General features: G+C 45.1%; 5 protein-coding genes across 15 annotated transcripts in view; all 5 read right to left on the reverse strand.

The window, feature by feature from the left end:
• The window catches only part of ATF6 (activating transcription factor 6), a 205,015-nt gene extending 195,932 nt beyond the window's left edge, over window positions 1–9,083 (reverse strand). For 5 of the 6 annotated variants that reach the window (XM_023247597.2, XM_023247596.2, XM_045048950.1 and 2 more), the window contains exons 1-2: window positions 8,949–9,083; window positions 8,155–8,469 (exon numbers count right to left, since the gene is read on the reverse strand). In XM_023247597.2, the coding sequence (XP_023103365.1) occupies window positions 8,155–8,206 (52 nt within the window). In that variant the 5' untranslated portion in view covers window positions 8,207–8,469; window positions 8,949–9,083. Of the gene's footprint in view, window positions 1–7,873; window positions 8,027–8,154; window positions 8,470–8,948 lie in introns of those variants that run through there. The other variant, XM_045048952.1, reaches the window with a different exon arrangement.
• A 7,146-nt stretch (window positions 9,084–16,229) lies between these two features.
• On the reverse strand, window positions 16,230–21,638 carry DUSP12 (dual specificity phosphatase 12). Its single transcript, XM_003999556.5, has 6 exons — window positions 21,261–21,638; window positions 19,852–19,965; window positions 19,643–19,761; window positions 19,136–19,232; window positions 18,284–18,470; window positions 16,230–16,621 (listed from the first exon to the last, which is right to left on the reverse strand). The coding sequence occupies exons 1-6, from the start codon at window positions 21,602–21,604 to the stop codon at window positions 16,460–16,462; spliced, it is 1,023 nt and encodes a 340-aa protein (XP_003999605.4). The 5' UTR covers window positions 21,605–21,638; the 3' UTR covers window positions 16,230–16,459.
• A 19,561-nt stretch (window positions 21,639–41,199) lies between these two features.
• FCRLB (Fc receptor like B) lies at window positions 41,200–47,583 on the reverse strand. 3 transcript variants are annotated; one of them, XM_023247795.2, is made up of 8 exons: window positions 47,491–47,583; window positions 47,303–47,399; window positions 45,926–46,096; window positions 45,591–45,611; window positions 44,988–45,242; window positions 43,507–43,773; window positions 42,634–42,912; window positions 41,200–41,771 (listed from the first exon to the last, which is right to left on the reverse strand). In XM_023247795.2, exons 3-8 carry the CDS (start codon window positions 46,071–46,073, stop codon window positions 41,353–41,355), a joined length of 1,389 nt encoding a protein of 462 aa, XP_023103563.2. In that variant the 5' UTR covers window positions 46,074–46,096; window positions 47,303–47,399; window positions 47,491–47,583; the 3' UTR covers window positions 41,200–41,352. The 3 variants fall into 3 exon arrangements, with proteins under 3 accessions (XP_023103563.2, XP_023103562.2, XP_023103564.2); XM_023247794.2 differs by lacking the exon at window positions 47,491–47,583 and having other exon boundaries at window positions 47,303–47,416; XM_023247796.2 differs by lacking the exons at window positions 47,303–47,399; window positions 47,491–47,583 and adding an exon at window positions 46,375–46,456.
• Window positions 47,584–53,302: 5,719 nt separating this feature from the next.
• FCRLA (Fc receptor like A) lies at window positions 53,303–61,030 on the reverse strand. Its single transcript, XM_006943003.4, has 6 exons — window positions 60,881–61,030; window positions 58,011–58,058; window positions 57,609–57,755; window positions 56,568–56,834; window positions 55,702–55,986; window positions 53,303–54,837 (listed from the first exon to the last, which is right to left on the reverse strand). The coding sequence occupies exons 1-6, from the start codon at window positions 60,957–60,959 to the stop codon at window positions 54,545–54,547; spliced, it is 1,119 nt and encodes a 372-aa protein (XP_006943065.2). The 5' UTR covers window positions 60,960–61,030; the 3' UTR covers window positions 53,303–54,544.
• Window positions 61,031–78,395: 17,365 nt separating this feature from the next.
• Window positions 78,396–94,117, reverse strand: FCGR2B (Fc fragment of IgG, low affinity IIb, receptor (CD32)). 4 transcript variants are annotated; one of them, XM_019821318.2, is made up of 8 exons: window positions 93,882–94,114; window positions 89,154–89,174; window positions 87,267–87,521; window positions 83,774–84,028; window positions 82,946–83,068; window positions 80,943–81,073; window positions 79,080–79,117; window positions 78,396–79,001 (listed from the first exon to the last, which is right to left on the reverse strand). In XM_019821318.2, the coding sequence occupies exons 1-8, from the start codon at window positions 93,991–93,993 to the stop codon at window positions 78,953–78,955; spliced, it is 984 nt and encodes a 327-aa protein (XP_019676877.1). In that variant the 5' UTR covers window positions 93,994–94,114; the 3' UTR covers window positions 78,396–78,952. The 4 variants fall into 4 exon arrangements, with proteins under 4 accessions (XP_019676877.1, XP_006943067.1, NP_001277169.1 ...); XM_006943005.3 differs by having other exon boundaries at window positions 81,026–81,073; window positions 93,882–94,113; NM_001290240.1 differs by lacking the exon at window positions 80,943–81,073 and having other exon boundaries at window positions 78,909–79,001; window positions 93,882–94,041.
• Between the last annotated feature and the right edge of the window lie 47,915 nt (window positions 94,118–142,032).

A 142,032-nucleotide genomic window follows, 5' to 3' on the forward strand; every position in this document is an offset into this window, starting at 1 on the left:
CCTCATCTCAGTCAACGACAATTCAATTCTCCTGGGAGCTCAAGTCAAAAACCCTGCTCGGAGTCACTGTTTAGCTTCTCTTCTTCACTCTCCATATTCAAACCGCCAGCAACTCCCATCAGTTCTGTCTTAAAACTGTATATCCATAATCTGGCTTCCTACCTTTCCTTCCCATTCTTCCTTCCCCTCCCATCTTTCCTTTTCTTCTTCCCAACACTGAGATATCAGCTTCTGAGGAAGCAGGGCAACGAGCGTGACGGGGCTCTATGTGTCATCATCTGTGGCAACGTGCCCGGCGTCCAAGGAAATGGGATGGCGTGACAGAGGGGGCGGCCCAGTGTCGGTGGCAGCATGCTGGGGCTGCCAAGGAAATGGGGCAGGAGGTGGGAGAACAAAGAGGCAGACGGAAGAGGCAGCCTGAGTGTTTAAGAGAATGACGACACTGAACAAATACCTTCATCACCTGAACAAGTGATCAAATACATCTAAAATAACCAGGGCCAGGTTTCTCACTATCTAAGAAAGAATTCACAAACATGGAAAGGAAAGAGCCTAAAAGAACCCTAAGATGTTGGCCTGGCAGGGGAAGTATTAGTATGAACCCATGTCTAAAACATCTATGTACACAGAAGACTTGCAGATGTTTTTAGACGTGTGTGTGCACGCGCGCACACACACACACATTTCCTAGTTCTGTGGGCTGAAAGTCAGAACAGTGATATCTCAGTAGCCATGAACATACTGTGTGCTCAGATCTTGGACGCTAAATGCCATCCTCCACTAAATGGAAGTCCACTAAAGAGCTCCTTGGAGAAATGGCTGATGCCAAAGCTGAAGCAGGGAAAGTGCAAGATAAGAATGGAAGATGCTGTGATGCCAGAAAATAAGGAAACTCTCAGAGAATGATTGGAGTAAGTCAAAAGAGTAAAAGAGCTAATACGAATGGACTCCCGCTGGTCAAACTGGGGAAAATGTGAGCACCAAAATAAAAAGGGAGTATCAGATTTTAACCCACTGAATCAAAGAGAGGAGTCATAATGAAATAAATACATATATATACACGCATACATACCTAGAGAAAGTCCTTACTTACACTACAATGTCAATTAGTAAATGCAGACAAAACCACCATTTGGCTGACACAGGCAGGGACTAGGGCTGGCAGGTGGAGGTTTAACAAGGAAAAGGAGATTGGTGTCACGGCCGATTAGCTCCCCCAAAACAGCAATCAAATACAAAAGGGAAAGTAGTGACTTTACAGGGGTGAAACCTGGCAGACAGCAACTTGACCATGTGATCAAGGAGAACTTCGCCTTGGGACAAGTCAACATGGTGGGCCTCCAAATGTGATTCACTGAGAAGAGCACAGCATCACTCTCCCGGCATTCCTGCCATGGGTGCATGACCTGATTCTGGTGATGAGGAACGGCGGACTAGACCCAGGTTTAGAGTCCTCTTAGAGAATGGAAAACCTGTAGTCTTTAAGACTGTCAAGGACACAAGAGACAGAAAAAGACTAAAAAAACCATTATGGACTGGAGGACATTAAGGAGACCTGACAAGTAAAAGTGATGTGTGTTTACAGGTAGGATCCCAGTCAAGAAAGGAAAAAGAGCCATTATTAAGACAGACGGCAGGGTGCCTGTGTGGCTCAGTTGGTTAAGCATCTGACTTTGGCTCAGGCCAGGATCTCACGGTTCGTGGGTTCGAGCCCTGCATTGGGCTCTGTCCTGACAGTTCAGAGCCTGCCACCTGCTTCGGATTCTGGGTCTCCCCCCCCCCCGCCTCTCTGCCCCTCTCCCACTTGTGCATGCTCTCTCTCTCTCAAAAATAAACATTAAAAAAATTTTTTTTAAAAAGACAGATGGCAAAATCTGAATGGCGTCTGTGAGATGATTGATAATGTGGCAATGTTTATTTCCTGACCGGAAGGAGTACGTGGTAGTAATACAGGAGTATATCCTTGTTTTGTGAGGAGGGGATACACACTGTAGCCTTTAAAGACAATGGGTCAACACATCTCTCTTTCTCTCTGGGGAAAGAAATAGGGCAAACACAGTAAAATTTAACAGAGTCTGTGTGAAGGGCATGCAAAAGTTCTTTGTACTGTTTTTACAATTCTTCTTTAAGTTTGAAACTATCTGAAAACTAAAATCTAAACAAAAAATACGTGTGTATTCAGAAGTATATGTAAGTATATTTGTATATCTTATGTATATTTATCTTATGTATATTTATGTAATATATTATTTGTATACTTATGTGTTCATAAATATATACAAGTATATTTGTACATACGTAAGTATATTTGCACATCTCCATAATCCAACCACTCCCATACCTGCACGCTACCACAATTCACCTGCATTGCTGTAACAGCCTCCAAATGGTCTCCCTGCTTCCGCCCTGGCCCCACCCTTCAGGCCATTCTCAACAGCACAGCTAAAGCGAGATTAAAAACAGGATATTACTGGGAATCCGGATTTTTACAGAAGAAAAGAAATACAAGTGTATAACATAAGAAGGTGAGCAAGAACCCTGTGGTACTGGCTTTGAACTGTGGGTATTGGTACGAATCCATGCTGTTTAAAAAAAAAAACCTGTTTCCTTGTTCTTAGGAGGTACATGATGAAGTGTTTATGAGTTTCATATTATCTGTAGCCTACTTTCAGATGATGAAAGAAGAGGGAAGTGTGGGTAATAAAGAATGTTCACAGTTGGTAAATCTAGATAAGGGAAATACAAGGCATCACTAGAGCAATCTTTTAATTTTCTGTAGTTTTTGAACAAAAACTTTTCTGTGGTTTAAAAAAAAAATGTTGCAAGTAGGGTGACAAATACATTCGTATACCTACAGAATATCCCTGTAGTATCCCTAAGAAAGTGCTGGTCACCTCTAAGGAATCTCTGAAATCCACTGCCCATTCCTACATCCTTTTCACCAATCCCACACGACCAGCAGTTAGATGTCCCTTCACAGTAGTAAACTATGGTAGCTATGACCTCGACTTTGACCTCTTAGGTATTCATTTACTTCTTGTAAGTTTAGCAAGATGACAAACGGCCACCAGGCGTCACATAATGGAAATCAGGGATGACATCAGTAAGAACAGCTTTGGCGGTGTGGCGGAGCCTGGCTGCGGTGAGAGCAAGAGGCGAGGAGAAACCGGAGTCGGTGAACACGTTTTGTTTTGTTTTCTTAAGAATTCTGCCGTAACAAAGAAAAATGCAGAAGCGGCTAGAGGGGAAGTAACCTCTAAAGAGGGTTTGGAGGGGTTTTTTCTTTACTCTAAATGGGAGCAGCAACTCTGTTTACTGACTAGCACAGATGATCTAGCACAGAGGGAAATGAAGAAGGCAACAGAGGGAAGAAGGCTTGAGCAAGGCTCTTGGCTAAAGAGGAGGGATCTACAGCACACAGGAGAAGCCATTCGTTCTCAACGAGAGAAGAGAAGGCAAGTATGCTGGCAGGTGGGTAGATGAGTCAGTGGGAGATTCTGGAAGTTCTCTTCTGATTCAAGGGAGGGGCAGGGGGTGACAGAGGTTCGAAGAGAGAAGACACTTCATAAAAACAAACATCTAAGTGGAGAATGAGAGGACCAGGCAGATCCGATCAGCCAGCCGACGGCCTCGAGGCCTGGTTCAGCTTACTAAGCCAGTTAGATTTAACCGAGGTTGTGGTTCACCAGAGAGAGAGGGAGGGAGAGAGAACGAACTACAAAACAAGACACAGACCAGGGCATGGAGGGAATGAGCAAGGGAGCGGTTACGACTGCCCATGGAACTGAACTGGGTAAGGGGGAAGTGACGACAGAGAGGAAACGGGGGACAGTGAAAAGATGGTGTGTCCGTAGGGTCGCAGGAACTGGTGGAGTGCCACGGGGAGTGAGCTGGTAAGACAGGAGGTGGTGGTCAGAGCGCGGGGTGTTGAAACGGAGACGGTTCTCAGTGCTGACAAGGTTTCGGCCTATGATGGGGGAGCAAATGGCTGAGACAGGGTGGAAGGCAAGATCCCTGGTGGAGACGAGGCCCAGAAACGAGAGCTCAGGGTATCTGAAGTACCTCCTCTGGGAATCTGAAATCATCCAGGGAAGGAATATTCGAGAAGAGTGACAGTAAGCGAGGAGCTAAAATTTCTCAACAAGGGAGGGAGGGAGACTAAACTCGGAAGCAGCAGATGCCTGACTGTGACAGAGACAGAGGACGGCACACTGTGACACGAGATTTAAACGGGATTTATCTCGGGGAGGATGAAAGGAGAGCCAGCCGAAAGCAGCGGTGAAAACCAAGGTGCTTACCCACCTTCAGAGGCCCGAATGGCAAAAAGGTTTTGAGAATGAAAATGGCAGCCATTCCCCAAGGCTTCAGAGAAAGCAGCTGTAACCAAGGGGAGGGTCAGGCTGCGGTCAGTGCCGGAAAGCCAACTTTCAGAGAGGAGGCTGAAGACGTAAAAGAAACCACAGAAGCAGACAGAAGCTTCTGGTCTTGGTACATGCACCTTACATGCGGCAAAGAGGTGGTTTCTGCACAAAGCCCAGACACGGAGGGAAAGAAGAGAAGGAGGGGACATGCAAGTGACAAGCACATGAAGAAATGCGCCACATCGTATGGGATCAGGCAGCTGAGCATTAAAACGAGATACCACACCCACCTACTAGAACGGCTAAAATCCAAAACACCGGCCACATCAAATGCTGTGGAGGACCAGGAACATTCATTCACTGCTAGTGGGAGAGCAAAACCGGTACAGCGGCTTTGGAAGGTTCCTCCAAAACTAAATGTGCTCTTACCGTATGATCCCAGCAATTGGGCCTCTTGGTATTTACCCAAATGATTTGAAAACTTGTCCACACAAAAAGCTGTGTGTGAACATATAACTGCCGATATGTGAAAGCAACCAAGATGTCCTTCAGTAGGTAAATGGATAAGCAAACTGCTATGGACTGAATTCCGTCCCCCCAAAATTTGTATCTTGAAGCCACACCCCCCAGTGTGACTATGTCCAGAGAGAGACAAGGTGGCCTTTAAGGGGTAATCAAGATAAAATGACAATAGAAGAGAGAAGAGCAGGGCCCTAATCTGATAGGACTGTGGCCTTCTAGGAAGAGGGAGACAGAGAGAGATCCTTCCCCACCCCCTTTCTCTCTCGCCCTTCTCTCTTCTCCCCTCTCCCTCTCTTTTGCCTCTCGTGCCCCTGCCTTGTGAGGATGCAGTGAAAAGGCGGCCATCCACAAGCCAGAAAGAGAGCCCTCACCGGAACGTGGCCTTACTGGCACCTGATCTCAGACTTCCAGCCTCCAGAAACGTCAGTAAATAAATTTCTGTTGTTTAAGCCACCCAGTCTATGGTAGTTTGTTACGGCAGGCTGAGCGACTAACACACGGTAGTACGTCCATACAGTGGAATATTACTCAGTGCTTAAAAGACAAAAAAAAAAAGAGCTTCCAAGTCATGAAAAATTATAGGTCTTAAATGCATGTTGCTAAGTGGAGGAAGCTACAGACTGTATGATTCCAACTATATGACATTCTGAAAAGGCAAAACCGGGGAGATGGTGAAAAGATCAGTGGTTGCCTGGGGCTTGGGAGGGAGGGAGGAAGAAATGAATAGGTGGAGTACGGGAGATTTTTTAGGTACATGAAGCTATTCTGTAGGACACTGTACATGCATGACATTAGGCATCTGTCAAAACCCACAAAATGTACAACACAGAGGGAATCTTAATGTAAACCACGGACTTTCGTTAATAATATTGGATCAATACTGGCTCATCAATTGTAACAAATTCACTAACGCAAGATGTTGCCAATATGGAAAATGGCGGTGGGGGTGTATATAGAACTCTGTGTACTATCTGCTCAATTATTTTGTAAATGTAAAACTGTACCCCCAAAAAGCCTATTAAGCATTAAAAATAATTATATGAAATTCAGATTTCGTGTCCATAAATAAAAAGTTGTATGGAAGCACAGTGATAACTCATTTACACGTTCAGTTTACATTGCCCCTGGCTGCTTTTGCACTATTAACAGCAGAGTTGAGTAGTTGCAACAGAGACCACAAGACCACAAAGACTAAAATACTTACTATCTGGACCTTTACAGAAAATAAATGTTGGCAAACCCCTGCTCTAAATTCCATTACCCAGGTTAAAGGGAAAAAGCACATGCCACCATAGGCAGTTCTGAGCGAACCACTTTATTATTCAAAGTTGTTAGGGTCACAAGTTCTAATCACATAAGCTGAATTTAAAAATTTAACTGGCCACCTTCTAATATTAAAAAAAAAAAAATCAAATAAATCAGTGAGGTATCTGAATACTCAAAATGCCAACTCCCAGAAAAAGAATGCACAGTCTACTGAAAAACGCCAGCAGACAACAGCGTTTCACTTTAGTGCCTGCAAAATCCACTCCACTTACTGAACCCCTAATGAATCAGAATTGAAGTGTTCAACTAAGAGAAGACTGTTAACAGTGTGAAAAGAGAAGCCTGGAAAACAATGGGAAATGCGCACATTCAGGGAGGGACAGGGCAGGGTACCTGAGTTGAGTCAGTGAACCGACTACAAAGAATTGAACGCTCTGTAAAAGAACACTAGGACTGGGAGTCAATTTATCAGATCAATCACCACAATGCAGGCTGGAAAGAGAAAATAACGCGATGAGGAAGCGCCCCACAGTTACAGTTTAAGAGATATCATAAAAATATAATAGCTAGCTGAGAAAAACCATAACTACCTGAGATTCTAGATTTATTAATAACTGATGGAGGGGGTGGATCTTGGGAAGAATCAAATCTGTAGAAATAATTTAGGAAAAGCATTCTGGAATAGTGACTAAGAGCACAGGCTTTGGAGGTAAACAAACCTCCTGATCCTGCTTGCTCCCCTCACTTGCTACAACACTGAGCTCTCTCTCTCTCAGCCTGTTTTTTCATCTGTAAGTTAATAATAACTCCTCCTTATGCTGTAGGGAGGATTAAAGAAGTCAATGCATGTTAAGAGCCTCGCAGGACACCTGACGCAAATGAAGGGCTAGATAAATGGTAATTATCCCTATTACCACTATATTGGGCTCAGGAAAACACACTTGGAATCGACAGTCTCAAGTTTCTTCCAGGAGCTCCTAGGAAATCTACCCAAGGACTGAAATAAAGCTCCCACTGCACGTAATCTAAGAGGAGTTCTGTCCTTAGAAAATCAAATGAGGACTTCAGTTCAATACATAGAATTGAGATTACGCTCTTGCTACCGAGAATGGTGGCCCAAGGAGGAAAGATGAAGATCAGTCTGGATTCCCCCCGGATTACCCCCCAAGTTCCCCCCGGATTCCCCCCCCCCAAGTTCCAAAGTAGGTGAAAGGCGTAGGCTCACTACAAGGCCCACTCAGAGACCTACACAATCCCAAATTCTCGCTGGAGCCGGAGAACAGCATTAGTCCTATGTCCCCAAACGAAGAGAAGAATACAAGTTTCCTCTAAACACCTAGATGACAAAGTTTCCCCACCGTCATTCCCACTGCATGCCATTCCACTCTTCCCGATCACAAAACCAAACCAAAGATACACGAAACAACTTCAAAACAAATTGGCGCTGTTTGTTTCTGAAGGGCAGTCAGGATTACATCCATTTTTAAGCGTTAGGTCTAGGCAGTCAGGGACCCAAGGTCAGGTGCTTTGGTTCTCTGCCAAGATGGACATCAAGTCTAGACCAACAATGGCAGCTGCGACATGAAGATCTTTGCATACATTCCCCTTCTGTCACACAAACACGTACAGACACACTCCACGGCAATCACCGCCCACATCCCACGCCGAGAAAACAGCTTCCAGCCTTTTTGGTGATCCCGGCCATCCTGCCCTCTGCTTCTTACCGACGCCCTTTCCGCTCCCACATCCTGACCCCCTGGTACTTTCCCAGCGCAAATGGCGAAAAACGGTAACAATTCCAATCAGGCAACATTTTACGCTCCCGGGTGCCAGGGCAGAAACCGCCCGGTTCTGCTAGACTCTTCCAGGCAGGTCCACGGACGGAAGCGACGAGTTAGCCCCGGCTCCCGGGGCAGAGTTGGCCCACACCTGTCTCCACAAGTGGGCGGAAGGAGGGAGGAAGAACCCCGCGGCCAGCGCTGGCACGTTCTCGGCCGCCACTCACCCCAATCCTCGTTCGCTCGGTGAGAAAGGCCCGGGCTAAGAGGGGACTCCATGGTGCCGGCAACGCCAGCCGGCTCTCGCACACCCCACGCTCCCGCGGCCTGGAACTCGGTGACTAACAGCTCGGACGGCGGCGGCAGGCGGACAAAATACCCCGTCCCGGCGCCGGGACGGTGGCCGAGCGAAGACAAACTTACGCCCGCTGCCCGGGGAGCTTGCGCAAATCAGAAAGGAGAAACGACAGAGACCGAGCTCTTTTTCAGCGGATCTCCGAGTAACTATTTCCCTTTGGGAGTTTGCGGCACTTTCTGTCCCGCTGTTTTAAGGAAAAAAAGAAAAAAAGACACATAAGCCCTACTTTCGTTAAATAAAATGTATCGATAATAGTCAAAATGAAAAGTAAAAGCCCCTTCTGGATAGACCGGCTTGTTCCTCGCATATCCTTGTTAATACCACCGTGTAGCTATCTCAGAACAAAGGCAGAGACCCATAAAGTAAATGTGATTTAATTTTTTTGCAATCGCTGGCCGTCATTGTAAAAATTCTGCGTACACACGAGCGTGTGAAAGAAAAACTCCACTCTTGTGCCGCGTTCGTTAGACCCGCCTCCCTTCACGGGCACAGTGCCTGAGGTAAACAACAGCACGTCCGTCGTACTTCCAGAAAGCCCCGTTCTATTTAAACAAATTTAAGCAAGGCAAATATAAAAGAGGGAACTCCTCGTCCTCACACCTATCTCCTAGATATGCGTTTCCAACGCACAGTACTTCGTAGTGGAAATCCGAGCGACCTTACCCTACAACCTAGAATAAGGTAGATTCGTAATCTTTTTATTGCTGGAACCGGAGAGTCGGGTTTGTTCCGAAGCAATTCACATCACGAACTGCCACTGAAAGGTTGGATTGAGATTGACGGAACAATTTCAAGAACGCTACGTAATAGAATTCCTTCTTACAGCATTTCAGCCGCGAGTATTTCAAATACCCTAAGAACCCGGATCCCTCTAGGACCGAGTGGAATCCTTCCCATGGTTACTAAACCAAACAAACGCTTCCCAGAATCCAGCGAACTCCTCGTGGCTGCGGGGTTACTACAGATTGCATAATCCACAGTCTTCAATACAGTCCTGGGACCCCAAACCGGAAACATTTTCCCGAAATGATTCCTTGTGTTATGAGGTAACTAAACAGTTTTCATGGATAGTGGAATAAATATCGCTTCTATTCAAAAACGGACCATAAAGGGGCGCCTGGGTGGCGCAGTCGGTTAAGCGTCCGACTTCAGCCAGGTCACGATCTCGCGGTCCGGGAGTTCGAGCCCCGCGTCGGGCTCTGGGCTGATGGCTCAGAGCCTGGAGCCTGTTTCCGATTCTGTGTCTCCCTCTCTCTCTGCCCCTCCCCCGTTCATGCTCTGTCTCTCTCTGTCCCAAAAATAAATAAAAAACGTTGAAAAAAAATTAAAAAAAAAAAAACAAAAACGGACCATAAAAAGAAAGCCCTAAAATAAAACCACCAAGAGTCTTTTATTCTACATCCACCAGATACCTTGGTCTTTTTTTTTTTTTTAATCACCATGACTGAACTCCAGCCATTTTTTTTCAACGTTTTTATTTTTATCCGAAAAGCGCAGATGACAATGAAACAAGCATTTGCGTCCCTATCACCAAAAATTAACAAATATTAACATTTTCTATTTTTCTTTCAGATTTTTCATACTGTAAGAAATTAAACATGACAGATAAAGCCCAACTCTGCTTCTTCTGCTTTTTCCTGCCCCCCCCCCCACATAGGCAACTTCTATTATGAATTTTTTTTTTAATTTTTTTTCAACGTTTATTTATTTTGGAGACAGAGAGAGACAGAGCATGAACGGGGGAGGGGCAGAGAGAGAGGGAGACACAGAATCGGAAACAGGCTCCAGGCTCCGAGCCATCAGCCCAGAGCCTGACGCGGGGCTCGAACTCACGGGCCGCGAGATCGTGACCTGGCTGAAGTCGGACGCTTAACCGACTGCGCCACCCAGGCGCCCCAATGAATTTTATGGGAATCAAGTCCATTTTTATTTGTATTTGTATTTTATTTGTATTTTATTTTCTTTTTATTTGTAGATACATATATTTAGTGTTGTGTTGGATTTTTAAATTTACATAAATGTATCATATTCATGTTCTCCAAGTCACTTTTCTTATTCAACATTACTTTTTGATGATCTATTCATGTTTGAACTGTTACGTGGTATTTCCTTGAAAAAAATCTATATATCACAATTTCATTTTTCATTTCTCTACTAATGGACATTTGGATAGTTTTAAGTTTTTACTGTTACATACATCCTTCTATGAGTCTCTTCATGCATATATGCAAAAATGTCTTTAAGATATATGCTGGGTCATAGAGTATGAATGTTAATATCTGCCAAATTATACCAATTTACGTCCTTTCTACCAGTGATGAGCTCTTTACTCCACATTCTCACCAACACTAGATATGGTCACTTTCACATTTTTTGCCCCGTGAAGGGTGTGACTATAATTTACATTTCCCTGACAATTAAATATGGGGTGGATCTTTTCGCGTTTATTAAACCTTATTTTCCTCTTCTGTGAATTGCCTATTCTTATAAAATTTGCTATTGTATTTTCTTTCTCTCAATGGTATGCACATCTTTAGCTAGCCTACTCTATTCATTTAACTGATATATATGTTGCCAATACCTTCTCTTAAGTTTACACTTGTTTTTTTGTTTATGGGGTTTTTGTCTTTAGGTTTCAACTTCAATGTAGTCAAATTTACCAATCTTCTTTTTATGATCTGTGCTATTTGTAACTTGCTTAAGAAATCCTTCCCTCTCTTCAGGTCACAGAGATGTTTTAAATTTTCTTTCCATAGTTTTATAGTTTTGTTTTTCACATTCTTTTTTTTTCTCCTTATTTGGTTATTGCTGGGGTGTAGTAGCACTATTGATTTTTATACAGCAATCCTGTATCCAAAAACCTTGCTGGATGGGGCGCCTGGGTGGCCGTCGGTTAAGCATCCGACTTCGGTTAAGCATCTGACTTCAGCTCACGTCATAATCTAATAGCTCATGAGTTCAAGCCCCGCATCTGGCTCTGTGCTGACAGCTCGGAGCCTGGAGCCTGCTTGGGATTCTGTGTCTCCCTCTCTCTCTGCCCCTCCCCCACTTGTGCTCTGTCTCTCTCTCTCTCTCTCTCTCAAAAATAAATAAACATTAAAAAAAAAATTAAAAACCTTGCTGAATTATGTGACTGTAATATTTTGTCTGTAAATCTCCAGGATTTTCTATGTAGAAAAACTTGTATGCAAATACGAATATTTTATTTTATTTTTTAAATTTTTTTAATGTTTATTTATTTTTGACAGAGAGAGACAGAGCATGAATGGGGGAAGGTCAGAGAGAGAGGGAGACACAGAATCTGAAACAGGCTCCAGGCTCTGAGCTGTCAGCACAGAGCCCGACGCGGGGCTGGAACTCACGGACCGCGAGATCATGACCTGAGCCGAAGTCGGCCGCTTAACCGACTGAGCCACCCAGGCGCCCCCCCCCCCCCGCCCCCCAGGGTGTTTTAAAGAAAATCCCAGAGAGCGTGTTATTTCACCTATAAATACTTTAATAGATATCCCAACAAGGCTTTTTTCAAATTTTTAAAAACATGACTACAACACTGTTACGATACCCACCGAAATTAAGAATTCCTTAATATTATCTACTACCTGTTCCATGTTCAGTTTTCGCTCAGAAATGCCTTTCTACAGTTGGTTTGTACAGTTGTTTCGTCTCCTATGTTGTTGCAATGGCAAGGACCTCTCCTACCACACTGAGGGCAGATGCACGAGTGTACATCTTTTAACTTGTTCCCAACTTTCATGCGAAAGGTTTCCTTTAAAGGATTTTTAAAAACGCCTTATTTAGGGGCGCCTGGGTGGCTCAGTCGGTTAAGCGTCCGACTTCAGCTCAGGTCACAATATCGGGGTCCGTGAGTTCGAGTCATGCTCTGTCCCTGTCTCAAAAATAAATAAACGTTAAAAATAATGTTTTATTTATTTTTGAGAGAGAGAGACAGAGACAGAGCATGAGCGGGGGAGGGGCAGAGAGGGAGACACAGAATCGGAAGCAGGCTCCAGGCTCTGAGCCGTGAGCCGTGAGCCGTGAGCCCGGCGCAGGGCTCGAACTCATGAACCACAAGTTCCTGACCTGAGCCGAGGTCGGACACTTAACCGACTGAGCCCACAGGCGCCCCCGATGTGAAAGTTTTAAAAAGTTTTACTAGTGATAAGATTTGTTTTTTCTTGTAGTTCCTTAACACAAGGAAAATTTCTTTTCAATTTTCATCAAGAAATTTGCCGTGGTTAGGGTGTTTTTTTACACACACTTTTGGTTATATACTCCTTCCATTCTAGTTACCATGCTTTTTAAAAAAATTTTTAATGATAAATGTTAAATGTTACTACATCCTTTTTATTCACTTGTTTTGAACTTAAACCCTTGGAAGAGAAATGAAATTTGAAAGAGTTTTGTCTAGGGGCGCCTGGGTGACTCATTCGGTTGAGCGTCTGACTTCAGCTGAGGTCATGATCTCACAGTTTGTGGGTTCAAACCACGCATCGGGCTCTGTGCTGACAGCTCAGAGCCTGGAGCCTGCTTCCGATTCTGCATCGCCCTCTCTCTCTGTCCCTCCCCTGCTTGTGTTGTCTCTCTCTCTCTCTCAAAAATAAATATTAAAAAAAAAAAAAGAGAGTTTTGTCTAGAGACATAAAGGAGACCCTTGCCTAGATCCATACTTCTGAGGACTCTACTCCGGCGTCTGGCAGTGTCTCTTCCTGCGGGGGGAGAATCCATGGTACCAAGGTGAGATGCCCAACCGGAACACATGCCTCCTTCTAGACACACTTCTTATGCCCAAATAGCTCCACACCTGCTTCTGAAGCTTGCTTAGGTTTCTGACTCCTAAGGGTGAACTGTGCCAATGCTGTATGCCAGGGGTGTAAACAGAGCTTAGAAATGTGAGGTGGAAAGTCCACATCCACATATGCACGGGCCATATAAACAAACCCAGGGGTGGGGAAAGGGGGCAGTCTGTAGGTCAGGGGCCAACTCTCCTACACTGTCATGTTTTGGCAAGGAATCCATAAAGTCAGAGAATTTTAAACTCCGACCTTGTCTTCCAGGTCTTTAGGAAGGCATGTTTGTCAAGATAAGGGAATAACAGTTTGGTAGCTTGATTTGTAACTTTCAAATACTAAGACAAATAGCACATGGGCCTCAATTTGCACTCGTCAGGATGCTGCAAATGTTGGTGGGGTACCTGACCAGTGAATTTATAACTTGCTTAAAAATTGTATTTCAGGGCACCTGGGTGGCTCAGTCGGTTAAGCGTCTGACTTCGGTTCAGGTCATGATCTCACAGCTCGTGGGTTCGAACCCCGCATCAGGCTCTGTGCTGACAGCTCAGAGCCCGGAGCCTGCTTCAGATTCTGTGTCTCTGTCTCTCTCTGTTCCTCCCCTGCTCACGCTCTGTCTCTCTGTCTCTCAAAAATAAAGATTAAGGGGCGCCTGGGTGGCTCAGTCGGTTAAGCGGCCGACTTCGGCTCAGGTCATGATCTCACAGTCCGTGAGTTCGAGCCCCGCATCGGGCTCTGTGCTGACAGCTCAGAGCCTGTAGCCTGCTTCAGATTCTGTGTCTCCCTCTCTCTGACCCTCCCATTCATGCTCTGTCTCTCTCTGTCTCAAAAATAAATAAACGTTAAAAAAAAAATTAAAAAAAAAATAAATAAAGATTAAAAAAATTTTTGTTTTAATTGTATTTCATCAGTTCTATATTTTTACCATCTGGTATTTTCATTATGACATCTTCTAGATCACCCTAAACAGTGAATCCAAACATTAGACTACAGAGGTTAAAAGCTCAGATCTTGGGGGAGCCTGGGTGGCTTAGTTGGTTGGGTGTCCAACTTCAGATCGGGTCATGATCTTGCAGCTTGTGGGTTTGAGCCGTGTCAGGCTCTGTGCTGACAGCTTGGAGCCTGCTTCGGATTCTGTGTCTCCCTGTCTCTCTGCCTCTCCCCTACTCGTGCTCTGTTTCTCTGTCGCTCAAAAATAAATAAACATTAAAAAAAAACCACCTCAGATTTTTGGAATAAGCCAAATCTTGACTCAAATCTAGGTTCAACCATTTGAAGCAATGTAACTTCAAAAAGTTACATTCAAAGCAAAGTTACATTCAAAGCAATGTAACTTTGATGAAGTGACTTAATCTTTCTGAGCCTCAATTTTACGTGTAAAAAGGGAATAACAGGAGCTATCTCGTAGGGTTTGGGGGGAGGATTAAATTCGATAATACACATTAAATGATTGGTATGCTAATTAGCCCATGGTAAATTTTCAAAAAATTGTTGCTATTTTAAGGAACAACGTTGAATGCTACTAGCTAGGCACTGCATCATATCACCCAAATCCCCACAAAAACCCAGATGGAATCCTATTATTATCTCTCCGTTTTATATAAGGAATTAAGGCTTATGCAAATGACCTTTAAAATAATGCTTTTAAGGAAGGCAGGGCGTGTATTATTCCCATTTCATGAAAGAAAACTGACGCTCAACTTTCAAAAGACCTTCCAAGGGGGCGCCTGGGTGGCTCGGTCAGTTAAACGTCTGGCTCCTGGTTTCGGCTCAGGGTTCAGAGTTCCAGCCCCACGTAGTTCGAGCCTGCTTGGGATTCTCTCTTTCCCTCTTTCTCTACCCCTACCCCGCTTGCACTCTTTCTCAAAATAAATTAAAAACACTTTTTAAATCAAAATAAATAAATAAACACACACAAGCCAGGAAGTTGGGGACAGGTGAAACCAGAATTCTCAGAGCCACTCTAGTCCTTCAGTACTAGTCTAACTGCACCAGAAACACCGCTGTGAAAGAGAGTTAAAATTGCTATTTTCCACAGATCTGTAAGCCCATCATGTTGTAAATGGATACTCTTAAATATTAAAAGGCGTTCCATTTGTTTGTTTGTTCTTGAGAATGGAGGCATAATGGATTTTCTATTTACCACCCAAAATGTTTTAACATTAATGGATTTGAAATCGGAAACTTTCGCTTAGTGGATGTTTCACAAAATTTCAAAATGTACATAAAGTCAATTCCCCCAAATTCATATTCCACTGGCAAATACCAATTATCTTCCAAAAAAAAACTATTTTGTCTCTTTTTCCTGGCTGGAATGTAAATTGCAAGAAGACGGGTTTTTATCTAGTGTGCTCACTGCATCATCTAGAATTGTGCACAGAATAATTGCTCAGTAAATTATTTACGGAATTGACAATTGCAGATCCAAATAAAATCTATGCAATTTTCCCCATGCTAGATGCTACAGCGTGGGATTGGTAGGTATTAACTCAAGCCATACAAAACTCTTACTACTTGTTACCTACAAAAGGCACAATTCATGTGTTTCAGCCTAATTGTTTTTAAAGTTTTCTAGAGTATATTGTGAAGCAAAGTGAACAGATATTACAAAAGCTAAGATAAAAATGGGAGAAATTTTTCTCATAAGAAAAAATTATTTTATAAAAGTTACCAAAGGCTTCAAGTCCTATGTTAAGATATTCTCACAAATCACAACACTCCCACCATTTCAAAAGTTAAACTAGGGGCTGCGCCTGGGTGGCTCAGTTGGTTGAGCAACCAAATCTTGATTTCATCTCAGGTCATGATCTCACAGTTCGTGGGTTCAAGCCCCGTATCAGACTCTGTCCTGACCGCTCAGAGCCTGGAGTCTGCTTTGGATTCTGTGCCTCCCTCTCTCTCTGACCTTCCCCCTGCTCACCCTCTCTCTCTCTCTCTCTCTCAAAAACAAATAAGACATTAAAAAAAAATGTTTTTAGAAAAGAAAGAGAAGTTTTAAAATATGTCCAAACAAATCTGCTTTGCATTTCTAGGAATAAATCTATTTAAACACAATCATTTCCAATTTTTGTACATAATTTTGTCCATCCAGACCTTAAGATCACTTAACATTCCAAAAATCAGAACTCTTTAAAATATACGAAACAAGGAACGAATCTGGGTTGTACAAAATTTTAATATCAAATAAAGTATAATTTACATGATTAAAAGTTTTGATTTCCACATAAAGTATTCTACTGAAATAAGAGACTAACAAAGCACAGTTTCCAAGTCACAGTAAATGAAATGTTGACGGTCTAAAAACTAGACAATCGGCCATGAATGACAACAAGCAAGGGAAGCACGTATCAGCAAGTTTCTTTCCAAGCTATCAAAAATGTCACAAGTTCAAATTTTTCTTGTCTGTGATCCCAAAACCGGCAGCGTCTTCATTTCATCCACTCTATTCTTATGTATTTGAAAAGCAGGTGTTATCCATCTACCACAGGAGCACTGTTCACCATACCAATTGAAAGAACCCAACTTGGCACTGCATTTGGGGCAAAGAAGCTGAAATAAAGCAACTGTGTTACTTCATTCACTCACCTGTATATAAAACAAATAATGACCACTGGCAATACAGGATATAAAACAGGTAAGACGCAGCTCCTACCTCCCCGGAGTTTACGATCTAATCAGCAAGATGAAAGGCTATGGCAATTCGCCATACTAAGATGGAGGGCTATGATAATTGTGCAAGAAGCATGTTGTGTCCTGGGAGTTTGGCAAAGGACCAGATGAATCCGCGCACGAGGGGAGAAAGGTGACGGCGGAGACAGGAAACCCAAGGTTGCAGGATGTGGCACGTGCTGGCTTTTAAATCAGCCTGCGGTTTAGTATCTCAAACTAAGATCATCACGGCTACAGAACAGGAAGGCATGTTAGGAGTCTCACGTTCTATTAATGATATTGACGGCATGTAAGTTAGGTCTCAGCTTCCTGGCTATCTTAAAACAAATAAACAGGGGCCCCTGGGTGGCTCAGCCAGTTAAGCATCAGACTCTTAATTTCGGCTCAGGTCATGATCTCCCTGGGGTTCATGGGATAAGGTCCCATGGTCGGGCTCTACACTGTCAGTGAGGGATTCTCTCTCTCCCTCTCTTTCTGTCCCTCTTCCCCAGTCACGCTCTCTCTTTCTCAAAATAAATAAATAAACATTTAAAAATAATAAAGGGATGCCTGGGTGGCTCAGTTTGTTGAGCATCTAATCTTGGCTCAGGTCATGATCTCGCAGTTTGTGAGATTGAGCCCCGCGTGGGGCTCACTGCTGTCAGCACAGAGCCCACCTCGGATTCTGTGTGGCCCTCTCTCTCTGCCCCTCCCCTGCTTGTGCGCTCTCTCTCTCTCTCTCAAAAATAAACATTAAAAAAAATAAAAATAAAGAGATTAAAAACAAAAGACTATATCTTAGATTAAGATTAAGAATATCTTTAGGGGCACCTGGGTGGCTCAGTCTGTTGAGCTTCTGACTTCAGCTCAGGTCATGATCCCACAGTTTGTGGGTTCAAGCCCCACATTGGGCTCTGTGCTGACAGTGCAAAGCCTGCTTCAGATCCTGTGTCTCTCCCTCTCTGTCTGTCCCTCCCCTACTTGTGCGCACTCTCTCTCTCTCTCTCAAAAATGAATGAATAAACAAACAAACAAAAAAGGGTATCTTTAGATTAATATTAAGCAAACCTAAATGAGAAATGTGGCCGTCACAGTGCTCACATGAGCTGCATTCTTAAGAATTAACAGGAAATGAAAACAAATCTCTCGGCAAACATACAAACTGAAAGATCAGGAAAAAAGAGAGACGTTATGGAGCCAAAAGAAAAAAAAAAAGAGAGGGAAGAAAAACTTTAAATATAATTTTAAAATCCTTATTTGCCCTTACTTGTTACTAAGTTTGCGTTTTGTTAAAATACATTCTAATTGGCTTATATTAGTCTTCTACTTGAAGAAACATAAATAGCCTTGAAAGGAATTAACTTAGACCAACAGCCCCCAACTAGAAGTGGTTCACTATTTTATATCAGCTGGGTTTTATTTAATTAATATATTTGATAGAGTCTTATCTACACTAGAAAGATATAATCTTCATCAAGAAGGTAGTTATGATGGTTTAAAGTCTGAGAGAGAACAAAATATAGATGATATAATGAAACTGCAGAAAACATAATGTGTTCCTACCTGTCCATCCATCACGCCCAGCAAGGCAGATTCCATCCACTGTACAGGTTCAATGAAATACGATGTACATTGAGCCTGACCCCCTGTGGTGAGCATCAAAGATGGCGTCACTCTCTTGTGGGCAAAGGCTATAGGACCACTTCCTTCATTATGATCCAAAATGCTAGAACTTCGAAATAAAGATCGCCTACAAGCCCCAAACAAAAACATTAATGGCTTTCAAAACAATGAAAAAATAGATGCAATGTGCAGTATTTCTTAGCAAGATAAAATAAAATTGATTATGCTACTGTAATTTTCAATAACCTCTACAAATAATCTGATTTATTTTCACTCTTAAGAACTTATTCTCTTCTTAAAAGCAGATTTGAAGGGGCGCCTGGGTGGCTTAGTTGGTTAAGTGTCCGACTCTTGATTTCAGCTCAGGTCACGATCTCACAGTTGTGCAATTCAGCGTCCGGTCGGATTCCATGCTGAATGGGGAGCCTGCTTGGAATTTTCTTTCTCCTCTCTCTCTGCCCCTCCCCCCACTTGTGCGCGCGCGCGCGCACACACACACACACACACACACACACACACACACACACACACGAGAAAGGAAGAGAGAGAGAGAATCCCAAGCAGGCTCCACACTCAGCATGGGCTCCATTCCACAACCCTGGGATCATGACCTGACCTGAAATCAAGAGTTGGGCGCTTAACCCACTGAACCACCCAGGCACCCCTGATTTTGACATTTCTACGTTACTCAATTAAACAAGTTCTCCCTACAGATTTTAAGAAAACGAAACTTTCAATACTTGTCAGCTACTGAGACAAGGCAAAATCTCCAGAGGATAGAAAATATTTTACCTGCACTTTCTACATTTGTAGAGAACCTCGTCTTTCAATCCTTGTGCAATGGTCGTTGGGTCGACAGCAAAGAGTTCTTGAGGTAAGTTCTGTAATTCTACAGGACATAATTAAAATGTATCTAATTGCTGAAGTTAACTCTGCATTGTCAGGCAAAGTTCAGCTAATGTCAAACTAAGGCAAGAAGTGCTAACCTCAGAAATTAGAAAAGAAAAAAAAAAAAAAAATCTCCAGTGAGGAGAAATCAGGGGGAGGTAGGAGAGCATAGTGAAGTCCTTGGGTTCTGGGACAGACTACCTGAGTTCAAATCCCAGCCCACCACTGACAAACCATGTGACCTGGAACAAGTTATTTCTTGCTAAATCACAATTTCAAAAAGGAAATAATAGTACCCGTCTCAAGAGATGGCTGGAAAAGTGAGATAATGCACCTGAAGCCTTTCGTGTCAGAGCAAAGAACATCTAAAAAGGGCCCAATAAGCAATTATCACTAGCAATTATCACTTACCTGGATACTTTTCTGTAACCTTTTGTAAACGATACTGCTTATAAACTGCACTCGAAGTATCTACTTCATATCCCATTGCCTGGTATAATTTTAGTTGCCACTCAAATCCCTCATTCATCCTGTAAGGACAAGCAAATTTAAAGTTAAGTTTTCATTAAATGAGTAAAATCACACTGCAAAAACAATTATTACTATAACAAAGAACTCACTTAGCCTCTGGTTTGATGGTCTGGAGATTTTCATAGGCTTTTTCAAAGGTAAGCTGGTCAGTCTTCATCAGAAAAGCAGTTATTATAGCCGCACTTCGACTGACTCCTGCATGACTGAAAAAGAGACCTTTAAAATAAAATAGCAAACAGCAGCAATTAAAAAAACAAAAAAGCCCAGCTCCCTATCAGTGGTAAAGTTCAGGTCCACTGCATGTCTGCTTCTACCCAAGATAAACTCTTTGTCTCTGAAATACTAACGACATACAAAAGAATTATTTCCTTTTTTTTTTAAATTTCTTTAACATTTATTTTTGAGAGAGAGAGAGAGAGAGAGAGAGAGAATGAGTGAGCAGAGGAAGGGGCAGAGAGGGAGACACACACAGAATCCAAAGCAGGCTCCAGGCTCCCACCTATCAGAGCTCGAGGCAGGGCTCGAACCCGCACACCGTGAGATCATGACCTGAGTCAGACGCTAAACAACCGAGACACCCAGGCACCCCTATTTATTTCCTTTTTGTTTTTGAATTCTGAACTATGTGAATGTATTACCTTTTCAAAAGGTAATACACTAATCTTACACTAATTAAAAAAAAAATTATAATGGCTTTGGAAAAAATCCAAGCTCCCTTGCTCTTGGCATTCAGGGGCCTGGAAACCCGGTCCCAGGCTTCTCTCCATTTTACCACTACCTTATGTCCTTTATGTAAATATTTAGAACAAGAGCTAGCAAACAGTAAAAGTGCTGGCTCAATAAACCGAAACTCCTGTTACTACACTACAGTCCAACTAAAAAGGACTACTAAGAATTCCCAAATACCTATCAAGATTTTCTTTTTGGCATTGCTACGACGGAACTCCATCTTTCCCGTGGGCGTGGCTTAGGGATCCTTCGTGTCCTAACCAATTTTTCTCTCCCCATTTCTCCCCTTCATCAACCACCGTCTGCCCCAAACAAAAACACTGAAAAGAATCTACTTTTCCTCTGAAGGTTGAATAACTTTTGTTCATCTCCTTTGGCACATGACTCGCATCACAGTCTGCATTACAATCATCGGGGTAGGTGCCTGGCTCTTCTGAAGAGCTTTAAACTCTTCTAGGTGCAGGGACTTGGCCGTTTATCAGCCCCCCCCCCCCACCCCCGCTAAAAAACAACTCCGGGTTGGGAGGGGGGCTGCAGGATGAATCAAAATACACAAGTGTGAATCATCAAAACAGGAATGAATGAGAGCCAGCACGCCTTCAGGGGCCCCGCCCCCTGCCCCCTCCTCTCTCCCGGACACCCGCCAGCCAAGGGAGGGAGAGGAGGTTCTGGTGGTCTGACAGCCCCTCCCCTAGGATCCTCGGAGGAAGGGGGGCGGCGGCAGGCTGGAAGCGAAGCGGGGCTGCACCCCCTCGTGCGGGCCGCTCACCAGTGCACCAACGTCGCGCGGCCCTCGTCGCGGGCCTGGCCGATGAAGGCCACACACCGGTCCAGATGGCTGAGCAGGTCAGTTTCGGGCTTGTCCAGCGCCGGCACAAACAGGCGCCGTAGACCCTCGATCCCGGCGCCCGACCTGAAGTCGGGCTCCTCCGAGTCCACCGTCAGCACGGCCGTGATGCCCGCCTCCCTCAGGTGGTCCGGCTCCGCCGCGGCCGCGGCTCCACCCAGGTACAGCCCCGGCCGCACCTCCAGCATCTGCCCGGCGGAGCTGGCCCGGCTCCGACTGTCACCCGGCCTCGGGCAGCCATGACTCCCTCCCTGCGCCTCCAACATGGCGGCGGCCAGAGGCCGAGAGGCCAGGGGCCCTACCATCGAGTAGGCGGCCGGCTAGAACGCCCTTCCTCTGGGACGAGCCGGCCTTAGATGCGCAGCCGCTCCCTCGGAGGACCGCGGCCGTGGCAGGAATGCGTGCTTCTGGGGCAAGGTGATGCTGTGGCTGAGGCAGAGCAGCCTTTAAAACTCGAGTCTGGCCCCAGCCTCCCTAGATTGGTGGTAGAGGATAAACTTGCCCATATACAGGGTTTCTCGGGCTTATAGTGTTGAGACTTCATGGAAAGGAGCGAAGAGAGCAGCTGGACTCAAATTTGAAATAATGGTCCCACCAACCGAATCAACTCTCATTTTATCCAACTGGGGTAAAACCGCTTTTTCAACGTTTATGAAGCCTTCTGTTTGTGTTTTTTCTCTTGTGATTAATTTTTCTTTTTTTTTCTTTCTTTGCCCAGTTTTTTATTGGTATGTGAATCTCTTTCTTGTTGATGTACACTGTCCTATATACTTTTAAGATACTAATCTCATATTTTTGTGTGTCAGTACCCTCCAACCCAAGAACACCGGGAACCTATCTCACTTTCTTATCATTTGCATGTTCCCTGAAGTAGCATTTTTAATTGCTTTTAAGAATTTTTCCGTTGCATTCACATGTTAGCTGTTGGGTGCAAAAGGCCTAGTTTTCAGCCTATTTTGGCTTTTGGCATGATCATTTCTAGCTTTTGATTTAAAGAGAGAGACCTGTGATTCTTCCTTTCACTTGAACATCTAGATCATTGTAGGTTTATTAATTGGCCTAATTACAATATGGTTGCATCTCATGGACTAGGAAGGCCTGAAAAGAGGAAGCCAAATGGGGGGAACATCTGGTCTGTGGAGCAGTCAGAACATATATCATGTTGGGGCACCTGGGTGGCTCAGTTGGTTAAGCATCTAACTCTTGATTTAGGCTCAGGTCATGACTCACAGTCCATGAGATCTATCTCCTCATCAGGCTCCACATCAGGCTCTGCTCAGAGCCTGCTTGGGATTCTCTTTCTCTCTCTCTCTCTCTCTCTCTCTCTCACTGCCCCTCCTCCCTCTCTCTTTTTCTCCCTCTCTCAAAATAAGTAAATAAACATTAAATATATATATACACACATTTATTAAGTTTGTCATCTTATATGGGTATGATTTGTGGCACCCCAAAACAATCACAATAGTAACGTCAAAGATCACTGATCACAGATCACCATAACAAATATAATAATAATAAAAAATTTGGAATATTGGGGCGCCTGGGTGGCTCAGTCCGTTGAACGGCTGACTTTGGCTCAGCTCATGATCTCATGGTTCATGAGTTCAAGCCCTGCATTGGGTTCTGTGCTGACAGCTCAGAGCCTGGAGCCTGTTTCAGATTCTGTGTCTCCCTATCTCTCTGCCACTCCCCTGGTCGTGCTCTGTCTCGCTCTCTCTGTCTCAAAAATAAATAAACATTAAAGAAAAAAAGTTTTTTAAACAGGTTAATTGTGACATCAGAAAACAAAAAGGGGGAGAGGGCTAAATAGGTTGAGCTTTTGTATGTATTGAAGTTATTATCAGCGCAAAATAGACTGTTATAGCTATAAGATGTTTTATGTAAGCCTTATAGTAACCACAAAACAAAACCTACAGTAGATGCAATACACATGAGATGAAGAGTAGGGAATCAAAGCATAACACTGGAAAATCATCACTTCAGTAATGAAGGAAGCAAGAAAGGGAGAAGGGAACAAGAGTGCCGGAGACCAGCTCCAGCAACCAGGGGTTCCCGAAGGAAGAACGGCGTCAGTGAAAATAAAACAAAACTAAAGTAAAAAACTAAAACTAAAATAAAAATGGACACAGACAACAGCAGTGTGTTGAACTGGCCGATTTATTATAGTAAATGTGGCATTATATTTGCTAGTGATTTCCTTGTAACATATGTCATCTATGTTTTTCTAACATTACCTAATTTTGAAAATGTTCCTATGTGTAAACAACCTTTAAGAAATAACATGGTGATTTTCCCCTAAGTTTCCCACATACCCTTTGATTATTGATTAATTTCTTACATTATTCCATTATGCATCTGCGTTTATCTATAATCTACAGAGCATTTGCTTTGCTTTGCTTTGCTGGAGCCTGCTTTGGATTTTATGTCTCCCTCTCTGCTCCTCCCCCACTCACGCTCTGTCTCTTTCTCTCTCAAAAATAAATAAACATTTAAAAAATTAAAAAAAAAAAAAGAAATAAAGAAGATCTGAAATGAATAGCCTAACTTTATACCTCAAGGAACTAGAAAAAGAAAAAAAAAAGCAAACTGGGCCCAAAGTTAGCAGAAGGAAGGAAATGACAAAATGATATGACCATAAAAACATGATATGACCAGAAAAACAATCAAAAAGAGCAATGAAAGGAATATGTGGTGTTTTGAAAAGATGAACAGAATTGACAAAGCTTTAGCCAGACTCACTAAGCATGAAGGAGGGAAGATTAAAAACAAAACCAGAAAGAGGAGACATTACAACAGACACCACAGAAATATAGAGGATCATGAGAGACTAGGATGAGCAATTATCTGCTGACAGATTGGATAACCTAGAAGAAAAGGATACAGTCTAGGAAACATGTAACCTACCAAGACTGAATCATGAAGAAACAGAGAATCTGTTCAGACCAATAATGAGTAAGCAAATTAAATCAGTAATCAAAAATTTTCCAAAAAAAAAAAAAAAAAAAAAAGAAGAAGAATCCCAGAGCCAGGTGGTATCACTGTGAATTCTACCAAACATTTAAGAAAAACTTAATGCCAATCCTTCTCAAAGTCTTCCAAAAAATTGAAGAGCAGGGAACACTTCCAGACCCATTTTACAGGGCCAGCATCACCATGATTACAAAGCCAGATAAGGACACTATGAGGAAAGAAAACTACAGGCCAATATCCCTGATGAATACGGATGCAAAATTTCTCAGGGGCACCTGGGTGGCTCAGTTGGTTAAGTGTCCAATTTCAGCTCAGGTCAAGATCTCACAGCTTGTGAGTTTGAGCCCCATGTGGGGCTCTGTGCTGACAGCTCAGAGCCTGGAGTCTGCTTTGGATTCTCTGTCTCCCTCTCTCTCTGCCCTTCCCCCACTCATGCCCTGTCTCTCAAAAATAAATAAACACTAAAGATTTTTTAATTCTCAACAAAATATTAGTAAGCAGAATTCAACAGCAAATTAAAGGATCATACACCACGATCAAGTGGGATTTATCCCTGGGATGTAAGGATGATTTAACGTCCACAAATCAATAAATGTGATATACCACATGAACAGAGTGAAGGATAAAAATCGCATGATCATCTCAATAGATGCATAAAAAGCATTTGACAATATACAACATCTTTTCATGATAAAAAAAAAACTCAACAATTGGGTATGAAGGGACATGTCTCAACATAATAAACAATTTTCTAGGTAAAGAATCTGGTTTCTATGCTGAGAATGATGATGGAGGTTTCAGAAGAATAGCCAATTTGAGGGAGATTTGCCTGAAGAGAGGAGAGAACATGCGTGGAAGCTGACCTGTGGGATCAGGCAGCCCAGGGCCTGGTTAGTGTTTGCATCATAAATGTAAAACTCTTGGGGCACCTGGGCGGCTCAGTTCCTTGAGCGTCTGACTCTTGATTTCAGCTCAGGCCATGATCCTAGGGTCATAGGATTGAGCCCCATGTCTGGCTCCGTACTTAGTGCTGAGTGTGGAGCCTGCTTGGGATTCTCTCTCTCTCTCTCTCCCTCTGCCCCTCTGCCCATTCATGCTCTCTCTCTCTTTCAAATAATACATAAATAAATAAATAAATAAATACGCTTCTGTGCACTAAAGGGTTAATTCAGTAGGCCTTGGTGGCTCACGCTCAAGCCTGAGGGTAGTCTTGGTGACCCCTGATATAGAATCTATTGTCTAGAATCATGAAAAACTGGAAATACTAAATGACTATAAGTAATGGATTTGTTACACAAGTGGTTGTATCCAGCCAATGAAATACTAACCAACTATTTCAAAGATAACAAAGGAAGTGGTCCGTGCTAGTTTTTTTTTAACGTTTATTTATTTTTGAGACAGAGAGAGACAGAGCATGAATGGGGGAGGGGCAGAGAAAGGGAGACACAGAATCTGAAACAGGCTCCAGGCTCTGAGCTGTCAGCACAGAGCCCTTCGCGGGGCTCGAACTCATGGACCGCGAGATCATGACCTGAGCCAAAGTCAGCCGCTTAACCGACTGAGCCACCCAGGCGCCCCTAGGTTTTGGTTTTTTTTTTTTTTTTTTTTTTGAAGCTGGTTTGCAAATAGAAAATACATCTTGGCCATATATATGTATACACATAGATAGATATAGATTATATAGATACAGATATAGATATAGATGTGAAAAATATTGAAAGATACATGCCAAACATAACAGTGGTTATTTCTGGGAGCTGGCTTAAGAGACAGGATAGCCTTCATACACTTCTTTCTATGTAGCTTTTATTTTTTTTCCGACTACTATCATTAAAATTATTCACTGTAAACAATTATAGCTATTTATATTCTGGAAAAGGGAGAAAACACTATTAGCGGTTCATCTCCTGAACATTTTATGAACTTACCTTAATCATTCCCGCAGCCTTATTAGTTTTCTGTTGGAAGCGAGCTTTCTTTCTTCAACTCCCTAAAATGACTATCATCTCCTTCATGGCCGGGGGTAGGAGACACCTCTGAATTGTTACTAACTACCCACAGAGTCTGGTCCAGTAAATGTCTGCAACTGGATAAATAAAAATACCCAGATTCCTGCCGCTGAAGATCTTTTCCAGTTTCTGCATTTGTATTTGTGGCCACTAGGTGACACAATTTACCCTCTGGCAAGATACATTTCCTGTCCCACCCTCACGATAGGGTTAAAGGAATATGGTAGCCTGTGAGAAAAGATGTTAGGGTTAGGAATGGAATGCTGTCTTTAGGGAGGGAGCCGGATTGTTTTTCTGTCAAGGAGAAAGGAGCTTCTCTGTCCTAGGACTGGGAGTCCCCACCCCCACCCCGCAGACACAAAGGCAATTTATCTGTTCATTGTATCACCAGAAAACCTGCAACCTTGATAAATATTAAGCAAAAATTCTTATCATTGTTAAGCGATCGTCACATATGTGGTGGCCCGCATGTTAAGAAGACAGCCGTTTTGGGGCGCCTGGGTGGCGCAGTCGGTTAAGCGTCCGACTTCAGCCAGGTCACGATCTCGCGGTCCGGGAGTTCGAGCCCCGCGTCGGGCTCTGGGCTGATGGCTCAGAGCCTGGAGCCTGTTTCCGATTCTGTGTCTCCCTCTCTCTCTGCCCCTCCCCCGTTCATGCTCTGTCTCTCTCTGTCCCAAAAATAAATAAACGTTGAAAAAAAAAATTTAAAAAGAAGACAGCCGTTTTATGTAACGCGACCCAGTCGTACGAGAATACGCATTACCCTAGCCTTCCTCTTCTTTGGTCGTTTCTCAGAAATGTTTGGCTACAGTCACATGTATCATGTATCGCTTTCATCTTTAAAAATGTTTTCTGTAAATGTAGATCTGTGCTGAGCCCTGAGCAAGGAAATTTCCCCTCTTCTGCCCCATCCTCTCCCCAGCAAAGTCCCAAGAGGAACTTCCTCTTTCCGTTCCTAGCACATGTCCCAGGGCCCCCCTACACCCAGCGCGTTATCAGGAAATGTTTGTCAGTGATGCTCTCAATGGGGCTTAAAGACAGTTGTGAAGATACACATGAAATGTACTTTGAGGCCAAGTAAAAATGAACAAAAATATAGATGACAACATAACTCTCTTATTTGGCCTGTGTTTGTGGGTGGGAAGTGGACACCTAGAAAGTGACAAGCTGGGACTTGGTGTTGCTTTTGAGGGGCACGGTCTGAAGCCAGAGGAACACCTAGGTGTGATCCTGAGCTGCACAGGCCCCTGCTACCCACCAGCATGTGGTTTCGTGCCTTTAGAAAGTTCTATGATTCCGCGAAGTCTCCGTCTCTTCATCTGCAAAATGGGAGTAGTTAGAGCCATGTTGCAGAGTTCTGATAAGGATTAACTTGTTGGTGTCTGTCATTAGGTGGCGACAGAGAGATCTGCCATGCTAAGCTGTGCCCCTGGAGGGAAAGCTGTGCCCCTGGAGGGAACAGCTGGAAGGGGCTGTGAGAGGGTTGCTGAACCCGGGGGAGGGGGGGGGGGGAGGCTGGTGCAGCTGAAGCTGTTGAACAGAGATGAACCATGGGGTGTGCTCAGTCCAGGAATTCAGCGGTCATGAGGATTAGTGAGAGGCCTGAGAACATTGAAACTTAAAAGCTTAAGTTATGGGAAACTGAAACCTAACCAAGCTTAACCAGCGTGTTCCGCTTCTGTACAATTGCTTGGCGCGCCCATGTATTCCTGATCAATCATTATTGCCTGGAACATCTGTATATTCTTGATCAACCATCGTTACTTGGCACATCTGTGTACTCCTGATCAATCATTGTGATACCCGTACCCCCGGTTGTGGTCTGACCTAAAGGCAGGAACCAATCGAATACTGTTAAGTGTCCAACTTTAAACACCAACCAATCGCAGCTCTGTAACTGTGGAAAATTCCTGATTTCCCCATGACTTGTTTGTACCTGTCTATAAAGGGGGTGTAAAAACCTCTCTCAGGGCCTCTTGGCGTCACCGGCAACGGGGGCGCAGAGGTCCAGGTTCGAACCTGCAATAAATGACCCCTGCTGCTTAGCTTTGACTCTGGACTCTGGTGGTTTGTTTTTGGGGGTCTCTTAGACTCTGGGCATTTCATTAGGAAGAGCGGATCCTAACCACCTACCGTGCTGCAACCACATCCCTAAACTCACTTAGTCACTGGGATTCTGGGTCTTTGTAGAGGTGCGTCCTCTTGACAAAGGGGCACCTACGGTTGAGATTCTGAGGAAGAAGCATCAGCTCTACCTACAGACCCTGGGAGCAGAGACGACTGAATGGAGTGGGAGCACCCGCATTGTGTCCGCTGACCCAACAACTGCCCTGCCTTACTCCCAGGCCCTCCCCACCCTCCAACATTTGCCAACTTAGCACCCTGTAGGGTTGAGTTGCAGGTGAAGGAGGTGAGAAGAAGGGGCTGGCAAGGTGGGGTGGGGGGTAGCTGTGAGCAGGAAACACTGAGGTCTGAGGGCTAAGACCCCAGACCGTCTCATTCATGGTGCCCAACGTGGCTAACTAAAGGAACGATTTGTTGTCAGACTTCACAAGCTGTCCTGGGACGTGTGTTCAGTCACACTGGCCACATCCAGCCCTAACAGTGGCTGCATAGAGCTGAGCCTCCGTGGAGGGAAAGGGCTCCTACATGATGAGGGAGCGTGGGGCAAGCTGAGAGCAAAGTACAAGCTGGCACCCCTGCCCCCTGCACCCCAGGTGGGATACGTGTGATTGACACTTCCCAAGAACAGACGTAAGGGGTTTAAGTGCTTGCCATGGTGATGTGGGAAACTAAGGCAAATGAAAAATTAAATTCCCTTACTGCCTACAGCCCCCATTACAAGTCTTTGAAACTGGCAGAGTGACCTCTCTCCAGGAACTCAGCTGCCTCCATGATGACACTTTGCTAGGGGCAAAAGAGAATCTTGGCTTAACATTATCCTGACCGTCCCCCCCCCCCCCCAAGCCCCGGGATCCTGTAAGTCTACTTTAACATGTAAAAATTCCTTTGGAACCTTCCTTTATCTCAACTCCCCCAAGATAGATGCTGGCAATCATACTCCAAGCTTATGGCCCCTTGATATACATCTGAAGGGTCTCATGACTGAGATTTTACTAAACGGTAATAGCACGGCACTTTCCTAACAGCAGCTAGCCCCTCAAGGTCCTGGAAATCTTGCTTCCAAAATTCCTTAGAGACTTATGCTGTCCCTAACCTCCTCCCAACCTGAAGGTATATAATCAGTTACCTGTCACAATCCCGGTATGGCTCTTCCTGCACCTGGGTCCTGTCCCCGTGCTTTAATAAAATCACCTTTTTGCACCAAAGACGTCCTCAAGAATTCTTTCCCGGCCATCGGCTCCAGACCACCCCCACCATCACCCCCAAAAACCTCATCACTACGTGTCCCTCACTCACTGGCCTCATGTATCCAAGCACCCTTTCACAGAGGGTCTCAGCGTCCCTTGGCAGTCCACCCCGTGCTAAGTGGATAGCCCCCATCTCCATATATATCTTTAAGCCGTCAAACCAGTAAGATTGCCTGGTATCCTGGTTACGGCAGGAATGGCCCATTAGCACTTACAGAAATAAGCAGCTATATTAACCACGGTGTTATTAACGACAGTGATGAGGTAGCAGAAGGCAAGCTGAGGGCAAAACACAAGCCAACAAGACCCGCCCCCGCCCCCCCACACACACACCTAGGTGGGATATGTGTGTTGTTCCTCAGGTACTCCGGGCTGCCCAAGAACAAAGAAAAAGAAAGAAAACAAAAGGTTAACATACAGGACACGCGGGAGATCCCAGTCATACGATTTGTGAGTCTCCGTCAGTTTACAGATGTCTTCGTAAATTACAAAAGGCAATCTTATCAACAGCTTAATCTCCAGAAACCTCTGGACTGTCGTCTGGAGCCCCAACATCACTTTCCCCTCCACAGTGATGTGGGAACAAAGGCAAGGAGGAAATGGCAGGTAAAATTAAATTTCTTTATGGCCTGCAGCCCATTGACAAATACTCGAGGCAGATAAGGTGTCTGACATTTCTCCAGAAACCCCCTGCTGTGGTAATGTTAATGCCTTCCTAGGGGAAGAACAACCTTAGCTCGACAATAGCAAGGCCCCTGGCATCCTAGGAGTCCTCTTTAGCATATGAAAGTCCTTCCGGAGGCTTCCCCTCGGTCTTTCCCTCCCCCAACTCCGTAGTACAGAAGCAGTCACTCTTTACAAGCCCAGTGCAGCTCTTCCTGCCTCTGGGTCCTGTCCCTGTGCTTTACTAAAATCACCTTTTTGCACCAAAGGCATCTCAGGAATTCTTTCTTGGACCTCCACCATTCCAAGACCCCATCAGTAGCATGGTTATTAACTATGGTCGATAGTCGTATTAACTATATATATGGTGGGCATAGTGATTTGAGTTAATAATACTGTATTGCGTATTTAAAACTTGCCAAGAGAGTAGATCTTAAAAGTTCTCATCACGAGAAAAACATTATGTAACTATGTGTGGTGATGGGTGTTAACTAGACTTATGGAGGGGATCATTTCACAATACATACAAATATCCAATCATCATTCCGTTGCCCGCCTGAAAGCAATACAACGTTATGGGGCTAGTAGACCTCAATTTAGAAGCAGAAGAAGCAGCGACCACTAGGGGGCAGCATGAGCCTACCAGGATGAGTCTTGCCCTGATAAACCCGTTCATTCCCTGACAGAATGACTTCATAGGCAGGTTAGAGAAGCTGCCCACCGACCGAATCCGTCCTTCTGCAGGCTTTGGGACACATCTCAAGTACACAATTCAAAAGAGATAAATGCAAGGTTCTACACTTTGATCTCCCAAATGGACTGCACAAACACCAGTTGGGGTGCAAAGAGGTAGACCTTAGACAGAAGCTTTCTCGTTGGTGGGTCTGCAGGCAGGCAGCCAGCTTAATGAGGCTGGACAATATCACCGGTCCCCTGGAAAAGCTGCTGTCCTCCAGGCCACCCGGAACCCCGTGTATGTTTCTACCCGACCACTAACAAGTCCGTTAGTCTCCGGGTCTCCACCTCTTGGTTTCTAAATCAACAAATCGGGTTAAGTCTCTAGGTCCTTTACAGCAGTAAATTCTAGGACTGCAGCCTTTACCATCGGTGGATATGGGGTCAACATTCGTTCCACTACCTTCTCAAGTGCCTTTCTGAGCTGCAGCTCCTGGGAAGCTGAAAGGGACCCAGATTCCCTTGTGGCCGGGTGGGGGGCTCAGTTGAGGTCTGGCCACTCAGAAGCCTTTGGATAACACATGGAAGGTGAAAGTGAAAGGGGCTGTATTTCTGCGGCTTCCCTGGAGAGTGGAGAGTTCTGGGGTGTTCCGTGGCAGCCACGGCAGAGATCCCAGTGTCCGCGATCTCAGGGCCCTGAGCATCTATTTCTTGGACTACAGCAGACAAGGTTCTATCCCGGTGCCCCAGAAATAGTAGCTTCTTTCTTATCGTGGCTCTTTCTCCTTCTCCGATCGTAGCAGTTGTCTGAGTGGTGCTCGACTGGGGATTTTATGATCACGAAAGGGGCAGTGACTCCCGCAGCGGCCTGATACTGAGAGGCTTTGCTGAAAATGCAGACCTGAATCTGTTTCTTTACCTTTCCCAACTATTATGTAGGCTGCGAAATCGTGTATAAATAAATTCCATCCTACTTAAACCAGCTAGAATGGATTCTGTTTTCTGAAACTGAATTCTGGTCAATATGACAATACACTTTGTTTTTTTAGGGTGACCTCTGAAACCACGGAGCAAGTGAGAAGGTGGCCTCTGAAGGTCAACTTGAACCTTTCTTCATACACTGTGACTTTCTTTCAAATAAAGAGAATATATTCCGTCGCGACGCTATGTTTAAAAAGTCAAACAAAGCAGATGAATTGTATATTGAAAGCACAATTCACGGCAGGATCCAAATGCAGCTTTCTAATCTTTTTTCCGTAATCCATTTAAAATGTATTCCCATGGGGTAATCTTTCCCTGCCCCCAGCATTATGCTGCTCAGAGCGTGGCCCAAGAATCAGCACGATGGGCATCGACTGGGAATTTGCTAGAAAGGCAGGCCCTCAGACGCCTTGCCGGACCGCCTGAGTCATAACCTGCATCTGAGGAGGAGCCCTTGGGTGGTTCCCGTGTTCATTAATATTTGAGATAAGCCATGATTTTTTCTGCCTCTCCTGGTAATGGATAGTCCTATCATGGCTGTAGCTTGCCAGCGTAGTTTGAATTTATAAATGAGAATGCCCAGACCTCAATCTGAATTGAAAGGTAAGTCTTTGTCCTCCTACTTACTTACCCAGCTGAGGTCCTGACTTGGGGAAGGAGCTAGACCGGTCTCCCTCCCCCTTTCCTCTGTCTCTTCCCCCTCCTCTCTCAGCGGGCGGTTTCCCCCTGTTTCTTACTTGAGCCAAAGTTGCTGGGAAGAGAGAAGGGAGGGAGGACGGGTAAGGAAACAGAAAGCTCTTAGATACCCTGGCAGGTTTCTGCTCTCTGAACTTGGCAGGTCGCTAAAGCCCATTCGTTCTCCCACGGGCGCTCCTGTGGACTCTTTGGAGATGTTTCTTTTGGAGCGCTGCGCTCCTCTGTGGTCCTGAACTCACCGCAGATGCAGCATGCCTCCAGGCGTCCCTTTGTTCCTCTTCCCTCAGCCCCTGGAATACAGATTCACCTTCAGCTTTTTGGTGCCTTTGACAACCCTTCCCGGTGGCCTGACTGTACAGGAGCCAAGACGACTACTTTGACATCAGATACACAGCAAGGAAAAGGTTTATTGCAGAGGCAGCCAAAGGAGGAGACAGGAGGGCAAGGCTCAAATCTGCCTCCCCCAGGAGGAGAGTCAGGGATATTTAAAGGCAAATGAAAAGCACAGTCGCCTCCTTCAGGAGCTGGGATTCGTCCCACGGCTGGTTGTCTTTCAGGAACCATGGAGATACACAGACGACTTTGCTCCAGGATATTTTGTAGCACAGGTTGATCCCCCCAAAAGGCTCTTATAACCTATAGCCACAGCTCACCTGAACCTTCTCGGGTGTCAGCCAGGCCAGGTTCCTTGTGTCTCCCAACCACAGGCGACACATTTCAGACCTCCCTGGGCGACTCCATGGGCATCTTCCTTGTTAAGCTTGAGGGAGATGTCCGGGCTTCCCACACCTTCCCATTATGACGAAGAATTGTGATGGGATCTCACATCACGGCAAAGGAGTCTCTGCCCAGACCTTCTCCACACTCTGACCTCTTTTTATCTCCTTCGTGGGACTTCAGAGTCCAAAAGTCAGGGGACAGATCCTCAACCATTCCCTATGTAATTCCCTAAGTTCTGCATGTGACCGTCTGGCTTCAGATGGTCACGTCTGTCGTGTCGTGAAATATCACTTTTGACACCCTGTCATGAGTGCGATTGCTTAATTGTCAACAATAAAACTAAAATCCTGCCTTCCTGCCTTGTTCTCCCCAGACACAGCCACCTGAGGAACCGTAGTCTGTTGTGGCTCCCACATTTAAAAAAAATTTTTTTTAAGGTTTATTCATTTCTCAGAGACAGAGAGTGAGTGGGGGAGGGGCAGAGAGAGAGAGACACAGAATCGGAAACAGGCTTCAGGCTCTGAGCTGTCAGCACAGGTCCTGATGCAGGGCTTGAACTCGTGGACCACAAGATCATGACCTGAGCCGAAGTCGGACGCCCAACTGACTGAGCCACCCAGGTGCCCCATGGGTCCCACATTTTAAAACAAACATACAGCAGCTGGAGATGTGCTCAGAAAAGCCGGGATGGAGAAGAAACTCCAAATTCGGGACAGTTGAAAACACTGAAAAAAAAACAAACAAGAAATAGAGTGTCTCTCTCTCTCTCTCTCTCTCTTTTTTTGCCCCACCCCAAAAAGGCTCTCTTTAATAAAACCTAAACATGACGTAACCAGTGTCTTTAAAGTATTTGAAAAGCTAACGAGAGGATCAGGAATTAGTTCTGTGTACCCCTAGGAGGTACAGTGACTAAAAGTTATAACAAAACCATTTTGCCCCTTATCTATAAGGAAGAACTTTCTAAATGCCAGAGCTGTCCGATGGTAGAGTAGGCTGTGCTTGGGAGGAAACAAGGACACATCTTCACAAAAAGGACTGGCTGCAAGGATCGGGCCAAGCTTGGCTGCATACATGGCCCAGTGGCAGAAATATAGAAAGGAAAAGTCTTGGTTGAACTAAACAGTCTTTAAATTCCACTCAGCTTTTTGGAGTCCTGCAATACATCTCAAAAAGATGTCCACATTTGGTTTCTGGCTACATGTAGGGTCATATGTGGCTTATTTTCTAAGGCGTTTTGAAATTTGCTTTCCTACATTTCCTTTCAGGGTGCATTTTGTATTTTATTAATTTTAAGACATTAAGAAAAAATTTTTTTACTGTTTATTTATTTTTGAGAGAGACAGAGACAGAATGCGAATGGGTTAGCGGCAGAGAGAGAGGGAGACGCAGAATCCGAAGCAGGCTGCAGGCTCCAAGCTGTCAGCACAGAGCCCGACGCGGGGCTCGAACTCACAGGGTGTGAGATCATGACCTGAGCCGAAGTCAGATGCTCAACCAACTGAGCCAGCCACCGAGGCGCCCCAAGACTTTTTTTTTTTGAAACTACATTTTAGGGGTGCCTGGCTGGTTCAGTCAGTGGGGCATGTGACTCTCGATCTTGGAATTGTGAGTTCAAGCCCCACATTGGGTGTAAAGATACTTAAAGATAAAAACTGTTTTTATGAAAATAAAATACAATCTTAAAAAATATTAAAAACTAAAAACAATTTAAAACTCCATTTTAACATCTGTGAAGTCGTGATGCATCGTATCATTGCTAACTCGTCAGTTTTCATTACTTCCATAAATGTGAACATTAAAGGGCCAGCATCAGAATTTACAGAATGAGTATGAGCAGCTTGGAAGAAATTTCCAGAGACGACAGTGAACCAATTGTAGGTTGTGGGGAGAGGTGAAGTGCGTGCTTAATCAGACATGTTTAGCAACATTCCTGAAGCAGAAGTCAAAAGTAAGCTCTTCCTAGTAATTGCTGACTGTTACTCTTTTTCAGGGTTCTTCTTCTTCTTCTTAAGTTTAATTATTTATTTTGAGAGAGAGAGAGAGAGAGAGAGAGAGAGAGAGAACGGGGGAGGGGCAGAGAGAAAGGGAGACAGAGAATCCCAAGCAGTCTCTGTGCTGTCAGGGTGTTGCATCCACACGACTCCTGAAACAGAATGCTACGGGCACCAGTGACAGTCACAACAAAGTTTATTACAACGAGAGGCAAGGCCGACCGATCGGGACCAACACTCTTGATAAGAGTGCGGCCCCGAACAGTCAGGGTACAGAGTTTTTAAAGCCGATCACATCGTTTTATCATTACCTGGGAACAAAACAGAGAAACAGTTCCCAGATGAGTTAGAAACAGTTGCCGAATGAGGTGATTATTTTAGACTTTCTGCCGCCAAGTTGCAACCAGTGGATCTCCTTGACCTTGCCTCTGATGCTCTTTTCTTTGAGCTTTTGTTTCCTTCATTGGTAAAGCCTGATTTACAAGAGTATGAAGCGTAATTTACAAGAGTAAAGCAAAGCTGTTACCTCTTGACCTTCAGTGTCAGAACAAAGCTGTTATTTTTCAAGCTACCGGGTTAGCCCTACACTACAGTTTAACCCTTACAAGGGCACAACACAATGCAGGCACCGGGACTGTGAGATCATGACCTCGGCTGAAACAGAGTCACAAGCTCAACTGAGTCACCCAGAGGCCCCCAGGCTTCTTTTTTTTTTTTTAATTTTTTTCAACGTTTATTTATTTTTTGGGGGACAGAGAGAGACAGAGCATGAACGGGGGAGGGGCAGAGAGAGAGAGGGAGACACAGAATCGGAAACAGGCTCCAGGCTCTGAGCCATCAGCCCAGAGCCCGACGCGGGGCTCCAACTCCCGGACCGCGAGATCGTGACCTGGCTGAAGTCGGACGCTTAACCGACTGCGCCCCCCAGGCGCCCCCCCCAGCCTTCTTTTTAAAGAATTACTAATGCTCTTCATAGGAAAGTTGTCAGAGTGGGAAAATATGGACGTTGATAAATCTGACTCAAAAAGTGATTTAGAAAAGTCACACTCTGTGCATGAGAACCACACTGGAATTAAAATAAAAACTTAAAAGAAAGAAAAGTCCGATCCTGAAAATGCAAAAGTTTTAGGAATACCTTGCCCAATTTATTTCCCTTATATTTTCCTTTTTTGTGCCTGTATAAGAGGGATTCATGATACTTAAAATTTCTAATTAAACTTCAAAGACAACGTGTGGTTACTTGGCCACGATTTCCTTCGTTAGTATTCTCTTAACTGGTGCATCCTGCAATCAATGTCCTTTTGGATTCACTGAATTACAGTCATAATAACAATTTACTGCTTCCTATGTATTATGTTACTTGCATAATCTCTTTTAATACTTCTAGCAATTCTGTAAGGCAGATACTATTACTGTTCTGCTTTACAGGTGAGGAAACAGAACTTCAGAAACAAAGTATCTTGCCCAAGACTACACAGCTGGTAAGTAATAAAAATTACATTTGAACCCAAGTCTCAACTCCTGAGCCAGGGCTCTTAACCTCTGTAGTCTGCCACCTCTAGGTCCAAAGCTAATTAGCCTGGCTATTACAACATGCTACATTAGGGGCATATTTATTTAAAGAGATAGGAGAATGGTTATCTCCCACATCACTGTAATGAGACTGGCTCCTCTGAACTGAAAAAGACAAGAGTGTATTTCACCTATTCTTCTGCCTTAGATGTGAGTTGAATCAGGGACATACGATTATAGGAAGCTTCTTACGATGAGGAGGATGTCAAGCATTGAAACCAATTATCTTTGCAGGTGTTGTGACTGGGGAATAAACTAAACCAATATGGGATAACTGTAGTATATGTTGGGATTAAGAGCTCTACTTGGGAGAAAGTCTGCACTTAATAAGTACAGTCCGGGGTGCATTTTCCTTTAACCGTGGACCAGCCAGCAAGTAATTCAGAAGACGGGATGGGGTAGCATTACAAATAGGGGGCATTGACTCAGGGGGACTCTACTGGTAGGCTGCGACATGACACAAGATGTATGGTGCAGGATCCAATGGTTCAGGACCCAACTGGGAACATTCTAGATACAGTGGTTCAGGATCCAATTGGGAACATTCTAGAGTGGATAAAGAGTCAAGAGGTTCTCTGGGTCCAATTAAGACTTAAAAGTATAATGATGTGCTCTCTTGACTAGGGTTGGGGAGACAAACTCTCTTATGCATAACTAGGGTTAAGTTCAAATGGCTACAATCTCTTTGAAGGATAACTTGACAATATCTATTAAAATACAAAAGACCTATCTCCTTCAACCCAGCAATTCTACTTTTAAGAGTTTATCCCACAGATTAAGTCAAATACATGCATAAAGGGGCACCTGGCTGGCTCAGTCTGGTTAAGCGTCTGACTTTGGCTCAGGCCATGATCTCTTGGTTCGGGAGTTCAAGCCCTACGTCGGGCTATCTGTCTTAGCACCACCTCTCTTCGGATCCTCTGCCTCCCTCTGTCTGTGGCCCTCCCCTGATTGTGTTCTTCCTCTCTCTCAAAAATAAATATACATTAAGAAAAAAAAATCTTTTTTAACACAAAGGCAAAAAAACAAATACATGCATAAAAATGTAGGGGTAAGGATATTCACTGTTGCATAATGTAAAACAGAAAACGTTTAGAAATAATCTAATACTCCGTCAGTAGGCACTGGCAGATGTCATTTCTCCAGGAAATGATGTGTGAACCTCCACTCTGGGCTTAGCGTCCCTCCTGTGTGCTTCTAAGCACCTTAACATCTTCTGTCTTAAAACTTCCAGTAAGGAAAGAATCTATTTACTTGTCTGTCTCCCCCGTGTAAGGTTACTCTATTTCCCTCGTTTTGCAGATGAGGAAGCTTGGGCTCTGAAGGCCTGTGTGGCCCCCCATTGGGGTTGAGGCGAGGGTACGTGCCAAGGCACAGACGTGGGAAAGGTGCTGGCATGTTGGGGACAGAGCAAGTGGTCAGTGTGACTGCTCTACAGGGTGAATGGGCTCCATAGGGAGGGCGTTTGGACTTTAACCCAGAGGATGTGCTTCAACCTCTGAGGGAAAGAGTCCTAAATGTAGAACCCAGAGTTCCCTCTTTCCAGGGAGTTAAGTCCGGCTCAGAAACTCAGACTCAGGCAGAACAGAGTAAGTGAGTAAGGCTGAGATCCGAATGCAACAGGCTCCTCTCTGCTCTCTGCTCTCTGCCTGCAGACATTTGATGTCCTTGTCTGGAATCTGGAATGGACCCCTGCAGGTTTAGGGTCTGAGCCCGGAGGCCCGGTGGATCTGAGAACCAGAGAGAAGCGGCTTCCTCCCTGGGCTTCTCCAGTATTTTTGCTGCTATCCCTGCTGCTTGGGAATGAGCTCTGAGCTCTCCTTGTGCGCGGCTGGGCTAGCCAGCCTTCTGTTTCCCTAAATGCATGTTGGAATCTCAAAAAGAAGCTGGATGAGGACTTTTTTTTTTTTTTTTTTTTTTTTAGCCTAAGGGGCATGGACAATAAGTTGCCTGTCTGATATTTCCTTCTCTTTTCATAGTGTAGGCCTTCCTGGAAATCATTAAGGTGCTGCGGGGGATGATCTACGAAAGCTGGGGGGTTCAAACAGTGGTCTGGAGGGTATACGTGTCAATCCCTCCTGCCCCATGACACACACACACACACACACACACACACACACACACACACACCACACTCAGAGAGAGAAGTCACGAGTGACTTCCATTCTCCCCCTTAAATCTTTTTCCTCCCCAGCCCCACATTTCTAGTGCAAACAGGACAGGAAGAAGGGTATTAAGGCTGCTACCTTCATGAGTGAAGGAGATTCTGCCATTCTCGCTCTCCTGTGAGAGGCTATTTCACTCCCCCCCCCCCCCTTGAAAAATGACCAGTTGGTTGGTTGTTTTGTTTTGTTTCGGGGGGGGGGGAGTTCTGACTTGAGATCCGTTGATTACTAAGCTTCTTGGCACTAATATTGGTCACTTCCTATCTAATTCAGAGATGGCAGAAACTTCAGGGGAACAAAAATCAGGAGGAGGAGCCTTGTCCGGCAAGTGGGTTTAGCGGGGAAGTCGTGCTGGGAGGAGAGTTCTGAGAAGAGATAGCCTGTTTTAGAAAGCTGGAAGTCAGAGCCCCAAGACTCTTGTAAACCAGAACCCAGTACCAGATTAGGGGCCTGGACATATCTTCTCAGAAATAAGCAAATGTCCACTGAGATCAGTTTGAGTGTTTCTTCACTTCTAATTTTAAATTGGCATCTCCACCACTAAGGCTCATGGATGCTTTCAGTAAAGAATGTTTTCAAAGACGCATCCCCAATGTCCAACAGGCTGGAGGACTTCTTAACAAGACTTTCACGGCCTGGTGCCCTTTTACTTCTTTATGTTCGTCTCCTGCCACCTTGCCCCTAAAATTCACCTCCCCGCACGGAAACACACACAATTCTCCAACCACTCTCAATGGTTTGCAGTTCTACAAACACACTCGGGCCTTTCAAATCTCCATGCCTTTCCTTCCCCAGCCTACACGCCCACTCTCACTCTTTTTCCCATCTCCACTTGCATTCTTACTCTTCTTAAAGATTCAGCTTCCTTCTCTGGATTTCCATTGTGTTTCAGAGAGCACTTACCACATTGCATTGGAACTTACGCGTGAGCCTGCCTGCCTCTCTCCCTGTATAATTTCAGTGACTTTGTAATAATACGGTGAAGAATAATACTAAGAGGAATATGAGGAAGCATGTTGGTTAATCACTCAAAAAGAAAGGAGAAATTGGGTTGTGGCAAGGTCAAGTAGAAGTAAGAGATGGGAGGGTAGAGTTGTTACTGGTCCTTAACCTTTGTCGGTTCCCCTTAAATGTTGTGAGGTATGAACTCAATGACCTTCTGGGAAGAAGTCACATTAGCCCTGCAGAGAACAAATGACTCTAGCAGGCAGGTGAAGGACTCAGGAAATAAGACTTTTAGTGAACATATCCCTGAGATGATCATATGGTCTCTTGCTTTCTTCCTTCAAGTAACATAAAATCACCGTGCAGGATGGGATCTGGATCTGGTCATGTGTGTCTAGATGTGTTAGGGTTGGAGCGGCTCTTAGGGGAGTTAAAAAAAAAAAAATGCTAAAAACTAAAATTCTGCATTTTTAAGGATTTGTCTTAAACTTCCTCCAAAGAAATTTCTGGATGGTAGATTTACCATCTGGATGGTAAATAGTATCACTTGTTTAAGTTATGGCTAAAGCGAGCATGGCCTGCCTGCTGCTACCAAAGTTCATCAGTCTGTCCAGCTATACTGGGGCAGGGGGAGCATCTGGGTGAGTCTCATAGAACTCTGACCCTTATAGCCTGGAATGAGGGCCACATAAGTACCATTCCCCGTAAAACCAAATAGAATTGGAGCACCTGGGTGGCTCACTCAGTTAAGCATCTGACTTCCGCCCAAGTCATGATCTCATGGTTGGTGAGTTCGAGCCCTGCCTCTGCGCTGTGCTGACAGCTCAGAGCCTGGAGCCTGCTTCGGATTCTGTGTCTCCTTCTCTCTCTGCCCCTCCCCAACTTGTACTCTGTCTCTCTATGTCTCTCAAAAAATAAATAAATGTAAAAAAAAAAAAAAAAAGACTTTTTTTTTAAAAGAAAAGCTAAGTGTGACCTAATTCACTTCCAAACATCAACTCCGGGGTAGAGAGTAACAGGAGGGAGGTCTTGGGAGGGGAAGGAAGAGCTCAGAGGACTGGAGTGTGACGAGAGCGGCTCAAACATGCTGCGTGACACGGAAATGGTCAGCCACTACACTTTATGGCGCTTCTTGGAAACCACCGCCAAAGGACCGCAGGCAAGCAGAGGTGGCTTCGCGAGGTCTCTGCGGGTGACAAGCCGGAGAGGCTGCAGGTGAAGGAGCCCGGGGAGGGGACAGTGGCGCCCCGGCCCCCTCAGCTCTCCACGACAGCCGTCGCCTGCGTTGCCGGGCTCACAGCCAAGTGGGAAGTTGGGGGCCCGGGGGTGTCCCCGTGCTCTGGGAAGGCCTGTGGCTCCTTCAGTTCCAGCACCACCCGGCTCAGGAGGCCTTTGAGCAGCTGCATTTCCCGCAGCAGAAGGTCCACGTCGGGTTTCAGGGCTGCGGCGGCCGATGGCTCCCAGGGCGTCGGCGGGGCGCAGGCCGGGGGCCCAGCAGTGGGGGCTCTGCCCGCGGGGAACCGCAGCCCCGGAGAGGTGATGTTCGGGACGGAGGTGACCGGAGCGGCCGATCGGGACACAGGGGGCTTTCTGAAGGAAAGCGGCTGGTTGCCGGGGGCCAAGGCTGCGGCCTGTGGGACTGGGGCGGTGGTGGACGCCGAGTCCGGGGCGGAACCTGCGAACGCAACACGGGAGAACCGCGCGGCTGCTCTCACCCTCCCGCGGCCTGGGCGCTCGCGTGGGCACGCGGGGTACGCGGGGTACGCGGGCCGGAGGGGAGTAAGGAGGGACGGCGTGGGGTGGAGGGAAGGGAGGAGGGGGGGCGTTGAGGAAGGCAGAGTGGATGGAGCGGAGAGGACGAAGGGAGGGTAGCAGTGAGGAGGGTGGAGAGGATGGGGTGAAGAGGAGGGAGGGAGGGGAGGGGAGCGATGGGGAGGCGGGGAAGGGGACGAGAGGAAGAGGAGGGAGGGAGGGGAGGGCTGGAAGGAGGAGGGGGTGTGGGGGAGGGGACAGGGAGGAGGGGAGGGATGGGGAGGAGAGGGGGGATGCGGAGGGCAGGGATGGGGACTGGGTGGAGAGGAGGGAGGTAGGAGTTGCAGCGCAGAGAACAGAAGAGAGGGGGAGTAGTGAGGGGGGGAAGGAGGTGGAGAGGAGGGAGGGAGGGGAGGAGTAAGGAGGGCAGAGGGGGTGAGGTGGAGAAGAAGAAGAGATAGGAGGGGTAGTGAGGAGGGGTGGGGAGGACGCAGAGGGTAGGGTGGAGAGAAGGGAGGGGAGGAGTGAGGAAGACGGGGTAGGGATGGGGAGGAGAGGAGGGGGAAGGGGAAGGGTGAGGAGGGCGGGGGGGGGGACTGGGGTGGGAAGTGCGGAAGAGAGGGGAGCAGTGAAGAGGAGGGGTGAGGTGGAGAGGAGGGAGGGAGGGAGGGCGAGAACGGCGAGCTGGAGGGGTGGGGTGGCTCGAGGGAGACTCGGGGCGCGGAGGCGGCGGCGGGGCTGCGCGCCCGGGGTAGGGGGGCGTCCCCGGGGGTGCGGTCACTCACCGCGCCCGGGGAGCTGCAGCCAAGGGCTGCGTTTCCGGACGCTCCGCGTGGCGGTGGCGGCCTCGCACCAGTACGATTCGAGCTCCTCGACCTCGGGCTCGGGGACCGTGTACTCGGCGCCCCAGTCGAAGCGGCGCACGGGGCGGCTGTACTTGTAGAAGGCGAACTGCAGCGGCGTGTCGCGCTTCTGCGGGTGCAGGCGGGTGTCGCAGCGCACCGCCACCCCGCCGCGGGCCTCCGCCCGGCCGGTCACCCTGAGCACCGGCGCCGGGAACAGCTCTGCAGAGAGGGGTTCCAGGGGCTGAGCGTGCACGGCGGGCCGGCGCAGGGGCCCCAGGGGACGAGGTCCCCGCGTCCGCGGCCCCGCGACCCCTCTGTGCTTCGGGTTTCCCGCGAAAGCTCCTCGCAGACGCGGAGAAGGGGTGGGAGGAGACTGGGTGCGCGCCGAGGAGGGAGGAAAGCCTCCCGAAGGGCGGGGCAGGGGGCTCGAGGGACTGGGAAAGCTTGCAAGGGGGAGGGACCCGGCCAGACGCTTCCGGTCACATCCCGATGACGTCCAGTTGGGGTCCCGCGGCCTAGAGGGGTGGCTGCGCCTTCTGCCTGGGCTGTGGACTGAGCCGCCGCCTATTGGAGTCCCCACCCCGAGTGAGAAGCCAGAGCGTGCTGGAGGGAAGTGACACCCGCCCCCACGCAGGCTGTGCCTCGATGTCGCCTCACTGCGCAGGGGAGGAGAGGCCGAGAGCTTGCGTGGCCGGGGGGAGAAATCCGCCGCGTGGCAGCTACCTGACCCCCGCCCTCCCTGCCCGCCCGGTGCCCGTCCCCGAATTTCCCGGGACTCGCTCGCCTCCCTCCTGGGCCCCCGGTGTCCCCCACCTTGCACGGTCACGGCCACCTTGGCGGAGAACATGGGCGCGCTCTCCACCGGGATGCGCATGGTGCCCGAGCACTGGTAGCGGCCGCTGTCGCTGGCGCGCGCCTGTGGCACCGTGTAGTTGGCGCTGGAGTGGAAGTAGCGCACCGCCTTGCCGTCGTGGTAGTAGTGAAGCTTATACACCACCTTGTCGTACCAGCCGCGGCAGCGCACGACCAGCGGCTCGCCCTCGAACACCGCGGCGTAGGGCACTTGCAGGATCAGCCAGTCTACGACAGTCCCCACAGACAGGCCTGACTCCGAGAGAACTCCAGCCCTGGGAGTCTCCCTTCTTCTCCGCCTCCCCGCCGCCCTCCCAGCACGGTTGCTCTCCTCGTCCTCGCCAGCTCCCTCCCTGCTCCAAAAGCAGCCGGCACGCGCGAAGACTCCCCCACCCCCGCCCCCACCCCCAGACACACGCGTTTTAGTTGAGACCTACTTGTCCCCTAGATCTGGGTTTAGAGGTTTCCCCAACCCCGGCAGGACAGTCTTAGGTACCTCCCACCCTACCCTGTATTTATGGGTCACCGTCACCATCATCACCATCACAGCTAATGCTTATGCAGCCCTAACATGTTCTGGATGCCATTTTAGGAGTTTTACGTTGAGAAAGAATTCTGGAGTATCACCTTCTCTCGTGGCCAGTATTTCGTCTGTATCACCAACTTCCAAAACACAGAGTGTGGACATGAAATGTATGTAAATGCTAAGTAATGATATTTGACTTCTGAATACAAGTTGTGGCCCGTCGAGCTAAGGGGACATAATACTCCCTACAAAATAGCCAATCCCGTGCCCTAAAGGGATTATTGCTATTTTCTCATCCTGCTTCGGAAACCCTTTACCTATCCCCAGGAAATCAGCCTCCGAAATGGCCCCTATGGGCACACGGGCACGTCCACAATGAGCTTTCAAGCGCTTGGTTCAACTGCTGCCTCTGCCGCCCCCTTAACAACAAGTCATCTTTCGTTTCTCGTCCGCGCAACAGCCAAAGGCACAGATACAATTATTTGGCTGCTGGGAAGCACAGAGAAGCACCGAGTTGCTCAGCCGGGAGTGATTCTCCCAGCTGCTCGCAGCCTGCACGGGACTCTCACTTTCCGGGCTTGGCTCTGCCCTTTCCCTGGCTGAGCCCTCCCCCAAAGCTCCCCGTCCAGTATTACAGGTCCTCAGAGCCTCTCCCCTTCTGAGCTAGTCCCAGAAACAAACACAAATGTTTATTTGCCTCCCACTACGGCAGAGGGGTGCGGGGACCTTTGGGGCCAGGCAAGCCTTACCACGCGTCTCACGTCTTAATGCCAGGCAGGGCCCTGCCTGCTCCAAAGACTCCAGACAGCCCCCATTTCCTGCCCCAAGGGGAGTGGCCCAGTGTCCCCTCCCATAGGAGGGCCAGTATGGTCAGAGGAGATGTGCGCAGTCCCTGCCCTCGTGTTCAAACACTCACCATTGGAAACAGACAGGTGGATGGGGTCACTGACGGGCGCCCCCCGGGTCTGGCATCGATACACGCCTGGTGTCTGCACCTCGATGCTCTTCTTGTGAGAGGGCAGAAGCAGGTGGCCCAAATACCAGAGAGTGCTGATGGGCCGAAGCTCCAGCAGCGGAGGGTGGTACCCATCACATCGCAGGGTCACCCGCTCCCCCTTGAAGATTGTGGTCCAGGGCGGGTGTAGAGACAATACGGGCTTCTCCAGAGTAGCTGGGGAGGGATGCGGGAGGGGGCAAGGTGGAAAAGAGAATCAAGATGAGGTGCCCAAAATGTGGTCTGGGGTTGGCAAATCTGAGAACACTCCAGCTCCCAGGACCCAACCCGCGTCACTAAACCAGTCCTATTGTGGAGACACCACGCTGGGTTACAAACCACCAGTCCCTTGATCTGTAGCCATTTCTCGGTGCTTGGAGGCAAACTGAGTCACAGGGACTGAGGAGGCGTGGGAAGCGACACTGTCCCACGGCCGCCAGGAAGTGGGGAGTGCCCAGGGAGCTCCCTTAGGGGGATTGGTGTGGCGGGTGTAGAAAATTGGGCTCAGGGATGTGGAGGACTCACCAGCTTGCCCGCCACTTGGAACTGCGACACAGGAATTGAAGAAGAAGAAGAAGAAAAAGAACGTTGGAGGCGAGAAGAAAGCAAGGGCCCTCTTGACCGTAGGAAACCCCCCATGGGTCTCAAGACCTGTTTTGCTTCTGCTTTTAGTTTCCCCAGCCCCGAGTAAGCCCCCTCCTCTTTATCCTCCCGAAATAGACAATGAACTGCTGTTTGGAATAGAGGAATATTCCCCAACACACACACACACACACACACGCATGCACCCACACACCTTGGCCCATACCCTCCCCCACAGCCAAAGTGCTTGGGTCTCTGCTGACTCACTGAGGACTCACCCAGGAGCAGAAGGGCCGTCAGAGACCACATGACGGACCTGCCTCCAGAACAGTGCAGGTGCCCTGGCGTAGGGTGGGGGAGGAGGGAGAGAAGGTGGCCAGTGCTGCCGCCTGAGTCCTGGGAGGCATTGCGGCTTCGCTCACCCATTCCTGATTCCTGAAGATGGCGGACTGGAGACAGCGGGACGTGGGCTGGGTAAGCGCAGCCCTCCGGTGTCCCAGGCACCAGGCGCTGTCCCACCTGCCAGCCCTACAGCCCCGGCACATCTCAGGCCAGCGCCAGCCTCTGTAGAGAAGGCGTGCTGAGCAGAACCCATGCCGTCTGCGGCCCCGAGGAAGCCACAGAGAACAGCGACCCTGCCACCTTCGGGCTCCCGTTGACGTCCCCCTCCCATTCTCTCTCCTCCCCACCTTCCAGCTGGCCCTGTAAGCCTCAGTTGAGGAAATACCTCTTCATGTCCTCAGGGTCTACCCAGGGCCTTTATAATGCTGGCTCCCTGGTGACAGACATCGGTGTGAGGCCTAGTGAGGCTGACGCTGGGTTCCCTGCACCCAGAGCTCACAGCTGCCCACAGATGAGTGGATGGAAAGGTCTGATTCGCCAACCACCTTCTGTGTCGCTGTCTTCCAAAGTTCCAGTTAAGAATAGAAATGGGGAGGGGGGGTGGCGCCTGGGTGGCTCAGTCAGGGAAGCATCCGACTTCCTCTCAGGTGACGATCTCACGGTTCATGGGTTCGAGCCCCGCGTGGGGCTCTGTGCTGACAGCTCAGAGCCTGGAGCCTGCTTCGCATTCTGTGTCTCCCTCTCCCTCTGTCCCTCCTCCACCCCACTCTGTCTCTCTCTCAAAAATAAATACACATTAAAAACGTTTTTTTTTAAATTAAAGAAATATGGGGCGCCTAGGTGGCTCAATCAGTTAAGCAGCCAACTCTGGATCTTGGCTCAGGTTATGATCTCACGATTTGTGAGTTCGAGCCCTGTGTCAGGCTCTGCACTGAGTGTGGGGTTACTTGGGATTCTCTCTCTCCCTCTCTCTCTCTCTCTGCCCCTACCCCACTCATGCTCTCTCACTCTCTCTTTCAGATATCATGAGCCCAAAATGGTATTGTGTTTTAGGTATTATTTTTCTCTTATTTTTAAATGGTTTATTATTTATTTTTGAGAAATAAACTTAAAAAAACAGAATAGAAATGCAATGTGTTTCCCCTTCTTCCTCCCTTCTGGAAAACTTAAACCCTCAGAAATGCGAAAATTCTTTACTACCCACCCCAGTGATCTCGCCCTATGGCGTCTCCACTCACTTGTGCCTTCCTTCCTTCTAACCATCCCTACACGCCTCCCCCAACCATTCCCCTGTTCCGGGACTCACTCCTTACCTGTGGCAGAGAAGTCACCACATCAGCCCCTCGGAAGCTTCTCGGGTCCAACCTCCCAGCTCTACTTCTCGATCTTTCTGAGCTATGTGATCATACCCTGAGCAAATGGGCACCTGAGTTCTCATGTAAATACTTAATGAAGTTTCCAACCTGATTGTATGTCTCTTTGGACTGTCTCCCGTCCTCACCTGCAGTGCACTGGGGCACCTCCTTCTTCTGGAACTCTGTCAGGAGGGAAAAGGATTGTCAGATGCTGTCACCTCTCAACCACAGTCTCTCCCCTCTTGCTGGCTGACTGCCGGCCTAAGCTCCGGTCTGAGGATTCCCTCAAGTTTCTCTTAAGGTGTCAGTTTTTGTTAACAATGCAAATGCCTCTTAGGGAAATGTGATTGGCCATTTAAGTTTTGATGGCCACTTTAGATCCTGTATGAGAGCAGGTTTTGATAAAAGACAGGTAGTCATATGGGTCTGAAAAAGAGGGAGGAACCTGATAAGGGCTCAGGGGTGAGGGAGGGAGAGAAGAATTCGATATTGGGAACAGAGATTATAAACTCCCTGCTTTAGGGGTGCCCCGGCTAGACAAGGCTCCCAAACACCCTGCCTGACTCTTCCTCTAGGGCCAGTGTGGGCCTCACCACATCCTGACTCAGGGGTCTGACTTCTGCACCAGGCCACCGCCCCTGTGGTCAGGATGTAATGCACCTGTCAGCTGTCCTTGCTCAAGAGAGGCAAGCAGCCTCTCTTGGGGCTTCTTATCACTCAGAACACAGATCTCAGCCTCTTTACCAGATTCCACAAGAAACCTGATCACCCCACGTATTCATGAGCCGTATCTTCTCCCTGAAAACCTCTAGACCTATCCATACGGTCCCCATCACACACTGCTCAGAATTGGACTTGAAGAATCTCCCACCCAACATTTCGTTTTTGTTGTGGTTCATTTATTTATTTATTTTGAGAAACAGAAAGAGAGAGACAGTGCATGCGGGAGAGGGGCAGAGAGAGAGGGAGAGAGAAAGAATCCCAAGGAGCCTCCCCACTGTCAGTGCAGAGCCCGATGCAGGGCTCAAACTCATGAACCTAACCATGAGATCGTGACCAGAGCCGAGGTCAAGAGCCGGAAATCAAGAGTCAGATGCTTAACCGACTGAGCCATTTGGGGGCCCCCAACATTTCTTTACAGGAGGCTTTTTTTTTTTTGCATTTTCCCCAACTTGGATCTTTTTCTCCATGCCAGACTTTCCCCTGCAGAATTTCCAATTCTTCACCCCTTTGCTATATGGAGATATGTAGCAATTATTATTTTGTTACCTGAGCAATTCTTTGGAGCTTATCATGACCTAATTTCTGGTCAAGATATGCCGCCTTCTGATAAGAATTCTGATGACTAAAATGCTTTCAATGATGATGATGACAAGGCTGCTGTTGCTGACAGTAAGGGCACCAGCCTGCTCTCAGGGAGCACTGAAGGGTGAGCATCCTGTCTGCGGCCGACACCATATTACTGACACATTTCATCCTCGCAAGGGGCCTTTCAGAAAGGATCATTATTACCTCTATCCACACGACCCTTCTCTCCTCCCCACGCGCATCCATTCATGCATATGTTTACCTGTGGGAAATATCTCATTATTGATTTACATAAATGGTATTGTGTTTTAGGTATTATTTTTCTCTTATTTTTAAACGGTTTATTATTTATTTTTGAGAAAGAGAGAGTGCGAGCAGGGGGAGGGGCAGAGACAGAGAGGGAGACTCTCCAGCAGGATCTGCACTGACAGCAGAGAGCCCCACACGGGGCTGAAGTCAGGAACCAGGAGATCATGTCGGGTGCTTAACTCACTGAGCCACCCAGCCACCCCCCACCCCCATTTTCTCTTCTAGAACAAAAGTCAGAGTTAAGAGAAATTTGCCCCAACCACCATTTCCACCACCCCCGCCCCCCCCCCCCCCCCCCCCCCCCCCCCCGCCACGCATCTATGATCGAGCTGGGAAATCTCATCTTCTCGTCTCTGGCCCTTGGACTGGGATTTACATCATCAGCTCTCTCGGTTCTCAGGTCTTCGGATTAGGACTGAATTATACTTTCCTGCGTCTCCAGCTTGCAGATGCCAGGTCATGGGACTTCTCAGCCTCCATGATCTCGCGAACTGATTCCTCATCCTCATTCTCTCTCTCTCTCTCTCTCTCCCTCCCTCCCTCTCTCTTTCCTAGCCTCTGACAGCCACCATTCTACTCGCTGCTTCTCCGAGTTTGACGATTTCAGATTCCACACGTAATGAGATCACACACGATTTGTCTTTCTGTCTCTGGCTTATTTCACTTAGCCTAACGTCTTCCAAGTTCATCCATGTTGTTGGGAATGGCAGGACTTTTTTTTAAGGCTGGATACTATTCCATTGTGGGCGTGTGTATGTGTGTGTGTGAGTGTGTGTGAGTATGTACACATACACACATAAATCTCACACTGTCTTCATCCGTTCATCTTTCGATACACGTTGAGCACTATTTAGGTTGTTTCCATGCTTTGGCTATTGTGAGAAGGGCTGCAGTGAACACAAAAGAGCAGATATCTCTTTGACATACGGATTCTACTTCCTTTACACATATACCCGGAAGTGGGGTTCCTGTTCATAAGGAATGTTTTTAATTTTTTTTTAATTTTTAAAAATTTAAAAATTTTTAATTTTTTTTTTTGAAGAACCCCACTGTTTTCCATAGTGGCTGCACCAGTTTACATTCCCACCAGCAGTGCACAGGGCTCTCTTTCCTCTATGTGCTCATCAATACTTGTTACTTGTCGTTTTTGTTGTTGTCTTGAGAGAGAGAGAGAGAGAGAGCAAGAGAGCGAGCCCATGGGAGCAAGCAGGAGAGAGGGGAAGAGAGAGAATATATTTTTTTTAATTTTTAAAAAATGTTTATGCATTTATTTTGAGAGAGAGAGAGAGAGAGAGAAGGGAGGGGCAGACAGGGAGGGAGAGAGAGAATTCCGAGCAGGCTCTGTGACATTAGCACAGAGCCCCACATGGAGCTCGAACCCATGAATCATGAGATCATGACCTCAGCTGAAGTCGGACACTCAACCGACTGAGCCACTCAGGTGCCTCTTAACTTCTTTTTTTTTTAATGTCCATTTAGTTTTGAGAGAGACAGAGACAGAGCATGAGTGGGGGAGGGGCAGAGAGAGAGGGAGACACAGAATCCAAAGCGGGCTCCAGGCTCTGAGCTGTCAGCACAGAGCCCGACATGGGGCTCGAACCCACAAACCGTGAGATCATGACCTGAGCCTAAGTCGGACGCTCAACCAACTAGCCTTTCAGGTGCTCCAAGAGAGAATCTTAAGCAGGCTCCATGCTCATCACAGAGCCCAACAGACTGATCCCACGACATTGGGATCATGAGCCCAAATCAAGAGTCAGTAGCTCAACCAACTGAAACACCCAGACAGACACCCCACTTCTTGTCTTTTTGATAGTGGCCATTCTAACAGGTGCGAGGGGATATCTCCTAGTGGGTTAGATTTGCATTTCTCTGGTGACCGGTGATGTTGAGCACCTCTTCAGATACCTGATGGCCATTTGTAGGTTTTATTTCGAGAAGTGTCTATTCAAGTCCTTTGCCCATTTTTAAATCAAGTTATTTGGTTTTTTGCTATTTAGTTGTATGAGTTCCTTATATATTTTGGATGTGAATGCCTTACGAGATACGTGGTTTGCAAATATTTTCTCCCACTTCAGAGGTTCCCCTTTCACTCTGTTTACTGTTTCCTGTGCAGAGGCTGTTGTTTTTTCCCCCACAGATGTATAAAGGAATAAAGGAACATATAGTGTGATCAACTTAGACTTTACAAACTTCAAGGGAACTCTTTTTTTTTTTAAGTTTATTTATTTTGAGAAAGAGAGAGAGAGAGAGAGAGAGAGAGAGAGAGAGAGAAACCCAACGTGGGGCTCAACATGGAGTGCGAGATTATGACCGGAGCCCAAATCAAGAGTCGGTCACTTAACCAACTGAGCCATCCAGGTGCCCCAAGTAAATTCTTCTTTGAGAGCAGAGATCATGTTAAATTTATATTCTTTTCCCCTATATAGCGGCTTCTTTTTTTTTCTAAGAGCACAATGCCCTGTACATAAATGTTAGATTAAGTGAAGTTTCTTCAGTACTGCAAAAAAAAAAAAAAAAAGAGCTAGTTTGTCTGACTTGATTGAGGCTGGGAAAAATGTATGAAACATATATAGTCATGACTTTAAGGTCAACAAACAAACAAAGGTTCACCAAATCCAGCAATACGAGGGTACGTGGGACAGTCTTTAATAGGGTGGTATGGTTCCTTGAGGAGCGATAAAGGAAGGAACAACTCCACATTGTAAGAGGTAAACTTGGCTTCTTATCACCTCTAAGAAAAGCTAAAGGCAGAAAACACATAGTAATTTGAAGATGATGTACGGAGAGATATATATTTAAAGGAGACTTAAATTTCTACTCAGAGAAGATTTTTTCAAATCACTAATAATTTGTATTTACCTATGCATTTCTCCCTCATGATCTCCCCAGTCAACCCCTCAAAGGTAACTATTCTGATCTTGGTATTTCCATTTTCATGCCTTTTTAAAAGGTTTATCCTACGTATGTGTGAATGCCTAAACAATATATTCTTTTGTTTTACTTGTTCTTAAGCTTTGTATAAAGGGCATCACACTGTGTGGTATCTTCTGGGACTTGTTTTTTTCACTCAAAGTTATATCCCCGATATTTTTTATGTTGCTTCATTTTAACTATGGTTTGTTAATTTTTACTGTCGTACTGTATTCCATTCTGTGAAAGTTGCACAATTTGTCCATTTTTCTGTTGGTGGACAACTGAATTGATTCCAAAATTTTGCTTTTACTATCTGTAAGAATTATGAACATTATTATACCTGTCTTCTGATACACATATGCTGAAATCTACTTGGGGCATATACACCCGGGCATTGGATTCTGGGTTATAGTATATGCAAGTATTCAATTTTCCAGGATAATGGAGGTGCTTGTTACCTAATGTTGATTCCAGAGGCAGCTTCTAGCATAGCCGCATTGGGACCTCTGTGGGTTAACAGAACCCTAAACTGCACATGCCGTAACCCAGACCCAGTGTCACAATTCCTCTTTTCCACCCCCTCCCAAACTCCCCAGGCTAGAAGGGCAGATGGAGACAGGTAAGAGCCCCTCGCCCCCATCCTTTCAGCTCTTGTCTTGCCTTCCTCATCCCTGATGATAGGAGATCCTCTCCCCGAGGCTTCCAACTTCCAAGTAGGCTGGGTCCCATGGGCAGAGTCTGGAGATTTTTCTGATGCCAGACAAACCACTCATTCCCATCTTCTTCAAGATATATTCCCTTGTGCTGGTTCAGCTCAATTTAACTAAACAGAATCTTAGAGCTTAACTATGCCTCATTAAACTAGACAGCAAAGAGTCAATGAAGAACAAAGAGCTCCAGGAGCTCTCAAAGAGCTCACCCTCCAACGAATAGAAATAATAAGGATAATAACAAATTCAAATGCAGCGTGATGACAGAGGTGCACATAGACCCACGGTTGAGGAGCGTGACACCCATCTCAGCTGTATCCATTTCTTCCTTCTCCAATCTCTGATAGCTCTTATTATCTGTACATGAATCCTTTGTTTAGCATGAGAGCTTGCAGGATGCATTCATGAAAATGATACAATTAGCTGAGATAAACTCCAAGTAGGATGGTTATAACATAGTATCTTTGGAGGTACATCCAGCACCGTCCTTTGGCAATTGAACTTCCCTGTTTTCAAAGCCACCAAAGTCATGGAATATCTCTGGTCATCATTTCTTGCAACTCCCATTCACAGTTGTGAGTTGATCCTCCCACTGCAGAGATGTTTATGGGCTTTTACCAATTCCCAATTGCCTCCTGATCCTTCGCCCTGAAGGTGTTAAGAACCACCAAAGAACATGAATTTTAGAGTACGAAGAACCACCATAAAACGCGTATTTAAGAACCACCACAAAACTCAAGTTTTAATATCCAGCACAATTCTATTCCTTTGTTTCTTTGTGGCATGTCTGGAGAGATCACAAATCATTGTGGGTCACAACTGTACAGAGTAAATGGCACAAAGAAAGAATAGAGCAGATAACATTGTACCACATGATTTAGGATAACATGGGAAAATGTGTGCTGGCTGAGGTCGTTGTTAAATGGTGTGCTAACCCACCCACCAAAGGTTATCGTAAAAGCTGTCAAGCTATCTTTCATTGGCTGTGAATGCACAGTAGCAGTCCAAATGTAGAAAAAAAAGTCTTATTATGGTACCAAAATAGACATATGTATTTTTTTAAAGAAAAACATTTCAGACACAAGTGTATTAAAACCCACAATTACTGTTCTGGAAATATTATGCTCAATCACATATTTCTGAGTCCAGTAAGATCCTGCAGGAAATTTTCCAATACCCTGCGTTAATTGTTTGATGGGAAAGGGTATTACTGCTTCTCTATCCCAAAGTCTAAACCCTCTACAGGCAGGGACACTATCTTATGAGTATACTTAACAGAGAACAAACTTTGGTATGTGGTGGAGGCCAACATAATACCAGCATGTAATCAATATTTGCTGAACAATGCTGGAGGGGGGCAGCCAGCAAAGAGGTAAAGTCCCACCCCAGAGCCTAACACCTAGCTTCCACTAGGTTGAAGTTTCTCAATCTCAGCACTACTGACATTTTGAGCCAGATAATCCTTTGCTGTGGGGGCTTGTCCAGTGTGTGTTACCTGATGTGTAGCAGTATCCTTGGCTTCTACTCACTAGATGCCAGTAGCACACCCCCCCCCTCCGCAATGTGAAGACCAAAAATGTCTCCAGACATTGCCAAATATCCCCTTGGTTGGGGGTCGGGTTTGCCTCCAACTGAGACCGCTGCACTAAATGCATACCATTGATTTTCTTTCAATCACCAGATTCTGGTCTGGGCAGCAGTAGGCAACTCCTGGTTTAGAGACAACAGGATTATGTTGTCACATTGTGAGAGAATACACAATTCTAGTTAGACTCCAACGATCGCCTTGTGCAAATTTACGTCTACTCATCTGTCTCTGTTACTCTACCGTAACACTGGGCAATTTGTGAAGTTATTTGTGGGTATTATGTGTACGTATAGGACAGAAAGAGGAAAGGTAGAAAAAGTTGAGTTTATCGGGAGTAGTTGGGCAAAACTGGGAGTGGGTTGTTTACTCCTATTTGGCATGACCCTTTGTGGTCTCAAGCTTCAGGTGGCCAGATAAGTCCCTCAGCTCCATGACCAGGTGACCAAGGAGAGCTCTCATATCCTGCATTTGTTTGAGAAGAATGCCCATCTGGTGATTCAGATGGGGGTCTGGCACCCGCAGAGGAGAGGAGAAGCCTGGATTCTTAGAAGGAGTGGACAGTGGAGGGTGAGGTCCAGGCGACTCGGTTGTAGTAGATTCTGGAACAGTCGATTTCTGAGGAGCTGGACTCAAGGTGGGGGCTGCAGTAGAGCTGGAGGGTCCTGCATTATGGGGTAGGAGGCACATGTAAGAGTGAAGTCTGGCTGTGTCCCTAGACTCATATTCATGGTCAATCTTTCTTGTTTTCTGAAAGTGGCTTTCTTGTTTTGTGTGTGTGGGCGGGGGGGGGGGGGGTCTAATGACAACAGAGGTTTGAGGACCCCTTCATGGTCAAAGTTTGAATCTGACACTTGGCTACCTCAGTTTGAAACTCTTCAGTGATGAGGCATCAACATTACGGGCACACGCATATCAGCCTACTCTCAGAACCTAATTCCCTACAGCATGGATGTGGTACCTGGTCCTAGGTCAACCTCTTCACTATATGTGACCTTAGTGCAACTACTCATCTTTGTGCCAACCTTCAGTGTTTTGAGGACACCTCTGCTGGCCGCTTGGATCACATCCTCTTCAAGATGAACATCTTCCACCCCTCCCCATTATTTTTCTTACGACGTGGCTTTAAGCCCAGTCATCGCCCTCGTTACCTCCTCTGGGTATATTATATCAGGCCAAATGCAACCTTCTTAATTGGGGGTCCCAGAACTGAACACAAACCCCAGACGACCTCATCTTCATTCTAGATACTATGTTCCTGCTGATGCCCAGAGTTCAGGTAGGGAGCACAAGGCCTCTGAGGCAGCAGCTGTGGAGCTGGCTCAGGTCTTGGTTTGGTGAAGTGTGCACCATGGTGTGAGGGAGAGGTTCCCTGTCTGTGCTCTCTTCCATCTCTGGAAGACTCTGGATTATTGCTCCTGCCTCCTCTGTGTCCTTTCTTAACCTGCTCACACTAAACGCCGGCTCATGGGTCCAGTCTTCCTTTCCCTCACTTTTCACAAAGGCCAGACAAATACCTACTAACTTACCCTGCACCCGGATCTCCAGCTTGGAGCTCTGTTTCCAAACTTGGTTGTCCTCAGTGGCTGCTTCACACCAGTAGGACCCAGAGTGTGCCTCTGAAGCTCTGGGGATCTGGAATTCTGAGGAGAGACCCCTGCCGCGCACTGTCCTGCCGTCCTTGTAGAAGGAGAAGAAGAGGCGGGCAGTTGACCTATGCAAGGGCAGCTTTGTCTGACAGCTCAGGGTCACTGGACCCCCCTCTTGGGGCTCAGCTGAGGGGGTGGCTCTGAGAAGTGGGGTTGGAAACAGTTCTGGAGGAGAGATGGGGGGAAAGAAGCACTCAGCCATCTTGCATTCATGCTAGACAAAGAAAGAATACAGCAGATAACATTGTACCACATGATTTAGGATACCATGGTAGAATGCATGCTGGCTGAGGTCACTATTAAATGCTGTGCTAACCTACTAGCCAAAGGTTATTGTACACAAAGAACCCAGTCACATGTTCCTCTCCCTATTTCCATCAGCAATGAGCACTCTTAGAAAAGTTCCATTTGAACATTTGGAATCTTCTCTCTCTTCAAGTAGATGAGATTAGAAAAGACCCAGAGGTGGGCAAATCTGACAGTGGTCCAGATGTCCAAACAGTGAACACTGGGGAACATGGATCTGTAGGATAGAGCTGCAGGAAGTGGGCGGAGCTTGGAGAGTGCTGGATGACTTGCGAACACAATGCTGAGATGATGCCCCTCCTGATGCCTAACAGGTTGCATTTGCCAGCAACCTGTTCCTTAGCCTCCAGTGATCTCGCCACATCCAATGAAAGACAGTCTTGGTCCCTCTGTGTCTCCCTACCTGCCTCTGCTACAATATTATTCCCTCCAGGTCTCACCTTGGACCTTGATAGCCACGGAAGATGCTGTTTCTGGGCTCCCGGGACCAGGGCTCCTGAAGATCCCACTGCAGTGATAGTGCCCGCTGTCAGTCTGTTGTACCACGGCGATGGAGAATTCCTTATTAGGTCCAGGGGGTCCCAGAGCTGAGCCATCTCGGTAGAAGGTGATCTGGGTCAGTGGCCAGTCTTGCCAGGCCTGGCAGCGTAGAATTAGTGGGTCTCCTTCAAATATAGGGCTGACTGGACCTTGGAGAATCAGCCAGTCTGCGACCCAAAGCAAGAGCTGAGTGTGACCCCCTGCCTTCCTTGGGATTTCCCCCCGTGCTGCCCACACAGACCGCCCCCCTACCCCGTCTAAAGTTTCTCAGGGACCCAACCCCTGGTTGGGATTGTGGAACAACTTCTCTAGGAGCTAAGACTGAGGAAACCCTCACTTTTGTGGGCTGAATATGGGGAAGAAGGTAGAGTAGTCTCCCCTTAACCACAGTTTGGCTTTCCATAGTCAACTGCAGTCCAGAAGCAAATGATTGTCCTTCTGACATGTCATCAGAAGGTCAATAGTAGCCTAACGCTATATCACAATGCTCATGTCATTCACTCTCTTCATCTCATCACATAGGCGCTTTATCATCTCACATCATCACGAGAAGGATGAGTATTAGTACTATAAGATATTTTGAGAGAGGGAGAAGCCACATTCACATAACTCTTATCACAGTATATTGTTATAACTATTCTATATTATTAGCTATTGTCATTAATCTCTTATTGGTCCCTTACTGTGCCTGGTTTACACTTTATCACAGGTATGTATGTATAGAGAAAACATAGTATGTTTAGGTACTATCCCCAGTTCCAGGCACCCACTGGGGGTTTTGGGACATATCTCCCATGGATAAGGGCGAGGGGTACTCTATCCCATCCCATGGCCAATTTCCTGGGGGCACCCTCCTGAGCGGGCCGTCAGGCTGAAAGGACAGGGTTGGAAAATGGGAGAAAGAACAGGTCTGCACTGGTCAGTCCCTCCCAAGACCTCACCGTAGGACACAATCAGATGGAAGGGTTTACTGAAAGTGTAGCCTTTGAACTGGAAGTCAACTTCCCTTGGACTTCCCTCCTCAGTATCGCAGCTGCTGTCCTGGGTGCTGACAGGTCCTTCACACTGCAGTGTCTCAAAACTGGCAGCTGGGGAGAGCATGGTTTGAGACCAGAAAACAATGCTGTGACTTGGAAGAAGAAGACAGAAAACTGCCCTCCACAAGGAGCCCTCCCTCTCTGGGGGAATCATCCTCTTCACAGTGAGAAGGGGGAGACGCCAAAACCCATATGTGTCTCTTGACCCATACTTCTGACTTGATTCACTGGCTTCCAGGTGCTCTTAGTGAACGGACTGTGGTTTGGGGAAGAGGGTGGGGAGGGGATGGAGGCATGTGAACTCACCAGCAGGACATCCAGCCGCTGGTGCATGAAACCAGAAGCCAAAGACAACTATGACCCCAGAGCAGGCAGATGCAAGACAAAAGGGAAAGGGAGATGGTCAGATTCTGACACTTACTGGGTGCCGGACACTGCTGGGCACTTTTACACATTATTTTACTTAATCTTCACAAGATTTGTAGGTATGTGATTTCACTCTCATTTTGTAACTCAAAAAGAAATAGGCTTAGAATAGTTAACTAACTTATTCAAAATTTTGAAAAAGAGAATGGAGCAAGAAAGTAAGGTATACCTGAGTCCAAAATCAGTGTTCTTTTTACTTCACTGTTTAGACTTGATCTACTGCAATCCTCAGACCTTCCTTGGGGGGGGGGGGTTCTTCCATATTTTCATTTTCTTAACATTCCCCTGGCTCTTCATCCTTGAATATATCATCTACCCAAGAGCTTTCAGTACCTAGCTGTGTCTCCTTCTTCCTTGCTCTTCCTTTTGGGAGAGCTCTCCCATCTCTACCTTGATGTCCTCTGGACTTGAACTTTCCATGGCAACTCTAGAGCCATCCCTATGTCCTTCTCTCTATCCCAAGCCTCTCCTCCCAGGCTGTACTGGTGACTATGGAACAATTCTTTCTTTACTTTCAGGTTAACACAGTTAAGGATTTCTCATTGCATCTCTTCAACCATGGTTGACTCAGGCAAAGTAAATTCCATTTTCCCCATGTTCATGACTGCTTCTTGTCCCTTAATCCCTCTCCCTTTCTTCTGCCTCCATGGCCGTTCACATATATTCAAGTCTTCAATCTGTTCTTTCCTGACCCACTTGCCTTTGCTCCCTTCCACTCCCAGAGTCCCAGTACTCTTCTTTGACCCTGTAACTTCTCCTAGCAAGGCCCTCTCCACTTCCTAATTCTCATTACATCGGTACCAGGTGTTTTCTTTAGCTCCGCTCTCAGGTCCCTTCACCACCCTGATGCTACCTTTTTCAGTTCCTCTGCTGTCACTCAACTGGACTCCGCCGCCATTCCTTTTTGAAAATGAACTTGTGGGCTGCCAGGCACTTTCACTCAAAAAACTGTGGTAGGTATTTGTCTCATTTTATGCATAAGAAAATGGAATTCAGAGATACAAAAAGTGAATTTTCCAAGGCGACATAGAGCTAGTAAGAACAGCTTGAAACCAGAATGTCTGGAGTTTTCGCCATAAGGCCGGCGTTGTATCGTCATATGGTCACCCAGTCCTGTTTCTATGAGTTTAATAAAATGATTCAACAAAATTGTTGTGCAGGGACAGCGTAGATGTTAAAAATTCAAGCATGAACACTACAAGGTTAAAAAACAAAACCAATAAAGCATTGTCCCTATCTACAAATAACTCAGTTTGGTGGCGGCACAGGCACATGAAGAGATTCTTTCAGCATGAGGAGGAAATTAATGACAAAGAGGTATGACAGGCAGCAACTGGGGCAGAAAGGAGGGTTCAAAGAAGGTTCCCTGGTGAAGATGTCACCTAGGCTGAATCTTTAGGGAGACCAGGAAGTTTGTGAGTGAAGGGAAGAGACCATTTCAGGCAGTATAAGTAAAGCTTGGAGATAGGTAAGAGTCCAGTGTGTGAATGAATTAATATAAGCAGGTTGGGGTTTATTACAGCATAATTTACAGGGCTCACAGGTAAGGGTAGAGGCTGAAGAGGTGAAATGGGGGCCGGCTATGGTGGGCCTTGTGTGCATTGGTTGCAGAGTGCAAAATCCATTTTAAGGACACAAGGCTGAGACACAGGGATTACTTAGGAAGTTATTGGACTATCCAAAGTCAGAAGTGATGACGGCTTGTCCCAGGATACTATTAGTTCTGTTTCAAGGAAGGCACTGGCTCTAAGAACAGTTTAGAAGGTTCATTTTGCCAAACTTGCTGATGGATCCTATGCAGAGGACGGAGAGGAAGGTGTCTAGGTTATCTCCCCAATATTTGGCCTGGATGTCTGGGCGGATGCCATGAGCCAAGGTCAGAAATAGCAAAAGACGCAATCAGGAGAGAGAGGTGGAAGCCAAGAAAACAGGTGAGTTTGGCTCTGGTCATATTGTGCTGAGATGCCTGTGAAACATGCAGGTAGATATGTCTCGTGCAAAATTTGATCTTGGACTGTGAAACTCAGAAGCACAATTAGGGGTGGAGATCGGGCTGTGGACTCTTAAATAGATAGTTGTAGTGGTAAAAACTATAGAGATAAATGAGCTCACTAAGGAGATTGTGCGAAGAGAGAGGAGTAGGGTGGCAGGAATGCAACCGTAGAAAACACCAGTCTATAAGGGGAAGAGAGGAGAAGACACCAAAGGGACAAAGACAGGTACATGGAGTACAAGGAGAAAATGGTGAGTGGAACCCAGCTGAGTAGAGAATGCCAAGAAAGAATAAGTGACCAACGCTGCCCAATGCGGCAGAGAAGTCCAGCAGGATAAGAACTAAAAAATGGAAAATGGTGCAGTCAACACAGAAGTCACTGCACCCTGGGCAAAGCTGATTCCAGTGGAAGCCAGACTGGGAGCACTGAGGCATGAGTGAGTGAAAAGTGAGGAAGTGGAGAAAGCAAGTGCAAACTGCTCTTTCAAGAAATCTTTGAGAAAAAGAAGGAAAAGAATTGAGATGATAGCTAAATAGAGAGCATCATAGTCAAGGGGACTTTTAGAACGGGAAAGGCTTGCAGATTTTTATATTCAGAAAGAGCCATTCAAGCCAGCACACCGGACTTTGTAACGTCTATCCTTCATGTCCCACCTGAACATTGCTTCTTTGGGCCAAAGTCAGTCCGTGTTTCTTTCCCTTGATCAAACTCAGGCATATCTCTGTTCCCACACCAGCATTCAAACATTTCACTTACCCAGCAGCATCGGGCCTGCCCAGAGCATAGTAGGAGAAAAGTGGAAGGCCCCAGCCGTGCAGACACAGCCCAGCTTCATGGTGACTGTGTTTAGGTCTCCTGCAGCCTCTAACGCACTGATTTTCTTCAACGTGAAACCTCTCAAATTAGAAAAGAGGAAGTTAATCTAACTGTCTCATCGCCTTGCATCTGGGGTCTATTTTCAACTTTGTGATTGGCTTTCATCATTCAGATTCGGCTAGGTTGGCTCCAGCATCATTTACAACCAAAGGGTTATGGATGAAATAGTAACACTCTCGGTTGTTCAAGAATTCCCCCATAGAGCTCAGAGACCTTCCAAAGCACCTAACTGTCTGATCTCCTTTTGGCCTTCGGGGCACTCTGGCAAGGGTCAGTGCACTAACCCTTCATCTCACTAGTGAAACAACAGGCAAGAAGCAGGAAATTGCTTGAAGGCAACACAGACATTCACTGGGAGAGCAATGATGAGAATTCACACGTCCTGCCCTATCCTGCCGCCAGCCTTACGTGTTTCTAGTGACCAGAGTGACAGAGCGGGAAGATCAGTAATGGCACCCAATCAGATATCAGGTTAGTCCCTTGCAGGCTCCAACCATCCAAAGCCCACACAGATTTGTGCACAAATTTCTCTAGTCTCATGTCTCTGCTGGCTTTTTCTGTGGCATGATTAAAGCTGGATATTCAGGGGCACTTGGGTGGCTGAGTCGGCTGAGCGTCTGACTTCGGCTCAGGTCACGATCTCACAGCTTGTGAGTTCGAGCCCCGCGTCGGGCTCTGTGCTGACAGCTCGGAGGTTGGAGCCTGCTTCGGATTCTGTGTCCCCCTCTCTCTCTGCCCCTCCCCTGCTCATGCTCTGTCTCTCTCTCTCTCTCTCTCTGTGTGTCAAAAATAAATAAACATTAAAAAAAATTTTTTTAACTGAATATCCAGTCTCAGAAGAAATCTGAGTATGCAGCAGAGAGAGCCCCCTGGGAAAGAGGAGAGGAAAGAAGGACATTGACTTCTAGAAGACACAGCAGTAAGCCCAGGGCTCAGCCCCAGGGCCAAAGCTTGGGCCACTGATCCTGAGGAAATCAGAGATAGGAGGCATCTGATAGCTTGAGAAACCTAAGGAGACGCAGGAATAAGGGCGATAGGGAGGCCCTAGCATCTCTCTTCAGCTCCAGGTGGCCTTATGGGAACCGTTGTCCTTGCCTCCGAATGTTTGCTGTTTGTTCAAGGCCTACTTAATGGCAGGGCCCAGGCCTCTGGTCACAGGGACCGCATTCCTCACCCCTCCCCAGCGTAACACCCACGTTGAGATGAAACAAATCATCAGAAATGGGAGAATGCAGGCCTGCTTGAAGTCAGAGGGAGGGCCAGCGTGCCCCTTCAGCTGTGCAAAAACCACAGATCAGAGCAGACCTGTTGGCAACATGGCCACGAGAGAACGGATACTTCTCAATCTAAAATAAGCATTTAGAATAGATTTTCCATTATCTGAGAGACATGTATTTTTGTGCAGGTGGCCCCAGGGACTCCAGTGGGGGTTGAAAATATGGGCGTGGGGAGAGTCAGTGAGGCAGTGAGCCCTGCAGCTGACGTGATGTGAAAGACTCTGAAGCCTCAGAAGAGGAAGAAAATTCTTGGCCGGATCTAATAAAAATTAAGAAAATGAAATGTGTTTAGATGGACCTCCACTCCTAACACTCCCTAAAACAGAGTCCCGGGGTTAGATAGGTCTTTAAGGGGCTTCTAAACCAACCACAAAGATCTTTCCCTCTCTTTGGCATCCTTTCAACTTAACTGCCCTTGCCACAGTGTCACGACTGGATAGAGACCCTCCTCTGTACCGTCTGCATCAACTCACGAGATCTCAATATGGGAGACGAGATGGCCTCTGAAGATGTGGGGCGAAGCTATCGTATTCTCCGCACTTAAATTCCTACGACGGTCTCTGGGAAATTTTACTCCCTTGAAGCCCAATCAATGAACTAGTTCGTGGGGAAAAGCCACCTCGGGCCTTGCGATGCGCTTATGAAGACTGGAATCCAGTTCACGGAGGGAGCCCTGCCACCAAGATCATCCCAGAACCCTCACGGGGAACTGGGACAAGTCCCTGCCTTCACCCCATCCCCACACCAGTTGGGATGCCATTCCCAGCTGCACCTGGCTTGTCACTAGTGGGCTGGTGCTTCTTTTTTCTTTTTTTTTTTTTTTATCGAGTAGATAAAAATATTTATAAAGATGTGAAGGTCTAAAGACTAATGATGCAATATGCAGTTTTGTGCCCTCACCCAGCGGAAGAAATAGAATATTGCCATTATCCATGAAGTACAGTGTGGGTCCCTTCTGATGACACTTTCTGCCCCATGATCATCACCCACAATCCTGATGGTTTATCTGTCACTCCTTTTATTTTATAGTTGCAATAACTTTGTACTTTTGAACCTTTAATAAATAGAATCACATTATGTTGATTGTTCTGAGACTTGCTCTCTTCTTTTTTTTTTCTTGTGAATTTCTTTTATTAGCCTTTTGCTGGGCTTGGACAAGAGGTCCTTAATTCCTCATCTGCCATCCTTCAGGTCAGGTGTGTGTGTGTGTGTGTGTGTGTGTGTGTGTGTGTGTGTGAGTGTATGTGCATAGGATGTTAAACAGGATTTTTTAAGAGTAGTTTTAGATTCACAACAAAATTGAGGGGAAGGTGCAGAGCGTACCCCTGTGTCCCCGGCCCATGCACAGACTCCCTCATTAGCAACATTCTCCCAAGAGTGGTACATTAGTTACAGTTGATGAACCTACATTGATACATTACCATCACTCAAAATCCATAGTTGACATTAGGGTTTACTCTTGGGGTTATCCATTCTATGGGTTTGGACAAATGTGTAATGACTTATATCCATTATTATAGTATCATACAGAGTATTTTCACTGCTCTAACCACCTTCTGTGTTCTGTCTATTCATCCTAAACCCTGGTAACCACTGGTCTTTTTATACTGTCTCCATAATTTTGCCTTTTCCAGAATGTCAGAGTTGGACTTCTACAGCGTGCAACCTTTCAGATTGGCTTCTTTCACTTAGCATTGTGTTTTTGGGTTTCCTCCATGTCTCTTTCTGGCTGGATAGTGCAAATATCTTTAGCCCCAAATAAAATAAATAAAACTGTTATGGACATTCATGTACAGGTTGTCACATGCACACTGGCTTTCTTAATTACTTAATTAATCAATTATTTATAGTGAGATATCATTGACATATAGCATATTAATTTCAGGTGTATAACACAATAATTAAATATTTGCCTATATCACAGAATAATCACCACCTTAAGTCTCATTAACATCCATCACCACACATAATTACAAATTTTTTCTTCTGGTGATGAGAACTTTTAAGATCTACTCTCTTAGCCACTTTAAAATATACAATCCAGCATTATTAGCTCTAGTCACTACGCTGTAGTTCTTTTTTTTTTTTTTAATGTTTTATTTATTTTTGAGAGAGAGAGAGAGACAAACGGAGCGTGAGTGGGGGAGGGGCAGAGAGAGACGGAGACACAGAATCCAAAACAGGCTCCAGGCTCTGAGTTGTCAGCACAGAGCCCGACGCGGGGCTCAAACTCACAAACTGTGAGATCATGACCTGAGCCCAAATCAGACATTTAACCAACTGAGCCACCCAGGCGCCCCCACCATGCTGTGGTTCTATCCCCAGGACTTAGCTTTCCTTTGTATTGAGTAATTAGGAGTAGACTGGCTGGCTCATGAGGTGTAGGTGTATGTTTAACATTTTTATTTCTAAATTTTTACTCTTTTATGTAAGTAAAAGGTAAAAAAGCGTGTATTTGTATAATTTGCATAATTTTTTTATTGTCGTAAAATACGCCATCTTGATAAAATCGACCATCTTAACTATTTTTAAGTACACAGTTCAGTGGTATTAAATACGTTCATCCATCCCCATAAGGCTTTCATCTTGTGAAGCTGAAACTCTGTCCCCATTAAACAACAACTCTTCATCTTCCCAGTAGAAGGGCGATCACCTTTCGACCTTCTGTCTCTGTAATCCTGACTACTCTAAGTACCTCACATCAGTAGAATCACTTATTTTCTGTTGGTTTTTCTGAGAGTAGCCATCCTAATGGGTGGGAGGCAGTATCTTATTATAGTTTTGATTTGCATTTCCCTAATGATTAGTGATATTGAGCATCTTTTTATGTGCTTATTGCCCATTTGTTTATCTTCTTTAGAAAAATGTCTATTCAGGGGCTCTTGGGGGGGGGGGTGGCTCAGTTGGTAGAGCATCCAATTTCAGCTCAGGCTATCATCTCACAGTTTGAGAGTTCCAGCCCTGCATTGGGCTCGCTGTCAGCTCAAAGCCCATTCGGATCCTTTGTCCCCCACCCCCACCCCCTGCCCCTCCCCACTTACATGATCTCACTCTCTCTCAAAAATAAATAAGCATAACAAAATAAAAAGAAATGTCTATTCAAATTCTGTGCCTATTTTAAAATCTGATTTTTTTTTGTTGAGTTTTAGGAGTTCTCTGTATGTTCTGGACATTAACCCCTCATCAGATTTATGACTTGCAAATGTTTTCACTCATTCTGGGGGTTGTATTTTCATTATGTGGATGTTTTTTGATGCACAAAATTTTTAACTTTTAGAAAGTCCAATTTGTCTATTTTTCTTTTGTTGCTGGTAATTTTGGTGTCACACCCAAGAAATCAATGCTAAATTCAATGCCATGAAACTTCTGCCCTATGGTTTTTTCCTAAGCGTTTTATAATTTCAAGTCTATATGTTTAACTACTTAAGAAGCCGTCAAACTGTCTTCTCAAAGTCACCGAGCCATTTTACAATCCTACCAGCAGTGTAGAATTCCACTGTTTGTTCATTTCTTATAAAAGAAAGACAGAAGAAATAAAGGGAGGGAAGGAGAGGAGGAGGGGGAAAAGGGAAGGAAGGAGGAAAAAAAGAAGGAAGGGAGAAAAGGAGGGAGGCAGGGGGAGGGGGAAAAAAAGAATACTCTCAGGTCTATTTCAGGTTGTGCAGGTAGAAGCTGGAAGTGTCCGGATAAGCCAGACATCAAATGACATGCCCCAGATGCGTGTTTTTTTGTTTGTGTTTTTTTTTTAATGTTTCTTTATTTATTTTAAGAGAGTGAGAGGCAGAGGGGGAGGGAGAGAGAATCCCAAGCAGGGTCCATGCTCAGCCCCACAAGGGACTCGATCTCACAACCGTGAGATCATGACCTGAGCCGAAATCAAGAGGCAGACGCTCAACCGACTGAGCCACCCATGCACCCCACAGGCATAGAGTTTAGAACATACATTCAGAAACCACGCACAAGGATGCTCTGAGTCTCCCATGCACCAAGCCTCTCGCTCGATTGTTTCCCTCTCAGGGAGTGGTTCCAGTTCCTCAAGCAAGCCGATCCCTTGTCCCCAGGACACTAGAGGTATGAGAAACTCATTCTGCTGCCAGGTGGGCCGCAGTTTCTTGAGGAAAACACACATCTTCCTGGAAGATCGTGTCCTGAGTTTTTCCTTTAACTCGACTGCCGGCAGCAAATGAAAGAATTAAGGCGATTTCACGGAGGATAGTGCCTTGAGCTTTTTTCTCCTGGAGAAATTAATACTGGTTGAGGTTCTTGGGCCACAGAGGATTAAAAAAATACGTATGCGTGTATTTTTTTCTTACTCCTTTTGGGATGGGTCTGCAGGCTGATCCAGCAAAACAGAGGAATTCTGAGCTGACTCCTTTCATGATGGATCTGCAGATTCATCCAGCGAAACAGAGGAATTCTGAGCTGCCTAGAGGTGCATCACAGAGGCAGGCCGGCTCCCGCTGGGGCCCAAGATGACAGTCTACCTCCCTTCTCTTGGCTGCTTTATTTGGGCCTGTCTTCAGTTGTCAGTTGCTCTGTGTATTGGTCAATGAAATTTGTTAGTTGAAATACATCTCTCAATTTCTTTGTTGAAGTAATAATTCTAGCAGAACCACAGGCTTTCCCCCCACAACACACACACACATGAAAAAAACTCAAGGGTCAATAGAGCAATTTTACAAGTATTTATTCTGTGCAGGACTACAGAGATGTCAACTACCACATTACTGCCCAGGCAACAAAGTAAAAAATAAGATAACCAGATAGAATTATGGGTTTCCTTTTGAAGGGTCATTTTCGCCGAACATGGCCATCTTTCAAGAAGTTCTTCCACAAGCCCCCCCTTAGTCATATTTTACATCCATAACTAGAATTTTAAAAAAATTTGCAAAAGAAAAAAAAATTAAAAACTTGATTAAAAGAAAAAGCAAAAAAAAAAAAAGTTTTACTTCCAAAGACAGGTTGATATTAACAGAAGAAGTTGGTAAACAATTAGGAATATTCACACAAGTCTCTTTTTCCGCTCAAGATAACTGGATTGATAGTCCCATAAGAAGTCTTTACTTCGACACCTTCTCGAGTTGGATTCTTTGGGCCAGGTTTATGATACAGAAGGATCATGCTCCCTCTATTGATTCAGAAGAGAAGGGACATTTATTTCATTTCTTTTGAGGCTCCTTTTAACAGTTATGAAACCTTGAATTTTTTTTTTAAGGTTAAAGCCTGCAATTTTTTTGGTTATCACTGTAAGCAAAAAGAAGGTTTACAAAACTCTGTTTTACTGGCAGAAATGATGTAGAAATGATTAAGATTTTTTCTTCACCCAGCGAGTAATCTTATTATTGTGACTCTAAATTCTGGTTCAGACATCTCACTTGTATCTGTGTTGACCAAATCTCTGGCTGTCATTCCTTCCCGTTCTTTCTTTTGGGGGTGAATTGTTTCGTTTCATCGTTTTGAAGGAGGAAAAGGAATGAATAAAGTAAAAAAAAATTTAAAAATTAAAAGCAACACAAAAAATCAAATAAAGGATACTAGATCCTAGATGTCATTTGGTCTGGTTGTTGAAAGAAGTTTGATAGAGGAAAAAGGGAAAGAAAAGAAAAGGGGGAAATAAAGGGGAAAAAAAGGAAAATGACTGAAAATTGGAAAAAAATGAATACAATCAAATGAAATGAAAATAAAATCGAATTTTAAAAAATCACAATAAAGTAAAAAATATGGCTGAAAAAATTAAAGGAAGTTTTTTTTATAAAGACGGAAAATAGGGGCGCCTGGGTGGCGCAGTCGGTTAAGCGTCCGACTTCAGCCAGGTCACGATCTCGCGGTCCGTGAGTTCGAGCCCCGCGTCAGGCTCTGGGCTGATGGCTCAGAGCCTGGAGCCTGTTTCCGATTCTGTGTCTCCCTCTCTCTCTGCCCCTGCCCCGCTCATGCTCTGTCTCTCTCTGTCCCCAAAATAAATAAAAAACGTTGAAAAAAAAATTAAAAAAAAAAAGACGGAAAATAAAAATAAAATTTTTCCCTTTCTGCTAAGTTCTGTAGTACAAGTTGTGCAGATTGCTGTGTTAATCCCCAGATCAGTTTTCTAGGTGTGCAAGATGGCTTGGTGTTGATCTGGCCACATTTCAGGGATGAGAGATAAAAACAAAAAACTAAAAAAAAAACCTTCCATGCTATCCCAGATCTTTCTTAATAATATAACAGCATAAGGCACATAGGACATCAAGCTTCCAAATGTTATTTGCAATGATACATGCTAATTGTAGGAAGTGAAGAAAATACAGAAAAATAAAATAAAGAAATAAAAATCATCTGTATTTTTTTTACCTAGAGACTTTTCCTATTGATAGTTTGGTTCATTTTCTTCTTAGGTGTTCCCCCCACCCAACAAGCTCAGGAATATAGACCATGATTAATCTTATGTACTGGTAAAAAACATAAGATTAAAAATGTATACTAAAAATATAAAGCTCTTATATATATATATATATATATATATATGTATATATATATATATATACATGTACACATACACACACACACACACACACACACACACACACATATAGCTCTAGATGTCTAAAGTAGGGAATACAGAATACAGGCACTCTTCCTTATTCTCCTACTAAATACAACTAAAAATTCTGCACATTACATATAAAAATAAGATCTTTAAAACCTTTAAAAAGAAGGGGAGCCTGGGCAGCTCAGTCTGTGAAGTGTCTGACTCTTGATTTCGGCTTAGGTCATGATCCCAGGATGGTGGCATCGAGCCCTGTGTCAGGCTTCATACTCTGTGAGCTCTGTGGGATTCTCTCTCCTTCTCCTTTCTGCCTCTCCCTCCCCCTTCTCTCTCTAAAATAAATAAATACATAAATAAGTAAATAAATAAATAGAAGAAAGCAAACCAGCTAGGGATCTTGGAACCCAAGGAACAAATGAAGATAAGTTCCCTGGATCTTTTTTTTGTTTGTTTAAATTTTTTTTTTTACGTTTATTTATTTCTGAGAGAGAGAGGTAAAGTGCAAGCAGGGGAGGGGCAGAGAGGGAGACACAGAATCCCAAGCAGGCTCCAGTCTCTGAGCTGTCAGCACAGAGCCCGATGTGGGACTTGAACTCACCAACTGCAGGATCATGATCTGAGTCAAAGGTGGGCGCTTTTAACTGAGACACCCAGGCCCCCTTCTTTTTGCTTTATATATGCCAGACTCGGAGCCGAAAAAGCCAGCAACCCAGAAATGCAATGGCACAGTGTGGCGGGGGGGAGGGGGAAGACCCAGCAAAAGTCTGCTCTCTTTTAGCCAAAGGACTGGGAAAGGAACAGTTTAACATGACAGAAAATGTTTAGACAATAAATGTTCCACTTCAGCAACATCACAGGAAAAAACTATGGCCCCACCACTACCCACAAAAGCATTAGAAAACTGGGGCCCCTGGCCGGTTCAGCCGGAAGAGCATGTGACTCTTCCTCTCAGGGTCATGAGCTTGAACCCCATGTCAGGTGTAGAGATTACAAAACACAAACAAACTTAAAGAACAGAAGCAAAAGCGTTGGAGAAAGCATCAGTAGACTTCGGAGCAGAGGAAATTACCACAGACCGAGAGGGACATTATGTATTAATAAAACGATCAATCCATAAAAGACATCTCACATGTATATGGACCAAACAGCAGAGCTGCAAAACACGTGGAACAAAAATGATAGACTAGAAAAGTTGACAGATCCACAGTTACGGGCGGAGTCTTCACCAGTCCTCTCAACAACTGTAAAAGCAACTGGATAGAAAATCAACAAAGAGGGGCGCCTGGGTGGCGCAGTCAGTTAAGCGTCCGACTTCAGCCAGGTCACAATCTCGCGGTCCGTGAGTTCGAGCCCCGCGTCAGGCTCTGGGCTGATGGCTCAGAGCCTGGAGCCTGTTTCCGATTCTGTGTCTCCCTCTCTCTCTGCTCCTCCCCCGTTCATGCTCTGTCTCTCTCTGTCCCAAAAATGAATTAAAAACGTTGAAAAAAAATAAAAAAAAAAATCAACAAAGATATGGAAGAAGGTACCACACCATCAACCAACAAGACCAACCCGATGCTTGTAGAATACTCCACTCAGTAAGAGGAAAACACACATTCTCTGTAAGTGTCCACAGAGTATATACTAAAATAGACCATAGCCTGGGCCAAAAAAACTACTCAACAAATTTTCAAATTTATTTATTTTTTTTTCAACGTTTATTTATTTTTGGGACAGAGAGAGACAGAGCATGAACGGGGGAAGGGCAGAGAGAGAGGGAGACACAGAATCGGAAACAGGCTCCAGGCTCTGAGCCATCAGCCCAGAGCCCGACGCGGGGCTCGAACTCACGGACCGTGAGATCGTGACCTGGCTGAAGTCGGACGCTTAACCGACTGCGCCACCCAGGCGCCCCAAATTTTCAAATTTAAAACCATACAGGGGCACCTGGGTGGCTCAGCTGGTTGATCGTCTGACTCAGGTCATGATCCCAAGGTCGCGGGATCAAGCTCTGCATTGGGCTCTGCGCTGAGCATAGAGCCTGCTCGGGATTCTCTCTCTTTCCCTCCGTCCGTCTCCACTGCTCGTGTGATCTCTCTCTCTCTTTAAAATAAAATTAACAACAAAGTTAAAAACATACAGAATATGTTTTCCAGCCACAATGGAATCAAACTAGAAATCAATAACAGAAAGAGAACAGAAAAATCTCTACACAGTTGGAAACGAAGCAACATACTTCCAAATAGTCCATGAGTCAACAAAATTTTTAAAAAGATACGCTGAACTGAATGAAAATGAAGATACAATATATCAAAATTTGTGGGACATGGTTAAAGCAGAGTTGAGAGGGAAATGTAAATTTTTATTAACATTTATTTATTTTTTGAGAGAGAGCAACAGAGCATGAGCAGGGGAGGGGCAGAGAGAGAGGGAGTCACAGAATCCAAAGCAGACCCCAGGCTCTGAGCTGTCAGCACAGAGCCCGATGTGGGGGCTCAAACCCACAAACCACAAGACCATGACCTGAGCCAAAGTCAGATGCCTAACTGACTGAGCCCCCCAGGCACCCCTGACAAGGAAATATATAGCGATAACTGCATGTATTGGAAAACAGAAAAATCTTAAACCAATAGTCCAAGCTCCCTAAAAAAAGAATAGTAAAATAGTAAAATAAATCCAAACAAGAAGAAAAAAGGAAGCACAAAGATAAGAGCAGAAAAACAATAAAACTGAAAATGGAAAAGCAATAGAGAAAATCAATGAAGTTAAGAAATGAGAAAATCAATCTTCCTTGGAAAGATTAGTACAATGGACAAACCTCTAGCAAGACTGGAAAAGAAAAACCAGAGAAAGAAGACATACATTACCAATATCTAGGTGCAACTGAGGATATCACTACAGAAACTGCAGATATCAAGAAGACAATAAGGAAAAACTATAAATAATTTAATACATATAAATGTGACAACTTAGGTAAAATGGGCCAATTCCTTGAAAAGTCCGCCCTATAATTATAAAGGAAATTGAATTCATAATTTTAAAACTCCCCCCCAAAGAAATCTCTAGGCCCAGGTAGTTTTCTTGGAGACTTCTACCAAAAATTTAAAAAATTAACCTCAGGGGCACACCTGGGTGGCTCAGTTGGTTGAGCGTGCAACTTTGGCTCAGGTCATGATCTGACTTTCATTGGGTATGTGGAAATCATAAATTGATGGGTTTAATTTATTTGACTCACATAGTTACAGAAATGTATGTAACAAGGTGTTTGATGAAGTCTTAAGCCATCTCGTTGTATAAACCATAGTATAAACATAATTTATAGCATAAGTTATATGTATATTATGTGTAGTATAAACTATAAACTCTGTCAAAATTATGCTTTTTGCAAAAATAAAAGACGAGAAATAAGGAATTTTTAATTCAAGCGGACACAGGAGTACAGCAAGCAGAATACATTAGTGGGGCAAATATCTTAGATGATTTCAAAAATATATATATTCCTTGGTATTTAAAAATATAAAAGTATTAGAAATAAGAAAGGGGATATTATTAAGACTAAAAATTCAGACTAAAAAAGAAGAGACTATAGTGTGCAAGGTAGAAGAAACAAGACAGAAGACTTGATCAAAATATCAAAAGTTAATTCTGCGAAAGCCATAGGCCTTTGACTAGTCTGATTAAGATAAACTGAAGTATGAGGATGTCTAGGGGCACCTGGGTGACTCAGTGAAGCATCTGACTTCGGCTCAAGTCATGATCTCATGGTTTGTCAGTTCGAGCTCCGCTGTGCTGACAGCTCAGAGCCTGCAGCCTGCTTCGGATTCTGTGTCTCCCTCTCTCTCTGCCCCACCCCTGCTTGCACTTTGTCTCTCTCTCTCTCAAAAAAAAAAAAAAAAAAAAATTGAGTAAATGTTAAAAAAAAATTTTGTTTAAGTATGAAGATATCTCTAATATTCAACCATTAAACAACAATATTTTGTTGAATATCTATGAAGTAAAGAGATGACCACCAATCTTGGTCCTGTTGTTATAGAAAATTGGGTTGTAGACTGGAGAGTGTGATGCTAAGTGAAATAAGCCATACAGAGAAAGACAGATACCATATGGTTTCACTCTTATGTGGATCCTGAGAAACTTAACAGAAACCCATGGGGGAGGGGAAGGAAAAAAAAAAGAGGTTAGAGTGGGAGAGAGCCAAAGCATAGGAGACTGTTAAAAACTGAGAACAAACTGAGGGTTGATGGGGGGTGGGAGGGAGGGGAGGGTGGGTGATGGGTATTGAGGAGGGCACCTTTTGGGATGAGCACTGGGTGTTGTATGGAAACCAATTTGACAATAAATTTCATATATTGAAAAAAAAAAAAGAAAATTGGGTTGTAGGGAATCGAGTTTATTTCCCTAATGAGGAAAATACCAGTGAGAAGCAAGATGATTTTCCTGAAAGGTTCAGGAATAGGAGGAATTAGGTACAACACAATATATAGATCAGGAATGATTTTGAAAATGAAAGGCTAGCTGGAAAGTCTACACAAGGAGAAATTAGACGCTTAGAGCCTCTCTTCCATCCAAGGAGGGGTGGGTGTTTCCAGGAGACTAATTCCCCCCCCCCCCCCCCACCGAAGTTAAACGCTCAAGAGAAATTAAACCCAGTAGCAAGTGCAGATGAACTCAGGTGAGCTCAATAGGTCGACAGCTGGGGCATCACTGGCACCTGGCATACCACCCAGACGCTCTTTTTCTTTGCCCTGGCGAAGGCGCTTCAGCCAAGCAAGGAAGTAAATGAAAAAAAAAAAAAAAAAAAGGAAGACATAAGATTCAGGAAAAAAAGAGGTTTAACACAAAAGACAGATGCAGGGAAGTCCCAGGACAGCAGCATGGCAGGGGGCCTAGAGATCCGACAATCCAAATTAGTGCCAAAGACCCGTGGATCCCAGGGGACACTTTTTGCTGATGAAAATCAAAGAAAGAAAGAAAGAAAGAAAGAAAGAAAGAAAGAAAGAAAGAAAGAAGAAAAAGAAACCGAAAAACTTCTTGGTGCTTTTACCCATGTGGCAAATAGTATTAAGTGGCTTCAGAATGTTTTTCAAAACTTTGGGGGAAAGCTAATAATAGGCACGTAGAAAACTAACCAAACGACAAAAATGAAGCAGCTATTATCTCTAGAGAGGAAAAGATTGTTCGGGAAAGGAAACGTAATCAGCGAACACTGTGTGTGTCAGTAACGAGCAGCAGCCACAAATTGTGATAAAGCTGCGTCGGAGCGGTGGCTAAGGAGAGAGGGACGTTACTAATGATGGTCTGGTAAGAGCAATCTTCATATTCTATGGTAGGAGTCCAAATGGATAATATCTAATGTTGAAAAAAATCAAGAAATAGCAGCATATTACATACCGAGGTAAAGTAACAGAAGACATAGCTAAAATTGTTGAAAATTATTATTTTATTGCCTCTGCGGAACAGGGCTGAGGGGTGTGAGGAAAGGGCCAATAAACAGCTATCTTCTTACTTGCGTTGCAATTCTATTATACAATTCAAATCGTGTGTGTGTTCCTTTAACTGAAAAAAAAAATCATTTAAAAATGAAAGAGGGGCGCCTGGGTGGCGCAGTCGGTTAAGCGTCCGACTTCAGCCAGGTCACGATCTCGCGGTCCGGGAGTTCGAGCCCCGCGTCAGGCTCTGGGCTGATGGCTCAGAGCCTGGAGCCTGTTTCCGGTTCTGTGTCTCCCTCTCTCTCTGCCCCTTCCCCGTTCATGCTCTGTCTCTCTCTGTCCCAAAAATAAATAAACGTTGAAAAAAAAAATAAAAATAAAAATGAAAGAAAGCAAAAAAGAAAAAAAAAGGAAAATAAAGAAAGATGAAAGAAAGCGTTGTCTTCCCACATACATTTAAAGATATTTCCATGGGAAAAAAATCACATAGGCCACATCACTGTGCAGCGAAAGTGGAAAATAACAACAAAGGAGATAATGCTTATTCCTCTGGGAAAGAAAACCACGAAGAAAATAAAACAGGCTTCTATATCAACCGTGAGTTAAGAAGGGAGTGAAACTGAAGTTATAGATTATTTAGAAATAAGGAACAAAGACAGGAATACATACAAAAGTCTAATGAATGTGGCCAAGATAACAATAAGAGGAAAAGTGATAGCCTTTGTGAGTTTGTGTAAAAACATAAGCTTAGGGGCACCGGGGTGGCTCAGTAGGTTAAACTTCTGACTTCGGCTCAGGTCATGACTTCATTTGTGAGTTGGAGCCCTGATTCGAGCTCTCTGCTGTCAGCACAGGGGTTGCTTGAGATTCCCTTGCCCCCGCCCCCCCTCCGCCCCTGCACTGCACTCTCTCTCTCTCTCTCTCTGAAAAACAAATAGACATTAAAAAAAAGAGAAGTTTAGAAATAAATGAATAATGAGGTAAATCTAAAGTGGAGGAAGGAAATCATGCATGAGGAAATAAAAGGCAAAGACCTGATCAATAAGACAAAATCTATGACAGGTCTAAGAAGACAGACGAGCCTTTGGCAAGTCTGATTAAAACAGATAGAGTGGTCAAGGGGGTTGCCTCCCCAACAGTCATTCCACCTCAGAATGGGTAAGCTGAGGAAGTTATGGTGGCCAATCTCCTTCCCCTTTCTAGTGATTGACTTAGAAATGGGCAGGTTACCCCGTCCTGACCAATATGATATGGCAAGATCGCTGCAGAAAGTTTCGACACTCAAGAAAGAGACATATAGAAGAGGTACTTGGTCCCTTTCTTTCTCTATATTTTTGGGTCTGATGCTTGGAGCTGCTAGAATCATCTTGCTGCTAGTCCAAGGGCCATGCCCAGAGAATTGCAGAAAACTGGGTCCAGAGTCCTGATGTACTGGAGACATCCTGTCTCTAGACTTTTTGTTGTGCGAGATAATACATTTCCTCACTGTTTAAGCCAATTTGAATCATGCTTTCCTGTTATTTCCAGCTGAAATCATCTTGCTGATAAAAGAGAGCTCCAAAGCGAGGTATGAGAGGGGGAACGATTTGTGTGGACAGACACATAAATTATTACCAAAAAATAGAAGAAAATGTGTACAGCCGCATACCAGTAAAATGGATGATTCTTCAAACTTGACTCCAAAGGAGATAGAAAAGCCTGATGAGACCAATAATAACAGGGAACAAAAGTTTGTCAAAGATGTATCCCAAAAAAGGGTATCGAGTCCATGTGATATTATAGGAGAAATCTGTCAAACCTAAATTGTCTATCCTAAGGGGAAGATGACTGACCTTAGAAAGTACAAGAAACAGGGCAGGTTCGAGGATGTAGGAAGTTGGTCTCATCCAGGCAGCATCACTGGGATGAATGAACCTCACCTGCCTTCCATCATGGTCTAATCTGTTCCAGATTTTTTTTTATGTTTATTTTTGAGAGAGAGAAAGAGAGAGAGAGAGAGAGAGAGAGAGAGAGAGAGAGAGAGAATCCCAAGCAATCTCCAAGCTCTAAGCTGTCAGCACAGAGCCCAACGAGGGGCTCAAACCCACAAACCGTGAGATCATGACCTGAGCCAAAGTCGGGTGCTTCACCGACTGAGCCACCCAGGCACCCCTAATCTCCAGAATTTAACTTCCAGGGAGACGGCACCTGTTCGACCCGCTGGGGTGCATGCTGTCCTCCGGGATCAGATAGGTATACAGTGAGCCTACCTACCCACATGGGCTGACAGAGGCAGCAGAATCGTGCCAAAGCAAAATCAGTCTGTTATGAAAATTGGGGGGAAATTCATGCTGGGTCGGGAACAGTAACATAGTCCATTATAATCAGATTGGCACAAATGTAAAAATTTAAATGCCCACCATGGACAAGGGCGTCAGGAATTGGGCACCCTAATATACTCCGGGGGGTGGGGTGGGGCACGGAGGTGCTTTCTTAGAGACAATATGAAAGTATCTTTGAGCCAACGATGCTGCATTTAGGACTTTATCTTTCAGAAACAGTCACACGTGCAGTCAAAAATATCCCCCCCCACCAAAGCATTGTTTATTGCAGCATTGTATGTAACAATGAAAAATTGGTAACATTTAAAGCGTTGGCTAAACAAAATGTGGTATAGTACTTGCACTGTGGAACACTCTATAATCCTTAAAAAGAAAAAAGTTCCATGGAAAGAACTCCATAATATGCGGCCGATCGAAATAAACCAGCTGCATAAGCATTTGTAAAATATGGTCCCACTTCCGGTCTTAAAAAGACCGTAAATATGTGTTAGATGCATACCAAACAATTCAGAAATACACACGTGGTCAAGAGCAGTTACCCACAGAAAAGGGAACAATATGGGGATGGTTAAAGGGAGCATTTGCTTTTACCTGATATATTCCTGTATTATCTGAGCTACGTACTTACAGTGAGCATGAATTTCTGTCTATGTGCACTTATGCACATGTGACAATACGATGTGATCCGATTTTTAAAATACATATACCTATTGCTACAGATGGGAACACGGATTGGCACCCTTTGAATGTCGGCATCGACTGTTTCCGGTTACTAGGCGTATAGGTGATTTTAATGATCTCTTTTGCTTGCCTGTATTTTAATTTTATGCAAAGAATATTAGTGTAGTAAAATAATTTACATAGAAATCTTGATTTCCTTTTGGAAATAAGTTGCTACCAGGAAATTGATAAATAGATATACATTATTCCCATAAAAATGAGCATGTGAACAGGAAGAAGAAATGTGAATGGCTAATACTCTGGAACTCTCTAATTCTAAAGCACCTAGTCTGGCATAAAGTAAGCCCTCAATAACCTAGTAATTAGGTTATTGCTTTACTATTCCTTATTTTTATAACACTATGTGCGTGTGAAATCTGATTGTGGGACTATAAGATGTATCCTAGAAAGCTATGGAAACTGTACTGAGAAGGAAGCTGCCAAATCCCAAATGCAAGGATGCTGTTCAAGGAGGCTGTGTTAGCGTCCCAGGAAAATGAGGCCGCTCCAAGGGCACCCACCAAACCCTCAGGGGAGCTGTCAGTCGTGTTTCGAACCTGCCAGGATGGCTTCTCTGAGAGGGTCACGTCCTGCTGGTAAATATAGGAGGACCTCAGCAGCAGGAAGTCAGCAATCTCTCCTGAGGACTCATCTGAAGCTTGGCTTCCTGAGAACAAGTGTTACAAAACAAAGCGATTGTTTTCTTTGCCATCGGAGGAAAAGAAAGAAGACATGGAAACCAGAAGACGTGTTTGCTGAGAGTAGTCAGTTTTTTTTTTAATTTTGTTTTAATGTTTATTTATTTTTGAGAGAGACAGAATGCAAGTGGGTTAGTTAGGGGCAGAGAGGGAGACACAGAATCAGAAGCAGGCTCCAGGCTCTGAGCGGTCAGCACAGAGCCCGACGCGGGGCTCGAACTCACGAGCCGTGAGATCATGACCTGAGCCGAAGTCGGACGCTCAACCGACTGAGCCACCCAGGCGCCCCAAGAGTAGTCAGTTTTAAGTGGGACACTCACCCTATACTCCAACTCTTCCCTCTCCTCCACCTCCTTCCCATCACCACCTGCCCAAGATTTGTATCGCTGGAAAGAAATCGATCTGTCTACACTCCAACCAAAACGGCCTTTAGAAGGTAAAGGGAAAGTTGTTTTTATAGTATTTTATTATAAAAGGAACACACGGTCCGTGTAGAAAAATCAGGAAGGAAAATGGAAAGCACCCATCATTAACGCCATGACCCTGAAACAACCACTTTTAATGTGTTGGCCAATGTTAGTCTGTTTCATCATTTCTGAAATTGTACATACTTCCGTAATGTTTCTCATGTGCCCTGTGACATAAATATTTCCCATGTTGCTACAATCTCTTAATAAATGTAATTTTTTATCTGCTGTGTGGATGTATGCAGAAGAGTCTCGATGGGGAGAAGGACAGAGACGCAGGAGGACTCACTACAGTCAGTTATCTGGGGCCGTATTGTCTTTGAGGACAGGGAGCTTCAGGATTCACACAGGTCGCTCTGGAAGAGTCCTCCTCCTTCTCTGGAACCGCAGCATCCTCTTGTCTTCCCCAAGGGGAGTTCAGGCCAGGCAAGAATTCTGATTCTCTGATTCTGGCCCCTCTGATTCTCCTCCCCCGGTCTCAGGCAAGACAATGGAGGTTAAATGTGGTTCTGGTAATCCGGGTCCTCTGCTTCTTCCTCTATGGCTTCCGGGTGCAAGAGAAGTGAATAGGTGATGGCATTCTCAGCCTAGAGAAAGCAGAAAGGAGGGTCACGGGATGGAGGCAGCAGAAGAGGGGGGAGAAGGAGACGGCTGGGACGGCTCACCTCAACTTTGGCGGCATCTTCAGCATCCGTGAGATTGGCTGTGGGCAACAAGAACAGAGATCAGCCAGGGCATTGTTGCAGAAGAGGACCTACCACACTGCCACAGAGGCTGCAAAGACAAAGCCCGAACCAGACCTGCAAGAAGGACCTGTAGGCCAAGAGCTTCGTTCACCACCCAGGCTCCCCACCCTGGCCGAGCTGGCAGAAGGAGGCAGTCTGCGCTGCGTGCGTTTCAGAGAGTGGCTGGCTTTTTCTAGAGGCAAACTAGCCAGCTTGGGGGATCTGAGAACCGGGGAAGAGCTGGGAGCTGTCCAGTATCACAGGGATGTCAAGTCCAGATTTTTGCCAACCCCAGGAGACGGGGGTGGGGGTGGGGGGCGTCTGGGCATCGGCCAGATGCCCTGCATCTTGCTGGGAACTCTCAGGAGAAGGTGATGCTCCCTGACGTTAAAAGGAAAGAAAGCGCAACGGTGAAAGCGAGGGAGGGAAAGAGGGAAGCAAGCAAATCAGGCCAGTGGGCTTCCTGGTAAATCGCTAAAACACACCAAATTCCCACGTGTGTTTTGCCAAAAAGCTCACTCCGCCAGGGCGGGAAGTAGCCTCAGTATCTGCGAAGCAGCATTCCTCAGGAAGGGGCTGGAGGGTCTGGGACAATACGTTTAGTGTCTCCACTCCCCCTCTGAACACAAAGAGTCTCTGTCCGCCGTGCTGCAAATTCTGGGGCAAACCTCCTCCCCAATTCTCCTTCCAATACATTTCTCAATAATCCCAGCAACCTCGCCAGCTGATGGGAAACAACCAGCCCCAGTGCCTGGTTGTGAAATAAATACTCGTGGAATATATTTATGCCAGTATGGACGGAGCCAAACCTCCAGGTGGCTCTTCCCAGTTGTGCTGGGGCTTTACTCTACATCTGCTTTGGCCTGGTGTGGGCTCAGGCCCCGCGTCCCCGCCCCGCGTGACCTGGCCAAGAACGCAAGGGCCTTGCTCAAAGCACAGCGGGACGAACGCCATTTTGCTCAAGCTCTCGAATCTGTTGGTCCTTTTCTGAGTCACACTCCTGCCGTCTGACCCAGAGTCCTCGAGGGCCTCCTGTTCTTCTCTTGCTGCTGCTGGGGAGCCCCTCGAGAATGTCTTGGGTTCCCTCGTGCTCCAGCTAAACTACAGTCAGGAGGTCGCCTGGAATACTCCTGTTCCTACCTCAGCCGGGGGTTGAATGGTCACTGACTCTCAGAGTGTCAGGCCTGGAAGGGCTTCGAGGTCATCCAGGCCACTCCACTCTTGTCCTCAGGGAGGTCCCTGCACCCCCATGGTGGGGAACATTCAAGATTCCACCTGATGATGATGACAGAGCTAGGACCACATCCATGTTTAATAAACTTACTCAAGTGGGCATCAGACCCAAGCTTTGTCCACAAGTGAAGCTCACTGATGAATGCCCCCAGTCCTCTAGAACTTTCTCAAGCCCAGATCTCCTCCTGATGCCCCACCCTTACCCCATCACTCCCAGAGACTCCTCGCCATGTCCTGGGAGTATTCCCTAGGTCTCCCCCTCCTTTCCTCTCAATCCTGTTTGTCTCAGTCTTACCATTTCTAACCTCTGTCCCGTGCCAGCTTGGCCAACCCCCACAGAGAGGCCCAGATATCTCTTATTTCCTGCTCTGGAAACGTTCCCAGCCTTCCTGGCTCCGGAATTCGGACACGGCCCTCCCCTCTCTATCTGGGACAGATGGTCTTCTGCCCCTCATCCCCAGTGAGGTCCTCTTGAGGCCCGGGAGTTAGTCTCAGAACTGACCAAGCGATTTGAGCCCCTGTCCTCCTCCCACCGCCCCCTCCCTCTCCTGCGCTCCCAGCTGAACTCACACAAGCCGCTTCCTGCTGACTCCAATCCACCTGGCAGCCCCAGGCAGGGCACCTCAGGCCCCCAGGCGGGGAGCTGCACTCACCTGGTTCCTCAGGGAGGGTCTCTCCCATTTCCCTGTGCTCAGGGTATCCTAGGAGAGCCATGGGGGAGGGGGGGTGCACATAGAAGGTTAGTAGGACTGTGGGCTGGGGCCTGAGTCCTGGGACAAGGACCCAGGGCAGGAATGGATTAGAACCAACACAGACCCCTCCCCCACAGAGACTCCTCCCCACGCCCTGGCTCTCCTGCCCAGGCCCTGCCTGTAAGGGGGCTGGTCCAGAGAGACAGGTTGGGCGCTTGGGTTAACCGTGGCGTCTCCTGGGACCGCCAGAAAGGCCCCTCCGAGGCATCTTTCTCAGGCTCGTTCTGCCTTTTAAAAAAGCACTACTTTCTCCCACTCAGTGTCTCTGCATCTCCGCATTTGCTTGTCATCAGTGACTGAGGTGCAGGCTTGCAAAGTGCTTTGCGAGGTATTAGTAACAGTCTTTCCTCTTCTCAATGGCTCTGAGTCATTTTCCGCCTTCTTCCCCTGGGTGTCTTCCGACTTTCTCTCCAGCAAGCCGGCTTTTCCACGTGAGGAACAGCGACGATTTGCCTATTATGTCTCTATGGCACCTGCCCTCCTCTCAGCTCCTTTGCGTTAGTGCTAAGCGGGAAGGAACTGGTTTCCAAGGGCCCAGAATCTTCAGCGCGCCCATCAGTGAACGGAAGGCTGCCTGGCAAACTGTGCTGGGTGGTGCAGAGGGGAAGTGAGCGAGGAGTTACGGTTACTTCCCTCCTGTGGTCTTGCCATCCTCTTTGGAACACAGTTTCGTTCTTTAATGTGGCCTCCGCGGTCTGCGTGACCCGGCCCTTGTCCATTTGCCTGCCTGACTCACGCCTCCTTCCTTCGTGCCTTGCAATTCATGGCCTCAGTGCCTCCAACTGCCTCCAGCGCCCTCCTTGCCCTTCCCTCAAGTCCCAGCCCAGCTGCAGTGTTCCCCATTTCCATGTCTAGAATGCTCTTCCGGCCCACTTGGCCTGGCTAACTGCTCCCCTCACGTACGGCCTCCTCCATAATGACAACGGCTCTTACTTGCGTGCTGTTGGCTAGGTACTCGGCACTGTCGTGGGAGCTGAGCCTGGTGTATCCTCCTACAATCCTGCGAGGTGGGTTCGATTAGCGTCCTCACTTTCCAGATGAAGACACGGAGGCCCAGAGACGGCGAACAACTCACCCAAGCGCACAAAGCGGGGGAGCCGTGGAGCCGAGATCTAAACTCGGGTGGTCTGGCCCCACCACGTGTGCGTGGGTCACTACCTGCGCCACAGCGTCGCGAAAAAGCTTCTGTGACAGCTCGCCACGTGCCGCATCGTGTGGGCTCTCGTGTCCTCTGACCCCATAGCCTTTGCAACTCTCCACCATTGCTGTCATCCCACCCAGTTATAACGATTTACTTGGACTTCTGCCGTTCCCACATCTGTCGTTCCCACTGCACCGTGAGCTCCCTGAGAGCGGAGATCGGACTTAGCCTCCGCTGCCTAGCACAGTGCTGTGCACGTACACAAGTTTGTTCGAGCCTTGTTGAATGAATGAATGAATGAATGAATGAATAAAACGTGGGTTGTGGGGGCACCTGGGTGGCTCAGGAGGTTAAGCATCTGACTCTTGATTTCAGAGCTCATCATGATCTCATGGTTCGTGGGATCGAGCTCCGCATTGGGCTCTGCACTGACAGCAAGGAGCCTGCTTGGGATCCTCTCTCTCCCTCTCTCTCTGCCCCTCTCTCTCTCTCTCTCTCTTCCTCTCCCTCTCTCTCAAAATAAATAAATAAACTAAAAACAAAAACAAAACAAAACAAGGGGCTATGTCTGAATTAAAAGGATTCTCTTAGCCCCAAGAGAAGGGTTCTGGAAATGTTTGGGGTTAGGGCGTTGGCCAAGTAGGAACTGATAACAAGAGGAACCAAGAGAAGCCACAAACCTGAAGTCTGCTTTTGCCTGTGGCGGAACCAGGCCACAACGGCAGCAAGGATGGCCACGGCAGCAATGCCAGCGACCGTGACCGCAATCATCACCGTCACTGAGGAGTCGCTCCAACTGGACCCTGAAGAGGAGAGACTTCAGGACAGGCGGTACTCTCCCACCTCCCACAGTGCTCAGTGCCTCTCCCCGGGAGCTGCTTTGTGTCTGGGTCCCTTGCAGATGCTACACTCACTTCCTCCCCCACCTCCCCTGAATGGGGTTGCTGTGGCTGGATGTGTGCCTCCCCCACACCAGGTGCCTCCTAGAGGCACACGAGGGCCTGTGTGGGGGCAGAGGGAAGGGCTCCTGTCAGCTTCAGGGAGAGAAGGGAGGGGGGCCTGAAGCCTTCCTTGGTGGAAAGCACCACCACTGGACCCAGCAAGACCTTGAACTGTCGGGGACACGCCATGCCTTGGGGAGCAAGCCAATGTACATGGCACGAGAACCAAGAAGAACCGAAACCCTCAGTTCTTGGGGACGTCCAGGAGCTCAAGGAACCTCTGCACCAATGAGGGAGCTCTGTGCCATTGCTGTCCTTAGTAGGGGCCTGCATTTTCAGCGGCACACAGCCTTTTCAGCTGGGACCTGAGGCTGAGGGCTCTGAACCATAGCCCCTACTGCTGCCCCTTGGCCAATATTTATCAAGCCCCCCCCCATTCTTCCCCCCTTTGCCTCAGCGCCCAACTGTTTCGGCTGTGGCATTTCTCAGGCCTCCAAGTAGGCCCGTAGGACCTCGGCCATAACTGTCCAGCCCCCAGTCCTCTCTCCATCCTGATGGGGTTCCCACCTTGGACGGTGATGGCCACGGGCTGTGACGCCTGCAGACTCTTCCCTATCAGTCCTGTGCAATGGTACTCGCCGCTGTGACTGAGGTTTGCCCGTGGGATGGAGAAGGTGGAATTCGTGGGGGAAAACTGCTTGGATTTTCCATTCTGGAAGAACGTGATCTTGTACAGAGGCTTGTTCCTCCAGCTGTGGCACCTCAGCACGATGGGCTCCCCCTTCTGGAACACCAGGCTAGGGGTCTGGAGCACCAGCCAGTCTGAAAGACACAAAGGGATCCCAGGACCCAGCAGGTCTTGACTCAACTCTGAGACCCACCCTGTCCTTACTGGTGGGACACAGTGTGTGGAGGGAAGGGCTTGAGATCGCAATCCAGCGGCCCTGGTCTCCAAAGCTGGCTCCATCATTTGGGAGCTCGGCAATCTTGGGCCTCTTCTGGGCCGTGGATTCCTCAGCTGTGAAAATGGATGACGTAATACCACGCATCTACAATAGTTTCTGGCACATAGTAGGTGTTCAGGATACGCCCGTCTTCTCTTTCCTGTCCTGAGAGAGGGCAGCTACAGCCCCGTCCTGCCCAGGAGGCCCTTGTGAGAAGGATACAAGAGACCGCACCCAAAAAGGGGTGGGCACCTGGGTGGCTCAGTCAGGTAAGCTGTCGACTGCGGCTCAGGTCATGATCTCACACTCTGTGAGTTCGAGCCCCGTGTCGGGCTCTGTGCTGACAGCTCAGATCCCGGAGCCTGCTTCAGAGTCTGTGTCTCCCTCTCTCTCTGCCCCTTTCCTGCTCACGCTCAAAATAAATAAACATTAAAAAAAGAAAAAACAAAACACCAAAAAAAGACCCCAGGATGCGGTCCCTTCCTTGGGGGAGCGATGGGAGAGATCCAGTCTGACCTAGGAGGTAACATGTGAGGGGACACGGCAGCGACACGCGTCTTCCGGGAGAGTTCGAAATCATGGACATGAAACAAATATTAGTTTATTTGACGTATGTTGGTAACGTGGAGTTTTACTTCAGCGGGGTCTTTGCCTGAAGGCAGCAGTGTCATGGGCGGGGCACTAGCCTGCTGCGTACCCCTTCCCCCCCAATTTTCATCCTTTCACCGAGGAAGAAAAAAATATTTAGTAATTTTGTTGTATAGGGAACAGAGCCTATGAGGGATATTTGTACTCCTGACCTCAGCCCAGGTACTCCTTTTCTTTTCTTTTCTTTTCTTTTCTTTTCTTTTCTTTTCTTTTCTTTTCTTTTCTTTTCCTTTTCTTTTCTTTCTTTAATTTTTATTTTCGAGAGGGAGAGAGAGAAAGAGAGACAGAGACAGAGCATGAGCAGGGGAGGGGCAGAGCGAGACGGAGACAGAGAATCCCAAGCAGGCTCCAGGCTCCAAGCTGTCAGCACGGAGGCCGACGCGGGGCTTGAACCCACGAGCCACGAAGGTCATGACCTGAGCCGAAGTCGGATGCTCAACCAACTGAGCCACCAGGCACCCCACTCCTTTTCTCTAAAGCCGGAGGACAGAGCTGAGCACGAATTGGAAAGAGAGGTGGAAGAAGAGAGCAGAATTAGAGGGAGGTAGGGGTGGAGGGGGCGGGAAGAGCGACAACAGCCAGGCGCGGGCTGGCCCCAACCAGAATGAGGCCAACCAAGTCTCTACACTGGCTGGTGACCCTGCCGCGGTTACAGGAAGAGATACTCAGTACCCAGAGGGTGCCCCAGCTACAGCGGGAAATCTGGGCGCAGAGGATGACACCAGATCCTGCCACTTGGGTCCCACCAGCTAGAAAAGCCTACCCCTCCTGCTGGGGAGACACGTTCCACCCACTTCCTCCCCTTTCCCTTCTACAGATTCCTCCTCTCGGAGAACCGGGACCCCGGCTGGACACTGCACTCCAGGGTGAGGCCAGGCGGCCCTGGTCCCCTGGACTGACTGCCTCTTTCAGAAGATGGGACGACGATAGGCAGGAATGCTGAGACTGTCAAGCTTTTAAAAACTAAAGTAGAGGGGCGCCCGGGTGGCTCAGTCTGTGGAGCATCCGATTCTTGGTTTCAGCTCAGGTCACGGTCTCACGGTTTGTGGGATCCTGCCCCGCGTCGAGTCGGGTTCTGCGCTGACAGCTCAGAACCGGCTTGGGATTCTCTCCCTACTACGTCTCTCTCTGCCCCTCTCCTGCTCACGGGCTCTGTTTCTCTCTCTCTCTCTCAAAATAAATAAACTGAAAAAAGTAGTAATAATAAAGTAGAGCCCAGAGAAAAAGCCAAAGCTGCTGCCACATGGCCCCAGCAACCGATTCCTGCACATCTCTTCCCTGTCTAGGTGACTGGTCCTTCCTTCCCTGGAAAGTCTGTGCTCGCACCAGGTTTGGACCTGAATACTGGGGAGTGTCCGCCTCAGGCTGGGTTGCGAGAGGGCCACCTGAGGTCTCCTTGAGCCCATGGGTCTTGGGGCAGATCTTGAGAGCAGGGCCCAGTTTCGTGTTCGCGGCCCCCATATGTTCTTCGGGTAATCCAAGGGTCTTTCTGTCAATCTGGGAACGAAAGTCCTCTGCAATCTTCTGGAAGCCTCGCAGAGAAGGCGCACACAGCCCCTCCCTGCTCCAATGGCTGGCTGCGGACGCACTCTGAGGGGGGGGCGGCTGGGGGGGCTTGGTTGAGGGGGACGCTCTCACCTCCTTCCCTTCCTGGAGGGACAGGGACACACAGGTCAAGGCCCTGCCGGTCCTCAGAGCTTTCCTTCCAGGCCTGTCACTTCCTGCTGGGCTGAGAGTGGGCCGTGGGGGTGGGGTGGGCAGCAGGCCCCGTGCTTTTGAGGAAAATTCGGGAATCAGGTGAGGGAAAGGGAGGACAGGAAGAGTGACAGTGACGGGTATGCATCTCAATTGCCTGGTGGCTTTTCTTCGGGGAGAAACTACTGTTTTGCCCGGAGCTTTGTATAACCGGTCCTCTGTTTAGCAAACATCCTTTAAGGCCTGCCCTCATCAGGGGCTGGAAATGCAAAGATAGTTAGAACACAATTTTCAGGTCAAGTTGCCTGGAGGGCAGGGGGCAGGGAAATGCTGGTACCACCAGGACCTGGGGAAGGAGGCATAATTAGCCCCCAGGAGCAGATGAGGAAACAGGCCCAAGGGCAGACCGTAGCTCGGTGTTTACACGGCTGGTAATGTCCAGGCCAGGGACGCAGCTGTGGTCCGTCTGCGCTCCGTGACCGCTACAAAAATGGGTTTCTATGCGGTCAGAATTTCCTTCTGCCTCTCTCACACCCCGGGGCTGCTTGTTTGTAGCCCTCGTAAGGTTCTCGCTCAATCAGGAATCTCTTAGGAACACACACCGAGCAAAGGGGGTGGGTGAAAAGGGAAACAAGTGGAGAGAACAACTGCAAACAGCTCACTGGCCATGCTTCCCAGTAAACAGGCCACCTCGCTTCCCTAAAAAACCTCTGTAAGCAGATTCCGTCTCTCCTTGCCCTCCCGGACCGTCCCCGGGGCCTTCCTCCACTGACCGGAAAACACGTCCAGATACACGGGGTCACTGAGGCTGGTCTGGTCCGTCTGGCACGCGTACTCCCCTCTATCCTTCTCGGTGGCCTTAAAGCTGTAGTTGGGCCGGACCTGCGTGGGGATGGAGCTCCCATTATGGAACCACCGGATGGAGTGGTCCCCGGCTGTGTGGGCCCCCTGGCACTTCAGAGTCACATCGTCCTCCCGGAGCACGAGGATCCACGGGGGCTCCAGGTCCACCACAGCCTTCGGGAGACCTGCTCCGGGGCAGAGAGAAGGGGAAGCATGAGGCAAAGGGGCCCCAAGAGCCTAAGCGGGCCCCGAATTTCAAGCACCTGAGGTCCCTCCGGGGACATCAAGCGCGGAACCCGGCCCAGAACCGTTCTGCAAATGTAGGCGGCTCCTTTTACCCGTATACCCCACCGCAGGGGCCCCTGGGAAGCCAGGTCCCCTCAGAGAGTGTCGCCGCCGTTCCTCAGAAAGACAGGGCAAGAGGTAAGAGAAAGGGAGAAGGGGCAAGGCAAACATTCTGGAAGTATATCTCACGGGGGGCCATCCGAAGCAGGTCTTTCTTTCTTTCTTTCTTTCTTTCTTTCTTTCCTCTTTCTTTCCTTCTTTTCTTTCTTTCTTTCTTTCTTTCTTTCTTTCTTTCTTTCTTTCTTTCTTTCTTTCTTTCTTTCTTTCTTTCTCTCTCTTTCTTTCCTTCTTCTTTCTTTCTTTCTTTCTTTCTTTTTCTTTCTTTCTTTCTTTCCTCTTTCTTTCCTTCTTTTCTTTCTTTCTTTCTTTCTTTCCTCTTTCTTTCCTTCTTTTCTTTCTTTCTTTCTTTCTTTCTTTCTTTCTTTCTTTCTTTCTTTCTTTCTTTCCTCTCTTTCTTTCCTTCTTCTTTCTTTCTTTCTTTCTTTCCTCTCTTTCTTTCTTTCCTCTTTCTTTCTTCTCTTTCTTTCTCTTCCTTGTTTCTTTGTTCCTTCCTTCCTTCCTTCCTTCCTTCCTTCCTTCCTTCCTCTCTCTCTCTCTCTCTTTCACACACACACACACACACACACACACACACTACACATGCATGCCCTTTTGGAACTCACTTTCCTCCCCTGTAACCTGAGGCATGTGAACACTGTGGATAAACTCTCTGCAGAGCTGGATGAAGACCGTGGGAGCATCTGGTGAAAGTGTCAGGCATGAGGCAGACATCAGGATTCCGTTCTGACCTGATGTCAGTCTTTATCCCTTAGACTAGACCTATCCTCACCCAAGTACAGTGGAGGCTCTGTGGCCTCAAAAGGATAAAGAAAGAGAGAGAAAGGCTGGGGTTGGGGGGCAGTCTAGGGATCCTGGGTTCAGTGCCCCAGGGAGAACCTCTGCCTCCCCCCCTGGGGGGCCTGGGACCTGGGGAGCTTAGTGGCAGAGAGAAAGAAGGCCCTGCAGAGTTTTCTTCAGCAAGCTGCACCCAGGGGTCTCTCCTCCTATTTCTATGCAGGGAAACAGGCCCCGAAGCCCTCAGATACACCCAAAGTGGAAAATTTATCAACACACGGGGACATCCCAGGCAGATGATGGGATTTTGTGTGCAGCTGAAGCTAAAATTGTCTGGGCTCTTGATTTTACTTGGGGAGAGGAAGGTGCGAGAGAGACGACGAGTTATGTTCTGTGACGGTGTCTGTGACAGCTCACCAGCAGGGAACCGGAAGGGCTGAAGCCACCTATGCCCCCAAGGCTCCCCTGCTTCCCTGGGAGAAGGGGAAAGAGAAAGGAGGGGAGGGAGCGGGGCATCTTTCGGGAGACTCCGCTTCAGTATGGGGTTACTGGTGCATTCAGGGCACCTCCAGATGGGGTGCTGGGAGTAGAGGAAGAAGGTGGCTGGGGGAGGGAGAGGATGTGGGGGGAGCACTTACCAGGTGTCCCAAGGACTGGACCTGTAAGAGAGAAAAGCAAAGATCAGCCTGGAGTTTAGATCTGATGATTCATCATTACAAAGCATCCCCTCAAAAAAAAAAAAAAAAAAAAAAAAAAAAAAAAGCCCCCTATGCAAATCCCCTTAACTTCCTTACCCTTGGCTGTCTCTGTATTGTCCCTGTCTTTACTGGTTCAGCTGTGTGTTACTAAAATCACCTACACAAGCAGGCAGATGGATGTTTCTATAAATTTGCGGTCACCATATTCAAAAGGACACTGAACTGTCATTCTGAAAAATTTTTTTTAATTTTCTTTTTTAATGTTTATTTTTGAGAGAGACAGAGACAGAGACAGAGACAGAGTCTGTGCAGGGGAGGGGCGGAGAAAGAGAGACACAGAATTGAAGCAGGCTCCAGGCTCTGAGCTGTCGGCACAGAGCCCGACGCGGGGCTCAAACCCATGAACCCCATGAACCGCGAGATCACCACCTGAGCCAAAGTAGGGCGCTTAACCAACTGAGCCACCCAGGCGCCCCCCTGGCAATTTTCTCCAGTAAATTTGCTCTGCTGCCCGGTAACACTCATCTTTTCTCGCTGCCAAAACTTCCCTGCCCTCTGCCTTGGAACCCTTCTCTCCTAAAGCCCGACTCCTTCCTCCGTAATTCACAGAAAGCACAAGCTGGTAGGAAACCTCACGCCTTCCCCCAGCTCGGTCTGCACCTCTGTCCAACTTCCTTTCTCCCTGTTCTCTGGGCAAAGCCTCCCTGCGTCTCTCCCTGGTCCGTCTCCAGGCTGTGTTGTCATCTCTGTCACCCTGGCAAGCATTTCCCTCTCTCTGTTACTCCTATCCTCTTCTGCATCATCAATTTCTCCTTCTCAGCCGGGTCTGGCCCGTCAACGTAAACATATCCCAGGATCTTTCATTAAAAGAAGAAAAAAAAAAAAAAAGCTTCTCGCTTGATCCCACATGCAATTCTAAAAAGCGTTTCTCTGCTCCCTTTCAGAGCCAGATTTCTCAAAAATGTTTTTTTCCCCGTGGGCCACCCTCGTTTCTACTCCTTCCATTCACTGTTTCGTTCGCCGCGGTTGGGACTCTGCCGTTGCCAGTTCGCTCTAACGTCTCTCTCCCGTTCTTCCCCCGCGAAAGTGTACGTCTTCACTATCTACCCGGTTAGCCAAGCCTGGAAACTGCAACTCACCTCTATTCCCCTCCTTCTCGCAAGCCCCCCACCCCCTTTCACATCAGTGAATCTTGTTGATTCTGCTTCCCGCTTAGGCCTGGAGTCTGTCAGCTTCACTCCGTGCCCGTGACTGCCCTGCAGGTTTAGGTCACCACCAGCTTTTTTCCACCTCCTAACTCCTCTCCTCACTCCCGTGTCCCCCTACAATGCACTTCCCACAGAAAGGCCGGAGTTATTTTTAAAATATCACATCAGGGGCGCCTGGGTGGCTCAGTGGGTTAAGCGTCCGACTTCGGCTCAGGTCACGCTCTCGTGGTCCGTGGGTTCGAGCCCCGCGTCGGGCTCTGTGCTGATGGCTCAGAGCCTGGAGCCTGCTTCCGATTCTGTGTCTCCCTCCTTCCCTGCCCCTCCCCAACTCATACTCTGTCCCTCTCTCTCCCTCAAGAATAAACAAACATTAAGAAAAATTTTTAATATCAGATCAGAGGGGCGCCTGGGTGGCTCAGTTGGTTGAGCATCTGGCTTTGGCTCAGGTCATGATCTTACGGTTTATGAGTTCAAGCCCCATGCTGGGCTCTCCACAGACAGCTCGGAGCCCGGAGCCTACTTCAGATTCTGTGTCTCCCTCTCTCTCTGCCCCTCCCCTGCTCATGCTCTCTTTCTCTCTTTCAAAAATAAATAAACATTAAAAAATAATAATAAAAGTATCAGATCGTATAACATCACTCCCCTGCTTGCAAGCCTTCAAGGGCCTTTCTTTGCTCTTGAAATAAAGTGTACACCTTTATGAGGCCACACAGGGCGAGGGCTCTTCTCCCCTCTCCCCTCCCATCTTGAGGCCCTCTTCCCCTACTCACTGAGCTCCTTTTTAGATTCCTGACACTTGAGGCTTTTGTGTAAGCTCATCCCTCTTCTCTAGACCTACTTCCTTTTTCTCTTCCAATGGCTAGATCCTTGCTATGCTCAAAGTCTCAGCTCAAGGTCACCTCCTCAGAAAATACTTTCCCTATCATCCTGTTTAAGTGGGCCGCCCTCTCTTCTTCCCCACAAGGATTTCTCTTATAAGAGTCTCCTGTTTACATCTTCATGGCCCTTTCCAATTTATATTTACGCCTCTGTGTTTGCTTACTTGTTGTTTATATCCCCCAGGAGAATGTAATCTCAAAGAGGGCAGTAGCCGTATCAATTGTATTGGCCAAGGCTCTGGAAATCGCATATTGAATGAGTCTAGGTGGGAAATAAGAGGGGGCCACGGTCGTACTGACAATGAGAAGTGAAGAAGATACACACACGAGAGAAATTTAAGAGGCAGAACCGGGGACGGTGGTAATGTAAGCGGATGGCTAGGAGAAAGTTACTCCCGCTCGCACAGGTCTATGTGTTAGGAGGAGGTGTGCATTCGTAAGGCGAAGACGTTAAGTTGAGTTTGAATATGTTTTGTTTCTGAGCTGGCATATCAACGCGGAGGCGTCCAACCGGCAGGTGGAAATACGCAATTGCAGTTGATGCAAACAAGAGGGATAGGTTTGGAGGCTGTTGACGTAGAGGTGAGAGCTAAAAACCAGTGTGGGACTGGCGAGAGGGACAGTGCGGGACAGGAGAGCAGATAAAGAAGTAGAGACTACGAGGAAGGGAAGAGGAGAAACAAGAAAAAGATGAGAAGAGCAGAGAGAAGTCGTCGGCCATTTATTCATTCCACACTCAACAAATGGTAGGGAACACACCCTCGGTAGAATCATTGTAAGGGAGACAAAGACCGCGTGCTTTAGGTCGGGAAGGCCGGCTGTCTTATTCATTGGTAAATCCCCAAGTCGTAGAACAGGACCTGTACATAGCATTTATTTAATGTTTCAACAGGGCAGTTTGTGGAATCTGCAGAAATTCTGCAGGAAACGCAACGTACACATTGCCTGGCTGTAGAGGAGGATCCACTTGGGGCAATGGGAACATGGTTAAGAGGGTAGAATTGGGCTTTATTGGGGCGCCTGGGTGGCTCAGTCGCTTGGGCGTCCGACTTGGGCTCAGGTCATGATCTCACCGTTGGTGGGTTTGAGCCCCGCGTCAGGTGCTGTGCTGACAGCCTAGAGACTGGGGCCTGCTTCGGATTCGTGTCTCTCTCTCTCTCTCTCTCTCTGCCCCTCCCCTGCTGGGTGCTCTGTCTCTATCTCTCTCAAAAATAAATACACATTAAAAAAACAAAGAAAAAAAAAAGAAGGGAGGCTTTATTCAGTAGAGCAGCCCTGGAGGTGTTTCTGAAGTGCCGTGACTCAGCTGTGGCTATACTTGAAGAGGTCATGGCCTCAGTGTAAAGCATGGATTCAGAGTAGAGGAGACAAGAGATTCGAGGTGGGGTCAGAGGCCGTTCTAAAAGTTGAGTTATCGAGTGACAAATACCTAAATGTGGTGGCTCAAGGAAGAACGGGAAAAATGGACCAAACCCTAAGTGACTTAGCAAAAGGACAAACGGGAGAAAACATCAAGTGTCGCCCAGGTGACCTGCACGTCAGTAGCACTGTCAGCAGAGAAGCATAGCCCCTCTCCAGGCCTGAGCTTCCCCCTGTGAAAAAGGAGACCGCCCAGCGCCCTTTTAACATGCTATGCCCCTTCAGTCCATTTTATCCTGCTCCTGAGGGCACACCCTCTCTTTCTCACCTCCACCCCCTATCCCAGTATCATTCAGCACTGAGGGCCGAGGGCTCCCAGAGATGCCCAGATTTCATTATCAGTCAGAGTCCCTGACTTGCGGGGTCTGGGGCCATCCTGAGGTGTATTTGAGGCTGGAAACTCTAGCAGTTGAGCTCGGAGAGACAATCCCGGCAATAGAGCTCCCCTAGTTGGTCTCCCCCGACTTCTGCCCAGCCGGCACCATCAGTCTTCGGCTCTCCATCTTGGCCTAGGACTCTGGCTTTCTCCACGATCAGACCCAGGACCTAGCCCCGCGCGCGTGTGTGCAGTACAAAGAGGCATGCGTGGTTTCTCTGGTCCTACGACGGGCGATTCCAGAATTGTCCAGGTCGGGTGTTCTCTGAGCCCCTGTTCCCTGGATAACCCTCTTGTGCTCCTTCCCAGGGAAATCTGACACATGAACAGAAGAGGTTTCTGCTGCCTGAAGTGGTTTCAGGGGCACAGAGAATGGCTATTGCTTCCTCCCTACCCCTTGTCTCAGACAGCCTTAGCCCTCCCGCCTGAGATCTGGTCCCTGGGAAACACAAATTTCTAAGGAAGGGAAACGTGCTGGCCACTCATTAGTCACTCAAATCTAGGTCACTGGACTTTTTGGGTGTAGTGAGTGGCAGAGCACCAGTGACCTGACTGCCCCGGGATCCTGGGCAAAAGACACTAAAAACAACCACCCAAACTGCCAGTGTTCTTGTTTGCCAAGGCCAGCTGGGTTGTCCGAGTTTGCTCTTCATCAGCGGGCCTTCACCCTCCTCGTTTCCTTGATGTGCTTCCCGTGCCACCCCTCATCCTCGCCCGACCTCTGCCCAACCAGGGTGGCAGCAGCTGAGGTAAGAAAGTGCACCTGCCTCTGGGGACCCAGACTCACCCAAGAAGAGCAGAGCTGTCCACAGTAGCATGTCGCCCAAAGGGGGGCAGGGCACACACTCGGCTCGGTCACTACGGGCAGCAGGGAGGGGGCGGGTTGAAGGGATCTGCATCAATTCCTGGCACACGGTGGCCCTGGCAGCACCGGCGTGGCAGTCCCAGACTTCTCTCGAGGCCTGACCGATTCCACCCCGGGGGAGGACAGACCAATTCTGAAGTCCCAAAGAGGAAGTGAAAAGAAATGTTGCTTTACCATAGGCCCCTCCCCTTCCACCCTTTTTCCTCTCAACTGTTCCCTCCCAGAAGATTCGGAGCTTCCCAGAATGGATCTGGCCCAGCCCAATTCCAAATTCACAGAAATTTCAGCAACTGGGAAACAACTTCTGTGTCTTTTGGGACACAGCCGGGCTCAGCCTCTGGGAGCAACAGGGCAATGGCCACCCAAGCTCAGCTCAGACCCTCCTATCTGTTCCCAGGTCTTTAGAAAAAGCAGTGGAAAAGAATGTGGAGTCAGTCTTCTCTGACTTCTAGTTCCATTTGCAGGCCCAGGCGCCCACCATCATTCGATTTTCTTTATTATCCAATCCCTGACTCACTCCTGGATGGTGGAACAAGAACAAAGAGGTGTGTCAGGTGGAATCAGGATGATGATCCCCGTCCCCTTATTCTCCTTGGACATGCGTTCTTTTGCTCGTTCCTTCAACAGGGATCTTTTGAGCACCAAGCTGTGCCCTGGTTCTTTATCTTCGCCACCCTCGTTCCCATCCCTGTCCCTGTCACTATGGCGAAGCAGCACGGGCCTTGGAGCTAGATAAGTCTAGTTTTGAGTGCTAGGTAGCTTCTCAGAACCTCAGATAGCTCGTCTGTAAAAACGAAGGTAATCAGGGGCACCCGGGTGGCTCAGTCGGTTAAGCGTCCGACTTCGGCTCAGGTCACGATCTCCCGGTTCGTGAGTTCGAGCCCCACATCAGGCCCTGTGCTCACAGCTCAGAGCCTGGAGCCTGTTTCGGATTCTGTGTCTCCCTCTCACTCTCTGCCCCTCCCCTGCTTGCACTGTCCCTCTCAAAAATAATAAATAAACATTGAAAAAAGAAGAAGAAGGTAATCAGGACTACCCTTCAAGCAGAATTTCCCAGCCTCAGTACTTTTGATATTTGGGGCCAAACGGTTCTCATGGGGAGGGCCTGTCCTATACATTGTAGAATAATTAAGAGCACCTCCGGCCTCTACCAACGAGATGCCAGGGGCCACCCTAGTTGTGAAAATCAAAATGTCTCTAGACTTGGACAAATGTTCTCTCAGAGGCAGAGTTGCCCTGGGTTGAGAACCACTGCATCCAAGGTTCTTTTGGAAGAGAAATGAAAATTGGAGGGCTAGCCAAGTGCCTGGTGCATCATGGGTACCCAATGAAGGCTAGTTTCCTTTTCTTGCTTTCTATCACCATCCTCATCACCGTTTCATCCCCAAAACATAAGATTCTCTTCTCAGGGCCCTTTCCTGGGGCCTCTTTCCCAAATGCCCTCACAGGAAGCAAGCTTTAATACTCAAGGAAATAACACCGTCACACCTCTTCTCACACCCGTAATTTTCAGAAACCTCAACAGCCTCAGCCCATCAGCTGCAGGCTTTTACTACTGGCTTCATTCAATGCTCCTAACCCCAATCTATTTCCAGCCCTTATCTGATTTTCAGGTGAATTTCTTCCCCGGTGACAAGACACCAATGATCGGACATCAATACTTGAAACATATCATTAGAAACCAATCAGGTTAATTTGTATCTCGAGACTCACAAAATGGAAGCCCCCCTGCCAGTGGCCTGGCCCACATCACAAAATCTAAATCTAAGTCAGCCTGTGCTTACAGGAAACACCTGTCAAGGAAACCTCATGTACACCAATCACAATCTATCTACGTGGCTTTGGCTAGCTTTCCATATCCTAGAAAAGAGGGAACCGCCAGCCTTATAGGGAAATCTCCAACCTTCCAGCTGATCAGGCCATTTCCTAGTTGCCTCTTCCAATGATCTATAAAACTCACTGTTCCCCCAAATCCCTCAGGAAGAGTGCTCTACTGCTTGTGAGGTCCTGTACTCCCCCAACCCATGGAATGTTTTCCCTTAAATAAAGGACATTGAGCTTGTTATTAATTGTTTTAGTTTTGTCATTTGGCGGTCTTGCCAATGAGGATGGGAGCCCAAGACTGTTACTAAGAATCTGGGGTTGGTGCCTAGATGCAGGCGAAGGTCTCCACAGAGCCGTTTTCATTCCCTGCCTCTTTGGCTGCTTTCTGGGATCTCCGGCAAACTTCCTTCCAGTTGAGCTCTGCCTGTTTCATACGCTGAGTTCTTCAAGTGTGTTTGTTCTACTCCTTCCAGGAGGAAAATCAGGGTGTGAGAGACCAGATTTTTCACGGTGAGACATAGTGAGCCACCATATTTGGGTTTGGAGTCCACCTCATCTCCAAGGGAAGTGTCTTTCGGAGGTGCTGATAGGTCTCAGGGACGGTGCTCAGGCAGCCTGAGACAGCAAGTCTGGTTGAATTAAGGAGGATTATTTCAACAAGGGAAAATAGTGGGTCTTCTTCAATCAAAGAAAAGTGTGATGGGAGCCATTAGGGGGACGCGCAAAGCCTCAAGGCAAGTCCACAGCATAAAGAGTTGGAGGACTTAAGGAAATAAACAAAGACCAAAAATGTGGACCTTTCTGGTGGACAGCACATCAAAATCTAAGAAGACACAAGCAGACCACTGAAATTCACTAGAGGGGCACCTGGCTGACTCAGTGGGTAGAACATGTGACTTTTGATCTTGGGGTTGTAAGTTCGAGATCTTGGGGTTGTAAGTTCGAGTCCCCCATTGGGTGTAGAGATCACTTAAAAATAAAATTAAAAAAAAAATAAAATCCATTTGAGTGTCTGCCACTATAAAGAAATATTCTCGGGGGTGAAGGTGGGGGGATAATCTTTGTAAAAAGGATAAGAGATCTATTGCTAATGAGAATCTTTGAAGCCAAAGCCACAAAATTAGTAGGCATGGGTCAAGGTCTTAAAAGCCACTTACCACCCAAATCTAAGGTTCCCATGCTAGCAGAAGTTTGGTCATGGAACAGTTTAGACCGACACTAGGTCACCTGCTAACCCAAGAAAATTCCCAAGCACTGATGTCTGCTGGACAACACTACACAGCCCTCAACCCAGTGGCACATCCCTCTCGGTTATTAATTTGGCTCCGAGAGACCCACGCCTTGGCTAACGAAATGGGATCTTCAATTTTCAAAGAATCAAGCATTGTCGCCTGCCAGCACACCTGCGTCTTTGATGTCTGAGAACCACGGTCCTAGAAGCTGTAGACATCTATAAATAATGGCGAAATCTTACTAAAACACACGAGAAGGACCACAGCTATTCCGGGAAACATTCTAATAAGGCAAGATCATTCATTTAAGAAGTGCACTTGAGGGGCACCTGGGTGGCTCCGTCAGTTAAGCGTCGGACTTCAGCTCAGGTCATGATCTCACGGTTCATGGGTTTGAGCCTGGAGCCTGCTTCGGATTCTGAGTCTCCCTCTCTCTCTGCCCCTCCCCAGCTCCCCCTGGGTGTGTGTCTCTCTCTCAAAAATAAATAAACATTAAAAAACAAAAAAGAAAAAAAGAAAGAAAACAAGAAGTGCACTTAAAAGTAAGGTTTCCAACTCAAACAGAGTGAGCTACCTATTTTTTAATTAATTAATTAATTTACTGAAAACTAGATGTTACAGTTCATTCCATCTTCATAATTACAGACCTTACAAGGCAAATAAAGCAAACTCTTCTCCCGTTTAACCAGGTGCAGCATTTGGGCACTTTTCTGATAACACAGGTTGGCCTAATTAATCGGCCTGGGTTGAAAGCTGGCAACCACAAATCTTTGCAACGTAGGATGTTCCTCCACAGTGACTCCAAGGATCTTAACTCCTCAGCTACACTGTGAGCTCTGAAATGGTTTTCACTGCAACATTTTTCAAGCTTTCACATCTTAACCTGAAATCTGACCCCTCGTCTTACGGCAGGGAACTCTGTTCAAGCGGTCTTCCTGTTGGCCAACCCAGTCCGCCAGCGATCTTAACAGTTATTATGTACAAATACAGCCGTGCTCCCGAGCGCTGATTAAAACTTGTGCTGGGATCCCATTTCAGAGCATCAGCTCCCTGAGGGAAAAGAGAGATCCAACCAATTGCTTCCATGAGTCATAACCCCGGTACCGTGTACCTAATGTCCTTTGCAGCAAAACTCAAGAGGTCAGGCAATCTTCATCATCCTGACAAGTTTATCAGTGTTTCCATACAAAGGACATTCGGAGCTGATCCCAGACCAAGCACTGCAACCACAATCCCAAGAAATCATTCCGTTTTAGCACAAAGAGTGCCTGCAAGATGCCAGAGTACGCGAGACATCATCTCGAAGCAAAGAGTGATGGTTCATCCTCTTACAAGCGAGAGGAAATCCAGGAGGAAAGAAACCTCCTCCCTCCTAAACTCCTCATTCACACTGATGGCTACTTTCACAGCCTTAACTGACGAAACCCAGTGCCCTCTACTTCCTGATTCAAGGAGTCCATTTTTAAGGTGACCGTCAAGGTCAAGAAGAACTGTGATCTATGAATTCTAGTTCTTCAATGGGAAGCTCCTTCTCCATTATCGCTTTCTGAACACATTGCTGGTAGCGCTTGAAGAGGTGGGTGCGCGGGTCCCCAGAGCCGTCCCCGTTGAGGAACCTCTAGGCAAACCAGTGATTAAAGCACTTATCTTCCGGGTGCTTCCTGTCCGTGCAGGCCTCCCCTGCGCTGCTCCTGGTCATGGCGACGGAAGTGCTGGGCTACCTATTTTAATTGGCGTGAAGAAGCTTCCAAAAGTCTTCAAGATTGGAAAATAACTTCGTTGAGAGATTCACTGCAAAAGGCCAATGAAAAGTTAAGGACATAAGAGGCATCTAAAACAAAAGACTGAGACTAGCATGACTCCTCTTTTTCACTCGAGTATTCACACCCGACTCGTTCCTTATCTGAATTGCCTTCCACTCTGAAAAGACTACAAGGCCATAAACACGAGCCTGACAAGGTAGTGACCTATGGACACCTCCCGTATCTACCCTCAGAGGAATTCTCCAGTAAATTGCTATCAGTTATTCCCTTAAATAGCCGAGGGGAAACTGAAATTAAAATTAGGGGTGTCTGGGTGGCTCAGTCGGTTAAGCATCTGACTTTGGCTCAGGTCATGATCTCATGGTCCGTGAGTTCGAGCCCCGCGTCGGGCTCTGTGCTGACAGCTCGGAGCCTGGAGCCTGCTTCCGATTCTGTGTCTCCCTCTCTGTCTGCCCCTGCCCTGCTCACACTCGTTCTCTCTCTCTCTCTCTCTCTCTCTCTCTCTCTCAAAATAGTAAGAAAACATTTAAAAAAAAATTTCTTTAAGCTATTTTTAAAAAATTAGTGGAGGGACACCTGGGTGGCTTAGTCAGTTGAGAGTCTGATTCTTGGTTTTGGCTCAGGTCATGATCTCATGGTTCACAGGATCGAGCCCTATGTCAGACCCTGTGCAGACAGCTCGGAACCTCCTTGGGATTCTCTCTCATTCTCTCTCTCTGCCAAAATAAACAAACTTTTTTTTTTTTAATTAGTGGAAAACCTTTCCAAATTCAGATAGATAATGGAGCTACCCTCGACTTTAGATCCCTCTCAGTCTAGAATCTGCAGATGGGATCTTGGGGAAACTGGCAAAAACTGGCCAAGAGTAAGAATTTTTTTTTTTTTTTTTTTTTTTTTTTTTTTTTTTTTTAGAGAGAGATGCAGGGGCTTGATCCCACGACCCTGGGACCATGACCTGAGCCAAAATCAAAAGCCAGATGCTCAACTGATGGAGCTACCCAGGCACCCCGAAGACTGAGAATTCTTATCCGAGTCAGCTCTCCTCCATCTCTGTAGTGCCTGGCCAAGAGAAGAAAATACAATTTCGCATTGTCTTTTCCTTTCTAAATTCAGGCTCCTGTGACTTTGGTTTGGGGGTATCCATTACTTCCCAAATCTTTCTTTCTCAGGAGCATCTACTGCCTTCTTGTTTGTTTTGTGTCCTGAGAACTTCATGTGGCAACTGTGAGGTTGGAGGCCCCCAAAATACGGCTAGACAGAAACATGGGTTGCCCCTGGCTCTAGCTGGAGTCTTTCCAACTGCTGCCAGCTCTCAGAGAATTGTCTAAGTCCTTCTTTTGGCTGTCTTTGGGAGTGGCTCTGGATCTTTGGAGGATTAATACCTTTTGCACCCTCTTTGGGGATGCCTCGTAGGTCCATGGGATTGTTTAATATTGCAGGAATATGGGGTGCCTAGGTGGATCAGTTGGTTAACCTTCCAACGCTTGATTTTGGCTCGGGTCGTGATCTCAACAGTTGGTGACTTTGAGCCCCATGTCAAGCTCCACACTGGCAATGGGGAGCCTGCTTGGGATTTTCTGCCTCCCTCTCTCTCTATCCCTGTCCTGCTCACTCTTTATCTCTCTCTCTCTCTCTCTGTCAAAATAAATAAACATAAAAAAAAAATACTGCAGGAACATTTACAGTTTGTCCTAGCTGAAACTGGACAAGATATTTGAAATGATTTTTTAAGTAGCTCTATGATCAGAAGTTGACTAAATTTGAAGCGGATAGTCAGAGCCCAGTAGAAACTTTGTTTTTTTCCTAAAGATGATGTATTTATTTTGAGGGAGACAGAGAGACTGCGAGCGGGGCAGGGGTGGAGAAAGAGGAAGAATCCCAAGCAGGATCCCTGCTGTCAGCACAGAGTCCATGCACGGCTCCAACTCACGAACTGTGAGATCATGACCTGAGCTGAACTCAAGAGTCGGATGCTTAACCCACTGAGCCACCCAGGTGCCCCCCAATAGAAACTTTACATACTCAGAGGAGAAGAAAGACATTCCACAACAAAGAACTGTAAATCTAGAACATAGGTTCTTCTGATTTCTAAATTAGTTGAGATCTTTTTCCTGATATAAAGAAGCAAATTGAAGAAAATGTAGTTGGCCTAGTGAGCCAGCCCTTTAAATGTCATTCAGGTTGCAACCCAATTCTCTGAGGAATTAAAAACAGCTCTTTTTGTCTTGTTGAATCTTTCAAGAACAGAAATTCAGCTCTATGAGCAATTCAAAGCCCACGTACCCTTTTGCTGATTCCAAAACTTCCTCTATTTATTTCAAAAGGTTTGTGGGTATTGTCAAATTCTAATTTACGGAATGGAAGTCATTCTTGAAGAAACTTGCATTCTTTCCCTGTGCTTTCAAGATAGAAAATTCTACCCACTCTTCTCTAGGAACCCTTATCCGGGCTAGCTCTGTGAAATGTAAGGTTTAGGAAAGCAATTCTTATCAGGAAAAAAAAAAAAGAAAGAAAGAAAGAAAGAAAGAAAGAAAGAAAGAAAGAAAGAAGAAAGAAAGAAAGAAAAGAAAGAAAAGGAAAGGCTATTTGGAAACTAAGCAAATGAAAAATCTTTAAAGTTTTCACAAATATTAAGGAAAAGTTTAGGGGTGCCTGGGTGGCTCAGTGGGTTAAATGTTCGATCGTGATCTCACGGTTCCTGGGTTTGAACCCCACATGGGGCTCTGCGCTGACATTTCGGAGCCTGCTAGAGATTCTCTTTTCCTCTCTCTCTGCCCCTCCCATGCATGTTCTCTCTCTCTCTCTCTCTCTCTCGTTCAAAATAAATAAATAAACTTAAAAAAAAAAGTTTCCAGAGGTGCCTGGGTGGCTCAGTCAGTTAAGCGTCCGACTTCGGCTCAGGTCATGATCTTACAGTTCGTGGGTTCGAGCCCTGCATCGGGCTCTGTGCTGACAGCTCAGAGCCTGGAGCCGGCTTTGGATTCTGTGTCTCCTTCTATCTCTGCCCCTCCCCCACTTGTGCTCTGTCTCTGTCTCTAAAAAATAAATACATGTAAAAAAAAATTTTCCAAAATCTTTTCGGTAACTTGAAATCTTAATGTCGTACTAAGATAAGTTAAATGATGGGTATCTGTTGCCTATCCAGATCATTTCTAAATAAACTACTGAAACGTTACTTCCTGAACAGAGGTTTATCCACTTTTGGCTTCCTTTTACAGAGTAAGTAAAGGTGTCTGGGTGTATTAGTAAACATGGTTGGTGCCACATTGAGTGAGGAAGAAAATGCTAGAAATTATGAACTGTGTTTGTAAATTTGCCAGTGCAAAGATGCTAGCCTAAAAGTCTACGATTGTTTACCTCTTAGTTTTCACTAAGAATTAAGGATTCTGAGGGTTAAGAATTCTAATTAATATATGTAGTTAAATCTACAAGAAATAATAAGGGAAACGTCTCTAAGCAAGCAAAGTAGTATGTGTTTTTGGTAAGAAGAGGTATGAGAGATGGAGATCTTTTTGTTAAGGGAAAAAGAGAGTAAGCTTGTCCTAATTAAAATAATTGTTCCAAAATGAGAAAGAGGAACAAACAGGACAAACTTTAAATGGAGATAAAAAATGTATAGACTTATGGAAAATGAATCTTGGGAAAGCAATTTTAGGTGTGGTCAAGCCGGCTAAGATTGGAATGGGTCTATTTAAGTTTTGTTTTGTTTTTTGTGTTTTAAGAATTTTAACGTAGGAACACCTGGGGGCTCAGCAGGTTAATCGTGTGACTCTCGGTTTCGGCTCAGGTCATGATCTCACAGTTTGTGAGTTGGAGCCCCACGTTGGGCTCTGGGTTGATGGCGCGAAGCCTGCTTGGGATTCTCTCTCCCTCTCTCTCTGCCCCTCCCCGGCTCTCTCCATCTCTCTCTCTCAAAATAAATAAGTAAAGTTTAAAAAAGAATTTTAATATAAAAAATACACCGATGCAAAATTAGAATTTGGCTTTCTCTTTGTCGAAAATGTAGCTGGGGTGCAGGTGTACAAGAATAGCTTGGGCTCTGGGAGTCCCAGACAGACCAGATCCGGCCACCCGCCCCTGACAAAATCCAAAGGCAGAGAGTTGAGTAGTGGCAAAAGAAGAAAAAGAATTTATTTCACTGAAGCCACCACCAGGAAGACAGCAGAGGAACGGCTCGAAGACGGTCTCCAAAGTGCTGAAAATACTTCCAGGTTTATATAAGGAAAATGTGGGACAAAGATGGGGGAGTACATGCATGTGGGCAGTCAAGGTCAGGTGCATCATTGTCTTAGGTTCAATCTCAAGCTGCGTCTTGCTGGCTCAGGGCACTCCTGATTGCTTGAGGGGTAGTTTCAGTTCCCATCACGGGAAGCTTTGCCCGCAAGGTCTTTTGCCAGAGTTGAGTTGAAGAAGCATTTCATCAATTAGAAAGTTTGAGGTCAAAGTGAAGGCAGTTGAAGTCGTCTTTCAAAAGGACAAAGTTTCCTTGGACTCTTGGTCAGCTCCCTTTTTTTTTTTTTTGATGGAAGTATAGTTGACACACAATGTTACATTAGTTTCAGGTGTACAACATAGTGATTGGACAAGTCTACACTACGCTATGCTCAGGCAGGTGTAAATACCATCAGCGGCCATACACCGATTTTGCCCTTCCCCCCACTCCCTCCCCTCCGGCCACCAGCAGTTTGCTCTCTATTTATGGGGTCTGTTTCTACTGTTTGTTCATTTGTTTTGCCTTTTAGATTCCACTTATAATTGAAATCATCTGATATTTTTGTTTGACTTATTTCACTTAGGATATTCTCTAGGTCCAACCATATTGGTCTATTCTCGGTAAGAGCTGTGAAAGATTTTTTTTTTTTTTAGTTTTGTTATTCTATTTGAGAGAGAGAGAGAGAGAGAGAGAGAGAGAGAGAGAGAGAGAGAATCTTAAGCAGGCTCCACGCTCAGCACAGACTCTGACAAGGCTCCATCCCACAACCCCAGGATCATGACTTGAGCCGAAAGCAAGGATCAGATGTTCAACCCACTGAGCCACCCACGCTCCTGAAAGTTGTTTGTTTTTTTAACCTTTTGGGTAATCTACCTGGAAAGCAATGATTTTGTGTCTTACCAAAATAATTTCCTGTGCTTCGTGTTGTCTTTTTCAGGTCTTTGATTACTTAAGAAAATTCAGTCTTCTCAATATTAAAAGAGCTAAGTATTAGCTCATATTAAAAGAGCTAAGTATTAGCTCTTTTATTATTTTATTAAGCTCAATAATATTTTATTAAGAGCTCATAACTATGTAACCTTCCATATTTGCCTTTAAAATCTTTTATTGTCACTTTCATTAAATAGGTAATTATGTATTATTTCATAATGATCTGCGATTTTATTTAGTCAAATGTTCAAACCCTTTGCCATTTTGACAACTTTTCTAAATCATTCTAAATAGAGTCTTTGTGATTTGAGATTTCCTACAGGGTCCCTGGAAACCTCAAAGGACTTATCACCTCTGTGAAGGAGAGATATTAAACTAATTAGGCCTATTTGGTATGTTACGTTATATGGGAAGCATTGAAAAATAAGCAGTGATGTTAAACCTTCTTAGGTTATACGCATGTGGATCTATTTACTGATTTAGGTATTCCAGAAATTGTTTAAAGGCTCTAGAAATTTGTCAGTAGTCTCATTGTTCAGTTATTACCCTAAATTATTTTTTTGCCACAGAAATAACCACACTTGCTTGTGAAATGAACTCTCATCAGATCTTTACCCACGGGCATTTTTAAGTTTTTTGGTCATTTACAGGCAATTACTGTTCCAGTCTGATGCTTTTGTTACTGAACAATCTATCACAGCCACTAACTCAGGAAATGAATGAGTAAGCCCCGGTGCACTGCCCTGGCCAACTGCTCCAACTAGGGGAATGAATCCCAAGGGCCCTGGACAAATCAAGGTCACCTCTCCTGTCTGGGTTTGCCAAGACTGTGGCCTAACAAGCAGCCAAACTCATCACTCAAGAAGACAATAATGCAACAGATGAGGTTTGGGAAGAGAAAGGGGAAAATTGGTTTTGGTGCCAGCAGCCAGGGGAGGTGACAGACAATCAAGCCTTCCCAACCAACTGCTTCACCTACAAGATGGACACCTAGAATTTCATAAGGAGAGGTGGGGGGGGGGCAGTACATACAAGAGAGCAGGCTGAGAGCACATGATCATGGGTGGGGGTCAGTATGTGTTCTTGATCGTTGACCAGGAAAGGGGTGTATGGGGGTGGTCTTCTAGGCATCTCTTGCTATCAGGGCTTTTCTGGCCTGATGGTCGGAATGTTCTCTGGTCCTTGCAAATACTTTCATCAATGCCTCAAGAAAGTGCAATAAGAAATGAGCACAATGGGGGGGCACCTGGCTGGCTCAGTCACTGAAGCATATGACTCTTGATATCAGGGTCCTGAGTTCAAGCCCCACACTGGGAAAGGAGCCTACAAAAGAAAGAAAGAAACAAGCAAACAAAAATGAGCACCATGGGTTTCAGTTAGAGCATGAATTAAGTGGTCTTATTTGTTTCTGTTTTTAAATGTTGGGATCTACTTTTGAGCAAGAGAGTCCCTAACACTTTTACAAAAGTGAGACTCATAGAAAGAACCCTACTAAGAATTCTTGACTACTAACGATGGGGTTTTGGAGTAGTGGGGGTCCGGAGCTGATGGCCAAGAAAAAAGACGTCTTTGGTGCAAAAAGGTGATTTTATTAAAGCACAGGGACTGGACCCACGGGCAGGAAGAGGGACACTGGGGTAGTGAGGAGTGACTCATTATATACTAGGGAGTTGGGGGAGGTAAAGGCCAAAGGGAAGCCTCTACAAGGACTTTCATATGCTAAAGAGGACTCAAAAGTTGCCAGGGGTTTTGCTATCATCAAGCTAAGGTTGTTTTCCCTCTAGGAAGGCATTAACATTACCGCAGTAGGGGGTTCCTGGAGAAATGTTCTCCTCTGTTTTTGCCTCAAGTATTTGTCACTGGGCTGCCAGTTATAAGGAAACTTAATTTCACCTGCCATTTCCTTCTTGCCTTGGTTCCCCATATCAGGATGGAAGGGTGAGGTTGGGGCTCCAAGAAACTGAGCCTACAGGTTTCTGGAGAGTCTACAGGTTTCTGGAGATTAGGCGATTGATAAGATTGCCTTTTTCTTGTAATTTACCAAGACATTTGTAAACTGATGGAGACCCCAGTGCTCCGTGACTGTGATCTCTGATCAGTTAACCATGTTTTCCCCTTTCCTTTGTTCCTGGGCAGCCTGGAGAGCCTGAGGAATGTCACACCTGGGGTGGGGGGCCCTGTGTTTGCGGGTGACAGCTTGCCTGAGGCTCCCTCCTGAGGCTCCCTCCTCTCTGCCACTGTTGCCAAATTACAAAGTGTTGAAATTTGAGTGTATATTTCACAACTGAGGGAGGCCCCACCTGACATCTGGTCCTCTTCAAATGCCAGAGACATCAAAATCAAGCTCATTAGAATGAGAACATGCTGACACCACGACAGGGACTTCTTCCGCCCAAGACACTGGCATTAGAATCCTGGTGCCTCCCCCTCTCATCACGACCCCCTTTCACCCTTTCACACCTGCTTTGCCATTCTTCTTTCTCATTCTGCCACTTGGAAATGTAATGCTGTTGCAGGATTTTCTTTACCTCAATACCCAGGGTTGGCTGTCCCATGGCTTCAAAGACTACAGAGATGGACACAAAATGAGTAGCAGGCAAAAGCTTATTAGAGTGTAAGGTCAGAAAGTAAGAGGAGGAGGAATGCTCACTTTACAGTGTGGACATTAGAAAGTGAATGCCCGAGGACCACAGGCCATGGGCCTCATTTTGGAAGGTTCTGGTCACAACCCCCTTCCCTTCCCCCTTGTTCCTTCTCAGCTCCTACCCTTATTGGCTGGATAACTCTGGGTGCTGGGTTGCCCATTCCTGATTGACTGGTTTCCACTGTAGGAGGAGTGACCTATGGCCATACTTAGGTCTTTCAGTCAAATTCCTGAGGGAAACCTGAGGGGGAGTAGGTGGGGTCTGTTACATTCTTTTTTATTTTTTTAATTTAGTTTTTTCTTTCTTTATTTTTTTTTAATTTTTTTTTCAACGTTTATTTATTTTTGGGACAGAGAGAGACAGAGCATGAACGGGGGAGGGGCAGAGAGAGAGGGGGACACAGAATCGGAAACAGGCTCCAGGCTCCGAGCCATCAGCCCAGAGCCCGACGCGGGGCTCGAACTCGCGGACCGCGAGATCGTGACCTGGCTGAAGTCGGACGCTTAACCGACTGCGCCACCCAGGCGCCCCTTAGTTTTTTATTTTTAAAATTTACATCCAAATTAGTTAGCATGTAGTGCAACAATGATTTCAGGAGTAGATTCCTTAGTGCCCCTTCCCCATTTAGCCCATCATCCCTCCCACAACCCCTCCCGTAACTTTTATTCTCTATATTTATGAGTCCCTTCTGTTTTGTCCCCCTCCCTGTTTTTATATTATTTTTGTTTCCCTTCCCTCATGTTCATCTGTTTTGTCTCTTAAAGTCCTCATATGAGTGAGGTCGTATGATTTTTGTCTTTCTCTGACTCATTTCGCTTAGCATGATACCCTCCAGTTCCATCCATGTCGTTGCAAATGGCAAGATTTCATTCTTTTTGATTGCCGAGTAATACTCCGTTGTATCTATATACTACATCTTCTTTATCCATTCATCCATCGGTGGACATTTGAGCTCTTTCCATACTTGGGCTATTGTTGAAAGTGCTGCTAGAAACACGGGGGTGCATGTGTCCCTTTGAAACAGCACACCTGTATCCCGTGGATAAATCCCTAGTGGTGAAATTGCTGGGTCATAGGGTAGCTCTATTTTTAGTTTTTTGAGGAACCTCCATACTGTTTTCCAGAGTGGCTGCACCAGCTTGCATTCCCATAGGGGCCTGTTACATTCTTAAGAGGAACCTTAAGCCTGAGGGAGTCAGACACTCCCAGCATTGTTCTGAAATAAGTGTTTTTCCCCACCCAGGGACCTCAAATCCTAATCCTTCCCTCTCTGCCTATTTCATCCTATCTTTTCTTATCATAATGCTATCGTCTGTATTTCTGGAGCTCTAGCAAAGGGGGTAACCTGTATGATTTTTGGGTTTGCCACCAAAGACCACACTTGGTCCACGATGCTGCCGATCCTGTCATTCTGCCCTTTAAAAACTTCTCCTTGATTTCCAGTGCTTCAGTTTAATGGACCAAATGAAGCCCCTTCTCTGATGACTGAGCATGAGGCATGTTGAGGGGCCAAAGCACAAACTAGCACCCAACCCCACCCCCACCCCTGGTGGGATCTGTGTGATGGGACACTCCTGCTACCCAAGAACAAAGGAAAGGGGTTTAAGTGCTTGCCATGGTGATGTGGGAAACTAAAGCAAATGAAAAATTAAATTCCCTTACTGTCTATATTGCACTGACAAGTCCTTGAAACAGGCAGAGTGACCTCCCTCTAGGAGCTCAGCTGCAAAAAGGATGACACTTTGCTAGTGGCAGAAGAAAACCTTGGCTTAATACTGTCCCAACCTTGAGGATCCTGTAATTCACTTCCTTTATCTCAACTGCCCCAGGTTATATGCTGGCAATCATGCTCCAAGCTTATGCCCCCCTACCCCCCACCGCCCCTCATATGCATCTGAAGGGTCTCAAGACTGAGGTTTCATTAAAGGTGATAAATAGTGTTTCTCCACCAACAGCTAGCCCCTCAAGGTCCTGGAATCCTTGCTTCCAAAATTCCTTAGACTTAATCTATCCCTGACCCTCTCCCAACCTGAGGGCATATAATGAGTTACTGTCACAACCCCAGTGCAGCTCTTCCTGTCCACAGGTCCTGTCCCCATGCTTAAAAAAATCACCTTTTTGCACCAAAGACATCTTCAAGAATTCTTTCTTGGTCGTTGGCTCTGGACCACCCCACCATCACTCCAAAACTTCATTATTCTCTATCATGTCAGACTCCCTAAAATAAAGGACATAAAACTTGTTCCTTCATTGTCATTTGACAAAACAAAAGCATAGAGTAATATATAGTTAACACATTAAGAGACCAAAACTAATAGTTATGTAAGCATATGAATGCTTACCGGGGAGGAGGTATTTTATACATATTATCCTTAACACAACAATTTCAGAAGGTAAAGTATATCATCCTCTGCACATGAAGAAACAGTTAAAGGATAAACCGAGGCATATTAAAACGTCTTAGTTTATTTGAGCAAAAATCAGTTCCTGTTGGGAATCTGGACGTGTTTTGGAGCAGTCCACCGACAGAAGCTTGGGGAAAGACTTCTATAGAGAAAAGGTGATAGCAAAGTAAGGTAATCATTTTATTGGCTCTCGCTTAAGCAGTTGCATTATTTGCAAAAGCCTAGTTGGCTGTTGTTGATTTTTTGTGAAGGGGAGCAGAATATGCCGCCCCAAAACATGCCTCTTTAGCATAAAGATTATCTTGAGCTGGTTATTTTTAAGTAAGAGCAAACACAAGAGAAGGTCTGAAAACCAAGTAGGAGTTAACTTTACATTTACATTTATAAGGGAATCTCCACGTTTTAAGGGTGTCTCTCTCTGTACCAAGATGAGAAGGATGATTCTGAATCACAAGAAACCCTTATCAATGGAGAGGGCACAGACTTAAGTCTCTGTAAGAACTTAATGTTTTCCTATGCTTTTGCCAGTAACTTCCTATAACTGGTTCCCCCTTCCAATTTTTTATTCTTTTGTCTTTAGCTGAAGCGAACATTTAAAGTGATGGCTTGGGCCACCTTGGGGAGTCACTCAGTTTTCCTGGATGTTTCCCTTGTTTTTTATTATTTATTTATTTTTTTATGTTTATTTATTTCTGAGACAGGGAGAGACAGAGCATGAGCGGGGGAGGGGCAGAGAGAGAGGGAGACACAGAATCCAAAGCAGGCTCCAGGCTCTGAGCTGTCAGCACAGAGATGATTTATCAGGAAGTACCCCCCCCACCTCCTCCCACCAAAAAGTCAAGAAATTCCAGTGATTACAAGCATGGATTTTGGAGACAGACAAACCCAGATGATCAAAAATCTCACCCTTGCTAGCTGTGTAATCTGTAAAAAAAAAAAAAAATTTTTTTTTACACTTTATTTATTTTTGAGAGAGAGAGAGCACAAGTGGAGGAGGGACATAGAGAGAGAGACAGAGACAGAGACAGAATCCGAAGCAAGCTCCAGGCTCTGAGCTGTCAGTACAGAGCCCGATGCAGGGCTCAAACTCACAAACTGTGAGATCACGACCTGAGCCAAAATCGGACGCTTAACCGACTGAGCCACCTAGGGTCCCCGAGCTGTGTGATCTTTGATATGTTATCTGATGAGGGAGCAGAAGGCAAGCTGAGGGCCAAGCACAAGCTAACAACCCCCCACCTCCAGGTAGGATATGTGTGATAGTCCTCTGGCACTCCTGGCTGCCCAAGGACAAAGGAAAGGGACAGAAAACCAATGGTTAACTGACAGAGCTCACAGTCCTTCGGGACGTGAGACTCCTTCAGTTTATAAATATCTTAGTAATATTACAAGAAAAGGGCAATTGTATCAATAGCCTAATCTCCAGGAACTCCTACTGTGTTAACGATAATGCTTTGCTAGAAGAAAGACAACCTTAGCTTGACAATAGTAAGGTCCCTGGCATTTTATGAGTCCTCTTTAGCATATGAAAGTCCCTCTGGAGGTTTCCCTTTGGGCTTTACCTCCCCTAACTCCATAGTATATAACCAGTCACTGTTCACAACCTCAGGGCAACTCTTTCTGTCCGGTCCCCATGCTCCAATAAAATCACCATTTTTGCACCCCAAAGACTTCTCAAGAATTCTTTCCTGGCTGTCAGCTCTGGATGCCCATCACTCCAAAATCCCATCAGCCATAACTGTCATTAAAGGACCGGGAGAGTCTAGTCTACTGCTTCCAGTGGGGAACATTATCTATGGACCCCCTTTGGAAAGGGCCAATTAATGCTATAAACTCCAAGGAACCCAGTGCCAGACACTCTCCGATTCTGGCCGCTTGATACAGAAGGTGCTCTTTGCTCTTCGCTGCTTGGCTGGGTTTTGTTTCTCTTCCTCTTAATACTCTGACCACCCTTTTAGTGGATCCCCGTGATTGTTTTATCAGTTCTCTCTAGGGTTTCCTCATTACAGCCACTTCCTTAAGAACTGAGCCACCCTATGCAGCACTACAATCAGCTGCTGATCCAAAAGAAGAGAAAGCCTGGGAGGAAAGACAGCCAGAAGGGAAGAAAGGAGAAAGAATGACTGAGTTATGGAGACTCTGGTTTGAGGTATCTCGGCCAGGTCCCCGCACTAACCTCACTAGTCTACCCCAGAAACTTCCTCTGAGAATTCATGTCTTTGTGCTAAAACATTGTCATCTTTAACAACCTCTTAGAAATGCAAATGCCCTAAGCTAAGTGGGTCATTAACTTCAGAGTATGCATTTGTTTACTGTTTCCCAAGGCAGCAAGGTACTGAAGAATTTTGATGACAGGAGAAGGAACTACCATGACAGAAAGGCTATTTCCCAGGAAGCTGAGAGCCATGACAAAGTGGCGGGGGGGGGGGGGGGGGCTTAGACAACAAAAGGCTATCCCTGGGGACTAAGTTAGGAAGGAAGAGATGAGACCTGATTTTAGACCTACCTTTCCCACTCAGTGGTCTTGGACAAGGTATTTTGCTTCTCTGGACCTCAGCAGAATGAAGGGAATGGACAGGATGCTGTTTATCAGATAGGACTTTTGCAAATATTCTCTTCCAGTCTGTGACTTGTCTTCTGATTCTCTTGACAACATCGTCTGTAGAGCAGAAGTTGCCAATTTTAATGAAATCCGTCTTGTCGATTCTTTCTCTAATGGAGCATACTGCTGTGTTACACGTAAAAAAGTTATTATCGTATCCAAGGTCATCTAGATTTTTCTCCTTTGTTGTCTTCCAGGAGTTTTAAAGTTTTGCATTTTACGTTCAGGTGTATGGTCCATTTCATGGGCAGGAGACACAAAAAAACTTCCATGTTGTTCCGCCATCTTGGCTCCTCTCAGGTCACTGGTCCATTTTGAGTTACTGTGTGTGAAGGGTTTTAGGTTGGGGGCTAGATTCACTTCTTTGTAGGTGGGTGTCCAGTTAGTTGTTCCAGCACCATTTGTTGAAGAGACTCTTTTTTTCTCCATTGGATGGCTTTTGCTTCTTTGTCAAACATCGGTTGAGTGTATTTATGGGTCTATTTCTGGGCTCTCTATTCTGTTCCATTGATCTATTTGTCTATTCTTTTGCCAATAACCAGATGTCCCTTAAGAGTTCTTGTTCTAACCAGTTCTTCCTATTCATTGACCTATATGTTAATGAAGATAAACGTGGACTTATATTGGGCAGGAAACGTTTCCTCTACCCTACAATATTCTTTTGGTTAGTCTAAGAATTAATTTGACGTGCAACAGATTAACAGGGGAAAATCAATTTAATTGCATTCATACAGGGGCTCCATCAGGATAGGAGGCCCCCAGTCAGTCAGGCAATTAAGTCTTATATGCCATCCAGAGCTAAGGAGAAAGAGGTAAGGGCCTGGAACTTCATTTTTTTTTTTTAACTTTTTTAACGTTTACTTTTTTTTTTTTGACACAGAGAAAGAGTATGAATAGGGGAGGGTCAGAGAGAGAGCGAGACACAGAATCAGAAACAGGCTCCAGGCTCTGAGCTGTCAGCACAGAGCCTGACACGGGGCTCGAACTCACGGACCGTGAGATCATGACCTGAGCCGAAGTCGGACGCTTAACCGACTGAGCCACCCAGGCGCCCCGGTCAATTCATAAGGGAAGGAAGTCAATTCATAAGAAGATGAAAAAGAGTACATGTTTTGTAAACAAATATCTGCTGGACCGTACAGAAACAATGGAACGTAAACTTCCTCCCTGTGTACCCCTAACTCACATCATACTGTAATCCTCTATGGTGTTATGGTGGTAGCTCCCTTTCTGGAGAAGATCCTTGGTCTAAGTTCCTTTAGGCAGTTACTGTAAGATCAAAAGTTCTTCTTGAGCCTTTGGTTTCTTAAAAGTAATTAGCCTACAATTATCCACAGGCCAAAGAGACTCATTTTGGGGCGGTGAATTTTGCTCCTTTGAAACTTCTCCAAAAAGTTTCTTAGCCCAGAGGCTAAGTTGGTAGATGATTTCATCTTACTGACAACAGTCTCTTAGTCCTGACAACAAGTCAGTTCAGTTAAACTCATTTCAGAAGGCAGCGATGCAGGTATGCTCCCAAAGTTAGGCCAATGGTTCAAGCAATCAGGTATTAAATAAGAGACATTTTTATGGGGATAAAAGAAAAAAAAACATTAGTTAATGATTGGAGCAAATTATCAATTCAGCTTCTGAGTGTTGAAGGCAGCCAGTTGAGATGACTTTTAAGCGTCCATCTTGAAACACCTCTAGACGGAGTGAGAGCAGGCCGTGTCAATCTGGCATGAAGATTATCCATACATGAGCTGTTGTGGTGATTTCTCTAAACTTTATGTTAAGTCATTCATATTTCGTTGGTAGGGCTTCAGGTAAAAGAGAAGCTTCATTTCCCGATGATTTCAAGTCAGATGGGTGAGACAAAAATTGAAAGCATTACTTTGGAGAGTTGTCAACAGACATTAGAGGCCCCTGGTGGAGTCGGGATCTAGTCCAGTTTACAATGAACAGTATCAGAATCTAGTAATCCCAAAGGTGTGCTACTGAAACATTTTTCCCCTCCATAATCACCTCAATTTCTGACAAAGATAAAAAAAAGTAAGACTAATCTATTTGCAACATAAGTCTAGTTTCAGCAAAGTTGGCCTTTATTATTTGCATAATTTTATGATTTGCATAATGCTTTATTATGTGCAACAAGAATGGCAGTTAATCATATAGGCTGCAACTTCTCATAAGGAATCTCCTAATTAATCTTCCGATCTCGAGACCAAGAAGCCAAGCCAAATACTTGCCATCAGACTTCACCTGCAAAATTTATAGATTTGGGTTCATTCCTCTCTTCTCAAGGTCCCTGAAATATCCTGAGATTCCTGCACCTGCCAGGAAGTGGCATTCTTTACTCACCTGGTAAGCTGCTGGGAACCCTGTAAACAAGGTATCAGGCCAGTATTTCCAAAGGACTTCACTGGCTCCATAAAGTCAATCTTAGTTCCTTAAAGCTCTCTGACCACATCTGGGTCTATAGACATCTCTCTCAAAGAAGACATTCCAGTCAAAGCCTTGGTAATATAAGCAGTATTTCCAATCGTGTCCTGTTCCAAGGAGAATAGATTCTCATATGCAAATAAATATATTGGCATAAAAATAAGAATATTCACTAGGTTTTCCAATTCTGGAGGGGTCCAGAGGGAAGAAAAAGATAAATGTTTCCATTCTGCTTACAATTTGCCAAATTGCTATAAGTCATAGTTAGTTTAAGAAGAAAAGTTTTGTTATATCTGAAAAAACAACAAATTAAAGAACCAGCGATATTTGAAACAAAAAGTCATAAAAGTTATAATCATCCTCAGTCTATTCAGTCCCATGTAATTAATTCTTGTTCTCCTGAAATTCATTTTTTCCCCATTATTCCATTTTCTGGAATACTCAGTTCAGTTTCAAGATCTTTTTTTTTTTAAATGTTTGTTTGTTTATTTATTTATTTATTTATTTATTTAGAGAGAGAAAGAGAGTGTGGGGGAGGGTGAGAGAGAATCCCAAGCAGGCTCTGCACTGTCAGCCTCACAAACTGTTAGATCATGACCCGAACCAAAATCAAGAGTTGGATGCTTCACCCACTCAGCCACCCAGGTGCCCCCAGTTTCATAATCTTAAAGGTGTTTTCTAGCAATCCTTATCAAAATAACACCAGCATTCTTCACAGAGCTACAACAAACAATCCTAAAATTAGTATGGAACCAAAAAAGGCCCCGAATAGCCAAAGCAATCTTGAAAAAGAAAACCAAAGCTGGAGGCATCACAATCCTGGATTTCAAGATATATTACAAAACTGTAATCATCAAGACACTGGCACAAAAACAGACACTCAAATCAATGGAACAGAATGGAGAACCCAGAAATGGACCCACAAACGTATGCCCAACTAATCTTTGACAAAGCAGGAAAGAATATCCAATGGAATAAAGACAGTCTCTTCAGCAAATGGTGCTGGGAAAACTGGGCAGCAACATACAGAAAAATGAACCTGGACCACTTTCGTACACCATACACAAAAATAAACTCAAACTGGATGAAAGACCTAAACATAAGACTGGAAGCCATCAAAATCCTCCAGGAGAAAGCAGGTAAAAACATCTTTGATCTTGGCTGCAGCAACTTCCTACTCAACACGTCTCCAGAGGCAAAGGTAACAAAAGCAAAAGTGAACTATGGGGACCACATCAAGATAAAAAGCTTCTGCATAGTGAAGGAAACAATCAGCAAAACTAAAAGGCAACTGACAGAATGGGAGAAGATATTTGCAAACGACATATCAGATAAAGGGTTAGTATCCGAAATCTATAAAGAACTTATCAAACTCAACACCCAAAAAACAAATAATCCAGTGAAGAAATGGGCAAAAGACATGAATAGACACTTCTCCAAAGAAGACATCCAGATGGCCATCCAACACATGAAAAAATGCTCAATATCACTCATCATCAGGGAAATACAAATCAAACCCACAATGAGATACCACCTCACACCTGTCAGAATGGCTCACATTAAACACTCAGGCAACAACAGGTGTTGGGAAGGATGCAGAGAAAGAGGATCTCTTTTGCACTGCTGGTGGGAATGCAAACTGGTGAAACCACTCTGGAAAACAGTATGGAGGTTCCTCAAAAAATTAAAAATGGAACTACTCCATGACCCAGCCATTACACTACTAGACATTTATCCATGGGATACAGGTGTTCTGTTTCAAAGGGACACATGCACCCCCATGTTTATAGCAGCCCTATCGACAGTAGCCAAAGTATGGAAAGAGCCCAAATGTCCATTGATGGATGAATGGATAAAGGAGATGTGGTATATATATATATATATATATATATATATATATATATACACAATGAAGTATTACTCGGCAATCAAAAAGAATGAAATCTTGCCATTTGCAACTATATAGATGGAACTAGAGGGTGTTATGCTAAGCAAAATGAGTCAGAGAAAGACAAATACCATACGACTTCACTCATGAGGACTTTAAGAGACAAAACAGATGAACACAAGGAAGGGAAACAAAAATAAAAACAGGGAGGGGACCAAAGCATAAGAGGCTCATAAATATGGAGAACAAACAGAAGGTTACTGGAGGGGTTGTAGGTGGGGAAATGGGCTAAATGGGTAAGGGGCATTAAGGAATCTACTCCTGAAATCATTGTTGCACTATATGCTAACTAACTTGGATGTACATTTAAAAAGTAATTAGTTAATGAATTAAAAAATAAAAAAATTAAAAAGACTAAAAAATTTTAAAAAGGTGTTTTCTAGGGGTGCCTGGGTGGCTCAGTCAGTTGAGCGTCTGGCTTCAGCTCAGGTCAGGATCTCATGGTTTGTGAGTTTGGGCCCCGTGTCGTCGGTCTCTGTGCTGACAGCCCAGAGCCTGGGGCCTGCTTAGGATTGTGTCTCCCTCTGTCGCTGCCCCTCCCCCGCTCAAGCTCTGTCTCTCTCTCTCTCTCAACATTAAAAAAAAAATTTAAAGGTGTTTTCTATGTTCCATTTCATGAGTCTCCCTTAAGATGAAGCACTTTTTCAGGAATTCTTTTGTAAAATCATCTGAGTAAAAAAGTAAATGTCTGTAAATAATAAAAGACTTAAAAATGGCATAAAAGTCTGACTAGAGTTCATTATAATGCAATTGCTGAGGAAATTTAGTTATTTCTGTGACATACAATATTTTCAGACAATAACTAGATTTATGACTGATAATGTTACACATATCACATATCATAATTTTAGGAATTTTATAGACTATCTAGAACATTTATATTGATAATATTTACCCACACAGCATAATCTAAGAAGGTTTTACGTCACTTATTTGACAATGTTTCCCATGTGATGTAACATATCAAATAAGCCTACTTAGTTTAATAGCTTTCTTCTATAAAGAGAGAGAACAAATGTTTTTTTTTTTTTTTTTTCAAGGACCCTCTGAAAAAAGTTATTCTGAGGTTTAAAAGAAAAAAAAAGCTTCGTTTAGGATTTGATTTTTTGGAACTTTGTGAAAAATATTAAAAAGTTGGGGTGCCTGGCTGGCTCAGTTAAAAGGGCATAAGATGCTTGATCTTGGGGTCATGAGTTCAAGTTCCACACTGGGTGTAGAGATTACTTAAAGATAGATAGATAGATAGATAGATAGATAGATAGATAGATAGATAGATATAAATAAGTAAATGAACTTAAATAAATATATGTGTGTGTATAAAAGTTTTAAAAACAATCAAATGGGATCATAAGTTACTATGTAGTACTAATGATACTTAGTTATCCATTTAACCATGGTGACAAAGATTTTGCAGGCAAACACAGAACATTAAATGGCTGTAAGAAGGGAAAATGTAGGTCTTATAATATTGAGAAGATTCAGTTTTCTTAAGAAATCAAAGACCTGATTAAGACCACATGAAGCACCAAATATTATTTTGATAAACACAATTTTTTTTTGTTTTCTGGGCACATTACTTTAAAGGCAAAGAAAAACCCTTCATAATCTCTTAATATTAAGAGCAGACCAATATCCAAGAAAAGTTTGTCCTCCTAACCCATAGAAAAACCAAATTTGGAGGTGCCTGCTGGTTCAGTTGATAGAGAATGCAACTCTTGATCTTGGGGTTGTGACTTCGAGCTTCATGTTAGGTGTAGAGATTCCTTAAAAATGAAATCTTAAAGCCAAATTTGAATTTTGTACCAGCTTACTTTTGACATTAAAACTCATTACTTAATTAAATTCATTCCAATATTAGCCCGTCTTCGAATTTTATGACCATACATAAAATTTACCTTCAAAGATTTCTTGCCCATAAACCTTCTACAACTTATTTATTTATTTATTTATTTTGACATTCAGATTTTGTCCTTTGTCTTTCCCATAACCAGTTTTACTTTAGGACAAGTTTTCTTTCTTTTCCCTCGACAAAACAAATCCATATCTTTTTCTTATCCTACTTTAATTGTACTATTATTTCTAGCAGTTTTAACTACATATATTAATTAAAATTAACCCTTAAAACTGTTTTTAGGTATGTATACTGGTGCGGAGAACAAAGGCAAAACAAATACAGAAAAAGTTAAGGTTTCTTATAACTTACAGCCTAGTGGCGAGTACTTGAGACAGAGTGACCTTCCTCTGAGACTTCAGCTGCCTCAATGTGAATACTTCCCTAAAAGCAAAAGGCAACCTTAGCTTGATCTTAGCCCAACCTCCAGGATCCGGTAAGTCTACTTTAACATATGAAAATCCATTTGGAAACTTCCTTTATCTCTACCCCCGAAGATATATATTGGTCATCATCCTCCAAGCATGGGGTCCCCTGATACACATCTGAAGGGTCTCATGACTAAGGGTTTACCAGACAGTAGGAAATGACCTTATCCTAACAACAGCTTGCCCCTCAAGGGGGGGAAACCTGACTTCCAAATTCCTCAGAGACTCAAGCGTCCCTAACCTCCTCCCAACATGAAGGTATATAATCAGCCACTCTTCACAACCTCAGTACCTCTCTTTCTGCTCTGGATCCTGTTCCCGTGAATTTTTTTTCCCCAAAGAAATATGATTTTTAATTGTACTCAGTTTTCATCGTACTCATTTGTTGTGTGTATATTAAGTTCTATAAAATTGTATAACCAGTCTAGTTTCATGCATCCAACACTGCCATCAAAGTACTAAACAGTTCCAACATTAATCGAATCTCTTGTGTTCCCCTTTTGCGACCACACTCATTTTCCTCCTCTGTTCTGCAAGCCATAAACCCCAGCAACTCTTACTCTGTCCTTTTCCAGAATTTTTTCATTTCAAGAATGTTATATAAATGGAATCATACAGCATGTAACTTTTTGGGATTGGCTTTTTTCATTCAGCAGGATTCTTGGAGATTCATCCAAGCCGTAGCCTACACGGATAGTTTTTCCTGTGGGTAGTATTCCATGGTACGTATTCACTTGTTGAAGGATCTCTGGGCTGATTCCGGTTTTTGGCTATTATAAACAAAGCTTCTGCGAACATTTGTGTACAAGTTTTCGTGTGAAGATACGTCTTCATTTCTCTGGCATAAATTGTCCAAGGTGTGATTGCTGGCTCATCATATAGTTGCGTGTTTAGTTTTATCAGAAACTAGATTTGGCTGTACTATTTTGTCTTTCGACCAGCCACAGATGAGCGATCCAGTCTTTTCATATCTCTACAACCGTTTGGTCTTGTCATTATATTTTGTTTTAGTCATTCTGGTAAGTGTGTAGTGATATCTCATTGTAGTTTTTTTTTTAATTTATTTTTTTAATTTACATCCAAGTTAGTTATCATATAGTGCAACAATGATCTCAGGAGTAGATTCCTTAATGCCTCTTACCCATACAGCCCGTCCCCCTCCTACAACTCCTCCCATCAACCCTCTGTTGGTTCTCCATATTTAAGAGTCTCTTATGTCTCACCCCCCTCCTTGTTTTTAATTACGTTTGCTTCCCTTCCCTTATGTTCATCTGTTTGGTATCTTAAAGTCCTCATATGAATGAAGTCATATGATATTTGTCTTTCTCTGACTGACTACTTTCGCTTAGCATGATACCCTCTAGTTCCATCCATGTAGTTGCAAAGGGTGAGATTTCGTTCTTTTTGATTGCCGAGCAATACTCCATTGTGTATATATATATATACCACATCTTCTTTTCCATTCATCCATCAATGGACATTTGGGCTCTTTCCATACTTTGGCTATTATTGAAAGGGCTGCTATAAACATGGGGGTGCATGTGTCCCTTTGAAACAGCACACCTGTATCCCTTGGATAAATACCTAGTAGTGCAATGGCTGGGTCGTAGGGTAGTTCTATTTCTAATTTTTTGAGGAATCTCCATACTGTTTTCCAGAGTGGCTGCACCAGTTTGTTTGTATTCTCATCCCGTGCTTTAATAAAACCACCTTTTTTGTGCTAAAGAGTTCTCAAGAATTCTTTCCTGACTGTGCCCTCCCAAACTCCAAGATTTCACATCATATGCCATAACATATAATTATTGCTAGAAATGTTCATCTAAAATCTTGTTCTCCTTACATTTATTCAATGTACTGGTTATCAATAATTATCCCTAAATTACCCATGAAGGGGCACCTGAGTGGCTGAGTTAGTTAAGCGTCCAGACTCTTGGTTTCGGATCAGGTTATGATCTCGGTGGCTCATGAGTTCAAGTCCTGTGTTGGGCTCCACTCTCACAGTGCAGAGCCTGCTTGGGATTCTCTCTTCCTCTCTCTCTGTCCTCCCTGCTTGTGCTCTCTCCCTTTCTCTCAAAAATAAATAAATAGACTTAAAAAATTTTTTTAAGTAAATTACCCATGAAAACTTCATGAAACAGACAAAATCAGCCATTGTTTTTTGCTTTATTTTTGGTGGACAATTTTGTAACAGAGATAATGTAAACTTGTAACTGAAGCAATGTGAGTTCACTCCTTGGTGAGTTAGAAACTGCAAGTTGAGGTGTCCCACAAAGAAAACTTTCATTTGCCACAACTAAGGAGATCACAGGGAATGGTTTCCAAAGCTATGACCTTGAGAAAGGGTGAATGGATTCCTTTGTTTGGAGTTAGGATGAATATTTAGATAGGAAGCTTTTGTCATAAGGTTGCCCGTGTGCCTTCAAATAATCCTAGATCCTAGAACTTGAATGCATCTGGGTTAGTTTCTAAGTATTGTTAGGATTTAGAAATGCCTAATTTATAAGGTCAATTAAATAGAACTCTTTTAGAATTAATTTTAGCAATACCATCCAGTGGTTTAAAAAAACAACAAAAACCTTGTGGCACCTGGGGTTGCCAACTTAGCAGTTGGCTAAGCTCAGGTCATGATCTCGTAGCTGGTGAGTTCAAGTCCCATATGTCTCTGCTGTCAGCAGGGAGCCTGCTTTGGCTCCTCTGTCTCCCTCCTCCACTAACGTGCACACACATGCTACATACTCTCTCTCTCTCTCAAAAATAAACATTTAAAAACATTAAAAAAAAAAACAACCCATATCTATAATGTACATACATATAGACACATACAGAGTTCTTATAGCTTCTGTTTCAAAACAATATAAAACACACTAGCTTATAAGTACTAGTTGGAATAAACATAATTTTACTCACTCAGATGGCTGGTCTTTTACTTTTTGTAGAGAAGACTTTTAAGATTTATATTTGTCTGTGTAAATAATCTTAAGGAGGCTTTGGTGTAAAGTTTGGGCACAACAACCCTTTATACAGTTTGTAGTTTTGAAAATAACTTTTTTCCTTTCCTTTCCTTTTTTTAAATTTAGTCTTAGGTGAGTATGGGCATTGTTTTAGATACTTCTGTCATCAAAATCTAACCTTTATGCTTTGGAGCCAAAATATAAAGCAAAGACAGAGAATGGGTACAAAGAAGGGAGATAGGGACGTCTGGGTGGCTCAGCCGGTTAAGCGTCCGACTTTGGCTCAGGTCATGATCTCACGGTTCGTGAGTTTGAGCCCCTCATCAGGCTCTCTGCTATCAGCACAGAGCCTGCTTCGGATCCCCTGCACCCCCCTCTCTCTGCACCTCCTCCGTCATTCTCTCTTTCTCTCTCTTGAAAAAATAAATAAACTTGAAAGAAATAAAAAAATAAAGAAAGAAGAGGGGCGCCTGGGTGGCTCAGTCAGTTGGGCGTCTGACTTCGGCTCAGGTGATGAACTCACTTTCGTGGGTTTGAATCCCACGTGGGGCTCTGTGCTGACAGATCAGAGCCTGGAGCCTGCTTCGGAGTCTGTGTCTCCCTCTCTCTCTGCTCCTCCCCTGCTCATGCTCTGTCTCTCTCTCTCTCAAAAGTAAATAAAGATTTTAAAACATAATAATAAAGAAGGAAGATAGTAGGTTGCTTTGCTGGGCAAAGGAGTTTGCAGCAGGCTAAGACTGCTGGAGGGAGGGACTGGGGTTGGGAGGTTTAGAGGGAAATACAGGATCTAGCTGGTTTCAACAGGAATTGTGTGTGTGCTGTTAACCTCCTTGGTCGTTTTCAGGGTGATACTGGGTTCCTGAGACAAAAGGTAAGAGAAGAGGAGGGGAGGCCTGCAGAAGAGAGGGTAAAGTTTACACTAAAACCGTCTTCACTGAAGGATTCATGCAGCCATTTTGATTTTTGTTCAGCTTTGTGTTTTAAGTGAGAAGGAAAGCTGGTAAATGCGAATAAAACGGCCAGCCAGATGTCTGAGGCTTCTGCAATCTTGCTTGTCTCTTGCATAGCCAGCAGCCAGGAACCAGAAGCTTGACTATACTAGTCCCGCCCAACGTGGAAACACATATGTATAAAAGGTCAGTAAAACCCAAGCCAGATGCTCAGCCTTTGGAGGTGACTCTGCTGGGCCAGAACCAGTGCAAAATAAACAGTCTTTTCTGATTCCCCGAGTGCTTGTCGCTTGTCTCTTCCTGGGCACCAAGTATTTGCTATAATATAAGTGGTTTCAACTTCTGGAGTGTTTACATTTCAAAGGTATGGTAACATTTTTTAAATTTTTTTTTTCAACGTTTATTTATTTTTCGGACAGAGAGACAGAGCATGAACAGGGGAGGGGCAGAGAGAGAGGGAGACACAGAATCGGAAACAGGCTCCAGGCTCTGAGCCATCAGCCCAGAGCCCGACAGGGGGCTCGAACTCACGGACCGCGAGATCGTGACCTGGCTGAAGTCGGACGCTTAACCGACTGCGCCACCCAGGCGCCCCATCAAAGGTATGGTAACATTTTATATGTTCAAGGACAGAAAAAGAACATAAGTCCCTCCAAGAAGTACTTTGGTTTCCTAAGGTCATTGATTTACAAATCCTTGTGATGAAGTTTTGGGTGATGGTGCGGTTCGTGGGGTCCAGAGCCGAAGGCCAAGAAAGAATTCTTGAAGACATCTTTGGTGCAAAAAAGTTGATTTTATTAAAGCATGGGGACAGCACCCAAGGGCAGGAAGAGCTTCACTGTAAGTGTGGGGGGTAACCAATTTATGGAGTCCAGGGAGATAAAGTCAAAAGGGAGTTTCCAAAAAGACTTTCACATGCTAAAGACTTACTGGAGGCCTTGGCTAAGGTCAAGCTAAGGTTGTTTTTCCCCTCTAGCAAAGCATTAACATTAAGACAGTAGGGAGTTCCTGGACTTTAGGCTCTGAGGGGATTGCCTTTTTCTGGTAACCTGGTGGAGACTTTTATCAGTTTGACCATTTGTTTTTTTGTCCTTTCCCCTTTGGACACTTAGTCGGGAGTGTCCAAGGAGTAACATGCATGGCCCTCCTGGTGGGGCGGCGGGGTGGGGGTGGGCCGCTACCTTTCGCTTTGCCCCTCAGCCTGCCAGATGTTGGACTGCCTCTAGGGCTGCCTTTGTTTTTTGTTTTGTTTTTGTTTTTGTTTTTTTAGTTTTGCACAGCTTTGTAAGATCAGGACAGGTGCTCTCAAATTTCTTTTCTTTTCTTCTTTAGTGCAGGGCAATTGTAGTTCCAATGCCCTGATTTTTTTTTTTTTTTTTTTTTTTACAATATCTGCAAATGTCTGAAAGCCAAGAGGAAGGGGTCTGAGTGGACTTCAATTTTTGTTCTATGCCTAATTTCTGTTTTCCATCTTGTTAAGGGAGTCCCTAAGCCCAGCTGTTACACAAATAAGACAATTGTTTAGAACGAGACCTCTCCAAAATTTTTTTTTCTTTCAAATACAGCTAATTTAAAGGATCCATCGTCTGGCCATTGGTGAGTAGGATCTTATATCAATCTCAACAAGCCTTTTTATGGCTTAACCAAAGGTATCCTCCAAGAGAAGGCAAAAATGCCGACTTCACAAGATCCGGAAAGTTCACACCCAAAGATAGTCTAAGAAAGTACAGACAGTAACTATGAAAGGCCCCGTTCTAAACAACTGTTTCAAAACACAGGAAATCATGTGTTTTCCCTCCTTTTGAACAGAATAGAGTGACTAACCAAGTCAAAAGTTCACCACTCCCCCCCCCCTTTTTTTGATTCCCTAAACTTGGGTCCACAGCCTATTCTGCTGCCTGCCAGCTGATGGAGACCAGAGAAGATTCTCACTAATCATAAAGTAGACTCAAGAAACCAATGACCAACCCTGGGAGAAAGATCAATAGAAAATATTTACAACAAATTTTTACCCAAGTTGCTGTACCCAAGGAACCAGTTTCAGAAATATTTTCTCTTCCTAATCTAAATTTAGATTTAAAAAAATGTACTCCTACCACTGTCACTTCGATTAGACCCTGCAGGCAAATTTTCAGAAGAGGGCCTTGGTAAGAAGTCTCACCTGAGCAGGTTTTATCAGAAGTCCCAGGATCTCTCAGCTGTAGGAATCCTGGGGCAAACAGTGTCCAGTCAAAGTTTATCCTGGCAACTACACTAACTTTGGGGTAAGGAAAAATAGTCCCCTACTCTACGGTAGTCTTTTGATGGGCCTCAGAGTTACATTGATATGCGACCGATTAACGGGAGAAAATCAATGTAATTACATTAATACAGGGGCTTCATCAGAATAGGTGGACCCCAGGCAGTCAAGAAATTGAGGCTATCCAGAGCTAAGGAGAAGGGGGTAAGGGCCTGGGACTTCAAAGAGAAGGAAGTCAATTCATAGCGAGATGAAAAAGAGTAAATGTTTTGTAGACAAGTGTCTGCTGGACCACACAGAAACAATGAGACATAGGAATTTTAAAAAACAAGCTTTGCTAATTTCCTCCCAGTCTACCACCTCTAGTTCACATTATATTGTAGCTCTTTATGGTGATAGGGTGATAGCTCCCTTCTCCAAGAAAATCCTCCGTCTAAATCCCTTTTAGGCAGTTAGTGTGAGATCAAAGGTTCTTCCTGAGCATTCTGTTTATTTTTTTTTCAAGCTTATTTATTTATTTTGAGAGAGAGAGAGAGAGCATGCAAGTGGGGAAGGGGCAGAGAGAGAGAGAGAGAGAGAGAGAGGGAAAGAGAGAATCACAAGCAAGCTCCACATGGTCAGTGTGGAGCTGAGATCCCATGAACCATGAGATCATGACCTGAGCCAAAAACAAGAGTTGGGTGCTCAACCAACTGAGCCACCCAGGGCACCCTGAGCCTTCTGTTTCTTAAGATTTGCTAGCATAATCCACATGCCAAAGAGGCACATTTTAGGATATAAATTTCATTCTCCTATGATTATTTCCAATTTTACCCAGTACAGATTCCAGACTCAACTTTCTCTTTAACGTTGATTCCCAATTTTCCATAACCTGTCAGGAACAAGAGAGAGCTGGAATCCTAGATCACACCCAGGCAGGCTGCCTTCTGGGGCAACAAACAGAAGGATGGGAACTAAGATATAGTATACTCTAAGTGCTAAATAGGGTGCTGTGCCAGGAGGGAAGATGTATACCACCACCTGGACAGAAAGCAGAAAAGGCAGTAGCTAGAGAGGCCCACTCATGAGGTTTCTAGAGCAGAAGTACTGGAGCATGAAGAATCAGAGACAGATGGAGATGTGGTGGGTCTAGACTCCGTTTGGAACAAATCTTATCAACACTAAGGCCCCACCATTCATTTTTCTTGTGCATTGACTAAAAGATTGCTAAGAAAGGACAAATCTTCAAAGGACAGGAATGTAAATGAAAGAGATCTCTCCTGACTATAGCAGTTGAGGGAAGTTGCAAATATAAAACGTATGTTGGGGGCACCTGGGTGGCTCTGTCGGCTGAACATCTGTTGATTTTGGCTCAGGTCATGATCCTAGGGTCATGGGATCAAGCCCCACATGGGGCTCCATGCTAGTGTGAAGCCTGCTTAATATTCTCTCTCTCTCCCTCTGCTCCTTTCCCCAACTTGTGTGTTCTCTCTAAAGTAAATAAAATAAAATAAAATAAAATAAAATAAAATAAAATAAAATAAAAGGTACTTTGTTGCTCATTGGAGACACTTAAGAAAAAGTCCCTCTAGGGAGTCTCAGTTTATTAGTCTAGAAACTGAGAAAAGTCATTTTGTACAGAAAGATAGTGGGAGTTGCCTGCTTAGCACCTGTGCTTTCCTGTGGCCCCTAGTCTCAGCAGAAGCCCCAGAAGAAGAGTTTACCCTGGTAAAGGTACAGAGCAGGTGGAAAGGGTAGAGGGAACTTGTGCCCTGGCAGAATTGCAGAAGTGAAGCTGGTCTTCTGGAACCACTGGAGGGAAATGATACTGAGGCTAGCAATAACACCAAATGCTGAGCAAGGGATAACTTGCCCAAGGGGAAGGGGTTAACTAGAAACTGAGTGACTCAGTTAATACCCAGTACTCAAGCCCTATGATTCTATGCTCATAAAAGAGGTGCAGGAAGGGTGGGAGGGGAAAATGAAGGAATAAAAAAAGACAAGAGTCTCTGTCCTGAGGAATTCTCAGTATAATGGGGAAGAGCTAATACATGCCAGAGACAGATATAAAAACAGCAAAAATACATCCTCTCTTTTACCCGTATTAGCAGAATACAAGGGAACTTTGACTTTATGACGAAATCAAAAATTGAGGAAAAATATGAGTAATTAGAAAAAAACATGATTATTGATTGTACAGCCAAAGAATTTCATCCAAAGGGTTTTTGATTTTGGACACATCTGCAGGTTAGCTGCAAGGTAGGTCTGAGTATCAAGCAGTAATAACATAAATGTGAGTAACACTGAAGAACATGGTAGCTAAGAGAATGGCTTGTGCCATAAAGGGTTGGTGGGGGGAGGGAGTCATAAAATTAACATGATGCTTATATTACAAACAACATAGCCTCAGGGAAAACAAATATCAATATCCCATGTGGTGAGTACTTAGCACAGGAGAGATTTCAAACTGAATGTATAGTGGTGAAAAGAACATATAGAAAAGCCTGCCACCATAGCATGGCTCCTGCTTGCATAACTCCCTAGTCATAGATGGGGAATAACTCTTAGTCACTTTGGATGAGGACTTTGAAAACACACCCTTTCTAGATAGAAACATGAAGAAAAGAACAATGAAGATTCAAAACAACCAGAAGGCAAGCAATAGATGGCAGTAGTAAGTCTTTACATGTCAATAATTACTCTAAACACAAACAGGTTGAATTCACCAATCAAAAGGTACAGAGTGGTTGGATAGATGTAAAAACAACAACAAAACAAAACAAGACCTGGCTCAGTCAATAGACTATGTGACTCTTGATCTCAGGGTTGTAAATTCAAGCCCCACATTGGATGTAGAGGTAACTTAAAAAAAATAAAATCTAAAAACAAACAAACAAACAAAACAAGACCCAACTCTATGCTGCCTACAGGAGACTCATTTCAGCTCTTAAGACACATATAGGCTCAAAATGAAGAAATGGAAGAGGGTATACCATGCAAGAGGAAACCAAAAGAAAGTGAGCATAGCCATTCTTAAATCAGACAAAACAGACTTCAAGCCAAAGACAGTAACAAGAGACAGAGAAGGCCATTACATAAGGATGAAAGGGTCAGTACAAGAATATATAAGTCATAAATATATATGCAGTCAACATTAGAGCACCAAAATATATTAAGTAAATACCAACAGATCTAAGGAAAGAAATAGACAACTGTACAATAATCCTAGGGGACTTTAATACTCCCAGTCAGCAATAAATAGGTCATCCAGACAGAATATCAACAATGAAACCTTGGAATTGAACCATATTCTAGAAAAAATGAACTTAACAAGTGTATACAGAGCATTCCATCCAATAGGAGCAGAATATATTCTTCTCCAGTGCACATGGAATATTCTCCAGGATAGATCATATGATAAGACACAAGACAATTTTAGCAAATCTAAGAAGACTGAAAACATACTATTTTTTCTGAGCACAATGGAATGAAACTAGAAATCAACAACTGAAAAAAAATGGAAAGTTACAAATGTGTACAAATTAAACAACATACTTCTAAACAATCAATGGGTCAAAGAAGAAATCAAAAAGAAATAAAACTTATCTCAAAACAAATGAAAACATAAATACACCATACCAAACTTATGGGATATGGCAAAAGCAGTTCTAAAAAGAAAGTTTATAACAATAAATGCATATATTAAAAAGTCAGAAACGTCTCAAATAAATGACCTAACGTTACACCTCAAGGAAATATAGAAAGGACAAATTAATCCCAAAGTTAGCAGAAGGAAGGAAATAATAAAGATTGGAGTGGAAATAAATGAAATAGAGATCAGAAATACAGTAGAAAGGATCAATGAAACTAACAGCTGATTCTTCAAAAAGATAAACAAAATTTACAATCCTTTATCTAGACTAACCAACAAAAAAGAGAGAAGATTCAAATAAATAAAATTAGAAATAAAAAAGAGACATTACAACTGATACTGCAGACATACCTAAGATCATAAGAGACTGTTATGAACAATTATATGCCAGCAAATTAGATAACCTAGAAGAAATGGATACATTTCTAGAAACATACAACCTACTAAGACTGAATTAGGAAGAAATAGTAAATCTGAACAGATCAATAACAAATAAAGAGATTGAATCCATAATCAAAAACCTCCCAGGGCACCTTGGTGGCTCAGTTGGTTAAGAGTTTGATTCTTGGTTTTGGCTCAGGTCATGATCTCACGGTTTGTGAGTTCCAGCCCCACAATGGGCTCCATGCTAACAGTGTGGAGCCTGCTTGGGATTCTCTCTCTCACTCTCTCTGTCCCCCTCCCCCGCTCGCTCTGTCTCTCTCTCAAAAATAAATAAATAAACTTTAAAAAATTAAAAAACAAAGAAAACACACAAAAAAAAAACCCACAAAAAAACCTCCCAAACACAGAAAATCCTAGAACCATATGACTTCACTGGAGAATTTTACCAAACATTCAAAGAACAATTAACAGCAGTCCTTCTTAAACTCTTTCAAAAAGTTGAGGAGAAGGAGATACTTCTAAAGTCATTCTATGAGGTCAGCATTGTCCTATACCAGAGCCAGATAAAGACACAAGAAAACTATTGACCAATATCCCTAATGAATATAGATACAAAAATTCTCAACAAAATATTAGCATACCAAATTCAAGAACACATAAAAAGGATTATACATCATGACCAAGTGGGATTTATCCCTTGGATGCAAGGATGGTCTAACACATGCAAATCAACAAACGTAATATATTGCATTAATAAAATGTAAGATAGAAATCACATGATCATCTCAATAGATGCAGAAAAGACATCTCACGAAAGATAGCATTCTTCCATTATAAAACCCCTCAGTAGATTAACATACCTCAACATAATAAAGGCCATACATGACAAACCGAGAGTTAACATTCTACTCAATGGAGAAAAAAATGGAAGATTTTCCTCTAAGATGAAGAGGAAGATAAGGATTCCCACTCTTTCCACTCCTATTCAATATAGTACTGGAAGTCCCAGCTATATCAACTAGTCAAGACAAAGAACTGAAAGGCATCCACACCAAGAAGGAAGAATTAAAACTGTTGCTATTTGCAGATGATATGTTTTGTATTAGAAAGTGCCAAAGACTCAACCATAAAACTATTTGAACTAATCAATGATTTCAGTAAAGTTTCAGTATACAAAATCAACACACAGAAATTAGTTGCATTTTTATACACCAATGATGACACATGTGAAAAAGAAATAAAGAAAAATATCCAGTTCATGTTAGTATCCAAAACAACAAATACTTAGGAATAAATTTAACAAATGAAATAAAACATCATTCAACTAAAATTACAAGACTTTCCTGAAAGAAATCAAAGAAGACATAAACATATGGAAAGACATCCCATATTCATGGATTGGGAGAATTAATATTGTTAAAATGTCCATACTATCCAGAGCCATCTACAGATTCAATACAATCCCCATCAAAATACCAATGGCATTCTTCAGAGGAATTAGAAAAGGAAAAAAAATTTCTAAAATTTGTATGGAACCTCAAGAGGCCCTAAACAGCTAAAGCAATCCTGAGGAAAACAAAACTGGAAGTATTACACCTCCTGACTTCAAACTATACTACAAAGCTACGGTAATAAAAACAGTACAGTGCTGGCACAAAAAAATAGATACATAGACCAAGAGAGTCCAGAATTATGTTTGTATGGTCAACTAATATTCAACAAGGCAGTCAAGAGCACACAATGGAGAAAGGGTAGTGTCTTCACCAAATGATTCTGGGAAAACTGGATGAACACATGCAAAGTGATGAAATTGAACCCCTATCTTGCACACTCCCAAAAATCAACTCAAAATGGCTTAAACATAAGACTCGATAATATAAAACTCCTAGAAAAAACTGTAGAAGTTCCTCAACATTGGTCTTGGCAATGATTTTTTGGATATGACACCAAAAGCAAATAACAAAAGCAAAATTCAACGGATGGGACTATATCAAACAAAAACTTTTGCACAGCAAAAGAAACAATGAACAAAATAAAAAGGCAACCCACAAAATGGGAGAAAAATTTTGCAAACCATATATTAAGTAAGGAATTAATACCCAAAATATATAAGTAACTCATACAACTCAACAACAAAAACAAAACAAACAAGCAAACAAACAAAACAAACAACAACCTGATTACAAAATGGGCAGAAGAACTAAGGAGACATTTTTCCAAAGAAGATATCCAAATGGCTAACAGGGACATGAAAAGATGCTTACCATCACTAATCACCAGGCAAATTCAAATCAAAACCACAATGAGCTGTCACCTCACACCTGTTAGAATGGCTTTCATCAAAAAGACAAGAGATAAGGGTGCCTTGGGTGGCTTAATTGGTTAAGCACATGACTCTTGATCTCAGCTTAGGTCATGATCTCATGATTCCTGAATTTGAGTTCCGCATCGGGCTCCATGTTGATGGTGTGGAGCCTGCCTGAGATTCTCCCACTTTGTCCATCCCTCCCTCATGTGCTCTCTCTCTCTAAAAAAAGTAAATTAATTAAAAAAAAAAAAAAGGAAGACAGATAAAAAGTACTGCAAGGATATGGAGAAAAGGGAATACTTATACATTGTTGGTGGGAATGTAAACTGATTCAACCATTATGGAAAACAATATGGAGGTTCCTCAAAAAGTTAAAAATAGATTTACCATATGATTGAGCAATGCCACTTCTGGCTAAATACCAAAGGAAATGAAAAAAGAATTTTGAAGAAATATACGCACTTCCATATTTACTGCAGCATTATTCACAATCGCCAAGACATGGGAACAACCTAAGTGTCCATCACTGGATGAATGGATAAAGACGATGTGGTGCAAACATACATAGACATGGTGTGCGTGTGTGTAAATGTGTGTGCTCACACACAATGGTAATATTTAACCATGAGAGAGAGGACATCCTGCCATTTGTGGCAACATTGATGGACTTTGATTGAGCACATTATGCTAAGTGACATAGAGAAAGACAAGTACTGTATGACATCATTTATATGTGGAATTTTAAAAAGCCAAATTTATAAAGACAGACAGTAAAATGGCAGTCACAGGAGTTGGAGGTTGGAGCAGATGTTATTTAAGGGTACAAACTAGACAGAAAATTGTATTATAATCATCAAACTTGATAAGAGACTAGAACTTAATTATTCCAACTGCTAAGGAAAGGATAATTATGTAATGTGCTAGAGGTGACGATCACCACTATAATGGCAATCATATTACAATATATAAATGTATGAAATGAACATGTTGTATACCTTTAATTTATACAATGCTATATGTCAAATATATTTCAAATTTTTAAATATTTATTTATTTGTTTTGAGAGACTGGGGGAAGGGCAGAGAGGGAGAATCCCAAGCAAGCTTTGGGCCATCAGCACAGAGCCTGATGCAGGGCTCAGACTCACAAACCATGAGATCATGACCTGAGTTGAAATCAAGAGTTGGACGCTTAGCCGACTGAACCACCCGGGCACCTCTCTTAGCTTTTTAGATGATCAAGTCCTGTGAGGAACAGATATCCTCACCTAATTCCTGTGCCTGCATGCATCATGCCTGGTCCTTCTGGTGATTTTTCATTTTGGACTTGGTCATTTTGGTTCAGTGGTATAAAAACAGCTTCAAAAACCAGCCACCTTAAATTGCTTTAATTAGAAACACACACACACACACACACACACACACACACACAACGCCAGATAAGATTGAGACTCTTTCTTTTTTTTTTTATTATTTTTTTATATGAAATTTATTGACAGATTGGTTTCCATACAACACCCAGTGCTCATCCCAAAAGGTGCCCTCCTCAATACCCATCATCCACCCTCTCCTCCCTCCCACCCCCCATCAACCCTCAGTTTGTTCTCAGTTTTTAAGAGTCTCTTATGCTTTGGCTCTCTCCCACTCTAACCTGTTTTTTTTTTTTTTCTTCCCCTCCCCCATGGGTTCCTGTTAATTTCTCAGGGTCCACATAAGAGTGAAACCATATGGTATCTGTCTTTCTCTGTATGACTTATTTCACTTAGCATCACACTCTCCAGTTCCATCCATGTTGCTACAAAAGGCCATATTTCATTTTTTCTCATTGCCACGTAGTACTCCATTGTGTATATAAACCACAATTTCTTTATCCATTCATCAGTTGATGGACATTTAGGCTCTTTCCATAATTTGGCTATTGTTGAGAGTGCTGCTATGAACATTGGGGTACAAGTGGCCCTATGCATCAGTACTCCTGTATCCCTTGGATAAATTCCTAGCAGTGCTATTGCTGGGTCATAGGGTAGGTCTATTTTTAATTTTCTGAGGAACCTCCACACTGCTTTCCAGAGCGGCTGCACCAATTTGCATTCCCACCAACAGTGCAAGAGGGTTCCCGTTTCTCCACATCCTCTCTAGCATCTATAGTCTCCTGATTTGTTCATTTTGGCCACTCTGACTGGCGTGAGGTGATACCTGAGTGTGGTTTTGATTTGTATTTCCCTGATAAGGAGCGACGCTGAACATCTTTTCATGTGCCTGTTGGCCATCCGGATGTCTTCTTTAGAGAAGTGTCTATTCATGTTTTCTGCCCATTTCTTCACTGGGTTATTTGTTTTTCGGGTGTGGAGTTTGGTGAGCTCTTTATAGATTTTGGATACTAGCCCTTTGTCCGATATGTCATTTGCGAATATCTTTTCCCATTCCGTTGGTTGCCTTTTAGTTTTGTTGGTTGTTTCCTTTGCTGTGCAGAAGCTTTTTATCTTCATAAGGTCCCAGTAATTCACTTTTGCTTTTAATTCCCTTGCCTTTGGGGATGTGTCGAGTAAGAGATTGCTACGGCTGAGGTCAGAGAGGTCTTTCCCTGCTTTCTCCTCTAAGGTTTTGATGGTTTCCTGTCTCACATTTAGGTCCTTTATCCATTTTGAGTTTATTTTTGTGAATGGTGTGAGAAAGTGGTCTAGTTTCAACCTTCTGCATGTTGCTGTCCAGTTCTCCCAGCACCATTTGTTAAAGAGGCTGTCTTTTTTCCATTGGATGTTCTTTCCTGCTTTGTCAAAGATGAGTTGGCCATATGTTTGTGGGTCTAGTTCTGGGATTTCTATTCTATTCCATTGGTCTATGTGTCTGTTTTTGTGCCAGAGACTCTTTCTTGAACCCTTCAGAGATCTGAGGCAAGAGTTTCTTCCAAACAGAGCTAGGACGGAAGTGCTCACCAGCAACAGAGTGTAGGGGGAAGAAGGGGCTGCCATACAAATGGGTTAGAAAAATTCAACTAAAAGTTTAAACAAATTGCTAAAACCCAGGTGTGGCCAAGAACTGAGAGCTGCTGATGCAAGCGCCATTCACACCCGCTTCCAGGGTCTTCTCTGTGGATCTTCACCCGATGCTCATGAAGAGAACAGGAGCAGAGAGGGAAATCAGAGAAAGCCTCTCTGGTGACACACGCCTAGATAACAGGAGCACTGTGGGAAGGGCGTGAAGCCCTTCTCCCTGACCCCTTCTCCCTAACGGATGACAGATACCCTTCCATCACTAGAAGAAGGGCCCACGGCATAGGTGAAAAACCATTACACCTAGGAGGGGAACAAAAAGAAAACTTCTACCTCTGGGGGAGGGCCTCCAAACCATCCCAGGCCCAGACCATGAGAAGGCTTCTATCATTGGAAGGGGTGCAGGATTATTGACAGGGTCCTATTCGCAAGATCTAGGGACAGAGAGCTGGCTTAAGACTGAGGCAAGTCCGGCATGACAGAGAAATCCCAGTCCCCACCTCCCAGGCTAACAAGTCCTGAATAAGAAGCAGACACACCCTACCCTGTGGAGAGACCACCTGAGGTGCAGACACGTAGGAAAGCCTAAAGTGGAAGGGGGAGCAGAAACATTGAGAAAACCCTCCAGGAAAACCAGCCCCGTACCTCAAGCAAAGAGGACACTAGAATAGACACCAACCATAGCAACCAGAAAATCCAAAGCCCGGGTCTACTCCTGACAATTGCCTCAGTCCGCCACACTTAACAGAAGAAGAGGTGCTCATTTCCAAGCATCAATAGCATTTACTCCAGTCTCTAGGGTCCTATATGTGATGTGCAGAATTCAATGAAAAATTATGAAACTATGGGACGCCCGTGTGGCTCAGTCGGTTAAGCGACGGACTTCAGCTCAGGTCATGATCTCAAGGGTTCGTGAGCTCGAACCTGGCACGGGGCTCCATGCTGTCCCCCTCTCTCGCTGCCCCTCCCCTGCTTACACTTTCTTTCTCTCTCAAAAACAAATAAACATTAAGAAATAAAATAAAATGGGGCGCCTGGGTGGCTCAGCCAGTTAAGCGTCCGACTTCAGCTCAGGTCATGATCTCACAGTTTGTGGATTCAAGCCCTGCATTGGGCTCTGTGCTGACCACCCAGAGCTTGGAGACTGCTTCGGATTCTCCCTTTCTCTCTCTCTGTCAAAAATAAAATAAAAACATAATTTTTTTTAATAAATAAAATAAAAGTTATGAAACTATATTTGCGCCTGGTTGGCTCAGTGGAAAAGCATGCAACCCTTGATCTTGGGGTTGTGAGTTCAAGCCCCATGTTGGCTGTAGAGATTCCTTAAACAAATAAAAACTTTAAAAAAATTATGAAACTACACAAAAATACAGCCCTGTCAAAAGACAATGCAGGCAAGAGAAACCATCTTAGAGATGATCCACATGCGATACTATCAAACAAGAAATTTAAAATAACTATATGTGGGGTGCCTGGGTGGCTCAGTGGGTTAAGTGACTGAATCCTGATTTCAGCTAAGGTCATGATCTCACAGTTTCATGGGTTCAAGCCCTGCGATGGGCTGTGCGCACTGAGTGCCTAGAGTCTACTTGGGATTCTCCCTCTCTCCCTCCCTCTCCCGCACTCACACTCTCTATTGCTCTCTAAATAAATAAATAAATAAACTGTAAATAAAACAAAACAGCTATAAGTGATATGTTAAACGCTTCTGTTACATGCTCTGGTGGAAAACACAACAACTTGCATGGACAGATAAGGACTTTCAACGGAGAGATAGAAACTGTAAGAACAGTCAAATGGCAACGTAAGAATATTGTGAACACGACAGGAGAGAGGAAGGAATATATTCCACAGGCTCCTTCATGGACTCCATACAGCTGAGAAATAATTGGTGCCTTGAAGATGGGTTCATAAATACTAACCAAAGTGAAATCCAAACTGAAATTCAACAGGAAAAGAAAGTAGAAAAAAAAAAGAGGTAGAACAGAACGTCCAAGAAATGTGGAACAACATAAAATGGTCTAATATACGTGTCATTGAAATTCCAAAAAACAGAGAAAGAATGGGGCCGAGGAAACATTTGAAGAAATAACAGATCAAACCAGAGATCTAAGAAGCTGAGAGAACCATAGACAGACTAAGCATATACACACATACGCATGTGCACACGCACACGCACACACATACACACACACACCTCAACACATCTGATCCAAACTCCTACAAACCAAAAATAAAGAGAAAATCATTAAAATGCCAATAGACTTTTCTTTTTAAAAATCTTAGAGAGAGGAGCGCCTGGGTGGCTCACTGGGTTAAACATCTGACTCTTGATTTTGGCTCAGGTCATTATCTCATGGTTTTGTGAGCTTGAGGCCCAAGTTTGGAGAATGCTTAGGATTCTCTCTCCCTCTCTCTCTGTCCCTCTCCTGTTCACGCTCTCTCTCTCTCTCTCTCTCTCTCTCTCTCTCTTTCAAAACACAATGAGATATCACTATATGCACAGCTGGTGAGCTAAAATTAAAAAGATTGGCAATACCTGTATATACTTCAATTAAAAACAAAACCAAACCAAAATTGGCTAACAGTTTGGGTTACCCCTGCTCAAAATCCTTCAATGACTTCCCATTGCCTTCAGAATGGGAGTCCTTCAAGATGGACCCTTCTTTTTTTTTTTTTTTAATGTTAATTTATTTTTGAAAGAGAGAGAGAGCAAGTAGGGGAGGGGGAGAAAGGGAGACACAGAATCCACGAAGCAGGCTCCAGGCTGTGAGCTGTCAGCACAGAGCCCAATGCAGGGCTTGAACCCACAAATCGAACTCATGCACCACGAGATCATGACCTGAGCCAAAGTCAGACACTCAACTGACTGAGCCAGTCGCCCTCAAGATGGACCCTTCTCAATGGCACCGCTACCCTTCAGAGTAGCACACATAGTATGAGACAGCTTATCTATCACTGGTGTCCCCACCCCAAGCCTGTGCTCCACGAATACCAAATGTCTTGTTGTTCCCTAAATCTGCCATGTGTTGCCATGTTTTTGCCCATCCCGTTTTCTGTGAGTAAAGCTATTTTGCCAACCCATACTCCTTCTTCGAGGCCACTCCACGAGTGGCACACAGCTAAATTCTTGTTTGCCAGAGGAGGAGTCATTTAAGAGTTGCAGACTCTCCAGGGGCTTCCCTCCCTTCACAAAGATCTCTCCTGTCCCGTTCATGAATACATGAAGCGTGGTGTGTTGTATTTTGGGACCACTGGGGTCATGGAAACTGATTTTTTTCTCCGAGCTGAGAAATGTAATCTGTCAGTGGCTCTCTACTGCCCTCTGTTGAAACAAAGTGGACAATGTGAGTCTCTTCTGAGGGACAAAGATCCCCAGTTTTCAAGAAGACTAAAGATCTGAGTGAATGGTTTGACACCAGTGACAGCCAGCCAAGGGGCCAGGGAAGCAAGAGTGAGTCAGGTTCAGAAGCAAGAAGAACCAACCGGAGGACGTTCTTGCTTTAAGCCACCTGCTCTGCCCTTCTTGAGTGACTCTTGACAATGACATTCAGAAATGGTCTTGCTTTCATTCATCGGCACTCTGGCTTTAGTAGTGAGGGTAGGATTTGAAATTGTAGCAGGAAGCTAGGAGGTAGAGCCCAATATTTAAGGTCTGCAACTCAGATAAGCTTTGACCTCCTGCTCAGACCAGCTTGATACAGACTTAACTGTATCAAGTACACAGGTCTCCAGCGAGGGTGAAGATTCAGGGAGGTAGGAACACCGTCCTAAGCCAAGCATGCTGCGGGCTACTTCTGCAGAGAGTGAATCTGCCCCCACTCAATAGCAAGTAAATACTTGCCCAGAACATTCGAAGCACTGTAAACAAGTTTCTAAGCAGTTCAAAATTGTCTTCTCATCCCTGGAAATCCATCTACCTGAAGGCCTCAGCAAATAAGGGAATCACTTCTATGGCTCCCAGTTAATTTCCTAAAGTACAACTCAGCTCAAGTCTCTGTCTCTGGTTCTAGCCCAGCCCTCTCCTTCTAGCCGATACCGACCACTCACTGGTATGTCCCGCAGGCATCCCAAGCCCAGAGTCTCCACATCTGGACTTATCACGTCCCTCCAGCTCCATCCTGGCTAAATTTCTTCCCTTCATATTTCCTGCCTCAGGGAATAGCACCTGCTAAGCCAGAAATCTGGGGATCATCGTGGCTTCCTTTCTTTCTTTCAGAACTCGCATCCAGTCTTACCAGTTCTCCTTGCTGACTGGCTCAACCCCACCCCCATTACCTTAGCAAAGGAATTCAAAGCAGGATTTTCAAGTGATATCTGCACCCCATGTTCATTGCAACATTATTCACAGTAGCCCAATGCAAATGCCCATCAGCAGAGAGGCAGATAACGAAAACGTGGCATATGCATTCAATGGAATCTTAGGCAGTCTGAAAAAAGAGGGAAATCTTCTCACATACGACATCATGGATGAACTTCAAGGACATTAAACTAAGCAAGTAAGCGAGTCACAAAAGGACAAATACCGTATGATTCCACTCATAAGGAGTATCTAAAGTGGCTAAAACCATAGAAGCAGAAAGCACAAAGGTGGCTGCTAAGGGCTTGGAAGAGGGGACAGGGAGAATTAGTGTTTCATGGGTAAAGAATTTCAGTTTTGCAAAATGCGAAAATTCGAGAGATCCGGTACACAACAGTGTGAATAGATTTAATACTACTGAACTCTATACTGCAAAGTGGTTAAGGTGGTAAATTTAATGCTATGTGTTTCTTACCACATTTTTTTCTTAAAATTGGGAGCATAATAAGGTAAGTTGTTAGACCACTGTCAAAACTCACAAATGCGTTTCAGAAGGATCACAGAGTGAGTCACAAGAACCAAGCTATAGGAAGGGCCCTTGGGTGGTTCAGTCGGTTAAGCGTCCAACTTCGGCTCAAGTCATGATCTCGCGTGGTTCATGAGTTCAGGCCCTGTGTCGGGCTCTGTCTGTGTCTCTATCTCTGCCCCTCTCCTACTCATGCACACACTCTCTCTCTCAAAAATAAATAAGGAAAACATTTCAAAAAAAGAACCAAACTACAGGCAACCCAGAATACAATAGAACTGAACAGTGATCAAATTCTCTGAAGGAAGAAAGATTTCTAAGCCTGGCGGGGGTGGGGGAGAGGAAAAGATCCTCATAAAACTTTTTTTTTGAGAGAGAGAGAGAGAGAAGGAGCAAGTGAGTGAGGGGCAGAGATAGAGGCAGGGCTCGCCAGAAGCGGGGATCCAATTCTTGAACTATGAAATCGACTTGAGCCAAAGTCAGATGCTTAACCCACTGAGCCACCCAGGAGCCCCTCCTAAAACTTTTTAAATTTCTCAGTAATACAAAACTAAAACCAGCTCTAAGTAAACTACCAATTGCAATCTGGAAAAAAAACATTTTAATTAATACCCCAAAGAGGTATTTTTGTTCTATAAGTAATTAAAGAGAAAAACATAGAGTTTCGAGAACCAGGTGGGATGGGGGAGCCAACAGACATCCAAAGACATTTGATTACACAGACATTAAATGCCTAAATGTTCCAGACACTGGCTTAAGTGCTTCCCACCTAATGGAAATATAAAAGAGGAAACACAGCCAATAAAATACACAGGAAATGCTCACTCCTACTAGTCACCACAGAAAGTTAAAATGATGACATCCCATTTCTTGTCTATGAAGTTACCAAAGATTACGAAAAAGAATGTGAAAACAAATGAAAGCGAGAGAGAGAGAGAGAGAGAGAGAGAGAGAGAGAGAGAGAAACCCAGAAACGGACGATACAGAACACACTGCTGGTCACCAGAGGGGAGGTGAGGGGACCGGGGAAACAGGCGGTCGAAATGAGCAGCCCATTTACCTTACGAGCACTGAGTGATGTAGACAATTGTTGAATCGCTATGTTGTAGACCTAAAACTAACATAACGCTGTACGTTAACTATACTGGAATTAAAATGAAGAACTTAATTTAAAAAAGAAAGCGATTGAATGGATTCTCATAGATTTCTGAATGGAGTACAAATGTACAGAATTGTTTTGGGGGCACGGGGGGGGGGGGGTGGGGCTCAGTTGGTTAGGCCTCCGGCTTTGTCTCAGGTCATGATCTCGCGCGGTTGGTAGGTTCAAGCCCCGAACCTACGTAGGTTCAAGCTGTCTGTGCTGACAGCTCGGAGCCTGGAGGCTGCTTCGGATTCTGTGTCTCCCTCGCTCCCGCCCCTCCTCCACTCATGCTCTGCCCCCATCTCTCAAAAATGAAAAAAAATATCAACAAATTTTTTAACAAAGGAATCGTTTTGGAAAGAAACACGGAAGCACTATCAGAAAGCTTGGACATGTGCAGAGCTACGACACCACAAACATGGCCTTTGGAAACATGCCAAAAAATAAAATAAAATGAAATCTTGCTGCTCTTTGCAGAACTCTTGAGAATACCGAAAACTAGAAACAACCTAAAAATGTACAAATTCTAGCTTTAGGTTAACTGCTGTGCAACTACATTAGCTGGAGTCTCCCTAAACACTGCCAGAGAGGTGTCTCTCTGCAAGTGCTAGAAAGTTCCACTCAAATGGCTTAAGCAAGAAAGGAATCTTTTATGATCTCACATGTCAAAGTTGTAGGAAGATGGGGCATTTCCAGCGTTGGTTACGCTGTAACTCAGGAATGTCACCGGTAACCCAGATTCTTCCCTCTTTGCTTTGTTATCGTTAGCCTGTCAGCCACTTCCCTCCCTCATGGGAGCAAAACAGTAGCAGGTGCACCCAGCATCACACCCGCAAACATCATCATATCCAAAGACTGACGGAGAATTCATTGCTTCTTGTGTTCCACAGCCCCCCAGCAGGTTGCCTCCGGAGGGTTCATTGTCCAGAACTGCATCACATGTTCTGTCCTACGTCCATCACCGGCAGGGGGAGTGGTTCTCAAAGTGTAGTTCTTGAATCTGTAGGGTCAGCATTGCCTGGAAACTTATTAGAAATTCAAGCTAAGGGGCGCCTGGGTGGCTCAGTCGGTTAAGTGTCTGACTTTGGCTCAGGTCATGATCTCACAGTCTGTGAGTTTGAGCCCTGCATCTGGCTCTGTGCTGACAGCTCAGAGCCTGGAGCCTGCTTCAGATTCTGTGTTTCTCTCTCTCTCTCTCTCTCTCTCTGCCCCTTCCCCACTTGTACTCTGTCTCTCAAAAATAAAATAAAAGCATTTTTAAAAATGCAAGTTAAATACAGAAAACAAACTGAGGGGTGATGGGGGAGGCAGAGGGGAGGGGAAAATGGGCGATGGGCATTGAGGAGGGCACTTGTTGGGATGAGCACTGGGTGTTGTATGTAAGCAACGAATCATGGGAATCTACTCCTGAAACCAAGAGCACACGGTATCCACTGTATGTTAGCTAATTTGACAGAAAATTACATTTAGAAAAGAAAAAGAAAAAGAAGGCAAATTCAGGGCGCCTGGCCAGCTCAGTTCATAGAGCATGCAACTCCTGATCTCAGGGTCGTGTGTTCAAGCCCTAGGTTGGTGTAGAGATTTAAAAAAAAAAAATAATAAGCAGAGGCACCTGGGGGGCTCAGTCGATTAAGCATCCAGTTTCAGCTCAGGTCATGATCTCACAGTTCTCTAGTTCAAGTCTCGCGTCGGGCTCTGTGCTGACAGCTCGGAGCCTGGACCCTGCTTCAGATTCTGTGTCTCCCTCTCTCTCTGCCCCTCCCCCGCTCTCTCTCTCTGTCTCTCTCTTTCTCTCTCTCTCAAAAATAAACATTAAGAAAAAAAATTTTTTAATAAATAAGTATGAAAAAAAGAGAAAGAAATGCAAATTCCCAGGCCCCACCTCAATCAGAAAATCTGAGAGTCAGGCCTATTAATTTGCAGGACAGCTACTAATTTGCCAGATGACTCCGATGTAGATCAAATTGGAGAAGTACGACTTGGACTGATGAAAAGTCACCTCCTGAGGTTGGTAAGAGGTTGAGCTTCCCCTAAAGCTCCTGGCCTTCATATTTCTGAACAAAATCAGGTTCTGTCAGCAAGGGAGAAACAGCGGTGGGGCTGGCCGACTTCTTACCAGAGAAATCCTGTTCTGGCGCCCATGATGAACTGAGTCTCTTAGAAATAACAGGTCAAGGGGCGCCTGGGTGGCACAGTCGGTTGAGCGTCCGACTTCAGCCAGGTCACGATCTCGCGGTCCGTGGGTTCGAGCCCCGCATCGGGCTCTGGGCTGATGGCTCAGAGCCTGGAGCCTGTTTCCGATTCTGTGTCTCCCTCTCTCTCTGCCCCTCCCCCGTTCATGCTCTGTCT

This window comes from Felis catus, chromosome F1 (assembly GCF_018350175.1).
Source record: "Felis catus isolate Fca126 chromosome F1, F.catus_Fca126_mat1.0, whole genome shotgun sequence".
NCBI lineage: Eukaryota > Metazoa > Chordata > Mammalia > Carnivora > Felidae > Felis > Felis catus.

What these genes read in the sequence shown, in the direction of transcription:
- DUSP12 (XM_003999556.5), bottom strand. Translation starts at nt 21,604, where the DNA reads ATGTTGGAGGCGCAGGGAGGGAGTCATGGCTGCCCGAGGCCGGGTGAC. An exon ending in CGCGCGACGTTGGTGCACTG is followed by an intron (nt 19,966 to 21,260) that starts GTGAGCGGCCCG and finishes TCTCTTTTTCAG; the next exon opens with TCATGCAGGAGTCAGTCGAA. An exon ending in TGGGCGTGATGGATGGACAG is followed by an intron (nt 16,622 to 18,283) that starts GTAGGAACACAT and finishes GCTTTATTTCAG; the next exon opens with CTTCTTTGCCCCAAATGCAG.
- FCRLB (XM_023247795.2), bottom strand. Translation starts at nt 46,073, where the DNA reads ATGGGTGAGCGAAGCCGCAATGCCTCCCAGGACTCAGGCGGCAGCACT. An exon ending in GACGGCCCTTCTGCTCCTGG is followed by an intron (nt 45,612 to 45,925) that starts GTGAGTCCTCAG and finishes CCTGTGTCGCAG; the next exon opens with TTCCAAGTGGCGGGCAAGCT. An exon ending in CCACCTGTCTGTTTCCAATG is followed by an intron (nt 43,774 to 44,987) that starts GTGAGTGTTTGA and finishes GGACTGTCGTAG; the next exon opens with ACTGGCTGATCCTGCAAGTG.
- FCRLA (XM_006943003.4), bottom strand. Translation starts at nt 60,959, where the DNA reads ATGAAGCTGGGCTGTGTCTGCACGGCTGGGGCCTTCCACTTTTCTCCT. An exon ending in AGCGGCTGGATGTCCTGCTG is followed by an intron (nt 57,756 to 58,010) that starts GTGAGTTCACAT and finishes TGCTCTCCCCAG; the next exon opens with CTGCCAGTTTTGAGACACTG. An exon ending in CGTGGCTATCAAGGTCCAAG is followed by an intron (nt 55,987 to 56,567) that starts GTGAGACCTGGA and finishes TCTCTCCTCCAG; the next exon opens with AACTGTTTCCAACCCCACTT.
- FCGR2B (XM_045048384.1), bottom strand. Translation starts at nt 93,993, where the DNA reads ATGCAGATCCCTTCAACCCGCCCCCTCCCTGCTGCCCGTAGTGACCGA. An exon ending in GACAGCTCTGCTCTTCTTGG is followed by an intron (nt 89,175 to 93,881) that starts GTGAGTCTGGGT and finishes TCTCTCTTACAG; the next exon opens with GTCCAGTCCTTGGGACACCT. An exon ending in GTATCTGGACGTGTTTTCCG is followed by an intron (nt 86,571 to 87,266) that starts GTCAGTGGAGGA and finishes TTTCCTCAAAAG; the next exon opens with CACGGGGCCTGCTGCCCACC.